At 43.9% G+C, this 144,179-nt stretch overlaps 1 protein-coding gene across 1 annotated transcript; it reads right to left on the reverse strand.

Moving 5' to 3' along the window:
• Positions 1 to 2,509: 2,509 nt before the first annotated feature.
• Positions 2,510 to 85,562, reverse strand: dcaf5 (ddb1 and cul4 associated factor 5). Its single transcript, XM_058987204.1, has 9 exons — positions 84,958 to 85,562; positions 78,789 to 78,932; positions 70,987 to 71,023; positions 64,053 to 64,192; positions 49,892 to 50,021; positions 44,047 to 44,260; positions 40,492 to 40,558; positions 28,282 to 28,409; positions 2,510 to 4,629 (listed from the first exon to the last, which is right to left on the reverse strand). Exons 1-9 carry the CDS (start codon positions 85,163 to 85,165, stop codon positions 3,175 to 3,177), a joined length of 2,523 nt encoding a protein of 840 aa, XP_058843187.1. The 5' UTR covers positions 85,166 to 85,562; the 3' UTR covers positions 2,510 to 3,174.
• Positions 85,563 to 144,179: the final 58,617 nt, after the last annotated feature.

A 144,179-nucleotide genomic window follows, 5' to 3' on the forward strand; every position in this document is an offset into this window, starting at 1 on the left:
AAGAAGCTGAACTTTAACCCTAGTGTAGTGCAAGGAATCACGTTTTAGAATGAAAATACATTGACATCTTTTCTTGTTTTGTAACATTAGCAGTTACCTTTTCCTTTTACAAAAAAAGCTGTTTAACAGCGAGGTGCATGCTTTGTGAACATCACAGCTGCAATGTGAAAAAGAAAAAGGATTGCAAACCATTTAAAAAAAGAAAAGCAGCACAGCCTTCTGATCTGGGCATCCGTACATTGTGACTGTGTGCTCGAGGATTTCCACATCACCATATAAGGCAGTGTAGCCTTGCTGATTCTTCACTTCCTGCTCTAGAGGAAACTGATTCTAAAAAGGACAGCATGTTTTGTTTTTCTTTTTATCACAGTTCAACACGGCAAGGGGGTTACAGCTACTGAACTGCATTCACTACAAGGCGTTATAGCAAACACATTCATTAAAAAATATACAACAAAGAAAAAAACACTGAAAATTATCAAGAATTACATTACATTTCTGAGAATTACTTTTATTTATTTATTTATTTTTATTGCGGTTGTCAAAAAATAATAAAGAGACAGAACTAAAATACTTCAAATTACTTAAAATATCCACAATTACATTCAATTTGATTACATATTCTTAATATTAAAGAATTCAAACGACTTTTAATTACTCCAAATACAGCCGTTCTGCAAGTGCTTATATTTTAAGGAACTTGTATTCATTATTTTAAGCAGGAGTATTCTTTTTTGGAGTACAGGTTAAATAAGTTTTTATGTTACTGGTCATTCACCTGGAGAGTGAAATTGTCCATTCCCTTTTAATGACTTCTTTCAGGACATTGAGGGCCATATTTTCAAAGCGTTTATTCCAGTCTTTAATGAAATAATGACTCTCGCTCTAGTTTTTTGCTTCTTAAGTTTTGTATCACTTACACAACATTTTCTTCTTTCAGAAAAATAGGAGTTAACTAAAGACTGGAGTAAACACTTTGAAAATACAGCCCTTACTAGCTAGCTGCTTCCACTAATGCCTGACAGGCTAGGACCACTCAGACAGGTAGAGCCTTATTTTCAAAGGGTTTCCTCCAATATTTGATGAACTCCTACTGTTACAAAATGAATAATAAAACACATTGAATACCTGAAATACACAACTTAGTTGTTTGGTAAAATTAGTTTTGTACCAAAAAATAGGACTTAAAAGACTGGAGTAAATGCTTTGAAAATATGGCCCCGAGTTCCTTCAGAAACACTTTGAAATGCTGTTGACAGCGTAGGCAGGTTCTGCTGTGCTTGATCTTGAAGGGGAGCTGGACCCCTGGAATCAGATTTCCTCTGCACCCTCCCCACTGTCTCAAACCTAAACTTATTATTAGGGATGCAGCAGTTATGATTTCCCCAAACCAAAACCAGCATTTGCATAACATTCCAAACGACAAAAGATAAACCGAACCCATATTTTTTGTACAGTGAAAGCGCTGGGGTCGCAGCATGATACGGCTGCATTTTCAGGAGCTCATAACACACTTTGCTGCATGCAGACTGTTCATATTAATATCCTTAATAATTTGAATATGGTAACATAAATAAGGATATGACAAGACTTCCCTGATAGATCCTGACAGCCCTCAGTAGGGATAACCATGGCTTCATACTTAGTCTGTGTTCAGATGTCTAGGGCAGTTTATATACGCAAACGCAGCCTAGATACTATATTAAACCTGTTTAAAAAAAAAAAAATGCATCCTTAGAAGTGAAAAGCTGAAGCTGGAAGTTTTTGAGTTAAAAAAAAACCCAATGCTAAACTGACCAAAAAAAAAACAATGCTAAACTGACTAAAACAGCCAAATGCAAAGCTGCAAACACACTAAAGAGATGCTGCGTGGACCAAGTTGCCAGGAATCTGAGGAGGACCGTGTTTACTAAGCACCAGGATTTAAGGGCTGTTGAAACTGCTTGGAGTCTCAGTGCAAATATCTTGAAGCTGATTTAAATGAAATGCTTCTGGAAGCAGGTAAGTTTATTCTTCTTAAGGCAGCTTAAGTTACTGTGCATGTAATGAAATGAGTTTTGTTTGTCTGATTACTTTGTTGCTGCATTCTATCGGCATATTGACGGAATTCAAGTATAAGAGCCTTATCCAGAGTCACATGTATAAATCGCACGAGCTGCAGTTCAACTCAGATGTGATTTACCACTTACAACCGACACGGCGACAATGGGGGACCAGGAAAATAACACAAAGTGTAATGTCTATTAATACATTCATTTTATTCTCTTCTTTCCACACCTCATTGATAACAGTGTGAGTTATTTAATTAAACATCCTTTTCACTCCTTACCTGGGATCCTGCAGCACCTTGTTTATTTAATTAAACATCCTTTTCACTCCTTACCTGGGATCCTGCAGCACCTTGTTTATTTAATTAAACTTCCATTGACTGCATATTAAAAGTAACCCCCCTATTATTGGCACCCTATTTAAATAGTTCATGAATAAATTGATACAAGAGAGCCACCAGAACACTTAAATATAATTTTAATGCACAACCTTCAAACAGACACTGTATAAAGAGAATAGAACAATACTCTCCTAGACGAGGTTCTTCTCTGAGAAGAATGCAATCCTCGTGACGGCTGCACACAAGAAAGAAAGTCTCTTTTTCTGCATGGAACAGAACTTTAATTAAACCTCACACTTGGAAAGCGGGTCCAACTAGGAGGTTCTCTACCTTTCAGGGGTTGTTTTTTATTAAACGCAAAAAGCCCAAAACAGTTTGCTAAATCAAAAGTCTGACAACAGCGTTTTTTCAACACACCCCACCCCTGCCAAGCCCTGTCATTTCAATGTAAAGCAACAATTAGTAACCCCCCCCCCCCCCCCCCCATTTTGATGGAGTAGAACCTGATAAAAACTAAATGACAAACCAGCGAGTTGACCACCGGTTAAAAAAGAAAAAATGTTGCCAGCTCTAAAAGCAGCTGCTAACATGAATTTCTGATTGTAGGAAACTGTACTTCTGAAGTGCTTCTTGTTGCTCTAAACCACGGGGGTGTTACCCTGGCTCTATCCAAGCACCCAGGTGTAAGTGTTGTGGGGACTGGCATATAAAACCCTGGATCAAGCCCTATCAAACCCCGACACGCAGTCCTTAAGGATCTTAGTCTCAGCCAAGCACAGGCTTCATCATGTTCTGAATTTCTTTTCTGAGTGGGACTTCTCAGAGTCTGGCTCTTCCGCAGCTCGAGTGCGTTTCAGCCTGGTTGCCGCTGTGGAAATCCCTGTCTGTTTCGAGGACACGCTGATGTTTCTGTTCACATCCAAGCACTCTGGGACTGTGTCAGAGAGACGAGGCTGCGACCCCAACGCCTGGCTCTCCTGTTCTCTGTGATGCAGCCCGTTTACATGTGAACCATGGTTGCTATCTGAACACGAAGGGCTGCTCTCCTCCTCCTCTTGATTGTCTGATGGGGGGCTGTGATGGGGGTGAATGACCAAGGGGTCACTAGAGTTCTTTAAACATCCCTCTCCTGTCTCCTGCTCTTTTGGCACCCCGTTCCCGTTCAGCATCTGTCCATCTGGTCGGGCTTTCCCCAGGTAAGGATGCTCATGAAAGTGGTGTCCGGGGGGAGCTTCAGAGGGATTCTCCCTCCCCTCCTGTTCCTCCTCCTCCTCCTCTCCCAGGTCTGGGACTCCCCCTTCCCTTTCACCTGCAGAAGTTTCTGTACTTGTCCCTGGGGGGGTGTTCGGATGAAATCCTGGCCTGCCTTTGTTCCGTCTGCTAGAGCCTTGTGCTTTGGGGAAGGCCTCCTCCTCCTCCTCTTCCGAGGTGGAAGGCTCCGCTACTGTGATCTCAGGGTAGCTGCAGGAGTCTGCCCCCAGGCAAAGGGCGCTGGCAGTGGACGACTCCGGTCTCTCCTCTCCTTGGTGGCAGAACCTCACGGGCCGCCTTCTGGAGGCATTGCGTTGCCGAATGGACGCTCTCCTCTGCTCCTCCTCATCCTCCTCCTCCTCACTACTGCTGCTGCTGCTGCTGGCAGCGAGCGAGCTGGAGCTGCTTGAGGAGGAGTTGACCCTGGGGCTGGGAGAGCGTGGCCGGGGGATGAGGTCAGGCCAGTCCCCGCTGGAGTCGGAGGAGTTGTTGACTAGGTCCAGCAGGCTGACGCCCTGGTAGGAGCGCCGCCTCCGCCGCTGTGTCTGCTCATGCTGCCGGATGAGCATGTCTGCTGGTGGGGGGCAGGGGGAATCTGCTCCCTCAGGGACCAGAGGGGTAACTGGGGAGGGGGAGGAGGAGCGCTCAGAGTCACTCTGGCCCCCCAGGACGGCAGCAGGGGTGGCGGCCGCCGCTGCCTCTCCCCTTCCCCGGCCCCTGGCATGAAGCTGCAGGATGGTTCCCTCGCTCAGGTCGCTGTCGGAGTCTGAGCTCCAGCCCTCGATCTCCCGGCGCACCAGCGAGTCGAAGAAGGCCATCATGCGCGGGTCCTCCTGGATAGACTGGCTGTAGTAGTCGTGGGACAGCCCGCTCCCACTGTTTAGCACCAGGCTGATATACTCCTCGTGGGTGTACAGGCTGCGGGAGTCGTCATCTACTCGCCCCTCCAGGTCCCCCATGCTGCCAGGCTGCTGGTACGGGCTCCACATCTTGAGAGAGAGAGAGAGAGAGAGAGAGAGAGAGAGAGAGAGAGAGAGAGAGAGAGTGAGAGAGAGAGGGGTCAGGCAGGTTCACCCTCGATTTAGCAACCAATCAAAGGGGCAAACTGAGATTACGCTTGGTCTGAACTCCAATTTACCTTCACAATTCAGTTGGAAATATTGGATCACATTTGACAAACTCTGGTCTTAAAACACAAACAGGGTAACCTATGGCTTGAAAGTTATGCTTTGAGTATGAATTTCAGTTGGAAATTATTTTCAGTTCTGATCTCCCTTTATCACATGATGTAACAATGAAATATGGGGCAGGTTGGCGAAGATATTTTTCAATCTAAGTAGCATTTCAGTCATTCTATAGATGACCCCCTAGTAGCCTTAGGTTACTATACAAAATTAAATGCATTATTCATCCTTTACTATTCATTTACTTGCTTAACTGCTACCCGACAGATGGCAGAAATAGAATTAAATATATATATGATTGTATTGTATTTATTTGGCAGCAGCATGCCTACAGGAGTCTAGAATCTACATACAGGCCACTGTTCCAGTTTTTCTTTGCCTAAAAACAGAGCCTGACTTGCAAAGGAACACCAGATCATTAACCACTAGGCCACACTGCCTCCCAGTCTCTCAGCTCTGACAACTAGGCCACACTGCCTCCCATCCCTCAGCTCTCACCACTAGGCCACACTGCCTCCCAGTCCCTCAGCTCTCACCACTAGGCCACACTGCCTCCCAGTTCCTCAGCTCTCACTACTAGGCCACACTGCCTCCCAGTCCCTCAGCTCTGACCACTAGGCCACACTGCCTCCCAGTCCCTCAGCTCTCACCACTAGGCCACACTGCCTCCCAGTCCCTCAGCTCTGACCACTAGGCCACACTGCCTCCCAGTCCCTCAGCTCTGACCACTAGGCCACACTGCCTCCCATCCCTCAGCTCTGACCACTAGGCCACACTGCCTCCCAGTCCCTCAGCTCTCACCACTAGTCCACACTGCCTCAGCTCTGACCACTAGGCCACACTGCCTCCCAGTCCCTCAGCTCTGACCACTAGGCCACACTGCCTCCCAGTGTCTCATCTCTGACCACTAAGCCACACTGCCTCCCAGTCCTTCAGCTATCACCACTAGGCTACACGGCCACTGCGTTTCTTGGGAGGCCTTGGATTACATTCCTTTCTACGTGAGAACAAGTGGGGTTTTAGTTAAGCAAGACGAGCCAAGGAGTTCATGTCTGGTCTTGAACTGCTAAAAAGGGCCATGCACTGGGGAATGAAGACTGGATGGGACTTGTGCTGAGAGAGGGGGTCTGCAGTGCAGAGGGGTCGTGTGAGACAGGGGGTCTGCAGTGCAGAGGGGTCGTGTGAGACAGGGGCTCTGCAGTGCAGAGGGGTCGTGTGAGACAGGGGCTCTGCAGTGCAGAGGGGTCGTGTGAGACAGGGGCTCTGCAGTGCAGAGGGGTTGTGTGAGACGGGGTATGCAGTGCAGAGGGGTCGTGTGAGACAGGGGGTCTGCAGTGCAGAGGGGTCGTGTGAGACAGGGGCTCTGCAGTGCAGAGTATCGTGAGAGACGGGGTCTACAGTGCAGAGGGGTCGTGTGAGACGGGGTCTGCAGTGCAGAGTATCGTGTGAGACGGGGTCTGCAGTGCAGAGTATCGTGTGAGACGGGGTCTGCAGTGCAGAGTATCGTGTGAGACGGGGTCTGCAGTGCAGAGTATCGTGTGAGACAGGGGGTCTGCAGTGCAGAGTATCGTGTGAGACAGGGGCTCTGAAGTGCAGAGTATCGTGTGAGACAGGGGGTCTGCAGTGCAGAGTATCGTGTGAGACAGGGGCTCTGCAGTGCAGAGGGGTCGTGTGAGACGGGGTCTGCAGTGCAGAGAGGTCGTGTGAGACAGGGGGTCTGCAGTGCAGAGTATCGTGAGAGACGGGCTCTGCAGTGCAGAGGGGTCATGTGAGACAGGGGCTCTGCAGTGCAGAGGGGTCGTGTGAGACAGGGGCTCTGCAGTGCAGAGTATCGTGTGAGACAGGGGCTCTGCAGTGCAGAGTATCGTGTGAGACAGGGGCTCTGCAGTGCAGAGGGATTGTGTGATGGGATCCATGTGAAGGGAGATGCTCAATCTCTTTTAAATCTTAGTTATGCGTTGACAATTTATAGGCTCAGAGGTTTTTGTGAAAGTAGAGAAAACAATACTTAACCGGGGTTAACCAGGGAAAGCTGTGCTTATTCTGTGCTCTGAAGTGCAGAGTATCGTGTGAGACAGGGGGTCTGCAGTGCAGAGTATCGTGTGAGACAGGGGCTCTGCAGTGCAGAGGGGTCGTGTGAGACGGGGTCTGCAGTGCAGAGAGGTCGTGTGAGACAGGGGGTCTGCAGTGCAGAGTATCGTGAGAGACGGGCTCTGCAGTGCAGAGGGGTCATGTGAGACAGGGGCTCTGCAGTGCAGAGGGGTCGTGTGAGACAGGGGCTCTGCAGTGCAGAGTATCGTGTGAGACAGGGGCTCTGCAGTGCAGAGTATCGTGTGAGACAGGGGCTCTGCAGTGCAGAGGGATTGTGTGATGGGATCCATGTGAAGGGAGATGCTCAATCTCTTTTAAATCTTAGTTATGCGTTGACAATTTATAGGCTCAGAGGTTTTTGTGAAAGTAGAGAAAACAATACTTAACCGGGGTTAACCAGGGAAAGCTGTGCTTATTCACACTTAAAAACTTCCAGCAGGCAAAAAACTTTCCATTTATGGCAGCTGTGTATAGCTGGAGACATAACAGAAAGGAGGTAGGGCAGGTGCTGTTTTTTTTTATCAACCATTTCCTTTAAAAAAAAAATAAAAAAATGTGTGCTTGTCTGTACACCAAGCCAAGGGAACAGGAAGCGCAACGGGAACCTTTACACCAAGCCAAGGGAACAGGAAGCGCGACGGGAACCTTTACACCAAGCCAAGGGAACGGGAAGCGTGACGGGAACCTTTACACCAAGCCAAGGGAACACGAAGCGCGACGGGAACCTTTACACCAAGCTAAGGGAACAGGAAGCGCGACGGGAACCTTTACACCAAGGGAACAGGAAACAAGACGGGAACCTTTACACCAAACCAAGGGAACAGGAAGCGCGACGGGAACCTTTACACCAAGCCAAGGGAACATGAAGCACAACGGGAACCTTTACACCAAGCCAAGGGAACACGAAGCGCGACGGGAACCTTTACACCAAGGGAACAGGAAGCATGACGGGAACCTTTACACCAAGCCAAGGGAACAGGAAGCACGACCGGAACCTTTACACCAAGCCAAGGGAACAGGAAGCGCGACGGGAACCTTTACACCAAGCCAAGGGAACAGGAAGCGCGACGGGAACCTTTACACCAAGCCAAGGGAACAGGAAGCGCAACGGGAACCTTTACACCAAGCCAAGGGAACAAGAAGCGCGACGGGAACCTTTACACCAAGCCAAGGGAACACGAAGCGCGACGGGAACCTTTACACCAAGCCAAGGGAACACGAAGCGCGACGGGAACCTTCACACCAAGGGAACACGAAGCACGATGGGAACCTTTACACCAAGCCAAGGGAACAGGAAGCGCGACGGGAACCTTTACACCAAGCCAAGGGAACAGGAAGCGCGACGGGAACCTTTACACCAAGCCAAGTGAACACGAAGCGCGACGGGAACCTTTACACCAAGCCAAGGGAACACGAAGCGCGACGGGAACCTTTACACGAAGCCAAGGGAACATGAAGCGCGACGGGAACCTTTACACCAAGCCAAGGGAACACGAAGCGCGACGGGAACCTTTACACCAAGCCAAGGGAACACGAAGCGCGACGGGAACCTTTACACCAAGCCAAGGGAACAGGAAGCGCGACGGGAACCTTTACACCAAGCCAAGGGAACACGAAGCGCGACGGGAACCTTTACACCAAGCCAAGGGAACAGGAAGCGCGACGGGAACCTTTACACCAAGCCAAGGGAACACGAAGCGCGACGGGAACCTTTACACCAAGCCAAGGGAACACGAAGCGCGACGGGAACCTTTACACCAAGGGAACACGAAGCGCGATGGGAACCTTTACACCAAGGGAACAGGAAGCGCGATGGGAACCTTTACACCAAGCCAAGGGAACACGAAGCGCGACGGGAACCTTTACACCAAGCCAAGGGAACACGAAGCACGACAGGAACCTTCACACCAAGGGAACACGAAGCACGACGGGAACCTTTACACCAAGCCAAGGGAACACGAAGCACGACGGGAACCTTTACACCAAGCCAAGGGAACACGAAGCGCGACGGGAACCTTTACACCAAGCCAAGGGAACACGAAGCGCGACGGGAACCTTTACACCAAGCCAAGGGAACACGAAGCGCGACGGGAACCTTTACACCAAGCCAAGGGAACACGAAGCACGACGGGAACCTTTACACCTAGCCAAGGGAACACGAAGCACGACGGGAACCTTTACACCAAGCCAAGGGAACACGAAGCGCGACTGGAACCTTTACACCAAGCCAAGGGAACACGAAGCGCGACGGGAACCTTTACACCAAGCCAAGGGAACACGAAGCGCGACGGGAACCTTTACACCAAGCCAAGGGAACACGAAGCACGACGGGAACCTTCACACCAAGCCAAGGGAACACGAAGCGCGACGGGAACCTTTACACCAAGCCAAGGGAACACGAAGCGCGACGGGAACCTTTACACCAAGCCAAGGGAACACGAAGCGCAACAGGAACCTTTACACCAAGCCAAGGGAACACGAAGCGCGACGGGAACCTTTACACCAAGCCAAGGGAACACGAAGCGCGACGGGAACCTTTACACCAAGCCAAGGGATCAGGAAGCGCAACGGGAACCTTTACACCAAGCCAAAGGAACACGAAGCGCGACGGGAACCTTTACACCAAGCCAAGGGAACACGAAGCGCGACGGGAACCTTTACACCAAGCCAAGGGAACAGGAAGCGCGACGGGAACCTTTACACCAAGCCAAAGGAACACGAAGCGCGACGGGAACCTTTACACCAAGCCAAGGGAACACGAAGCGCGACGGGAACCTTTACACCAAGCCAAGGAACACGAAGCGCGACGGGAACCTTTACACCAAGCTAAGGGAACAGGAAGCGCGACGGGAACCTTTACACCAAGCCAAGGGAACACGAAGCACGACGGGAACCTTCACACCAAGGGAACACGAAGCACGACAGGAACCTTTACACCAAGCCAAAGGAACACGAAGCGCGACGGGAACCTTTACACCAAGCCAAGGGAACAGAAAGGTCGACGGGAACCTTTACACCAAGCCAATGGAACACGAAGCGCGACGGGAACCTTTACACCAAGCCAAGGGAACAGGAAGCGCGACGGGAACCTTTACACCAAGCCAAGGGAACACGAAGCGCGACGGGAACCTTTACACCAAGCCAAGGGAACACGAAGCGCGACGGGAACCTTTACACCAAGCCAAGGGAACACGAAGCGCGACGGGGACCTTTACACCAAGCCAAAGGAACACGAAGCGCGACGGGAACCTTTACACCAAGCCAAGGGAACACGAAGCGCGACGGAAACCTTTACACCAAGCCAAGGGAACACGAAGCGTGACGGGAACCTTTACACCAAGCCAAAGGAACACGAAGCGCGACGGGAACCTTTACACCAAGCCAAGGGAACACGAAGCGCGCCGGGAACCTTTACACCAAGCCAAGGGAACACGAAGCGTGACGGGAACCTTTACACCAAGCCAAAGGAACACGAAGCGCGACGGGAACCTTTACACCAAGCCAAGGGAACACGAAGCGCGACGGGAACCTTTACACCAAGCCAAGGGAACACGAAGCACGACGGGAACCTTCACACCAAGGGAACACGAAGCACGACGGGAATCTTTACACCAAGCCAAGGGAACAGGAAGCGCGACGGGAACCTTTACACCAAGCCAAGGGAACACGAAGCGCGACGGGAACCTTTACACCAAGCCAAGGGAACACGAAGCACGACGGGAACCTTCACACCAAGGGAACACGAAGCACGACGGGAATCTTTACACCAAGCCAAGGGAACAGGAAGCGCGACGGGAACCTTTACACCAAGCCAAGGGAACATGAAGCACGACGCGAACCTTTACACCAAGCCAAGGGAACACGAAGCGCGACGGGAACCTTTACACCAAGCCAAGGGAACACGAAGCGCGACGGGAACCTTTACACCAAGGGAACACGAAGCGCGATGGGAACCTTTACACCAAGGGAACACGAAGCGCGATGGGAACCTTTACACCAAGCCAAGGGAACACGAAGCGCGACGGGAACCTTTACACCAAGCCAAGGGAACACGAAGCACGACAGGAACCTTCACACCAAGGGAACACGAAGCACGACGGGAACCTTTACACCAAGCCAAGGGAACAGGAAGCGCGACGGGAACCTTTACACCAAGCCAAGGGAACACGAAGCGCGACGGGAACCTTTACACCAAGCCAAGGGAACACGAAGCGCGACGGGAACCTTTACACCAAGCCAAAGGAACAGGAAGCGTGACGGGAACCTTTACACCAAGCCAAGGGAACACGAAGCGCGACGGGAACCTTTACACCAAGCCAAGGGAACAGGAAGCGCGACGGGAACCTTTACACCAAGCCAAGGGAACACGAAGCGCGACGGGAACCTTTACACCAAGCCAAGGGAACACGAAGCGCGACGGGAACCTTTACACCAAGGGAACACGAAGCGCGATGGGAACCTTTACACCAAGGGAACAGGAAGCGCGATGGGAACCTTTACACCAAGCCAAGGGAACACGAAGCGCGACGGGAACCTTTACACCAAGCCAAGGGAACACGAAGCACGACAGGAACCTTCACACCAAGGGAACACGAAGCACGACGGGAACCTTTACACCAAGCCAAGGGAACAGGAAGCACGACGGGAACCTTTACACCAAGCCAAGGGAACACGAAGCACAACGGGAACCTTTACACCAAGCCAAGGGAACACGAAGCTCGACGGGAACCTTTACACCAAGCCAAGGGAACACGAAGCGCAAAGGGAACCTTTACACCAAGCCAAGGGAACATGAAGCACGACGGGAACCTTTACACCAAGCCAAGGGAACACGAAGCACGACGGGAACCTTTACACCAAGCCAAGGGAACACGAAGCGCGCCGGGAACCTTTACACCAAGCCAAGGGAACACGAAGCGCGACGGGAACCTTTACACCAAGCCAAGGGAACACGAAGCGCGAGGGGAACCTTTACACCAAGCCAAGGGAACACGAAGCGCGACGGGAACGTTTACACCAAGCCAAGGGAACACGAAGCGCGACGGGAACCTTTACACCAAGCCAAGGGAACACGAAGCGCGACGGGAACCTTTACACCAAGCCAAAGGAACACGAAGCGCGACAGGAACCTTTACACCAAGCCAAGGGAACACGAAGCGCGACGGGAACCTTTACACCAAGCCAAGGGAACACGAAGCGCGACGGGAACCTTTACACCAAGCCAAGGGATCAGGAAGCGCGACGGGAACCTTTACACCAAGCCAAAGGAACACGAAGCGCGACGGGAACCTTTACACCAAGCCAAGGGAACACGAAGCGCGACGGGAACCTTTACACCAAGCCAAGGGAACAGGAAGCGCGACGGGAACCTTTACACCAAGCCAAAGGAACACGAAGCGCGACGGGAACCTTTACACCAAGCCATGGGAACACGAAGCGCGATGGGAACCTTTACACCAAGCCAAGGAACACGAAGCGCGACGGGAACCTTTACACCAAGCTAAGGGAACAGGAAGCGCGACGGGAACCTTTACACCAAGCCAAGGGAACACGAAGCACAACGGGAACCTTCACACCAAGGGAACACGAAGCACGACAGGAACCTTTACACCAAGCCAAAGGAACACGAAGCGCAACGGGAACCTTTACACCAAGCCAAGGGAACAGAAAGGTCGACGGGAACCTTTACACCAAGCCAATGGAACAGGAAGCGCGACGGGAACCTTTACACCAAGCCAATGGAACAGGAAGCGCGACGGGAACCTTTACACCAAGCCAAGGGAACACGAAGCGCGACGGGAACCTTTACACCAAGCCAAGGGAACACGAAGCGCGACGGGAACCTTTACACCAAGCCAAGGGAACACGAAGCGCGACGGGAACCTTTACACCAAGCCAAAGGAACACGAAGCGCGACGGGAACCTTTACACCAAGCCAAAGGAACACGAAGCGCGACGGGAACCTTTACACCAAGCCAAGGGAACACGAAGCGCGACGGAAACCTTTACACCAAGCCAAGGGAACACGAAGCGCGACGGTAACCTTTACACCAAGCCAAAGGAACACGAAGCGCGACGGGAACCTTTACACCAAGCCAAGGGAACACGAAGCGCGCCGGGAACCTTTACACCAAGCCAAGGGAACACGAAGCGTGACGGGAACCTTTACACCAAGCCAAAGGAACACGAAGTGCGACGGGAACCTTTACACCAAGCCAAGGGAACACGAAGCGCGACGGGAACCTTTACACCAAGCCAAGGGAACACGAAGCGCGACGGGAACCTTTACACCAAGCCAAGGGAACACGAAGCACGACGGGAACCTTCACACCAAGGGAACACGAAGCACGACGGGAACCTTTACACCAAGCCAAGGGAACAGGAAGCGCGACGGGAACCTTTACACCAAGCCAAGGGAACATGAAGCACGACGCGAACCTTTACACCAAGCCAAGGGAACACGAAGCGCGACGGGAACCTTTACACCAAGCCAAGGGAACACGAAGCGCGACGGGAACCTTTACACCAAGGGAACACGAAGCGCGATGGGAACCTTTACACCAAGGGAAGACGAAGCGCTATGGGAACCTTTACACCAAGCCAAGGGAACACGAAGCGCGACGGGAACCTTTACACCAAGCCAAGGGAACACGAAGCACGACAGGAACCTTCACACCAAGGGAACACGAAGCACGACGGGAACCTTTACACCAAGCCAAGGGAACAGGAAGCGCGACAGGAACCTTTACACCAAGCCAAGGGAACATGAAGCGCGACGGGAACCTTTACACCAAGCCAAGTGAACACGAAGCGCGACGGGAACCTTTACACCAAGCCAAAGGAACACGAAGCGTGACGGGAACCTTTACACCAAGCCAAGGGAACACGAAGTGTGACGGGAACCTTTACACCAAGCCAAGGGAACAGGAAGCGCAACGGGAACCTTTACACCAAGCCAAGGGAACATGAAGCACGACGGGAACCTTCACACCAAGGGAACACGAAGCGCGACGGGAACCTTTACACCAAGCTAAGGGAACAGGAAGCGCGACGGGAACCTTTACACCAAGCCAAGGGAACACGAAGCACGACGGGAACCTTCACACCAAGGGAACACGAAGCACGACAGGAACCTTTACACCAAGCCAAAGGAACACGAAGCGCGACGGGAACCTTTACACCAAGCCAAGGGAACAGGAAGCGCGACGGGAACCTTTACACCAAGCCAAGGGAACACGAAGCGCGACGGGAACCTTTACACCAAGCCAAGGGAACAGGAAGCGCGACGGGAACCTTTACACCAAGCCAAGGGAACACGAAGCGCGACGGGAACCTTTACACCAAGCCAAGGGAACACGAAGCGCGACGGGAACCTTTACACCAAGCCAAGGGAACACGAAGCGCGACGGGAACCTTTACACCAAGCCAAAGGAACACGAAGCGCGACGGGAACCTTTACACCAAGCCAAGGGAACACGAAGCGCGACGGAAACCTTTACACCAAGCCAAGGGAACACGAAGCGTGACGGGAACCTTTACACCAAGCCAAAGGAACACGAAGCGCGACGGGAACCTTTACACCAAGCCAAGGGAACACGAAGCGCGCCGGGAACCTTTACACCAAGCCAAGGGAACACGAAGCGTGACGGGAACCTTTACACCAAGCCAAAGGAACACGAAGCGCGACGGGAACCTTTACACCAAGCCAAGGGAACACGAAGCGCGACGGGAACCTTTACACCAAGCCAAGGGAACACGAAGCGCGACGGGAACCTTTACACCAAGCCAAGGGAACACGAAGCACGACAGGAACCTTCACACCAAGGGAACACGAAGCACGACGGGAACCTTTACACCAAGCCAAGGGAACAGGAAGCGCGACGGGAACCTTTACACCAAGCCAAGGGAACATGAAGCACGACGCGAACCTTTACACCAAGCCAAGGGAACACGAAGCGCGACGGGAACCTTTACACCAAGCCAAGGGAACACGAAGCGCGACGGGAACCTTTACACCAAGGGAACACGAAGCGCGATGGGAACCTTTACACCAAGGGAACACGAAGCGCGATGGGAACCTTTACACCAAGCCAAGGGAACACGAAGCGCGACGGGAACCTTTACACCAAGCCAAGGGAACACGAAGCACGACAGGAACCTTCACACCAAGGGAACACGAAGCACGACGGGAACCTTTACACCAAGCCAAGGGAACAGGAAGCGCGACGGGAACCTTTACACCAAGCCAAGGGAACACGAAGCGCGACGGGAACCTTTACACCAAGCCAAGGGAACACGAAGCGCGACGGGAACCTTTACACCAAGGGAACACGAAGCGCGATGGGAACCTTTACACCAAGGGAAGACGAAGCGCGATGGGAACCTTTACACCAAGGGAAGACTAAGCGCTATGGGAACCTTTACACCAAGCCAAGGGAACACGAAGCGCGACGGGAACCTTTACACCAAGCCAAGGGAACACGAAGCACGACAGGAACCTTCACACCAAGGGAACACGAAGCACGACGGGAACCTTTACACCAAGCCAAGGGAACAGGAAGCGCGACAGGAACCTTTACACCAAGCCAAGGGAACATGAAGCGCGACGGGAACCTTTACACCAAGCCAAGTGAACACGAAGCGCGACAGGAACCTTTACACCAAGCCAAAGGAACACGAAGCGTGACGGGAACCTTTACACCAAGCCAAGGGAACACGAAGTGTGACGGGAACCTTTACACCAAGCCAAGGGAACAGGAAGCGCAACGGGAACCTTTACACCAAGCCAAGGGAACATGAAGCACGACGGGAACCTTCACACCAAGGGAACACGAAGCGCGACGGGAACCTTTACACCAAGCTAAGGGAACAGGAAGCGCGACGGGAACCTTTACACCAAGCCAAGGGAACACGAAGCACGACGGGAACCTTCACACCAAGGGAACACGAAGCACGACAGGAACCTTTACACCAAGCCAAAGGAACAGGAAGCGCGACGGGAACCTTTACACCAAGCCAAGGGAACAGGAAGCGCGACGGGAACCTTTACACCAAGCCAAGGGAACACGAAGCGCGACGGGAACCTTTACACCAAGCCAAGGGAACAGGAAGCGCGACGGGAACCTTTACACCAAGCCAAGGGAACACGAAGCGCGACGGGAACCTTTACACCAAGCCAAGGGAACACGAAGCGCGACGGGAACCTTTACACCAAGCCAAGGGAACACGAAGCGCGACGGGAACCTTTACACCAAGCCAAAGGAACACGAAGCGCGACGGGAACCTTTACACCAAGCCAAGGGAACACGAAGCGCGACGGAAACCTTTACACCAAGCCAAGGGAACACGAAGCGTGACGGGAACCTTTACACCAAGCCAAAGGAACACGAAGCGTGACGGGAACCTTTACACAAAGCCAAGGGAACACGAAGCGCGCAGGGAACCTTTACACCAAGCCAAGGGAACACGAAGCGTGACGGGAACCTTTACACCAAGCCAAAGGAACACGAAGCGCGACGGGAACCTTTACACCAAGCCAAGGGAACACGAAGCGCGACGGGAACCTTTACACCAAGCCAAGGGAACACGAAGCGCGACGGGAACCTTTACACCAAGCCAAGGGAACACGAAGCACGACGGGAACCTTCACACCAAGGGAACACGAAGCACGACGGGAACCTTTACACCAAGCCAAGGGAACAGGAAGCGCGACGGGAACCTTTACACCAAGCCAAGGGAACATGAAGCACGACGCGAACCTTTACACCAAGCCAAGGGAACACGAAGCGCGACGGGAACCTTTACACCAAGCCAAGGGAACACGAAGCGCGACGGGAACCTTTACACCAAGGGAACACGAAGCGCGATGGGAACCTTTACACCAAGGGAACACGAAGCGCGATGGGAACCTTTACACCAAGCCAAGGGAACACGAAGCGCGACGGGAACCTTTACACCAAGCCAAGGGAACACGAAGCACGACAGGAACCTTCACACCAAGGGAACACGAAGCACGACGGGAACCTTTACACCAAGCCAAGGGAACAGGAAGCGCGACGGGAACCTTTACACCAAGCCAAGGGAACATGAAGCGCGACGGGAACCTTTACACCAAGCCAAGGGAACACGAAGCGCGACGGGAACCTTTACACCAAGCCAAGGGAACACGAAGCGCGACGGGAACCTTTACACCAAGCCAAGGGAACACGAAGCGCGACGGGAACCTTTACACCAAGCCAAGGGAACACGAAGCGCGACGGGAACCTTTACACCAAGCCAAAGGAACAGGAAGCGCGACGGGAACCTTTACACCAAGCCAAGGGAACACGAAGCGCGACGGGAACCTTTACACCAAGCCAAGGGAACAGGAAGCGCGACGGGAACCTTTACACCAAGCCAAGGGAACACGAAGCGCGACGGGAACCTTTACACCAAGCCAAGGGAACACGAAGCGCGACGGGAACCTTTACACCAAGGGAACACGAAGCGCGACGGGAACCTTTACACCAAGGGAACAGGAAGCGCGATGGGAACCTTTACACCAAGCCAAGGGAACACGAAGCGCGACGGGAACCTTTACACCAAGCCAAGGGAACACGAAGCACGACAGGAACCTTCACACCAAGGGAACACGAAGCACGACGGGAACCTTTACACCAAGCCAAGGGAACAGGAAGCACGACGGGAACCTTTACACCAAGCCAAGGGAACACGAAGCACAACGGGAACCTTTACACCAAGCCAAGGGAACACGAAGCTCGACGGGAACCTTTACACCAAGCCAAGGGAACACGAAGCGCAACGGGAACCTTTACACCAAGCCAAGGGAACACGAAGCGCGACGGGAACCTTTACACCAAGCCAAGGGAACACGAAGCGCGACGGGAACCTTTACACCAAGCCAAGGAAACACGAAGCGCGACGGGAACCTTTACACCAAGCCAAGGGAACACGAAGCGCGACGGGAACCTTTACACCAAGCCAAGGGAACACGAAGCGCGACGGGAACCTTTACACCAAGCCAAGGGAACACGAAGCGCGACGGGAACCTTTACACCAAGCCAAGGGATCAGGAAGCGCGACGGGAACCTTTACACCAAGCCAAAGGAACACGAAGCGCGACGGGAACCTTTACACCAAGCCAAGGGAACACGAAGCGCGACGGGAACCTTTACACCAAGCCAAGGGAACAGGAAGCGCGACGGGAACCTTTACACCAAGCCAAAGGAACACGAAGCGCGACGGGAACCTTTACACCAAGCCATGGGAACACGAAGCGCGATGGGAACCTTTACACCAAGCCAAGGAACACGAAGCGCGACGGGAACGTTTACACCAAGCTAAGGGAACAGGAAGCGCGACGGGAACCTTTACACCAAGCCAAGGGAACACGAAGCACAACGGGAACCTTCACACCAAGGGAACACGAAGCACGACAGGAACCTTTACACCAAGCCAAAGGAACACGAAGCGCGACGGGACCTTTACACCAAGCCAAGGGAACAGAAAGGTCGACGGGAACCTTTACACCAAGCCAATGGAACAGGAAGCGCGACGGGAACCTTTACACCAAGCCAAGGGAACAGGAAGCGCGACGGGAACCTTTACACCAAGCCAAGGGAACACGAAGCGCGACGGAAACCTTTACACCAAGCCAAGGGAACACGAAGCGCGACGGGAACCTTTACACCAAGCCAAGGGAACACGAAGCGCGCCAGGAACCTTTACACCAAGCCAAGGGAACACGAAGCGTGACGGGAACCTTTACACCAAGCCAAAGGAACACGAAGCGCGACGGGAACCTTTACACCAAGCCAAGGGAACACGAAGCACGACGGGAACCTTCACACCAAGGGAACACGAAGCACGACGGGAACCTTTACACCAAGCCAAGGGAACAGGAAGCGCGACGGGAACCTTTACACCAAGCCAAGGGAACATGAAGCACGACGCGAACCTTTACACCAAGCCAAGGGAATACGAAGCGCGACGGGAACCTTTACACCAAGCCAAGGGAACACGAAGCGCGACGGGAACCTTTACACCAAGGGAACACGAAGCGCGATGGGAACCTTTACACCAAGGGAAGACGAAGCGCTATGGGAAACTTTACACCAAGCCAAGGGAACACGAAGCGCGACGGGAACCTTTACACCAAGCCAAGGGAACACGAAGCACGACAGGAACCTTCACACCAAGGGAACACGAAGCACGAAGGGAACCTTTACACCAAGCCAAGGGAACAGGAAGCGCGACGGGAACCTTTACACCAAGCCAAGGGAACATGAAGCGCGACGGGAACCTTTACACCAAGCCAAGTGAACACGAAGCGCGACGGGAACCTTTACACCAAGCCAAAGGAACACGAAGCGTGACGGGAACCTTTACACCAAGCCAAGGGAACACGAAGTGTGACGGGAACCTTTACACCAAGCCAAGGGAACAGGAAGCGCAACGGGAACCTTTACACCAAGCCAAGGGAACATGAAGCACGACGGGAACCTTTACACCAAGCCAAGGGAACAGGAAGCGCGACGGGAACCTTTACACGACGCCAATGGAACACGAAGCGCGACGGGAACCTTTACACCAAGCCAAGGGAACACGAAGCGCGACGGGAACCTTTACACCAAGGGAACAGGAAGCGCGACGGGAACCTTTACACCAAGCCAAGGGAACACGAAGCGCGACGGGAACCTTTACACCAAGCCAAAGGAACACGAAGCGCGACGGGAACCTTTATACCAAGCCAAGGGAACACGAAGCACGACGGGAACCTTTACACCAAGCCAAGGGAACACGAAGCGCAATGGGAACCTTTACACCAAGGGAACACGAAGCATGATGGGAACCTTTACACCAAGCCAAGGGAACAGGAAGCGCGACGGGAACCTTTACACCAAGCCAAGGGAACAGGAAGCGCGACGGGAACCTTTACACCAAGCCAAGGGAACATGAAGCGCGACGGGAACCTTTACACCAAGGGAACATGAAGCGCGATGGGAACCTTTACACCAAGCCAAGGGAACACAAAGCGCGACAGGAACTTTTACACCAAGCCAAGGGAACACGAAGCGTGACGGGAACCTTTACACCAAGCCAAGTGAACACGAAGCGAGACGGGAACCTTTACACCAAGCCAAGGGAACACGAAGCGCGACAGGAAACTTTACACCAAGCCAAGGGAACACGAAGCGCGACGGGAACCTTTACACCAAGCCAAGGGAACACGAAGCGCGATGGGAACCTTTACACCAAGCCAAGGGAACACGAAGCGCGACGGGAACCTTTACACCAAGCCAAGGGAACACGAAGCGCGACAGGAAACTTTACACCAAGCCAAGGGAACACGAAGCGCGACGGGAACCTTTACACCAAGCCAAGGGAACACGAAGCGCAACGGGAACCTTTACACCAAGGGAACACGAAGCGCGATGGGAAACTTTACACCAAGCCAAAGGAACACGAAGCACGACGGGAACTTTTACACCAAGCCAAGGGAACACGAAGCGTGACGGGAACCTTTACACCAAGCCAAGTGAACACGAAGCACGACGGGAACCTTTGCACCAAGCCAAGGGAACACGAAGCGCGACGGGAACCTTTACAGCAAGCCAAGGGAACACGAAGCGCGACGGGAACCTTTACACCAAGCCAAGGGAACACGAAGCGCGACGGGAACCTTTACACCAAGCCAAGGGAACACGAAGCGCGACGGGAACGTTTACACCAAGCCAAGGGAACACGAAGCGCGACGGGAACCTTTACACCAAGCCAAGGGATCAGGAAGCGCGACGGGAACCTTTACACCAAGCCAAAGGAACACGAAGCGCAACGGGAACCTTTACACCAAGCCAAGGGAACACGAAGCGCGACGGGAACCTTTACACCAAGCCAAGGGAACAGGAAGCGCGACGGGAACCTTTACACCAAGCCAAAGGAACACGAAGCGCGACGGGAACCTTTACACCAAGCCAAGGGAACACGAAGCGCAACGGGAACCTTTACACCAAGCCAAGGGAACAGGAAGCGCGACGGGAACCTTTACACCAAGCCAAAGGAACAGGAAGCGCGACGGGAACCTTTACACCAAGCCAAGGGAACACGAAGCGCGACGGGAACCTTTACACCAAGCCAAGGGAACAGGAAGCGCGACGGGAACCTTTACACCAAGCCAAAGGAACAGGAAGCGCGACGGGAACCTTTACACCAAGCCAAAGGAACACGAAGCGCGACGGGAACCTTTACACCAAGCCAAGGGAACACGAAGCGCGACGGGAACCTTTACACCAAGCCAAGGGAACACGAAGCGCGACGGGAACCTTTACACCAAGCCAAGGAACACGAAGCGCGACGGGAACCTTTACACCAAGCTAAGGGAACAGGAAGCGCGACGGGAACCTTTACACCAAGCCAAGGGAACACGAAGCACGACGGGAACCTTCACACCAAGGGAACACGAAGCACGACGGGAACCTTTACACCAAGCCAAAGGAACACGAAGCGCAACGGGAACCTTTACACCAAGCCAAGGGAACAGGAAGGTCGACGGGAACCTTTACACCAAGCCAATGGAACACGAAGCGCGACGGGAACCTTTACACCAAGCCAAGGGAACACGAAGCGCAACGGGAACCTTTACACCAAGGGAACATGAAGCATGATGGGAACCTTTACACCAAGCCAAGGGAACAGGAAGCGCGACGGGAACCTTTACACCAAGCCAAGGGAACACGAAGCGCGACGGGAACCTTTACACCAAGGGAACACGAACCGCGATGGGAACCTTTACACCAAGCCAAGTGAACACGAAGCGCAACGGGAACCTTTACACCAAGGGAACATGAAGCATGATGGGAACCTTTACACCAAGCCAAGGGAACAGGAAGCGCGACGGGAACCTTTACACCAAGCCAAGTGAACACGAAGCGCAACGGGAACCTTTACACCAAGGGAACATGAAGCATGATGGGAACCTTTACACCAAGCCAAGGGAACAGGAAGCGCGACGGGAACCTTTACACCAAGCCAAGGGAACACGAAGCGCGACGGGAACCTTTACACCAAGGGAACACGAACCGCGATGGGAACCTTTACACCAAGCCAAGGGAACACGAAGCACGACGGGAACCTTTACACCAAGCCAAGGGAACACGAAGCGCGACGGGAACCTTTACACCAAGCCAAGGGAACACAAAGCGCGACGGGAAACTTTACACCAAGCCAAGGGAACACGAAGCGCGACGGGAACCTTTACACCAAACCAAGGGAACACGAAGCGCAACGGGAACCTTTACACCAAGGGAACACGAAGCGCGATGGGAACCTTTACACCAAGCCAAGGGAATACGAAGCACGACGGGAACTTTTACACCAAGCCAAGGGAACACGAAGCGCGACGGGAATCTTTACGCCAAGCCAAGTGAACACGAAGCGCGACGGGAACATTTACACCAAGCCAAGGGAACACGAAGCGTGACGGGAACCTTTACACCAAGCCAAGGGAACACGAAGCGCGCAGGGAACCTTTACACCAAGCCAAGGGAACACGAAGCGCGACGGGAACCTTTACACCAAGCCAAGGGAACACGAAGCGCGACGGGAACCTTTACACCAAGCCAAGGGAACACGAAGCGCGACGGGAACCTTTACACCAAGCCAAGGGAACAGGAAGCGCGACGGGAACCTTTACACCAAGCCAAGGGAACACGAAGCGCGACGGGAACCTTTACACCCAGCCAAGGGATCAGGAAGCGCGACGGGAACCTTTACACCAAGCCAAAGGAACACGAAGCGCGACGGGAACCTTTACACCAAGCCAAGGGAACACGAAGCGCGACGGGAACCTTTACACCAAGCCAAGGGAACAGGAAGCGCGACGGGAACCTTTACACCAAGCCAAGGAACACGAAGCGCGACGGGAACCTTTACACCAAGCTAAGGGAACAGGAAGCGCGACGGGAACCTTTACACCAAGCCAAGGGAACACGAAGCACGACGGGAACCTTCACACCAAGGGAACACGAAGCACGACGGGAACCTTTACACCAAGCCAAAGGAACACGAAGCGCGACGGGAACCTTTACACCAAGCCAAGGGAACAGGAAGGTCGACGGGAACCTTTACACCAAGCCAATGGAACACGAAGCGCGACGGGAACCTTTACACCAAGCCAAGGGAACAGGAAGCGCGACGGGAACCATTACACCAAGCCAAGGGAACACGAAGCGCGACGGGAACCTTTACACCAAGCCAAGGGAACACAAAGCGCGACGGGAACCTTTACACCAAGCCAAGGGAACACGAAGCGCGACGGGAACCTTTACACCAAGCTAAAGGAACACGAAGCGCGATGGGAACCTTTACACCAAGCCAAGGGAACACGAAGCGCGACGGAAACCTTTACACCAAGCCAAGGGAACACGAAGCGTGACGGGAACCTTTACACCAAGCCAAAGGAACACGAAGCGCGACGGGAACCTTTACACCAAGCCAAGGGAACACGAAGCGTGACGGGAACCTTTACACCAAGCCAAAGGAACACGAAGCGCGACGGGAACCTTTACACCAAGCCAAGGGAACACGAAGCGCGACGGGAACCTTTACACCAAGCCAAGGGAACACGAAGCGCGACGGGAACCTTTACACCAAGCCAAAGGAACACGAAGCTCGACGGGAACCTTTACACCAAGGGAACACGAAGCGCGATGGGAACCTTTACACCAAGCCAAGGGAACACGAAGCGCGACGGGAACCTTTACACCAAGCCAAGGGAACACGAAGCGCGACGGGAACCTTTACACCAAGCCAAGGGAACACGAAGCGCGACGGGTACCTTTACACCAAGCCAAGGGAACAGGAAGCGCGACGGGAACCTTTACACCAAGCCAAGGGAACACGAAGCGCGACGGGAACCTTTACACCAAGCCAAGGGAACAGGAAGCGCGACGGGAACCTTTACACCAAGCCAAGGGAACAGGAAGCGCGACGGGAACCTTTACACCAAGCCAAGGGAACACGAAGCGCGACGGGAACCTTTACACCAAGCCAAGGGAACAGGAAGCGCGACAGGAACCTTTACACCAAGCCCCAGCAGCTATGAGAGCTAAAAACAACAAATATTGGCCGAAGGGATTAGCACTGGGTCTGACAGGGCCCTCAACGTGAAGCAGGGGATGGACTGCTCTGCTCTGCCAGCTGACCACCTGGTGTTCCAAAGTGTTTTGCATGCAAATCAGGCATCACCTAAACAGATGATTAATGCAATCTAAAGGCTGCAGAGGTACTGATGTGATTAAAAAGCTGTTGATAAGAGGGGGCGGATAAGAGCAAGAGGGAAATGAGACAGTGGATTATTTAACTCCTTAGCTGCCATGGAATAAACCAGATACTGCATATCATCCTAAAGCAATTCCCCAAAAGCAAAACAACAACCAAAAGTAATTGTGACAAAATGTTTTCATAAATCTTACCTGTTTTATACTTCCATTAACTAAACAGGTCTCAAATGTAATTAAAAAACACACGTCATCGCATACATGCATTTTCATTTTAAAATGTGGCACTACTTTAGATTAAAAGGGGGCTCTCAGGAACCCTTATTCTCTAGTTATCTGTTTGCACTTCCTGGGTCATTTCACCAAAGCTGTTTCCCAGTCATGTTACTTTCTGAAAGCATGTCAGTCAGTAGGAGAAGCAGCTGGTTGGTTAATGACAGGAATGAAGCCATTGCAGGGGCGGGGCCAATCTCACCCTCCAGGTGAAATTACCAGCTAGTACCAGATATCATGGTTCACTATCGAGTTCACCATTGAATTCATTTCACATCACCGTTGAGTTCACTTCACATTACTATTGAGTTCATTTCACATCACTATTGAGTTCACTTCACATCACCATTGAGTTCACTTCACATCACTATTGAGTTTCTCTAGATGTAGATAAAAAATATACAGAGTTTCATTTACATGGTGTGCGTGGTGTTTCCACAGTATACTGTTCATGGGGATATGTATACCCAGCAGGCGACAACAAGGTTGATTATGCTCAGTTGTCCTCTTTTGAAATTAGTTTTTCAAATACTAAGCAGAGAGCTCACATCTGATCTAGATGGAAAGGTGTGTCTCTTCATGTGATTATCCAAATGTAAGCAGCTTCAAATTACATTTCAATATGTGTTTATTACATACATCAGACAGGCAACTAGAACTGAAGAGCAGCTCCTGAACTCAGATACAAACATACAGCAATCAAAAAAGAAAATAAACAGTTTGATTAACTGCAAGAAGAGCCAACCAGAAGGACTGCAATCATTGCAAAAAGAGAACGGAGCAGTAAAAAAGAAGAAATACATACAGACAGACCTAAAGACAGACAGAACTCTTATTAACTTGTGCTAAAGAATGTGCACTCCAGGTTTCGTCACAGTTGGATTTGCAGTACTTGCAGATGACCCCACTGTATCTCCAGTAATGAAGTGAAGGGAATCGGCCAGCAGTGCAGGCGGGTGCTATGAAGTCAGCTTTCAGACGCTTCACACTTCACCCCACAGCCTCAGTACAAAGTAAGAAGTTCCACTGCAGCACAAGTCCCATTGAGGGACAGACTGCAGTTCCTCCCCAGGTGGAAGGAGCTCCCTCTCGATGGGGTCCCCCCAGGCTAAGAGGGGAACCCCTGAGGAAGTGGCACCATGCCTGAACCATCTGACAGCATACAGTACATATCCCCAGTGCAGGTGACATACCATGAAAAAAAAGCTCACAATGATATACTGCAGAGGAGTATATTCTAAAGATATATCCCTCACTGTGCTAATGAATTAGATAACTCAAAATGCAAGTGTGTGTACAAGTTCCAGGGAAACAGAGACTTCATCACATACAGAGAAATAATAATAATAATAATTATAATAATAATAATAATAATAATAATAATAATACAAAACAATTATAATTTCAATTTCCATGACAAAACTACAAATGCATATCTGCATAGTAGTTTGGGCGGGGAGGAGTGTTGTGCAGTTATTTTGCAGTACGGTATATAGAAATTTTAATAAAAAATATTATATTTGCATGGTAACTTTCAAGTTTACTTTTCTTTTCGGGTGTTTTACCATACCACAGCTCCCTGTGCTTTACCATGTGCTGTCACCATGCTTAACTATACTTTGCTGTGCTTTTAAACATTTGTTAGGGCACCTTTAGCATGTGTATCTGAAGACACTGTGGAACACTACATTGAATGGTAGCAAAGCCAGTAAACAGAAGGCTCAGAAGCATGCTTTGAGCTTCTTAATAACAGTTCCATAGTCTAAGGGCATGGCACTTATCACTGTGATGGAGTGAACACAGTTTTACAGCACTGGAGGGCCAGCCCCTGAGCTGGAGCTACAGGGAAGTGTAGATCTGAAGCTGGTTAGCGCAGAGGCTCCACTCTGTTATAGAGGACAGCTCACAACACGCTCCTCAGATAGAGGGGCTGGCTGTCACTTTGCAGTGTGCTTTATAAAAAGTAAAACCCCATAAAATGACGAACTGGATCTGTCACACAGTCCATCAAACAAACGCAGCTGGTGAAGGGAGGCACAGTGCTTGGCCCTGACGAGCTGCAGCTCTCTACTGCTACAACATACAGGCTTTCAGTTCAGAGCGATTCAGATAGTAAGCAGCACCAGGGGCTAATACTACACCAGCTGGGCTGAATCTCCGATTTAACCCCATTGTGCAGATTTAATGGCGAGCGGCACAAAAAACATAATATCAATGCTAACCTTCCAAAAGCTCACTACACAGACTAGAACAATCCCAAAAAACACCCGAAACAAATCATGTCAGAGTGCAAAATCATACTCCCTGTGATGATCCACAGCCTCCCTGTATAAAAGTTTACCACAGCATTTTTGCCAGGCTTTTACCATGGTTATACTATGCATTTACTAGTTTACCATGTTTAATATGCTTTACCATGCCTCGCTATTCTTTACAGTGATTACCTATGCTTTCACTGCTTTATTACACTTTGCTATGCTTTTACTATGGGAGCCTTTTATAACAGACAGGGTGTTGTGTGTGCAGAAGTGTGGAATCTTTTACACGTTCGCTCACATTTACTGCTTTGCAGTCTGTCAAGTACAAAAAAGGGAGGCCCACTGTCATGAAGTCTGAGAACCCTGCTGTGTGTCATCTTGTGCAGTTTGAGTGAGGGAGCTCCACTTTGCACTTCTCTGACACAAAGCGATGTGATGACATCAAGCCTGTGGTTGATTTCTAATATTACTACTACTAGTTTAGCCCTTCACTGTTCAATGGTTAAACTCAACTCGGAGAATTAATCTGTTTTAGAACAGTTTCCATTCTATACTGCCCACCACATGGGGAGCAGCGTCTCCACAATGCAGAGTGAACACACACACATTCTGAGGCTGCTTCTAGATTGTGCAGCGTCTCTGCAATGCAGAGTGGATCTCATTCTGAGGCTGCTTCTAGATTGTGCAGTGTCTCTGCAATGCAGAGTGAACACACACATTCTGAGGCTGCTTCTAGATTGAGCAGCGTCTCCGCAATGCAGTGAACGCACACACATTCTGAGGCTGCTTCTAGATTGTGCAGCGTCTCTGCAATGCAGAGTGGATCTCATTCTGAGGCTGCTTCTAGATTGTGCAGCGTCTCTGCAATGCAGAGTGAACACACACACATTCTGAGGCTGCTTCTAGATTGTGCAGCGTCTCTGCAATGCAGAGTGGATCTCATTCTGAGGCTGCTTCTAGATTGTGCAGTGTCTCTGCAATGCAGAGTGAACACACACATTCTGAGGCTGCTTCTAGATTGAGCAGCGTCTCCGCAATGCAGTGAACGAACACACATTCTGTTACTTTGAGGTTGCTTCTAGATTGTGTTGCTTCTTTGTGACTAGGTGTTTAACCCTTTGCGATCCATTTATTCAGCACGTCAGGTCCAATTTATTTTCACACGCGCAGTTTATTTTAGACGCACTGTTTAAAAGTCATTATTTTATTACTATAACATCTCAAAAAGCTCTGCAAATGTCTGTGATATTCTTTGAGCGCTGGATGCAGAAGCAGCTATCTTGTTTGTTTATGTCCGTGTTATCTCTGTGGTGCCAGGGCTATCTGTATTCATGAGATACGCCCCCTTTTTTTTCGGCTTCTCTCGGCTCCTATCGGTCTCACTCGGCCATTGAATGGTTTTCTCTGCTTTTTCCGCAGAAAAAACGACTAGAGACCCGTGTTTTACGTCTTTTTGATGATGTCGGACAGGGTCCGACATTGGACCGGAAAGGGTTAAGAGTCAGCACTACAGCACGTTTACAATGTTTGTAGTCGCGGAGGCCGCGTGGCAGACTCACCTTGATCACCTTCTCTACCCCCGAGGAGCAGATCGTGTAGTTGTGAGGGTTGAAGCGCACCTGGTTGACGATGGATCGATGGCCCTTCAGCACCATGAAGGCTCCATTCACCACCCTGCCAGGGCCGCCTGTGGAGAGACAGCAGCACTTTACAAGCCAAAAAAGAAGCCTGATTCCTGTACATCTCATTTTGCCATTGTCTTCGCAGTTAAAAATTCCAGGCCTGGCACAAAAAAATGTTGCCAGTAAAAGTCAGTTAAACCACATTAACAAATAATCTGTTCTATTGTTAAATAAATTATTTATAACAGGTTCTGTTATAAATAAGGATCTGTACATAATAACAAGAAGAAGACATTTCTGGCATTCTTGATAATCATATATTAATAGTATTTGTGTGGGGAAATTAACACTTTCTGTGAACCTGCACCCCTACAGTATCAACCGACCTCTGGGCTCCGATTCATGCTGTTATTGGATTCCACTCTAACAATATAATCACCTTACAAACACTTGGACTTTTATATCATTTTCTTATAAAAAGTTTACCACACTTTCCCATGGTTATACTATGCATTTACCATACTTAACCATGAAGTAAGTGTGTGTGTTTGTTTGTTTTTTTGTTAATATGCTTTACCATACAGTACCTCTCTGGGCTTTACAGTGCTTACCCCTGCTTTACCATTACTTCATTGTGCTTGATTACAGTTTGCTATGATTTTACTATGGGGAAACCTCTGTAAGGGTTAGGTTACAATACAGCGTCAGGCCTCGTCTTTATTCCTACCTTTAGGCCAGCTCGCACTGCGTGCCTGTGGCGGAGTGTCCCGCCCCTATTTATTATTAGTTGTATTATTGTTTGCGGCGCCGCGTATTTCTTATTATTTATAATTTAAAACCTGTGAGGATGCGTGTGGCAGAATGAGGGTACTGCCCTATGTTTATAGTGTGGGTGTATATGTGTGTTTTGTAGTGGTGGTGGGTAATTAAAGGGTTAATTCACTAGCACTTTAAAAACATGTGAGAATGTGGTGGAGGGTTTAATTGATTAAGTGGGTGTAAATTGCTGCACAGGTGTGTATATATAAGGGAGCACTGAGAGCACAGGTTTAGTTGGTGTTAGGATTCTGGAGAGTGTAGAGGTGTTCTTTGTTCTTTGTATGTGCGAGGTCTGTTTTTGTTTAAACTGTTTATTTTGTTGTGTTTTGTTTAATAAATACGCGCTGTAGCGCTTTCACCTGCCGTCTGTCTCCGAGTCTCTCTACATTGCCGCCTGTCATCCTGTGACATTGTGGTGGCAGCGGTGGGATTAAAGCGCCTCCCGGAGACTCGGAGCAGAGTAGGTGTTTTTTTTTTGTTTAATAAATAAATAAATAAATAAAAAAATAAAAAGAAAATGGAGCTGGCCCAGGAGGAGGCAGATGACAATTGGGAGCTATTTTTAAAAGGGCTCGCAGCAGAGTTGTGCCCTGGCTGTGGGGCATATGGGCACACAGTGGCCATCTGCCCCACCCAGTATATGGAGGAGGAGCTGCCGCTGCAAAAGTCCAGAGGGGAGGAGCCAGTGCGTCCTGTGTCCAGAGGGGAGGAGCCAGTGCGTCCTGTGTCCGGAGGGGAGGAGCCAGTGCGTCCTGTGTCCGGAGGGGAGGAGCCAGTGCGTCCTGTGTCCGGAGGGGAGGAGCCAGTGCGTCCTGTGTCCGGAGGGGAGAAGCTGAAAGCCCAAACCCCTATTTTTTTTTGGGAGGGACGAGGGTGTGAAGCTCAGGCTCCACAGCAGCCGCTGTTTTTGCTGCTGAAGGGAGCCCAGCGGAGACGCCCGCCACCAGCCCTACCCCCGCTGTCGGAGGAGCCGGCAGCACCACCAGCCCTACCCCTGCTGTTGGAGGAGCCAGCAGCGCCACCAGCCCTACCCCCGCTGTCGGAGGAGCCGGCAGCGCCACCAGCCCTACCCCCGCTGTCGGAGGAGCCGGCAGCGCCACCAGCCCTAACCCCGCTGTCGGAGGAGCCGGCAGCGCCACCAGCCCTACCCCTGCTGTCGGAGGAGCCGGCAGCGCCACCGGCCCTACCCCCGCTGTCGGAGGAGCCGGCAGCGCCACCAGCCCTAACCCCGCTGTCGGAGGAGCCGGCAGCGCCACCAGCCCTACCCCTGCTGTCGGAGGAGCCGGCAGCACCATCAGCCCTACCCCCGCTGTCGGAGGAGCCGGCAGCGCCACCAGCCCTACCCCTGCTGTTGGAGGAGCTGGCAGCGCCACCAGAGGGAGACGAGCTGCTGTTCCCGCTTCCGCCATCAGAGGAGCTGGAGCAGGCTCTACCTCCTGTTGCCAACAGGGAAGAGGAACTCTGGCCGCTGCCACCCTGGCCGGAGGTTCCTGCACTGTTGGCCACGCCCAAGGTTGCAGTGCTATTTGCTGCTCCACCTGAGGTTGCTGTGCTGTCTGCTGGTCCATCTGTGGTTTCTGTGCTCGTGCCGCTGCCAGCCACGCCGGAGACTCCAGGTCCAGCGCCAGCAGTTCCGGAGGGTCCAGCGCCAGCGGATGGACCCAAGCTAGTGCCTGCGCCGCTAGGGGCGGCCAACCTGTCTGGGCCAGCTGACGGGTATCCAGGAGGGACCCAAGAAGGGACAATAAAGACATTGGGTTTATGGGGTACGCCGGGGTTAAACGGGCACCCCCTTACATAAGCCCAGGGGTCACCACGGGGGTTAAACGGGCGCCCCTTTACAGAAGCCCAGGGGTAGTCACGGGGGTTAAACGGGCGCCCCCTTACAAAAGCCCCATGGAGGTGAAGGAGTGCTGGGGAGTGTTGGGGCCAGCAGACTCCAGACGGCAGGGTGCACAAGGGGGGAGGACTGGCCCTGCCCGTCTGGTGTTTGACAGGGGTCGGCGGGTCCCCAACATTTCCTCCCACCCTCCCTCCCTCCCAAATCTTGTGGAATGGGGGAGAAGGTGGCCCGTTGAGGGCCTGTATGTGCTATGCACATAAGGGGGGAGGAATGTGGCAGAATGAGGGTACTGCCCTATGTTTATAGTGTGGGTGTATATGTGTGTTTTGTAGTGGTGGTGGGTAATTAAAGGGTTAATTCACTAGCACTTTAAAAACATGTGAGAATGTGGTGGAGGGTTTAATTGATTAAGTGGGTGTAAATTGCTGCACAGGTGTGTATATATAAGGGAGCACTGAGAGCACAGGTTTAGTTGGTGTTAGGATTCTGGAGAGTGTAGAGGTGTTCTTTGTTCTTTGTATGTGCGAGGTCTGTTTTTGTTTAAACTGTTTATTTTGTTGTGTTTTGTTTAATAAATACGCGCTGTAGCGCTTTCACTTGCCGTCTGTCTCCGAGTCTCTCTACATTGCCGCCTGTCATCCTGTGACAATGCGTGACTGATCAGCTACTGATTATTTAACTAGCTGACAGTCACGCATCCTTACCAAACGCGTGCAGACTGTGGCCTGTATAAGAACCTGCAGCTGTCCGTGCTGCAGGGTGGTGTGTAGAGAGGAGAGTACGGGGAGATAGAGAGGAGACAGAATTTAAAGTAACAATTGCTAAAACGTGCTGGATTAGCCAGCATGACACTTACTTGTTTGTCTGTCTGGTTTGTTTGGCCCTTGTGCCTTTTTGTTTAGTGTTTTGTTATTGTTTAAATCTTTTGTTTTATTTAATTTATTAAACACACTGAGTGCCGTAGCATTCAGCTTCACCCGCCCATCCACTGTTTTGGTTCAGTTACTTCCTGGTCCGTGACGTCACCACTGCAAGCCATCCTGTCACAGTGCCACAAATCAGTCTCCCTGATCAGCATCTTTTATAAAAGTGCAACCATATTTACATGACAAAACATGTGACTAGCTTGTTTAAACACAAGCATATGTTACGAATTAAGGAAAAATCCAGATATGTGGGGTTGGAATGTTATTAGCTGTCTGAAGATCTTTAGGTTCCATGCATTAGATATAGAAGCCTTTGAACAGGTGCGATGAGCTGGAAATGCAAACTGCCCTATTGGGACAGATGAATAAAGCAGAACCTCTGGGGAGGTGATTACCTGTCCATGGTTGCATTACTGTTTACAGTTATAATATCTCTATATATACACACAATGATATCTAATCCTGATTCACTGATCAATGTCAATAATAAAAGGTTTTACAAATTTAATGAGAAGAACATTGTACAGGTCAGCGCCGCTTTATCGGGACACCTCAGGAGAAGTAAAAATATCCTGAATAAGTCCCAATTAAACAAGAGGCAGTTGAGACGACCTGAGTCACACTTTTTTGTTTCTTAATGAAAAGAAAAAGAATGAAATCACATCACATTATGATTAAATATACCATTTAGAATACAAGTCAATTGTTTTTTTTATTCCTAAATAAAATGAATATCTTTTTTTTAAATTTCTACATTAAATGAAAAAGACTGAAATCACATTTTATCACAAGGTGAGGCCCCTACGACGATCATTTGAAAATACAGTATCCCAATTAAACAAAGTGACGTCCCAATTAAAGAACATAAATAGCATTGGGAAGAACCGTCTCCCAGAGTTGTATCCCATTTAAGCAGAAATCTTGATTATCTTTACCCCGATTAGACGGCACCGACTGTACTGGGAAGATTGCTGCTAACTTACCAAATATCATCCGTAAATATAAATAGGATCGGTACTTTTCATTTTTTTAAGGGGCTCACAAAATAATCACTCACCTTTAGAATAACGCATTTATTATTGAGCTGGCTCTTTTTTATTGAAACATCATGAAACCTTAATTGTGCAGCAGGTTGCAGGGCTTTGCTACTCAGTGAGATCATTTTCAATGTATTCCTTGCTTCTGACCAGCAACTGACCAAGTGCAGCCAGGGCGGAGATATCTAAACTAAGGAAAAGCTCCGCAAATTAAACAGGTGTCAATCACATTTGACGCCTTCCTGTTGTTCACTTTGAATACCAGTATCCAAAGTCAAGGGCTGAAAACCTTCAGTGCTTTACTTAAATTCAAAAAATGTAAAGATTTAGATGAAAAAAAATATACATTAAAAACATTCAGCCCCTCTGCAGGCTTTTTAAAACAGCTCCCTTAGTGTCAGTTCAAGTTCGCTCACATTTACATCCAGCGGCATATCTGATCACAGACTACAACTGATAAAGAACCGTATTTATTCTGTGCACCGAAAGCTTGATTACAGAGCATTCCCTGGCATTGTTAGAGCGCATGTTTTGTTTTTGGAAATGTAAGCTGATCTCCTGTGATCTGAAAGTGAGATTGCTGCTGGAGGAGAAGGTACTGTTTTGACATCCCTGATCCAATCAGACATCACATGCAAGACAGACAGACAGACAGACAGCAGACAGGCACAGTGCTGATCAGGAAAGTATTTTAAAACTCATCTGTGGTGCACAATTCACTGGTTCACAGGCATCACATTATCATATAAAACCTGCAAAGAAAAATGACCTTTGCAATTTGATCTCCACTTATCTACCAGGGTTTGCAGACAGTAGGGTCTATTCAATTAATCTAAAAAGTGACAGATCTAAACTTAGTTGCAATTACTTTGGTCTATCAGGATTAAAATCAATCGTATAGAGAGCATCTTTTGTGTATTTCTGTATAAATAATTCAAAATGCAACATTAAGAATGGCCACTGTTTGAATTGAATAGACCCAAGCTTTCAGACGCTGAGCACCAAGGCTGTGGAATTCACTGGATAATTACACTTGTGAAGTAGGGGCTGTTCTTTAGACGCTGGGCACCAAGGCTGTGGAATTCACTGGATAATTACACTTGTGAAGTAGGCGCTGTTCTTCAGATGCTGAGCACCAAGGATGTGGAATTCACTGGATAATTACACTTGTGAAGTAGGGGCTGTTCTTCAGACGCTGAGCACCAAGGATGTGGAATTCACTGGATAACTACACTTGTGACATAGGGGCTGTTACCGTATTGCTAAGGACCTGTTTAGCTGACAAGGCCTTTGCTCTGCAGTATTCCTGGGAAAGCTTCTCAGGATGCTTGTACATGGGTGGGACAATGGCAGAATGTACAATACAGTCTCAGAATTATGCTGTAAAACTGTTAACATGACATTCCCGATCAAAAAACTCATTTACAATACAATCTCTGTATCTCAATACAGTGCCTATAGTAAGTATTCACCCCCCTTGTGTTAAAACCTGAAATCTTGATGCATTTAAATGGGATTTTCTTTCCTTTGATTTATACAACTGTGGCAATGCGCCCCGCCCCTGTGTGCATTTGTGTGTTATGTGTTGTATGTTGCGTGTGTTAATGTTGGTGTATAGTCATTGGTACACGGGATATAAACGTGTCTGTGTTTCACGTGTATTTAAAAAGTGTAGATTTATATTTAGGCACGAGGAGGGCACAAATCACTTCACGTGCTGGTTAAATGTAATATGTGAGCACGGGGTTGCACAGAATTAATTCACGTGCTGGGATTCAAGTGAATAATTAATTAGTAATTGAATCCCAGCACAATAGTATATATAGAGACACGTAGCACTCAGTCGGGGTTAGGTGTTCGGTGAGTGGAGAACGGGAGAGAGAAGGAGTAAAGTAAATATAAAAGAACGTAAATATTAGTGTTATCTGCTCACCGTGTTTTGTTCGTCTGTCTGTGCACTGTCTAGTCCGTTTTGTTCGTCTGTTTATTTTGGCTACAAGTGCCGTGTCCTGTGTTTTTGTCTGTTCAAACCTTTTATTTTCTGTTCTGTTTATTAAATGCTGAGCGAAAGCATTCGCTCAGCTTCACCAAACCACAAATCTCTGTCTGTTTATTTCCTGCATCTGGTCTGACGCCACCCACTCCGGCCGTCTTTGTGACAACAACCTACTCAACACTTTCAATGTGTGAAAAAATGGGGGGGTGAAAAAACAAATCAATTAAAAATAAAAACCTGAAAAGTCTTCATTAGATAAGTATTCACCCCCTTTGCTATGACACTCCTAAATAAGCAACCAATTGCCTTCAATCAAGCAATAAAAGTGGTTCACATGACTTCAGATTAAATACACCTGTGTCTGTAAGGTCCCACATTTGAATAGTGCATTCAAAGCAAAGATACTACCATGAAGACCAAGGAGCTTTCAAAACAGCTCCAGGATAAAGTTGTGGAAAGGCACAATCAGGGGAGGGGTATAAAAAGATTTCAAAGGCATTGAATATCCCTGTGATAGAGAGAGAAAGGATCGATGCTGTAAATCTCCCTCCCGATTAGCGCTGTGTAAGGGGGAAGGTACGCTGCCTCCTAGATCTACCACCTCGGTGGTAGGTGGAAACCGGAAGGTGACCATATTAGGAGGGGCGCGTAGCTGCAAGTACTCAGAACGATTCCAGTGCAGTCAGCTGCGGGGCAGCCCTCTACAGGAGAAACCAGGCGACGCGTTGACTGCAGGGAGGAGTTTGCTGGGTACAAAGGGGAAGCAGCTACGTCAAAACCTCCCCTTGCGCTGAGTTAAAAAAGCGATCGGCCGGAGCCGATGTTTGTTTTTTTGTGTGATTACATGTTTTGTGTTTGTGTGTCAACAGAGGAGCAGGAGGACGGGAGGCTGTAGCCAGCGAGCCAGCACTTACCCCAGAGCACGCCCCGCATCGCACAGCACTTCACAGCACAGCGCACGCACCACAAACCCTGGAAAAGAAGAGCACATTTTCGTGCACGGAGGACTGTGGTTATTGGAGTGTGTTTTTGTTGCTTTTGTTTTAGCTGGATGTTGCTGAGTTTTGCCCCATTACCATCGCTGGTACTGGGGCTTATTATTTATTATTATTATTATTATTATTATTATTATTATTATTATTATTATTACTTATTTTTCCAAGTGGATTTATTTTATGATCTTTTTGTTTGTTAATTATTAAAACCTTTTTGTTTTTGGGAGAATTCAGTCTGGACATTCACTTTCTACTGCACCACACCATTCACCGTGTCACAATCCCTTGGAGCACAGTCGATCATTAAGAAGTGGAAGGTATACGGCACCACCCAGAATCTGCTTAGTGCAGGCTGTCCTCCCAAACTGAGCAGCTGGGTAAGAAGGGCATTGGTCAGAGAAGCCACCAAGAGGCCAATGACAACTCTGAAAAACTCTGTGAAGCTTGTCAGGGTAGAGGGCAAAATGGATGGAGCTAAAACAGACAAATCCTTAAGGAAATCCTGCTTCAGTCTGCAAAAGACCTAAGACTGGGACGGAGATTCACCTTTCAGCAGGACAATGACCCCAAGCATGCAGCCAAAGCGACCCTGGAGTGGCTTAAAAACAAGAAAGTGAATGTCCTAGAGTGGCCCAGTCAAAGCCTGGACTTGAATCAGATTGAGAATCTGTGGCAAGACTTGAAGATTGCTGTCCACCAACGATCCCCATCCAACCTGACAGAGCTTGAACAACTTTGCCAAGAAGAATAGGCTAATATTGCACAATCCAGATGTGCAAACCTGGTAGAGACTTACCCCAAAAGACTCACAGCTGTAATTGCTGCCAAAGGTGGTTCTACTAAGTATTGACTCAGGGGGGGTGAATACTTATCTAACCAAGACAGTTCAGTTTTTTTTATTTTTCATTAACTGTTGTTTCACAATAAAAATTCTCCCATTTAAATGCATCAAGATTTCAGGTTGTAACACAACAAACTGTGAAAACGTCCAAGGGGGGTGAATACTTACTATAGGCACTGTGTAATATTATATATATATATATATATATATATATATATATATATATATATATATATATATATATATATATCTATACAGACGTGCTCAAATTTGTTGGTACCCTTACAGCTCATTGAAATAATGCTTCATTCCTCCTGAAAAGTGATGAAATTAAAAGCTATTTTATCATGTATACTTGCATGCCTTTGGTATGTCATAGAATAAAGCAAAGAAGCTATGAAAAGAGATGAATTATTGCTTATTCTACAAAGATATTCTAAAATGGCCTGGACACATTTGTTGGTACCCCTTAGAAAAGATAATAAATAATTGGATTATAGTGATATTTCAAACTAATTAGTTTTTTTAATTAGTATCACACATGTCTCCAATCTTGTAATCAGTCTTTCAGCCTATTTAAATGGAGAAAAGTAGTCACTGTGCTGTTTGGTATCATTGTGTGCACCACACTGAACATGGACCAGAGAAAGCAAAGGAGAGAGTTGTCTGAGGAGATCAGAAAGAAAATAATAGACAAGCATGGTAAAGGTAAAGGCTACAAGACCATCTCCAAGCAGCTTGATGTTCCTGTGACAACAGTTGCAAATATTATTAAGAATTTAAAGGTCCATGGAACTGTAGCCAACCTCCCTGGGCGCGGCCGCAAGAGGAAAATCGACCCCAGATTGAACAGAAGGATAGTGCGAATGGTAGAAAAAGAGCCAAGGATAACTGCCAAAGAGATACAAGCTGAACTCCAAGGTGAAGGTACGTCAGTTTCTGATCACACCATCCTTCGCTTTTTGAGCGAAAGTGGGCTCCATGGAAGAAGACCCAAGAGGACTCCACTTTTGACAGAAAAACATAAAAAAGCCAGACTGGAATTTGCTAAAATGCATATTGACAAGCCACAATCCTTCTGGGAGAATGTCCTTTGGACAGATGAGTCAAAACTGAAGCTTTTTGGCAAGTCACATCAGCTCTATGTTCACAGACAAAAAAAATGAAGCTTTCAAAGAAAAGAACACCATACCTACAGTGAAACATGGAGGAGGCTCGGTTATGTTTTGGGGCTGCTTTGCTGCGCCTGGCACAGGGTGCCTTGAATCTGTGCAGGGCACAATTAAATCTCAAGACTATCAAGGCATTCTGGAGCGAAACGTACTGCCCAGTGTCAGAAAGCTCTGTCTCAGTCGCAGGTCATGGGTCCTCCAACAGGATAATGACCCAAAACACACAGCTAAAAGCACTCAAGAATGGATAAGAGCAAAACATTGGACTATTCTGAAGTGGCCTTCTATGAGTTCTGATCTGAATCCTATCAAACATCTATGGAAAGAGCTGAAACTTGCAGTCTGGAGAAGGCACCCATCAAACCTGAGACAGCTGGAGCAGTTTGCTCAGGAAGAGTGGGCCAAACTACCTGTTAACAGGTGCAGAAGTCTCATTGAGAGCTCCAGAAAACGTTTGATTGGCAATCAGCCTCTAAAGGTTGTGCAACAAAATATTAGGTTAGCGGTCCCATCATTTTTGTCCATGCCATTTTCATTTGTTTTATTATTTACAATATTATGTTGAATAAAAAATCTAAAGCAAAGTCTGATTTCTATTAAATATGGAATAAACAATGGTGGATGCCAATTACTTTTGTCAGTTTCAAGTTATTTCAGAGCAAATTGTGCATTCTTCGTTTTTTGTGGAGGGGTACCAACAAATTTGAGCACGTCTGTATATATATATAAAATCAGTATAAGTCATGTCCCCATTGGAACCTATTAGCAGTAACTACACTTCTAATTCCACTGAGAGTGTAGACCTTGCATGAGAAATACAATGTCAGCTCGATCAGAGGTGAACAGGGTAGGATGTCCACTATGGAAAGTACTGGTCAGCAGGTATTACATAGATCAAAATACACATATTATTAATATGCTGATTTCAGAACAAGAAAAGCTGTTCTTACCTCGTCCTTTACAACAGAGTACCAATCAATGGCAATTACCTTCCGCATTAAGTGTTTTAAAAGTCGATTGGAAACAAATTTCCATCTCATGCCATGCCACCGAACCAAGGCTGTAAACTGACAATGAAAATATGTGTAACAAGCAAATGCAACTGATTCGTGAGCATGAGTTACCGCTGTGGACACTGGGATATGTATATTTGTTTGGTCGAGTTTAATCAGAGATAACACCTTGCCCAGGACTACAATCCCACAATTCACTGCAGAAGTGAAATAAAAATATTTCATATCAAAAGCATAAAAGCAGGGCAAAACAATGAGTTTTAGTTAGCTTGCTCACGTCCAGTTCTATATTAAACAACACTATCAGATGGTTACTGAGTTTTTCAGAAAACCCTTATTGTGCACTGTATGTTACGTTGTGCTCCACTGATAACCTGACCCACTAAGGACCACCCTGGAAGTCTTTCCGATTCATTATTAAACACAAGCTTCTCTCTTACTGCAGGGGGTGCTGATAAGGCAAGTGCTAACCAACTTGCATGCTCTCTGCATCACTTGCCTCTGCCCACTCAGCCAGGCAGTGTTTCATGCAGTTCTTCAAAGCCTCTGCAACTTGCTGCACAATGAACAGGTTTCATGGGGTTTCAATGAAGAACCAGGCTCTAAACAAACATGTTCAAATCTACAAATATGGGAGTTATTTCCTATTGTATTCTGAGCACTTGCCATAAAGAAACAGTATTTACAATCAATGGAGGGTACCTACAAATCCAATCTGGCCCATATAAACAAATATATCACTGAAATATCACAAAATGATAACCTGCTTTTAGAAATTACACTTTCCCTCTCAATGAGCTGCGGACTCCAGTCTGTGCTAAACACTGCCCAAGCTTCTTTTTTCATGTTTTCAGTTTGTGAAGTTACTAAAATTCAAAGTTTAATGAGCGTTAATTAAAATTCTGCTTTGCATCTTGCCCAAACTATACTACTTCAAACTAAAAAATACACTTCAATGCAACACAGGTAAAAAACAGAAATACTGCAAGAAATGTTTCGACCAGTCTTCGGGGTATTTACCATCCCTGCCCGACATGAAGAAAGTGCAGGCAGGAGTTACAGGCAGGAGTTACAGGCAGGAGTACAGACAGGAGTACAGACAGGAGTTACAGGCAGGACTAGAGACAGGAGTTACAGGCAGGAGTTACAGGCAGGAGTACAGACAGGAGTTACAGGCAGGACTACAGACAGGAGTTACAGGCAGGAGTTACAGGCAGGACTACAGACAGGAGTTACAGGCAGGACTACAGACATGAGTTACAGGCAGGAGTTACAGGCAGGAGTACAGGCAGGAGTTACAGGCAGGACTACAGACAGGAGTACAGACAGGAGTTACAGGCAGGAGTACAGACAGGAGTTACAGACAGGAGTTACAGGCAGGAGTTACAGGCAGGAGTTACAGGCAGGAGTTACAGACAGGAGTTACAGACAGGAGTTACAGGCAGGAGTTACAGACAGGAGTTACAGGCAGGAGTTACAGGCAGGAGTATAGGCTGACAGCTCACCTGCCTCGGGGTCCTTAGGAATCCTCCACATGTACAGGTTAAAGTCATCCGATCCCGAAAGGATGTACTGGAAAAGAATCACAGTTGTGTGGATTAGTGTTGGATTCATTATACATGGCTGTTAACCTTTTAAGGTTTTAGCTTTTGGATCCTTTTGGATGCTTGTCACTACGGTCTGAAGTAAATCAAAGTTCATGGTGCCACCATAGCTATACTGTAATAAATGATTCCACACCGGTTCAGGTCCATCTGTGAGCTGGAAAGCAGTAGAAGTTGTAAATATGACCTTTTTTCATTTTTGATTTGGTTTGGGAAATTTTAAATGCAGAATGGAAGCCTAACATGATTGAGGTTAAAGTCAGTTTTATATAAGCCAGCAAATATCTCAAATGTTCTTTGTAAAAAAAACCAAAAAAAAAACAACTTCAAATGTCCAATTACACTCCCTTACTGCAGCCATTTCCCACAACAGCTCAGGGAAACTGAAAGTCAGTAGGTATCCTCTGATCCCACAACCAAGCCAATCGTCTCTTACACTGAAGAACTTGAGAGCGGATATCAATGAGCTACCTAATCATTGAGGACAAAGAAGCCACAAGAGCATCAGAGCCAATGCATCTTTGTACAGCCAGGAAACAAACTGTACTGTCTGACTGTACTGTGTGACTCCCCCTGAACACCACGCGGTTGTGCCTTCACCAAGTGAGCTGTCTGGAAGTATGACTGAATAGTGCCACAAATCAGAATAATGATGCAGGTCTTATCTGCCATGCAATCTCAATTTGTAGAGTGAATCTACCCTTAAGAAGCAATAATCTCTCTGACATACAGAGAATGGCATTATGGGATGTTTAGCAAGCTGTTACAATGATCGCCGAATTAACAAGAGAAAAATGAATGAATGAATGAATGAATAAATAAAAACCTGACTGTACTGCAGGCTGCTTCAGATTACATCAGGGGTTCCTCTTATTGCTCCGCAGGCTCCAATAAAAACATACTGTGCTTATTTTACTGCTGTGGCTCCCAATTCGAGGAGCCCGAACAGCTCAGGTTTTTGTTTCAACCTGAAAGCACACAGCAGTACCCTGTTACTGACGTCAGATACACACACTTCCAAGCAGCTATTTATAAGCGGAGAGGGCTGGTCTGTGGGCACTGGAAAGCCTTGCAGGATTAACTCTCAATTGAAACAAACTGCTGGATTCTTAGAGGCTGCTGGGGTGTGCAAAGTTGAGAAGCCGTGCATTGATACTGCCCAACACAAGGCAAGTAAACTACCCCTCTGGGAGGTAACGCCTCCTCACACTCTGTACACTGCAGCTATTGAGAGAGGTCCAAGTGTTTCATTTTGCTGGTACATGCGAGTCTCGGCTGAACATTCCTGCTGTGTTGAGTAACAAGTCAGGCAGATGTTACTAACTCTGGATGCTCAATGAATGTTCATGCTTGCAATTCTCTATGCATCTGTTCTTGCTATTTTTACTTATTTATAATAATTTAGAGTGCCCAATGAGTTAACATTCACTCACCGCAGCAATTCACAAAATCAGCTCAGGTGAAATGAAGGTCAGTGGGCCCATTACCTCTTTACACCCAGGAACTCAGTGGAGGTCAGCGAGTCACAGGATTCTGGAGGACTAAGGCTAGCCTGGTAGGAATCCGTCTGAACTCACTAGACGTCTGGCCAGTAGGGTCTGCTGTAGCGTGATGAGGAGAAACAGTCCCTGCAGGTTTTGCCTCCCTAACCCATGGGAGCACCAGAGCCAAAGCAACATTCCCTCTAGAATCCCCAGCAAATGACGCATCTGGGAGCCCATGCGTGTTCATTTTTACACCTCACTCAAAGCTCAATCCTCAACACCTCCTGCCTGCCATTCAGTCCTGGGCCTCTATCAAGCAGAGACTGTCCATTGTTCAGTTCAATTTTTGGATTGCAGCATAATTAAAATTAAAAAAAAAATAACCATGAACATAATTTAGATATTTTATTTAACATAATGTAAATCAAAGAAACTACAAAATGATATCGCAAAAGTCTACCGGAAGCAATAACAGTCGATTCTGAAATGTCACATTTTTTACATTTTGTTCAGTTTTTCATTAAGTATATGGAAAACTGCAAAGTGGTATGTGATTCAATATGTTACCGTAACATTATTCAGCAGGTTTCATTCGACTTGATGAAGCTAAATTAGTTAATTTTAAAGGGTGATGCAAAACTTTTGGCCAGACCTGTAAACTAATGATCCGAACAACCCCTAAAATCTATAACCCTAATTTTCCACTCATGTCCTTTGACTGTATTGTTCTTGTAGAAGTGATGGTAATGTATTGTTCTTGTAGAAGTGATGGAAATGTATTGTTCTTGTAGAAGTGATGGTAATGTACTGTTCTTGTAGAAGTGATGGTAATGTACTGTTCTTGTAGAAGTGATGGTAATGTACTGTTCTTGTAGAAGTGATGGTAATGTACTGTTCTTGTAGAAGTGATGGTAATGTACTGTTCTTGTAGAAGTGATGGTAATGTACTGTTCTTGTAGAAGTGATGGTAATGTACTGTTCTTGCAGAAGTGATGGTAATGTATTGTTCTTGTAGAAGTGATGGTAATGTACTGTTCTTGTAGGTGATGGTAATAGTAATGCAGTGCTGATATGGTGCACGAATAGAAAGCTTCAGTTGTTTATTCATCCAGACTTGCGAACTGCTGGAAAAATCAGAGCACCAGTGCACTTTATATGAAGATGAAAAGAGCAGCACATTCCTGAGACACCCAAACGCCACAGTCATATTAACAAGTAGGGGTCGGGTATGATGTAATGTCTGAGGATCCCAGAGAGCATCCGATTAACTAGAGGGTTCATAGCACTGTTAGAATCAGGACCGACAACATGTGTGGCATTGCACTTCACCCTCAAAATACACTTCACTAATCTGGCAGTGGTGCTGGTGACTGATGAAGCTACCTGGCTGACAACACTGGTGACAGACGCTGTCTGTCTGTCTGTCTGTAGACATGGGTTTGTGTCTGTGCACAGCAATGGGCTTCAAGTTGAGGGTCTGACAACACTGTTGATTGAAGCACTTTGTCTGTCTGTCTTTCTGTCTGTCTGTACATGGCCTTTAAAAAGTATTTATTTCCTTATCTCTCATTAGCATAACAACCCACACAGAAATATCCAGACATTCATTTTTACTGAGATGCAGCAGGTATCGAGCACCACCTGAGCATCACGCACACTTTAAATGGACAGAGGGGTCTTAAGGTTCATGGTTCTAACAAAATAACGGCAGTAAATCTTATCTAATATGTATTGCCATATTTCCTAGGTCTCAGATTTTCCAAAGGTGAATTAGATTTTATTGTGGGGTCGCATGAAGGAACTAAGTCACCACTGAAAGCACGACAGTCCGATGAAAAGCAGTGATTGGGAGGGTGCTCTTTTAAATGACATAAATGGAAAAATACATATTTCTGGAAAAATACATATTTTCCGGGTGATTACAGTGCTTAGACAGGGTTTTATCGTCACAAATATATTGAATATTCGTCACCTGGTCCCGGTCCCCAGCGAAGCAGCAGCTCTTCATGGTGCAGGAGTTGAAGTAGCCCTGGTTGTCAAACTGGAAGCTGGGGAGGCGGGAGTGCAGCTCGTAGAGGACCGGGGGCAAGCGGCGCCGCAGGGCCAGCAGCTGGGTGCCGGTGCTGTTGAAGCGGACACTCATGGCGCTCTGCAGGGACAGGTTCCCTCCGTACCGCAGTAGGGAGCTGAGAGAGGGGGAGAAGGGGAAAGATCAGCAGGAACCAGCATGAATCACTAGGCTGGACAACTCCACTCGCTGTTTAACAGGGTCGTTCCAGCTCAAATGCCCCAAGGGGAGTTCCTCAACTCCCTATGTAAAAAAAAAATACCAAACTAAAGAAAAGTATAAACTGGTATTTTTTTGTATTTACCAGGAACTTTTTTTTTTTTTTTTAACCCCGGTTTTCTCCCCAATTTGGAATGCCCAATTATTACTTTTTATCCCAGTTCACTGCTGCAACCTCCCAACGACTCGGGAAATGGAGGCTGAAACACGCGTCCTCCGAAACACACGTCCTCCAAAACGTGCTCCTGCCAATCCATCATTTTTCACACTGCAGATCCACAGCAAAGCCACCAGAATGAATGGCTCCACTGCAGACCCACAGGCGCCCTATCAGCTACATGGTTCACTGGTGCGCGGTGAACCGTGGATTGCCCTGCCGACCTAAGCCCTCCCTACCCGGGCGGCGCTCAGCCAATTGAGCGCCACCCCCTAGGAACCCCCGGTCACGGTCGGCAGTGACATAGCCTGGATTTGAACCTGCGATCTCCAGGCTATAGGGCGCATCCTGCACTCCACGTGGAGCGCCTTTACTGGATGCGCCTCTCGGGAGTCCCCACCATGACCTTTTTTAATATTTGCAACCACACTGAGTGGTTCTTACTTTTTGATTGGTCTGCGTGAAGGTCCATTCGACCCAAGTTTGGGATCTGAGCCACAGACAAAGGGAACAGCTACTCCGTATTGTCAGCCATACAAAATAGATATTTGTTTAAGCCCCAGGTTATTTGCTACACATGTTGTGTTCCAGAGCTCTTTTGTAGCATGCACACACCCTGGGACTCTTTATTTCATCACATGTGCTTCATATATCATCAACCACCAAATGGAAGAAACACCTCCCCAGAATTTGGTCCACTTGCATACTTTGTTTAATATGATAACAAACACTTCTTTATGTCTTTGGCAGGACACAATAACTCCTGAATTAGTGGATGGGATTGAATTACTGGCTGCATTTGTTTCAGTCAATAGCACTGGACAGACACTCTATAGACAGGTATATATGCAATGCTCAATCGAAGAGGTAAAAACAGTTGAGTTGACAATATATATCAGAAACAAGGCATCGCCAATAGAATCATCTAATATATCAGAAACAAGGCATCCCCAGTAGAATCATCAAAGTTTAGAGCATGTATAAATAATTGTGCCTGGGCATAAGCAATATTAATAGTTTCTTCCGCTAGTGAATCCTTCCTTGTTGTCTCGCTCTGTTTAATATCTTCCGTTTTCCACCTGCTGTGACAAACATATGCGACATTTCTCTTTGACGGAGAAAGGATCCTCGGGGAGGTTCAAAAGCATTTAAACTAGAAAGGAAGGGGGGAGAAATCAACACAAAAACAGAAGGGAGACTACAGTGCCGTGAAAAAGTATTTGCCCCCTGCCTGATTTTCTCAATTTTTGCATATTTTTGACACTGAATGTTATCAGATCTTCAACCAAAACCTAATATTAGATAAAAGGGACCCTGAGTGAACAAATAACACAAAAATGTGATACATATTTCATTTATTTATTAAAGAAAGTTATGCAACACCTAATGCCCCCGTGTGAAAAAGTAATCGCCCCCTTAGACTCAATAACTGGTTACGCCACCTTTAGCAGCAATAACTGCATCCAAACGCTTCCTGTAATTATTGATTAGTCTCTCACAGCGCCGTGGAGGAATTTTGGCCCACTCCTCCATGCAGAACTGCTTCAACTCAGTGACATTTCTGGGTTTTCGAACATGAACTGCTTGTTTCAGGTCCTGCCACAACATCTCAATGGGGTTTAAGTCTGGACTTTGACTAGGCCATTCCAAAACTTTAATATTTCTTGTTCTTCAACCATTCTGATGTAGACTTGCTTGTGTGTTTCGGATCATTGTCTTGCTGCATGACCCAGCTGCGCTTCAACTTCAGCTCACGGACGGATGGCCTGTCATTCTCCTGTAGAATTCTCTGATACAGAACAGAATTCATGGTTCCTTCAATGATGGCAAGGCGTCCAGGTCCTGATGCAGCAAAGTATCCCCAAACCATGACACTACCACCACCATGCTTGACCGTTGGTATGAGGTTCTTACTGTGGAATGCAGTGTTTGGTTTTCGCCAGATATAACAGGGCCCATGTTGGCCAAAAAGTTCCACTTTTGACTCATCTGTCCATAGCACATTGTTCCAGAACTCTTGAGGATCATCCATGTGCTTTTTGGCAAACTTGAGACGAGCATTCATGTTCTTCTTAGTGAGCAATGGTTTCCGCCTTGCTACTCCGCCATGAATCTCATTTTTGTCCAGTGTCTTTCTGATGGTGGAGTCATGAACACTGACCTTAGCCGAGGCGAGAGAGGCCTGCAGATCCCAGGTTGTTGTTCTAGGGTTCTTTGTGACTTCCTGGACGATTTTACGCCTTGCTCTTGGAGAGATTTTGGAAGGACGGCCACTCCTGGGAAGATTCACTACTGTCCCAAACTTTCTCCATTTGGACAATATGGCTCTGACTGTGGTTCGGTGGAGTCCCGGAGCCTTAGAAATGGCTTTGTAACCCTTTCCAGACTGATAGGCATCAACAACTTTTTTCCAGAGGTTTTCAGGAATTTCTTTTGTTCATGGCATGATGTGCATCTAGAATCTGTGTGCTGACAACTTCACTCTGATGGTAAGGGCCAAAGTTAGTCAGATTTATATTGGGCAGGGCTGGCCCAAATCAGGCCTGGTTCTTAACCAAAGTACTCAAACAGCTGACCCTAATTATCCCTTTAATTGGGTTGAGTTAACTAGGGGGGGGGGGGGGGGGGGGGCAATAACTTTTTCACACCTGAAGATTGCATGTTTGATTACCTTGCACACCAAACAAATGAAAGGAGCACCAAACTTTACAAATACAATGTGAAAAATGTGCAAAAATGCAGAAAATCAGACAGGGGCAAATACTTTTTCACGGCACTGTACATCAAAAGAAGGGCAACAACTCAGGTAAGATAGCCATTAAATGTATTTATCGAAATGCTATAAGTCTCACAAACAAATGTTAGAACTTGAAGCTACTGCACTAACAAGTAACTAAGATGTGTTAGGTGTTACAAAAAATGGTTATCCGAGAGTGATGGAGATGAATATAAAGGATAAGGGTTTAAAAGGCATGTGCAGTCAGGCTAAAAGAATTGAATCTATTCAGTCTTGAACAAAGAAGACTACGCGGTGATCTGATTCAAGCACTCAGAATTCTAAAAGGTATAGACAATGTCGACCCAGGGGACTTTTTCGACCTGAAGAAAGAAACCGCCCCTATATATATATTTATTATTATTTGTATTTTTGTTTGCGGCGCTGATAAAAGCGCAGCATATTTGTTATTGTTTTTATAATTTAAAACCCCGTTAGGATGCGTGGCTGATCAGCTACTGATTATTTAACTAGCTGACAGTCACACATCCTTACTAAACTCGTGCAGACTGTGGCCGAGGGGTAATAAGATAATTAACAGCTAGTTAACCCCTCGGCCAGAGTATAAGAAGCTGCAGCTGTCCGTGCTGCAGGGAGGAGTGTACAGAGGAGAGTACGGGGAGCGGAGAGAGCGAGGCGAATAAGAGAAACAACTGCTAAGTATCTGCTTATTTGTTTATTTCTATTTGTTTGGCCAACATGCCCTTTTGTTTTGTTGTGTTTTGTTTAAATATTTTGGTTTATTGATTTAATAAAATCAGCTGAACGCCGTTGCGTTCAGTTTCACCTGCCCATCCACTGTTTTGGTTCAGTTACTTCCTGGTCCGTGACGTCGCCACACCTCACCACTGCAAGCCATCCTGCCACAGGGATCAAAAAGTGGAAGACATAATGTCATGTAGATTGTCTGGGGGAGGGGGAGAGGGCATCGGCCCCCCTCTGCCCTATAGCAAATGACACCGCTGTTTGTAAACATGAAGTAAAATGGAAATGTGAAAAAGATCAGTAGCATTGATATGTCCAGAGGCTAATACAATGTGCAGTGTATTGGTTAATTTCTACAGGACCCCATCTGTAATGGACCTTTAGTGAGAGATCGTGGAATACAGCTTGTAAAGACACTATCTGAAAGTCAGGGGTCTGTATCATTAAATGGTGAACATCAATTGATTTGTGAAATACGAAGCGTTGACACTGTCCATGGTAGATTTGCAAAAAAAAATCTGCCAGGAAAAGGTCCATTTTTCTTGTACCACCAATGATCAAGTTTGACCAAAAGAATCACAGAATATGAGGCGTGTTTATCATGTGGAGAGCAAAGCATTACATCAACCCAATAGGACTGTCATCTTAGGTCAAAGTGAAGAGTGCAGTTAGATTTTGCTTAAGGAGTTAATGCATCACAACTGAAATCGTTCTGCCGTCTAGTAGAGAATAAATGGTAGTATAAAGTCTGAATATTATTGAAACAGTGATCTTGTCTGTATGTTCATGTTCTCTAAATGAAGCAAGCGCAGGAAGTTACCCAATGCATTTCTAAGATGATCATGCAAGCTAGGCAATGTTGAAACAGTGAAATATGTCCAGAGAGAGAGAGAGAGAGAGAGAAAGAAAGAAAGAGAGAAAGTTTCATATTTCTGTATATCTACTCATTCTGAATTTCAGATTTATAGACTGTTATTTGTGTGTTTTAATCTATTTAGTATCACTATTTCTTAATCTTTTATTTTAGTATGCATTCAAATATTATATTTGGAGGCTGTTAAAATTCTGAATTCTCCTCTTATGCCTAGAAACCTGTGACATCTTTCAGCTCCACAAACAGCTGCAGTTCCTTCCCAGCTGATATTTCAAACAGTGCAGCAGAAATACAAAGTAAAACACACATCTGTGGCACCAATTGACCAATTGGGGAACCAATTGACCGCCATGACCTACATCCACAGTATGTGTATTAGGGCTGCCCTGGAAACACTTGAAATAGGGCAGCAGTGTGGAGTAGTGGTTAGGGCTCTGGACTCTTGACCGGAGGGTTGTGGGTTCAATCCCCAGTGGGAGACACTGCTGTTGTACCCTTGAGCAAGGTACTTTACCTAGATTGCTCCAGTAAAAACCCAACTGTATAAATGGGTAATTGTATGTAAAATAATGTGATATCTGTATAATGTAAAATAATGTATAATGTGATATCTTGTAACAATTGTAAGTCGCCCTGGATAAGGGCATCTGCTAAGAAATAAATAATAATAATAATAATAATAATGAAATCCTACAATTTCAGATGAGCACAGCTTAGGGGAAATTACCCTGGTATCCTAACACTGCAATTATTATAGGTCTAATGCAATGGTGCTGAACATCAAAAAGAAGCTGTCCTAGGACTGAACTAAGAGGAACAACTACCACTCCACACCCCCACTATTCTGTTCCATTGTCAGATACACTCAACACCCTCCCTCAAGCAGGAGGTTTACAGGAGCTACAAAGACCGTAGTCTGCCATCTAGTGGGGGAGTAGAATTACTGCAAGAGACAGAAGTTCCCTAATTGCTAAGCAGCAGGAAGTCAGATTGTGATAATTCCTCAGTCATGGCTCACCTGCGTGGCTTGCGGATGTCCCACAGCCCCACTCCCTCCTTGGAGTTGGCAGTGGCGAGCAGCCTGGGCTCCACAGGGTTAAACATCACGCTGTGAAACGCAGAGGGGTAGTTGGCCAAACAGAAGGGCTCTGGAACACAGAACATGAACACTGCTCACAAGCCGATTAAGAAAAACGGACAAACACACTGCTCCCCGTATCCACTTTGAACCCCAAACACACACAGTAATCTTGGTTATAGTGCCCCTTGTGGTTTTAAAAGTTTTATTTGTAAAGGTTTTAAAAGAGGGCTAACCAATGCTTTCAAATATATTCCTTACCTTGTGTTAGCTTTAATAACATTATCACTACTATCTCTTTCATTGTGCCCGCAAGCTTCTGGTTCTTCACTATTTTACGTTAATTCAGAATTTGCAAATATTTCAAATACAATGGACTAGATAAGCTGCTGCATCCGTGATCCTTTGATGTAGGTCACGTCATCTGATGGCTGTTACACCATTGGTGCGAATTTACAACACATGAAGTCACACCAGCAACTTTCCAACCACAGCTTTATCTTTGAAATACCTGCACACTCCAAAATGAAAAATAAAATGCATGCAAAGAACTAAAAGAAAAAGGAGGCCAGTGATGTCAGTATACTCAGGACTGATAACAGTGATGCCAGCATACCAAGGGGTGAGAACAGTGATGCCAGTATACTAAGGGGTGAGAACAGTGATGCCAATATACCAAGGGGTGAGAACAGTGATGCCAGCATACTAAGGGGTGAGAACAGTGATGCCAGCATACTAAGGGCAGAGAACAGTGATGCCAGCATATTAAGGGCAGAGAACAGTGATGCCAGCATACTAAGGGCAGAGAACAGTGATGCCAGCATATTAAGGGCAGAGAACAGTGATGCCAGCATATCAAGGGCAGAGAACAGTGATGCCAGCATATTAAGGGCAGAGAACAGTTGTAGCAATTCCCATTCTACATAATGTGGGTGTAAGTCTCACCCACCTGTCCCTTTAATTAGGGTCAGTAGCCTGGCCAGGTCAAAACTTCATTTCCCATAGTTCCTTGCAACCACCCTCTGTTCATCCTCTCTCCCCATTGGCTCATTCAGATTTCCACCCCTCCAATCTCAGAGCTCCTTAGTAGCCAGCACTTGTATTAAAGCTGGCTAATCAGGCCTGAGGGAGACTCCCTTTCTCAGAGGAATCCATTTAACTACAGCATTTTCTCTACTTAAATTTCAGTGAATCTATTACCATCCTTAGATAATTCCAGTGCATCCGTTCATTTTCTTTTGTCACTGCGCTTTATCTAAACTGCTCTTTTTGTTTTCACTGTTACTTGTTTAAGTTTAGCTGTTTTTCTAGGTCTGTTTAGTGTTTGTTGTTTTATGTGTGACAGCCTCCATTTTTTCCTGATCCTCCTGATTTTTTTCAAACAACTGTTCACCATTCAACTCAACACTACTGGACAGGCTCAACAATTTCAACGTACTCAATGTTTTCAACCTTCTACAATCACCATCATTTCGGGACACTTTGCTGGACTGCCTTATTTGTGGGTGAGATCATTTCTTTTTTGTTTGGATTTTTTCTACTTTAATTTGATACTTTGTTTCCTGTATTTTTGTTATTTTGTTACTTTGTATGGATTTCAATTACCCTGCTTTACTGGACTTGTTGGGCCTACCTGTCATTTTCCCACCATTGCCATAGAGACTGTTAAATGTAATTGTTTCCACAAGTCACTGTTTTTCGTCTGTATCTATTTATTTATCCTTGGTCTTTATCTGTGTGTGTTGTGTTTGTGAGTGTGGGTTTATTGGAGACCCTCCGGACACTATATTCATTTCTACTTTGCGAATCTGTTTAGCCTTCTGTTTGTCCCTACATCTGTACCAGCTTTATTCTTACCTGTTACCTGCAATTATTTGAATTCCTTACTTATCATTATTCATTTCATTTCATTTGTTCATTTTTTCATTTGTTGACATTATTGTTCACAATAATAAACCGATTGTTCGTGAAATTGACACCTCTGACGTCCCTGCTTTTGCTGTCTGTCACTCTTGCTGACTTATTTAGCTATAGGAATAGGGCCAGTAGTATCTCCTTAGGGAGGACAGTGCAACTGCTTCTCAGTTGTGCAGAGTGATCGTTACAGAATTGGTGGCCCGTACGGGGACCCTTTGTGTCATTAAATTCAAATCTAAATTCATCAGTTTAAATTGTTGGGAACTTAATGTCAGAAATGGAAAATCAGACCTTGACTTCGCTAAACTTCTCTGAGATTGGAGATAGACCCCATGTGACTATCAGAGAGCCTATCACAGAGATAACAACCCGCATTAGTGACCTGTACATTACCCAGGAAGGGGCAGATCTTTCTGGAGGCGATGATGATGAAGGGAACCTTACTGACAGTGTTGTGATAGGGCAATTGACTGAGTACTGTTCCCATCTCACTGACCGTGTTGAGCAACTGGAAACACAGCTGTCTGAGTTACAGGAGAGCAGCATTAATCGTGAACAGGTCCTGCGAGGTTACATCGAAGGACGCTTCGCAGATATGGAGAATCGAAGGCAAGAGGCCCTTGACGAAATGGATAAGGAAGTGGTGAAGTGCCTGAAACGCCGCGATGTGCTGTGGGGAGAAGAGCTTAAGAAACTCTTCAAAAAGACCAGCACCCCTCGTCTGCCACTTTCTTTGCCGTCTCTCTCCTCTAGAAAGCAGTCTGCACCACAACAATTCTCCTTTGACGGTGGGTCTGCTGATTACCATGGCTCCAGAACTGAAGGGAGTCTTTCCCAAGCAAAGCTGCCCATTAAAATCAACTTCCCAGAGTTTGGCGGGGAGGCCAGCAGCGATGCCATTGATTTCCTGGACAAATGTGATGAATTCCTAGCGCTACGACCCATGACACCAAATCAGATCCTGGCAACCATGTCCAGTGTGCTGAAAGGCTCAGCAAAGAGCTGGTGGGTCGCGGAGCGCAAGGGAATCCAGTCCTGGGAACAGTTCAAGACTGTCTTCCGTCAAGCCTTTCTGCCATCTGACTTCCAGACCGAAGTGGAAGACCGACTCCGCTCCAGAGTCCAGCTGCCTGACGAGCGAATCCTTGACTTCGCCTACGACTATCGTGCCCTATGTCTGCGCTGGAAGCCAGACTTGGAGGAGACTGAGTTGGTTTGTCGCATTCTAAACAGCTGTAATCCCAAACTGGCAAGCTGTCTTAGGGGAACAGTGAAGACAGTGGCAGAACTGGTGCGCATCGGGACCCAGGTGGAGAGAGACAACGTTGCTCAGCGGGAATACTGGGTCAAGGCAAAATCCAGCAAAGCCGTTCAGGACAATAGGAGCCATAAAGGAGCTATGAAGAAGCCGGCAGAGGTCAGCATGGTGAGAAGCCAGGAGAAGAAAAATATAGTTCCTGCTGCAAGCCTGACTCTGCTGATCGTGGATGTAGGCGTTCGAGGGCTCCAAGGGCCTGCAGTCCTGGACACTGGGAGCACCTTCACTCTGATGAGAGAGAGTCTCTGGAGGAAGATCGCTCATCCAGGGGAAGAGCTGGAGTCTGCACAGGACCAGTATTTCATGCTGGCGGATGGACAGTCACACCAGGCCAAAGGTCAAGTTCGCCTCACTTACCTTCTCCACGGAGAGATCTGGTTTCTAGGCACATATATCCTACAGGATCATCACCTGACGTTTCCCCTGGTTCTAGGCTTGGATTTCCTGGAGAAAACTCATACCCAGATTGACATTGTCAATAGGCAGTATGGTGTCAAACATCAGAAGGATTTCTCCTACCATCCTTTTTTGCCACGGTATGAGGGGGAAGCTTCCTGGGACAGGTCCTTATCGAGTGTCAGCCTCTACTTCCATACATCTTGCCAGCCACCTACCACCTCTGATCCAAAGCCATGCCAACCGGCGAAGGTGACCATGACCATCACTTCAGCTGAACCATCTCCTGTCGAGCAACAACTCCAGAACCTCCAGCAAAAGTGGTCTTCAGTCTGCACTGATAAGTTGGGAATGACAACAGTCACCCGTCACTCCATCTCCACTGAGGACGAAGTCCCTGTTCGGGGTCGACTGTATAGAGTGTCTCCACTGAAGAAGGCTTTAATCAAGGAACACGTCCAAGACATGCTTCTGGACGGAGTTATAGAACCATCTAACTCCCCATGGTCCTCTCCAGTGGTGCTCACAGAGAAGAAAGATGGTGGTTACAGGTTCTGTGTGGACTACAGAAAGCTGAATGCAAAGACTGTCTTTGATGCATATCCCATGCCCCTCATTCATGACATCCTGGAGTCCCTGAGTGGTGCTGCGGTATTCAGTTCCCTTGATCTACGCTCGGGTTACTGGCAAGTGGCGATGGACTCAGGAAGTAGAGCGAAGACTGCGTTTACCACACCCTTTGGTTTTTATCAATTTAATGTAATGCCATTTGGGTTAAAAAATGCTGCAGCCACTTTTCAACGGCTGATGGAGAGAGTGTTAGGTGACCTCCGAGGGAAGATCTGTTTCGTCTACATAGATGACATAATTGTCTATTCACCAAACTCCGCACAGCATCTTCAAGACCTCGAAGCTGTCTTCCACAAACTTCATCTGGCCCGTCTTACACTCAATCTCAAAAAATGCCACTTCTTTAAACACACTCTCCATTTCCTTGGTCATGTGGTTTCAGGTGAGGGTGTAGCTGCTGATCCCCTCAAGCTCCAAGCCATCCAGGAATATCCCATTCCTACCAACTTGAAGGAGGTTCAACGGTTCCTAGGTTTGGCAGGGTGGTACCACAAGTACATCCCCAGGTTTGCGGATATTGCTGCCCCACTTAACAACTTGAAAAAGAAAGATGTCCCCTGGAAATGGACAGGAGAGTGCCAGAAGAGTTTCAAACTCCTCCAAGAAGCTTTGATCAGTCCTCCAGTCCTCGCTCACCCGGACATCAACAAGACGTTCCGAGTCTTTACTGATGCCAGCGATATAGGACTAGGAGCGGTACTGACTCAGCTAGAAGGAGATGATGAGAAGGTAATAGCCTACGCCTCCAAATTACTGAACACTGCCGAAAAAAACTACTCCACATCTGAAAAGGAGTGTCTCGCTGTCGTGTGGGCAGTAGAAAAATGGCGGCATTATCTGGAGGGGATGGAGTTTGAGGTTGTCACTGACCACGCTGCACTCTCCTGGGCATTCAATAACCCAAAAACCTCTTCCAGACTGACCCGCTGGACTCTTCGCCTACAACAATTCACTTTTACCGTTATTTACAGGAAAGGTAGTCTGAATCTTGTACCTGATGCACTCTCTAGAGCTCCACTTGTACCACCTTCAACTCCTTCTGCGTCAGTGTGTGCTAGCAATGCCCCTGCGAGTAGCATGGATCTTCCCACCACCATGGACCAGATTGCGGCCGCTCAGTCCAAAGACCCAGCTATCTCTGACATCATCAATGACATTGCTTCCAATTCTGCCAATGATAACCGCATCTCCTTCATCCAACATCAGGGACTTGTGTATCGCCGGGTGCCCATTCCTAAACAGGGATTCCGATACCAGCTGGTTATTCCGGAACAGCTGACGGATTCCTTCCTCCACCACTACCATGACAACCCTTTGGGAGGTCACCTGGGCAGGATGAAGACCTTGTTGCGCATGCTGGAGGTTGCATGGTGGCCCTCCATCCGTAAAGATACATGGCGCCACATAAAGGAGTGTCAAACCTGCCAGAAGTACAAACCATCCAACACCAAACCTGCAGGTCAACTCCAGTCCACTACTGTGAAGGAGCCCGGAGAGATGCTGGGTCTGGACCTAATGGGACCTTTCCCAAGAAGTAAAAAAGGTAACACTTACATCCTGGTCATTGTTGATTACTTCACAAAGTGGGTTGAGCTGTTTCCATTGCGGGACAGTAAGACCACCAAAATTGTGAACATTTTGACGCAGGAAATATTCACTCGATGGGGAACACCGCAACACATTCTTTCAGACCGTGGACCTCAGTTCACGAGCCAGCTACTCGCAGAGGTGTGCAAGACCTGGGGAGTCGTACAAAAACTCACCACCAGCTACCACCCACAGACCAACCTGACAGAACGCGTGAACCGCACCTTAAAGACCATGGTTGCATCTTTCGTCGGGAAAAACCATCAGCTGTGGGATCAGTGGCTACCCGAGTTTCGTTTCGCCCTCAACACAGCCAAACATGAAACCACTGGCTTCTCTCCTGCAGTACTAGCGCTCGGAAGGACCATCAGAGGCCCATTGGACCGATTAATCGCTGTTGCTCCTGCTCCATCCACCGATCCCTACCAACTGCTAGATCGCCAGCAGCAGATTGCCGAAGAGGTGAGGGATCACGTTGCCAAAGCTCAGAAACGGCAAGCTCGGAATTACAATGCCCGGAGAGCACACTGTCAGTATGAAGAAGGTGAGTTAGTCTGGATAAGATCTCACCCCTTATCTGATGCCTCCGGAAAGTTTTCCGCAAAACTTGCCCCTAAATGGTTTGGGCCAGCTCTTGTAACCAAGAGACTTGGACCCAACAACTACAAAGTCAAGTGGGGGGAGCCAGATTATTTCAAAGAGGATACTGTCAATATTGTTAATTTAAAACGCTACTATGGCGTTCGTCCCTTGCACCTCCAGTGTGGGGGGGGGGGGAATATGTAGCAATTCCCATGCTACATAATGTGGGTGTAAGTCTCACCCACCTGTCCCTTTAATTAGGGTCAGTAGCCTGGCCAGGTCAAAACTTAATTTCCCATAGTTCCTTGCAACCACCCTCTGTTCATCCTCTCTCCCCAATGGCTCATTCAGATTTCCACCCCTCCAATCTCAGAGCTCCTTAGTAGCCAGCACTTGTATTAAAGCTGGCTAATCAGGCCTGAGGGAGACTCCCTTTCTCAGAGGAATCCATTTAACTACAGCATTTTCTCTACTTAAATTTCAGTGAATCTATTACCATCCTTAGATAATTCCAGTGCATCCGTTCATTTTCTTTTGTCACTGCGCTTTATCTAAACTGCTCTTTTTGTTTTCACTGTTACTTGTTTAAGTTTAGCTGTTTTTCTAGGTCTGTTTAGTGTTTGTTGTTTTATGTGTGACAGCCTCCATTTTTTCCTGATCCTCCTGATTTTTTTCAAACAACTGTTCACCATTCAACTCAACACTACTGGACAGGCTCAACAATTTCAACGTACTCAATGTTTTCAACCTTCTACAATCACCATCATTTCGGGACACTTTGCTGGACTGCCTTATTTGTGGGTGAGATCATTTCTTTTTTGTTTGGATTTTTTCTACTTTAATTTGATACTTTGTTTCCTGTATTTTTGTTATTTTGTTACTTTGTATGGATTTAAATTACCCTGCTTTACTGGACTTGTTGGGCCTACCTGTCATTTTCCCACCATTGCCATAGAGACTGTTAAATGTAATTGTTTCCACAAGTCACTGTTTTTCGTCTGTATCTATTTATTTATCCTTGGTCTTTATCTGTGTGTGTTGTGTTTGTGAGTGTGGGTTTATTGGAGACCCTCCGGACACTATATTCATTTCTACTTTGCGAATCTGTTTAGCCTTCTGTTTGTCCCTACATCTGTACCAGCTTTATTCTTACCTGTTACCTGCAATTATTTGAATTCCTTACTTATCATTATTCATTTCATTTCATTTGTTCATTTTTTCATTTGTTGACATTATTGTTCACAATAATAAACCGATTGTTCGTGAAATTGACACCTCTGACGTCCCTGCTTTTGCTGTCTGTCACTCTTGCTGACTTATTTAGCTATAGGAATAGGGCCAGTAGTATCTCCTTAGGGAGGACAGTGCAACTGCTTCTCAGTTGTGCAGAGTGATCGTTACACAGTGATGCCAGCATATTAAGGGCAGAGAACAGTGATGCCAGCATATTAAGGGGTGAGAACAGTGATGCCAGTATACTAAGGACAGAGAACAGTGATGCCAGCATATCAAGGGCAGAGAACAGTGATGCCAGCATATTAAGGGGTGAGAACAGTGATGCCAGTATACTAAGGACAGAGAACAGTGATGCCAGCATATCAAGGGCAGAGAACAGTGATGCCAGCATATTAAGGGCAGAGAACAGTGATGCCAGCATATTAAGGGGTGAGAACAGTGATGCCAGTATACTAAGGACAGAGAACAGTGATGCCAGCATATCAAGGGCAGAGAACAGTGATGCCAGCATACTAAGGGGTGAGAACAGTGATTCCAGTATACTAAGGGGTGAGAACAGTGATGCCAATATACCAAGGTGTGAGAACAGTGATGCCAGTATACTAAGGGGTGAGAACAGTGATGCCAGCATACTAAGGGGTGAGAACAGTGATGCCAGCATACTAAGGGGTGAGAACAGTGATGCCAGCATACTAAGGAGTGAGAACAGTGATTCCAGCATACTAAGGGCAGAGAACAGTGATGCCAGCATATTAAGGGCAGAGAACAGTGATGCCAGCATATCAAGGGCAGAGAACAGTGATGCCAGCATATTAAGGGGTGAGAACAGTGATGCCAGTATACTAAGGACAGAGAACAGTGATGCCAGCATATCAAGGGCAGAGAACAGTGATGCCAGCATATTAAGGGCAGAGAACAGTGATGCCAGCATATTAAGGGGTGAGAACAGTGATGCCAGTATACTAAGGACAGAGAACAGTGATGCCAGCATATCAAGGGCAGAGAACAGTGATGCCAGCATACTAAGGGGTGAGAACAGTGATTCCAGTATACTAAGGGGTGAGAACAGTGATTCCAGTATACTAAGGGGTGAGAACAGTGATGCCAGCATACTAAGGGGTGAGAACAGTGATGCCAGTATACTAAGGGGTGAGAACAGTGATGCCAGCATACTAAGGGGTGAGAACAGTGATGCCAGCATACTAAGGGGTGAGAACAGTGATGCCAGCATACTAAGGGGTGAGAACAGTGATGCCAGCATACTAAGGGCAGAGAACAGTGATGCCAGCATATTAAGGGCAGAGAACAGTGATGCCAGCATATCAAGGGCAGAGAACAGTGATGCCAGCATATCAAGGGCAGAGAACAGTGATGCCAGCATACCAAGGGGTGAGAACAGTGATGCCAGCATACCAAGGGGTGAGAACAGTGATGCCAGTATACTAAGGGGTGAGAACAGTGATGCCAGCATACTAAGGGGTGAGAACAGTGATGCCAGCATACTAAGGGGTGAGAACAGTGGTGCCAGCATACTAAGGGGTGAGAACAGTGATGCCAGCATACTAAGGGCAGAGAACAGTGATGCCAGCATATTAAGGGCAGAGAACAGTGATGCCAGCATACTAAGGGGTGAGAACACTGATTGGAAAACCTTTGTTAGCACTCCTTTTAATGTACACTATCCACCAAAAACCCCACAAACTAGCACAGGTTTTTATTTCAGTAAGATTTAACACACCTGATCTGTTTGTTTACTATCCATCAGCGTAAATGTTGAACTGATTGCAAACCCGCGTATTAGTGTACCAGTACATTCAGCAAAAACAGGATTACTTTAATGTCCCCACAAGTAAAGATCATAGGTTGCCATCACATATAATGCATATAACAATGGAGTTGAAAGTCTTCATCACAGGCATTCAATGAAATAACTACAGTACAGGCATTAATTGATATTAGCACTGGCTGGAGAAATGATTGGATCTAACAAAATAATCCCAATAATGTTACATGCCATGCACTTCCATTCATAATATACTATAGGTCTCAAATGCGTAGCTTTGAAAGAAATCTATATGTATTTTCATTGTAAACACGATACATGGTACTACACTCATGGGCAGATCCGGGGGGGGGGGGGGCCTGGGGGTCCGGACCCCCCACTTTCGTTAAAAAAAGAAAACTTTTGTATAAGACAAAATAAAAATAAATAAGTTAATGGACTGACTTTTTATAGCACTAAATTCAAATGAATATGAACAGGGTTATTTCAATGACTGTATTCATGACATCTAGTGGTGATTTTTAAATTCTATTTCCGTGTCAGCATCTCTCCGCAAAGAATTCCCGCTACCGCTGCCCCGGTCCCAGCCATACAAAGAGCCAGACAGACTGCAGCATGGACTGCAGAAGACAAGGGGCGATGCTGGCTTTTGTTTCAAAAAGGTAGGCTTCATTCCAGTTCATTACGTGCACTGTACTTTTATTACATCTAGTAAGCAATTTACATCTTGAATCCGCAATCGTAAAAATCTAGTGCAGAATGTCCATTTAAATGTAATTCAGCGCTTGTCATGTCTAACACAAGTTCTGCTAAAACATAGCTCGGATTGATGGTTGAGTTATTCTTAATAATTTCCCTTGAACGGCGACACAATACACGGTGCTTCAACATTATAGAAGGAAAAAAAAAATCTATTTCTCAGTTCTATGTGAGGAGTCATTAGAGGTGTGGTTCCCGATAACAATGACATGCAACGATAAGAGAGTCTCGCTATAGAGCTAGAAATGTGGAGACAGGTGGATCAGAAATGTTGATACGTCACACCAAATGTCAAGCAGTTTGCTCGCATCCTTAGACAATGTGATAAAGAATTATTTGTGAACTTGTACAAGCTGCAGCAGATCACTTGTATAATCCCAGTTACCAATGCTGAAGCAGAACGCTATTTTTCTGTGCTTCGACGAAGAGCCTTGCTACACGACCCGAGTAAGACGGGACCCGACAATTTAAGTGTCGGGTTCGGGGCGGGTCGGGTGTAGTTTGTATATTATGGTTCAGGCTCGGGTGAGGTTGGGTTAGTGTTATCAGTGAGTGGATTATGGCGTTTTTAATTTTAAGTGAGCATTTTTTTTCTTCCTCTGTGTGCCAGTGCTTCCTAAAACTCACTTTTGAAAAACCACTCGCCATGCACCCCATAGGTTCTTTGAGAAATTACCTCCAATATCATCTCACGAATCCACTTATTCGTTTTGTGAGCCTTTCAAATGCTGGGTGGTCAGGCTTTACTAAGTAACCATAGGATAGAATTAATTTCCAACGCAACTAACAACCAATAATCATCTCGGCTGATAAACATTTTCTGCAGCTTGTCAACAAATGTTGGGTGGGCGTTCTTAATGGGACAGTTCAGTTGCAAAACACAAACGTCACCAGATTTTAACAGTCAGTCTTACACAAACGCACACAAAAAAAACCAAACAAACAAGAGCAATGTCTCATCAGTCGACAATTCATGCCTTTTTTAGAAGACACAAATTGTTTTGTTCCAGTTAATGATACAAAACATATTTGTTTTGTCCTAAACTATATGCATTTGTTTAAATGTAAAGCATGACTAAATGTACAGTATTTAAACACTGCTCTTTAATTCACCATTAGTTTTCTCACACTCGTAATGTGCTGTCATAGGCAAACCTGAAAACCTGGTTTATATCACGACCCGCTTTATATCACGAATTATGCCTGCTCGGCAATCAAGATATAAAGAGGGTGTATCTGTACAGTGCCTATAGAAAGTCTACACCCCCTTTCCAAATTTTCACCTTTTTTTGCCTTATAGCCTAGAATTAAAATGCATTAAAATAGTTTTTTTTTCATTTATCTACACATCCTACCCCACAAATTCCAAGTGAAAATGATATTCTAGAATTTTGTAGAAAATTAACTAAAAACAAAACTGAAATAGCTTGGTTGGATAAGTGTCCACCCCCCTTGTAATAGCAATCCTAAATTAGCTCAGGTGTAACCAATCGCCTTCAAAATCACACACCAAGTTAAGTAGCCTCCACCTGTGTTAAATTGTAGTGATTCACATGATTTCAGGATAAATTCAGCAGTTCCTGTAGGTTCTCTCTGCTGGGTAGTGCATTTTAAAGCAAAGAACTCCAGGACAAAGTTATTGAAAGGCACAGATCAGGGGATGGGTATAAAAAAATATCAAAGGCCTTGAATATCCCTTGAAGCACGGTCAAGACGATTATTAAGAAGTGGAAGGTGTATGGCACTATCAAGAACCTGCATAGATCAGGCCGTTCCTCCAAACTGGATGCCCGAGCAAGAAGGAGACTGATCAGAGAGGCTACCAAGAGGCCAATGGCAACTTTGCAAGAGCTACAGGCTTTTATGGCCAAGACTGGTCAATGTGTGCATGTGACAACAATATCCCAAGCACTCCACAAATCTGGCCTGTATGGTAGGGTGGCAAGAAGGAAGCCATTACTCAAGAAAGCCCACCTTGAATCCCGTTTGAAATATGCAAAAAAAGATTCTGTAGCCATGTGGCAAAAAGTTTTGTGGTCTGACGAAACTAAAATGGAACTTTTTGGCCTAAATGCTTGGAGCAAACCCAACACAGCGCATCACCCGAAGAACACCATCCCTACTGTGAAGCATGGTAGTGGCAGCATCATGTTATGGGGATGTTTCACATCGGCAGGGACTAGGGCACTTGTCAGGATAGAAGGGAAAATGAATGGAGCAAAGTACAGAAAAGTCCTTGAGGAAAACCTGCTGCCCTCTGCAAGAAAGCTGAAACTGGGACGGAAGTTCACCTTTCAGCATGACAATGACCCAAAGCACACAGCCAAAGCTAAACTGGAGTGGAAGGAACAAAAAGGTAAATGTCCTTGAGTGGCCCAATCAGAGCCCCGACCTAAATCCAATCGAAAATTTGTGGCATGACTTGAAGATTGCTGTCCATCAACGCTCCCCAAGGAACTTGACAGAGCTTGAACAGTTTTGTAAAGAAGAATGGTCAAATATTGCCAAATCTAGGTATGCAAAGTTGGTAGAGACCTATCCCAACAGACTCACAGCTGTAATTGCTGCCAAAGGTGCTTCCACCAAGTATTAACTCAGGGGGGTGGAGACTAATCCAATTATGATCTTTCAGTTTTGTATTTTTAATATATAACTTTTTTCCCCTTAACAGTGTGGAGTATGGTGTGTAGATAAGTGGAAAAAATAATCACTTATATGCATGAAACTGAGGCACTGACACAATAAAATGTGAAAAAAGTTTAAGGGGGTGTAGACTTTCTATAGGCACTGTATATAGGCTGATGGAGTAAAAATAAATAAATAAATATATATATATATATATATATATATATATATATATATATATATATATATATATATATATATAATTTAGTAGTTTGATATGATATAGGTGTGTCGAAAATGAGTATGCAAATTTACAAGAGCATCTTCTGTGGCTATTTATGGTTTTGAAGAAGCCTGTTGTTGTCTTCTTTCAAATCATGCAGTGTTGGATTACTGGGAAAGGAAGTAAATGAGATGTGATTAATTGAGAGTGATTTTTTATACTCTACACTGAAGGTACTTAGTTTCAAAAGCATATGTTAGGAATATATTTGTGGAGATGGTCGGGTCAGGTCGGGCTCTAGTTTGATGTACCAAAACAATGCTAAGATCTACGATGGGGGAAGAGCTGTTGGCTGCTCCAATGAACATGCATTATCACATGGATATTGATGTTAATGAGGTTGTTAAAGATTCATAAGAAAACATCTTTGACGGAAAACCAATCCATAATGCTATATACAACTAGCTATATACAGAACGCACCCATGGCATAACCAATGCAAAATAAAGAATATTCTGTACAATAAATGTCAAAATATTGTTTACTTTAGTCGTATGTTTCTTCAGGTATCCCCCCTTCATGACAGTCTTCACCCGTCCCCCCTTTGTGAAAGTCTGGATCCGCCCCTGACACTAGGTTTAAGAAATCTGTTTGCACACCATGCTTTCAGATAGTCTGGCACTTCCTAGTCCCCTGGAGAGTGAAATTGTCCCCACCCCTTCATCTCCTTCTGCCCAGTCAGTAACCAACCAGTAAGATGCTTTGCCTTACTAGGTGAAATGACCTAGGAAGTTCAAGTGTAAACAAACTATTTGATTTAGCGTATCACCAGATGTCATGCTTTCGAATATGTGCAATATCTTTCGAGACCTACAGTATATAGTCATTGGAAGTATTTTGTCAGCTACCACCTCTTTAACCAGGAACTTGATTCCGCACAGTCTGGAACGTCATCCTTTTAGAAACAGATCAAGTGAGCAAGTCACTGCCAACTGAGTAAATACTGAAGCGCAAGCTCGGACCCCCACCCCGTCCTGCCCCATACCTCCGTTTGGGGGCTCGCGGGTATCCCAGATCAGGACCCTCCCATCGTCCGAGGAGCTGGCGAACACGTTGTCATTGACGGGGCTGACGGACAGGCCGTAGACGGAGTCATCGTGGAGGAACACGTTCAAGGTCTCGCCCCTGCAGAAGCAATCAGAGAGTCCGAGTGAAATGAGCAGGACAACATACGCAACCATGAGACACGGACTGTGACTGATTAACCACTTCAACTCCACTTGTAAAAATGAAACTCCTTCCCAGGTACCACATTTTGAAAATAATAATAATAATAAAATAAAACACAACCTAAACTCTGTTTTCATTAACCATTTATGCTCCTATGTAATAGATACCCATGTTCAATGTAGAGATAAAAAGACGCTACTAATAACAATAATAATCAGTAAACAGTAATTATCAAATAAAAATCAAACATCAAAATGTGTGGCATTATCGACTTGCTGTGTGCCATTTATTGAAATGTTCAATACAACAGAATCCGGGGTTGCCTTCGCATCCACTGCACATTTTTCTTGTGTCCTTTCTTTTGTTTTCATTTTCGGAGCAGACCCTGCACCTTTTTTGTGGTCTCTGCTTCCCTTGTGTTGGAGGGATAGTCACAAATGCGTGTATACAGCTACATTGCACAGGCATTGTGATGGATCTGGCTGCCGCAGATGCCTGCTTTATTGGCTTGTACCCAGTACTGTGTTTTGATAGTATTTCATCACAGCACTGCCATTGTACAGTCACAAAGGTAAGTGATTAGCTTTTCGGGAACAAAAGGACTCCAATGGAGAACGCAAACTCTCAAGTTCCACGGTGGGTGCACTTCTATGTAAACAGGTGTAAAATCAAATGATGGAGGACTGGCATCATGGTAGGGATCAGTAATAAACACCCAGCCCCTGCTGTTCTTGGCTCCACATCTTCTTCATCACCATCACTGAGTGATAAGTCAACATTACTGTCGCTGTTATCGAAATCCTCCAAACCAACTTCAAAATCTTCATCACTCCTATTGTCACTCTCCACGTAAGTTGCCATGTTTAGCTTTTGCTAAAAAATATATAAAACTACAACTAAATAAGTAAAGCTAATAATAAAACAAAAAATAATAATTTAAAACACTATATATTTTATATATATATATATATATATATATACACACACACACTACCGGTCAAAGGTTTTAGAACCCCCCCCCATTATTCCAGTTTTTATTGAAATTTAAGCAGTTCAGGTCCAGTGAATAACCTTAAATGGTACAAAGGTAAGCGGTAAACTGCCAGAGGTTAAAGAAAAAAGTTTAGGTTACCAAAAACTGAAAGAATGTACATTTCAGAGTTATACAAAAAGGCCTTTTTCAGGGAACAAGTAATGGGTTAACAACTTACAGCTGTTCTGCAGCAATGGAAGTAAATTAAGCCTTGAAAGTTGATGCTAACAATTCCTATAGGTGTCCCAACTTTTGTTGATTACTTACAAACCCTCTGTCTGTATAAAAGCAGTGTTGGAACAGACTGTGTTACTACACCCTCTTAAGCATTATTTGGACAGTATTGTACTGCAGGAAGTAGTATATTGCTCTCATAATGGCGAGAAAAAGGCAATTAACAAAGGAAGACAGACAGACCATTATAACCCTTAAAAGTGTAGGTCTTTCCTTTAGAGAAATTGCAAAGAAAGCCAAGGTGTCAGCGAGTACAGTTTCCTACACCATCAAAAGGCAGTTGGAAAATGGAGGAAACTCTGACAGGAGAGGTCTGGCAGACCCAAAGCCACAACAGAATCAGAAGACAAGTTTCTGAGAGTCAACAGCTTGCGTGATAGGCGGCTCACAGGACAACAGCTTCAAGCACAGCTTAACACTGGTCGAAGTAAGCAAGTCTCAGTTTCAACTGTGAAGAGAAGACTTCGAGCTGCAGGTTTGACAGGTCGAGTGGCAGTAAGAAAGCCATTGCTAAGATGGCAAATTAAGAAAAAGAGGCTTGCCTGGGCCATGAAGCACCGCCAGTGGACTACTGAAGACTGGAAGAAGGTCTTATGGACCGATGAATCAAAATTTGAAATCTTCGGTTCATCACGCAGGGTTTTTGTACGCCGTCGAGTAGGCGAAAGGATGGTTCCTCAGTGTGTGACACCAACTGTCAAACATGGAGGAGGAAGCGTGATGGTCTGGGGCTCTTTTGCTGGATCCAGAGTCGGCGACTTGCACAGAGTTAGTGGCACCCTGAACCAAAACTGCTACCACAGCATTTTGCAGCGCCATGCAATACCCTCTGGTATACGCCTAGTTGGTCAGGGGTTCATCCTACAGCAAGATAATGACCCAAAACATACCTCCAGGCTATGTCAGAACTACCTTAGAAGAAAAGAACAAGACGGTAAGCTTCAAATCATGGAATGGCCAGCACAGTCTCCAGACTTAAACCCCATCGAGCTGGTTTGGGATGAACTGGACAGAAGGGTGAAAGCAAAGCAACCTACAAGTGCAACACATTTGTGGGAACTTCTGCAACAGTGTTGGGAAGAACTTTCCGAACAATTTTTGATTTCCATTGTAGAAACAATGCCACGAGTGTGTTCGGCTGTTATATCTGCAAAAGGTGGCTACTTTGATGAGTCAAAAATTTAGATTAAATTTTGTTAAACAAAACGATTCCATGATTTCTTTTTTATCTCCAATTGTTTATTTGTTCTATGCTTTAATTTCAGAGTACATCGAGACATTAAACTGCGTAAATTTCAATAAAAACTGGAAAAATGGAGGTGTTCTAAAACTTTTGACTGGTAGTGTATATATGTATAAGAGTTGCGTCGCACAGTGAAGAACTTATCTGAAGCAGCAGAGAGGAGCAGCAACTGGCTGTGGTTGAGACGGAAAGATTCTGGCTGGGGATCTCAAGCACAATAGAAAGAAAGAAACGCTGATGTACAGGTAAGTAAGCTGGGCTGAGTTGAGTGGGGGACAGAGGGGGGTGATGCTGGGACGCCAGAATCACCGTCGAGCCCTCTTGAGGTGTCGTGGGCTAGTCGACGAAACACTGAGGATGGAAGGTGCCCACTTGAAAACCCCAGAGATGTACCCTACTTAGCTCAATACAGACGGTTGTCATGCTGATGCGCTGGGGAGGCCGCACTGTGGTTGAGGCAAAATAAGCTGATCCCTGGAGCCAGCATTACACTTCAGCCATTAACACCAGACAGAAGGATATCTACATCATCATATGGAAGGAAACGTAAATGGATGGAGACACATATGGATCACATTAGTTTACTGTAAAGCTACGTCTTAGTTGGTGCTTATCTTGGCGAGAGCCGAGTTCAAATCAGCATGAAGTTTTAACATCTACACTCGTGTAATGGAAATCATTATATACACAGATGTGCTCAAATTTGTTGGTACCCTTACAGCTCATTGAAATAATGCTTCATTCCTCCTGAAAAGTGATGAAATTAAAAGCTATTTTATCATGTATACTTGCATGCCTTTAGTATGTCATAGAATAAAGCAAAGAAGCTGTGAAAAGAGATGAATTATTGCTTATTCTACAAAGATATTCTAAAATGGCCTGGACACATTTGTTGGTACCCCTTAGAAAAGATAATAAATAACTGGATTATAGTGATATTTCAAACTAATTAGTTTCTTTAATTAGTATCACACATGTCTCCAATCTTGTAATCAGTCATTCAGCCTATTTAAATGGAGAAAAGTAGTCACTGTGCTGTTTGGTATCATTGTGTGCACCACACTGAACATGGACCAGAGAAAGCAAAGGAGAGAGTTGTCTGAGGAGATCAGAAAGAAAATAATAGACAAGCATGGTAAAGGTAAAGGCTACAAGACCATCTCCAAGCAGCTTGATGTTCCTGTGACAACAGTTGCAAATACTATTAAGTTTAAGGTCCATGGAACTGTAGCCAGCCTCCATGGGCGCGGCCGCAAGAGGAAAATCGACCCCAGATTGAACAGAAGGATAGTGCGAATGGTAGAAAAAGAACCAAGGATAACTGCCAAAGAGATACAAGCTGAACTCCAAGGTGAAGGTACGTCAGTTTCTGATCGCACCATCCGTCGCTTTTTGAGTAAAAGTGGGCTCCATGGAAGAAGACCCAGGAGGACTCCACTTTTGACAGAAAAACATAAAAAAGCCAGACTGGAATTTGCTAAAATGCATATTGACAAGCCACAATCCTTCTGGGAGAATGTCCTTTGGACAGATGAGTCAAAACTGGAGCTTTTTGGCAAGTCACATCAGCTCTATGTTCACAGACGAAAAAATGAAGCTTTCAAAGAAAAGAACACCATACCTACAGTGAAACATGGAGGAGGCTCGGTTATGTTTTGGGGCTGCTTTGCTGCGCCTGGCACAGGGTACCTTGAATCTGCGCAGGGCACAATGAAATCTCAAGACTATCAAGGCATTATGGAGTGAAACGTACTGCCCAGTGTCAGAAAGCTCTGTCTCAGTCGCAGGTCATGGGTCCTCCAACAGGATAATGACCCAAAACACACAGCTAAAAGCACCCAAGAATGGATAAGAACAAAACATTGGACTATTCTGAAGTGGCCTTCTATGAGTCCTGATCTGAATCCTATCAAACATCTATGGAAAGAGCTGAAACTTGCAGTCTGGAGAAGGCACCCATCAAACCGGAGACAGCTGGAGCAGTTTGCTCAGGAAGAGTGCGCCAAACTACCTGTTAACAGGTGCAGAAGTCTCATTGAGAGCTACAGAAAACGTTTGATTGCAGTGATTGCCTCTAAAGGTTGTGCAACAAAATATTAGGTTAGCGGTCCCATCATTTTTGTCCATGCCATTTTCATTTGTTTTATTATTTACAATATTATGTTGAATAAAAAATCAAAAGCAAAGTCGATTTCTATTAAATATGGAATAAACAATGGTGGATGCCAGTTACTTTTGTCAGTTTCAAGTTATTTCAGAGAAAATTGTGCATTCTTCGTTTTTTGTGGAGGGGTACCAACAAATTTGAGCTGGTATAGTCCACGTAAGTATGAGATGTGTAAGTAGTGCCTGTTTTGGTGCAGAAGAACGTGACAGAGACCCAGATCCAAGGAGATTTCTGTTTTAATGATTTTTATTTTCCTCTTATATTCCACAAGTGAACACACAGAAGTTCCAATTATCAAGACAAATAATAACCAAACTCAAATAAACACAGTCCAGGACTTTCTTTGTGGAGCGAGACCCTCAGGTAAGTAATGGCTTGTTGTATCCAAGTTTCTTTGGTGTTGGCTTGGTATTGTGGCTTCTTTCTCTTTTCCCAGGTTGTCGCGGACATCCACAAGATGGCGCTGTGGAGTTGTGATAGTCCCCGTCCTACTCGCAGGTTTATACTCCCGACGGCCCCGGAAGCCTGTTTGCGGTAGAGTGCGGCCCCAACACCCGGCCAACCTTTCGTAAAGGTAAGTAATAACACTGCTGTGTAGAATAGAATTAATACAGGTGATAAACAGTGAGCAATGAGCGTTCTCTAACTCCCGCCTCTCTTTTGTTGCAGGTTCCCCTGTTCCCCGGACATACAATAAAGTTGTTTTTCGTTTAAATCACCCTTTCTGTGTCCCTGCGTATTTTTACACCGTTCAACACTTCCAGCCGGACACAGTTCTCCTGGGTTAATCACTTGCCCAGTTTGTGGGCTTTTGATACAGTGTTTAAGCACTCTGTTTGAATACACACAAGTCCCGTACTTCAGTAGCTCCCAGCATAGCAACGGTAAAACACAGCGTACTCACTCTACAGCAATCCGTGTTCTCTGCATTGCTCCGATGCAGGGAAGCCTGTAGTCCGCCGTGTTGTTTTCAAGGCAAAACCACCGTGCACTGTCCCGCTGTAGAAACAATGATTGTCTCCGACTGGTGACAATGGTAGTCCGCAAGGTTGCTTCAATGTAATGCCCCACTACGCTGTACCGTTTTCAGAAACAAGTGCTAAAATTGTATTCCTCTGGGTTACCACTGGTTAATATCCCAATCTCGCTCCCAATGCAGCTGCCCACTTTCATCTTGGTTAGGTACTCTCCCGTCCCACGGCTCATGTGTGCACCTGTTCTCACTCACCCCTCTAGCCGATTCCCCCAGCTTTTTAAAGCTACCGCTGTTACCCGTACAGAATAGAATGGGAAACTTGATGTACGGCATGGTACTGTAAGTGGGTTTTCATTTGATGTACCTGCGTATGTCATGGTGTAGAAGTGGTTAAACAGAGTCATGTGCCCAAATATAGCTTGTAGACCTGCAATAACCGATTATTCAGATTGAGCTGCACAGAAATCAGGTGCTGATTGGGCTGATTTACCATTCAAAGTGAAATAAGTGGAGAAACATCTGCTTGGATTTGTGATGATTGAATCCAAGCAGCTGTTTCTTCACTTGTTTCGCTTAGAATGGTAAATTAGCCACCACCTGTGGAGAACTTGATTCGAACAATCAAATTATCAGTTTGTGCCACTCGTGTCACCCTTACCTCTCAACATGTGGGACCCCAGTCTCTCTTACCTCCTCTCTTACCTCTCAACATGTAGGGCCCCACTCTCTCTTACCTCTCAACCCCAGTCTCTCTTACCTCTCAACCCTACTCTCTCTTACCCCTCAACCCCACTCTCTCTTACCTCTCAACCCCACTCTCTCTTACTTCTCAACCCCACTCTCTCTTACCTCTCAACATGTAGGACCCCAGTCTCTCTTACCTCTCAACATGTAGGACCCCAGTCTCTCTTACCTCTCAACATGTAGGACCCCACTCTCTTTTACCTCTCAACATGTAGGACCCCACTCTCTCTTACCTCTCAACATGTAGGACCCAAGTCTCTGTTACCTCTCAACATGTAGGACCCCAGTCTCTCTTACCTCTCAACCCCAGTCTCTCTTACCTCTCAACATGTAGGACCCCACTCTGTCTTACCTCTCAACATCATGAAGAATGACCTGCTCATCATTCCCTGAAAGTAAACAGAAAGAAATAACCTTAAACCTCCTTAAACAAAATGAATTATCCGCATTACTGAGCACTGGGTTTGCCTCTTGTGTGTAGTAGCGTACAATCCCGACTGTTGAAATAATAAATCCACTAGTCCACTTTATTTGTAGGTTTTGTTCAGCAAGCACAAGGCAACTTCAATGCAGCTCTGCAAATATGATAAGAGGTTAGTGCTGGAACGAACACAGAATTCTCATGTTCGGATATTCACTCATGATTTAGATTCACTCAAAAAAAAACCAATATTAACTCACTGTTTTATTTATTACATAACACTTAACAAAAACTAGGACTGCACTCGTACAGTGATCAATTAAAATGCTGACCACGATACGAGTCATTTCTCTTACAAGTTGGAGTGCTGTTCCTGACCTGTATCATAGTGCAGACAGAGACGAACCCGATTGATTCGCTTTCTATATATATATTATATATATATATATATATATGTATATATATATATATATATATATATAATTTATTTCTAGCAGACTATCCAGGGCGACTTACATTATTTTTACATACAATTACATTATTTTTTACACATTATTTTGACATTCAATTACCCATTTATACAGTTGGGTTTTTACTGGAGCAATCTAGGTAAAGTACCTTGCTCAAGGGTACAGCAGCAGTGTCCCTCACCTGGGACTGAACCCACGACCCTCCGGTCAAGAGTCCAGAGCCCTAACCACTACGCCACACTGCTGCCCTATAGTATATATAAATAACTTGTATCTTCCAAAACAGATAGCTCTTATCTAGCAGAGTAAACAGCAATACCCACCAGCGTGCAGAGCTGATCTCAGATAACAATCAGGGAGCTCTAGGAAAACACCCCCATTCCTCCGTACCCACCAATGGAGTGCCGGCAGGACTCGCCCCCCCACTCACAGCAGAGACAGTGGCAAGCAGATGACAAGCAATGGAAAGCGAGCAGCGGCCCCGCTACTAGATATTTATATACAGTAAATATGGACCTAGGCGTTTATGTTGATTCATCTAGACAATGTGGGGAAGCTATAAAAAAGGCCAACAAGATGCTCGGATATATTGTGAAAAGTGTTGAATTTAAATCAAGGGAAGTAATGTTAAAACTTCAGAATGTGTTAGTAAGACCTCATCTAGAATATTGTGTTCAGTTCTGGTCACCTCGTTACAAAAAGGATATTGATGCTCTAGAAAGAGTGCAAAGAAGAGCGACTGTATGTAGACAGGCTCAAAGAATTGAATATATTCAGTCTTGAACAAAGACGACTACGCGGTGATCTGATTCAAGCATTCAAAATTCTAAAAGGTATTGACAATGTCGACCCAGGGGACTTTGTCGACCTGAAAAAAGAAACAGGGACCAAGGGTCACAAATGAAGATTAGATAAAGGGGCATTTAGAACAGAAAATAGGAGGCACTTTTTTACACAGAGAATTGTGAGGGTCTGGAACCAACTCCCCAGTAATGTTGTTGAAGCTGGCACCCTCGGATCCTTCAAGAAGCTGCTTGATGAGATTCTGGGATCAATAAACTACTAACAACCAAACGAGCAAGATGGGCCGAATAGCCTCCTCTCGTTTGTAAACGTTCTTATGTTCTAATAATAATAGTAATAATATCAGGAATAAAACAAATTTGAATGACATTGATGCAGTAATTGTATCAATTAAATATGAGATTAAAAAAAACAAGATTAACTGAGATTAAAAAAATCGTGAGATTACACTTGACAGCCCTAATTTGTGTAATGTGTGTAATTTATTTATTTATTTTTGTTTTGCCATGTAAAAAAAAATAATTTTCATTCGGATATGCAGATATTTGCCCCAGCACTAACAGAGATCGAGAGATACAAAATCCTTAATAGATAGAACTCTTCAAATATGACAGAGTAATTATATGGAGATTTCAAATGCTTTCTCGATACAATTACACAATTCTGACAATCAGGGATAATTTAAACAAAGAAAATAATAATACATACTCCGCAGCAGAGCTGCAGAAATGCACGCCGAAGGATCTGGTCGGGAGGCACAAAGATTTTGACTTTAGGCGGCATCCGATAGGGATCTGAAGGACACACCACATCTCCCGTGGATATCGGGCTCATATTGTTCAAGTCTGGGAAACGGCCGCTGGAACATGCGTCCTCCTGATGCGCGGTGATCCGTGGATTCCCCTGCCGACCTAAGCCCTCCCTACCCGGGCAGCGCTCAGCCAATTGTGCGCCGCCCCCTAGGAACTCTCGGTCATGGTCGGCTGTGACATAGCCTGGATTCGAACTTGCAATCTCCAGGCTATAGGGCACATCCTGCACTCCGCGCGGAGCGCCTTTACTGGATGCGCCACTCGGGAGCCCCCGAGAATTGCATTTTTAAAAAAAGAACAATCCTCCGCTTCTAGTAATTGCAGTGCTGGGACAAATATCTGAATATTCAAACAAATATTTTTTGACGCATTCAGATAAAGAAATCAGATGTTCATATTCTCTAGAATGACAAATACCTTGCACTTATTTACCAGCTCACAGAAGTTGTGCAACAGTTTCACAAATGGCAAATGAAAAGAGCCCTGTGTGATTCGAGAGATTAATATATGAAAAAAACCACAGGATCAACACAGCAGCTCTTGAGCCTCTATTTAACAGTTTTAGACAGCAAAAAGTAAACCAGAGTATGCACGCACACGCATAGTGATCTCTCTGGAAAGCCATCTGGGACAAAAACGCTTTGTGCTGCTTTAGAGCGAGTCACCAGCTCATGGGACAGAAGGCAAGCACGTCATTCTGAAATACCTCGCTTAAACAGTACCCAACTTGCTGGAAATGTTGTGTAGTGATTTTTATATAGATTTTGTATACAGTCTAACTTCATTATAACAAACCCCGCTGGGACCTGGACAAATGTTATATCAGGTTGTTCATTATTATTATTTATTTATTAACAGACGCCCTTATCCAGGGCGACTTACAATTGTTACAAGATATCACATTATTTTTACATACAATTACATTATTTTTTACACATTATTTTTACTTACAATTACCCATTTATACAGTTGGGTTTTTACTGGAGCAATCTAGGTAAAGTACCTTGCTCAAGGGTACAGCAGCAGTGTCCCCACCTAGGATTGAACCCACGACCCTCCGGTCAAGAGTCTAGAGCCCTAACCACTACTCCACACTGCTGCCCTAACAGGGTTTGGCAATTTGCTGTATCAGAATAATGAAGAAACGCCCACATTGAATTGAACATCTTTATACAGTATACAGTAGTTCTTTCAAGACAACGTCACATTGATCAACATTTAAACTGTATATTTAAAAGAAAACAGCAAAGAAATGAAAAAAGTATACTAACATGCTGAATACAGTAATTATGTGCCCTTTCTCTTGAATGACATCCAGCGTAGATTGCTTCATATTATTATTGCTTTTCTCAATGCATGTGGTTTCAATCTTGTTACTTCCTGACGCCAGTTGCCATGGTTGCAATTTGTGTGAAGATGGCAACGGTTACATACGTCACACATGATTCGCACTACAATAGGTTATCTATGAATCAGCCTTATCTTCGAATTAGCCTACCAAGGTCTTTGTTTTCACTGAGAGAATGACACATTCACACTGGAGAAAGTTCAGTGTCATTCACTACCGAGATCATTTTATCCGGGTAGATTTTGTAAAAGTGATCGTTCTAATAGGGCAAATTTCCATTGAAAAAAACTGTTCTTGCTGCTAGGATCGTTAAAAAAGGGGGCTTGTTATAAGAAGGGTTCGTTATAGTGCAGTTAGGCTGTATTATATGTTTTTGTTGCGACTTTGTTATGTGGAATGTAATTAACGAGAACCAAAACGGTGAGTTTTTTTCCTTTCATTTTACGCCTTTTCCACTTTTGTTTTATTTGACGTTTTAAAGTTAAATTTCAGTTTTCATTTGCTTGTTCAGCTACAAAAAGGCACAAGTAAACCTCATGTTATTACTTTATGAAAACGTCTCGATGGCGTAGCGGACAGTGCAGTCAAATCAGGCTATTGCTGGATATTAATATGCACCGTTTAAACTTGTTTCAGAAAGTTGCTAGTTAATGTTTTCTCTTCTCCCATCTCTTGGTCAAAGTGAGACAGATGCAGCTTTATGAAGCTGAGTTGTAAACATTCCTTTGCATAATCACAAACTGAGGTTTCTGCAAACAGGCAATTCTGGACATTGACGAGGAGCGGTCAATCACCCTTGACAAGACAAAGGAACTTTGGTCGAACTGTTAATCATGAGCTGTGGGCAAGGCCAAGGAGTGGCCCAGAGATAAACCAATCAGTGTTTAGGCACTTTGCGTGACTTTAAACACCACCCATGAATTCAACGATCTAATCAAGGCGGGTCGGGTTTTCATTCAAAAGACTGGGACAAGCAAGAAGTTAGGTTCTGAAGTCATGCTCTGAAGTGTGAGCAGAATCATGTTCTGAGAAGGCCAAGAGGGGGCTGAAATCAGCTCCTAAGAGGGCCCTGCGCTCTGCTCTGCGAGAGAAACAGGATACTGCATTGATCCGAAAGAGGGTCTTTGTTTTTATTTTGCTGCTTGAGACCAACCACGAAACGAACTGAAGCAAAAGCCAGCAGCTGTGCCTCTGGAAGGTCCTGTAGCCCGTACCAAAAGAATTGCAACAAGAACACTTTTACAAACTACATAACTTTTCAATTGCAACGCATACTTTGAACTGTGAGTTACGTCTGATCAGCGGAACTATTTCCAGTTGGAAACCTTTCGACAAGTCAAAGATAATGTTGCAAGACTATTAGAAATCAACAGCTGCCTCCCTTTGAAAAGAACTATTGTTTTGCAGAGAGCCAGCGCAATACAATGCCTAATTCCCAAGGACAACCGCCTTCTTTTCTTTCGGTGGAACTTCAGATAGAGAGAGATGGGAGAAACTGCAGTCTTCTCATCACCCCAGAAGACTGACTTATTTGTTGAAAATCGATAGATCGACAAATATAAAACATTTTATGACTCGAGAAATTAACTGTAGCTAATGCTACCAAGTTAGTGGATACATTGTTCTAGTAACTGAATATAACTTTCTGTTTTGGAGTGTGCAAGATATGTATTTTGTTTGTTGAAATGTGTCATTCAAAAGGAGTTGCCTAATTAATGCAGAGAATTTGATCATTGCCCCGTTTCTGAGTTAATTAGAATATATAATCAACTGAGGTTGATAACATATTGTCAGTTTGGTAGATCACGTCTAAACTAAATTAAAACGGTAAAACTAATTTGATAAATGAGTTATTGGAATGTTGGATTCCGTTCTGAATGGGAAGTTGAATTCATTCCTGTCAAGGGAATTCTGGCTCTACATGATGCTGAACTCATAAGGTATATACTGTATATACAGACGTGCTCAAATTTGTTGGTACCCTTACAGCTCATTGAAATAATGTTTCATTCCTCCTGAAAAGTGATGAAATTAAAAGCTATTTTATCATGTATACTTGCATGCATTTAGTATGTCATAGAATAAAGCAAAGAAGCTGTGAAAAGAGATGAATTATTGCTTATTCTACAAAGATATTCTAAAATGGCCTGGACACATTTGTTGGTACCCCTTAGAAAAGATAATAAATAATTGGATTATAGTGATATTTCAAACTAATTAGTTTCTTTAATTAGTATCACACATGTCTCCAATCTTGTAATCAGTCATTCAGCCTATTTAAATGGAGAAAAGTAGTCACTGTGCTGTTTGGTATCATTGTGTGCACCACACTGAACATGGACCAGAGAAAGCAAAGGAGAGAGTTGTCTGAGGAGATCAGAAAGAAAATAATAGACAAGCATGGTAAAGGTAAAGGCTACAAGACCATCTCCAAGCAGCTTGATGTTCCTGTGACAACAGTTGCAAATATTATTAAGAAGTTTAAGGTCCATGGAACTGTAGCCAACCCCCCTGGGCGCGGCCGCAAAAGGAAAATCGACCCCAGATTGAACAGAAGGATAGTGCGAATGGTAGAAAAAGAACCAAGGATAACTGCCAAAGAGATACAAGCTGAACACCAAGGTGAAGGTACGTCAGTTTCTGATCGCACCATCCGTCGCTTTTTGAGTGAAAGTGGGCTCCATGGAAGAAGACCCAGGAGGACTCCACTTTTGAAAGAAAAACATAAAAAAGCCAGACTGGAATTTGCTAAAATGCATATTGACAAGCCACAATCCTTCTGGGAGAATGTCCTTTGGACAGATGAGTCAAAACTGGAGCTTTTTGGCAAGTCACATCAGCTCTATGTTCACAGACGAAAAAATGAAGCTTTCAAAGAAAAGAACACCATACCTACAGTGAAACATGGAGGAGACTCGGTTATGTTTTGGGGCTGTTTTGCTGCGCCTGGCACAGGGTACCTTGAATCTGTGCAGGGCACAATTAAATCTCAAGACTATCAAGGCATTCTGGAGCGAAACGTACTGCCCAGTGTCAGAAAGCTCTGTCTCAGTCGCAGGTCATGGGTCCTCCAACAGGATAATGACCCAAAACACACAGCTAAAAGCACCCAAGAATGGATAAGAACAAAACATTGGACTATTCTGAAGTGGCCTTCTATGAGTCCTGATCTGAATCCTATCAAACATCTATGGAAAGAGCTGAAACTTGCAGTCTGGAGAAGGCACACATCAAACCTGAGACAGCTGGAGCAGTTTGCTCAGGAAGAGTGCGCCAAACTACCTGTTAACAGGTGCAGAAGTCTCATTGAGAGCTACAGAAAACGTTTGATTGCAGTGATTGCCTCTAAAGGTTGTGCAACAAAATATTGGGTTAGCGGTCCCATCATTTTTGTCCATGCTATTTTCATTTGTTTTATTATTTACAATATTATGTTGAATAAAAAATCAAAAGCAAAGTCTGATTTCTATTAAATATGGAATAAACAATGGTGGATGCCAATTACTTTTGTCAGTTTCAAGTTATTTCAGAGAAAATTGTGCATTCTTCGTTTTTTGTGGAGGGGTACCAACAAATTTGAGCACGTCTGTATATCTCATTTCTTACATTTTGACGTCCCCGGGAGGGCAACTAGACTTATTTATTTTTAAATAAACTGTATCTAACACACTACAATGGCCACGTATTACTGTGAAGAAATGGCAATGGCAAGGAATGGGAAAAAAAGTAATACGTAAAAAATCAACTTTTTATTTTGGGAATAAACAAAACAACATTTAACTTGATTTGCTATTTGGCATCCTTTGTGTTGTAGTTAATTCACTGGGGTAAAGTAAGTCCTGCACAACGTATCCTTCACTCCTGGGATACTTTTCAGATTGTAACATCTTGCTGTAAAATAAAGGCTCACACACAGGGGCCACACACCCTGCCCCCGCTGCTATGCTGTCTCTGCCTGCATTCTGAGCAATATAATGGCTTTTATTACTTTTTGAAAACGAACGAAATCTGAACAAATATTTAAATTGTGAGCGAATATCCGAATATGAAAATCCTGTGTTTGTCCCAGCACTAAGTAATTTAATCTTGTTTTAAATCTTGCACGCGTGTTACAATCCCCCAATAGAAATGTATGCTACCACTCAGTACCAATACTGTATTTTTTTTGCAGGAAAAAAGGTAAAATCAGCGAACTGAGTAACTATTTCCAGTGTTTACTGGAAATGCACCCATTTCATATTTTTTATATCGGGGGTGTTTCATGGGTTTTTATCAGTTAAAAGGTTCAGTTCAGTTTACCTCCAGAGAAGACACGCTTGTTGGTGCTGTCGAAGGCCAGGCAAAAGATGTTGGAGAGGTGTTCCCCCTTCAGCTTCAGTGGCTTAGCCCGGGAGTGGATGGCTTTCTCCATGTGCCACAGCAGCACCCGCCGATCATCGCCTCCTGTGACAGCAAGCAAACACGCACATCAGCCCATTGTTTTTTTTTTCATTGATTTTGGGACAAACATGGTCCTGTTACTTGTGGGGCCGACACAAGTAACAGGACGGAGGCACATTGCAATTACACTTTCAGAGTAATAATATTCTACACAACCCATTCACAGAGTAAGAATATTCTACACAACTCATTCACTGTTTGAGTTCTATTCCTAATTTCACTGCAGCTCTCTGATCCCTGCACAGGGACCGCTTATTAACACTAGAACCCTTCTGAACAGTACCAAAGCCTCTCTGTTTATTAACACAGGAACCCTGCTGCACAGTATCAAAGCCTCATTGCTTATTAACACAGGAACCCTGCTGCACTGTATCAAAGCCTCTCTGCTTATTAACGCATGAACCCTGCTGCACAGTATCAAAGCCTCATTGCTTATTAACACAGGAACCCTGCTGCACTGTATCAAAGCCTCTCTGCTTATTAACACAGGAACCCTGCTGCACAGTATCAAAGCCTCATTGCTTATTAACACAGGAACCCTGCTGCACAGTATCAAAGCCTCTCTGCTTATTAACACTGGAGCCCTTCTGCACTGTATCAAAGCCTCTCTGCTTATTAACACAGGAACCCTGCTGCACAGTATCAAAGCCTCTCTGCTTATTAACACTGGAGCCCTTCTGCACTGTATCAAAGCCTCTCTGCTTATTAACGCATGAACCCTGCTGCACAGTATCAAAGCCTCTCTGCTTATTAACACTGGAGCCCTTCTGCACTGTATCAAAGCCTCTCTGCTTATTAACACAGGAACCCTGCTGCACAATATCAAAGCCTCTCTGCTTATTAACACTGGAGCCCTTCTGCACTGTATCAAAGCCTCTCTGCTTATTAACACATGAACCCTGCTGCACAGTATCAAAGCCTCTCTGCTTATTAACGCATGAACCCTGCTGCACAGTATCAAAGCCTCTCTGCTTATTAACACTGGAGCCCTTCTGCACTGTATCAAAGCCTCTCTGCTTATTAACACAGGAACCCTGCTGCACAGTATCAAAGCCTCTCTGCTTATTAACACTGGAGCCCTTCTGCACTGTATCAAAGCCTCTCTGCTTATTAACGCAGGAACCCTGCTGCACAGTATCAAAGCCTCTCTGCTTATTAACGCATGAACCCTTCTGCACAGTATCAAAGCCTCTCTGCTTATTAACACAGGAACCCTTCTGCACAGTATCAAAGCCTCATTGCTTAATAACACAGGAACCCTGCTGCACAGTATCAAAGCCTCTCTGCTTATTAACAGAGGAACCCTGCTGCACAGTATCAAAGTCCCTCTGCTTATTAACATAGGAACCCTTCTGCACAGTATCATAGCCTCTCTGCTTATTAACGCATGAACTCTGCTGCACAGTATCAAAGCCTCTCTGCTTATTAACACAGGAACCCTGCTGCACAGTATCAAAGCCTCTCTGCTTATTAACACAGGAACCCTGCTGCACAGTATCAAAGCCCCTCTGCTTATTAACATAGGAACCCTTCTGCACAGTATCATAGCCTCTCTGCTTATTAACGCATGAACTCTGCTGCACAGTATCAAAGCCTCTCTGCTTATTAACACAGGAACCCTGCTGCACTGTATCAAAGCCTCTCTGCTTATTAACACAGGAACCCTGCTGCACTGTATCATAGCCTCTCTGCTTATTAACACATGAACCCCTCTGCACAGTATCAAAGCCTCTCTGCTTATTCCAATCTGGCTTCCGCTCTGCTCACTCCACTGAAACCGCCCTCCTGTCTGTCACCAACTCACTTAAGTGTGCCCGAGCTGCCTCTCTCTCCTCTGTCCTAATTCTCCTCGACCTCTCTGCTGCCTTTGACACTGTTGATCACTCTATTCTACTATCATCTCTTGCTGACCTGGGGATCTCTGGCACTGCTCTGGCCTGGTTCTCCTCCTACCTCTCCAACCGCACTTACCAGGTAACCTGGCGTGGAGCAACCTCCACACCTCACCCTCTCTTAACTGGAGTCCCCCAAGGGTCAGTCTTGGGTCCTCTCCTGTTCTCTCTCTACACCCGCTCCCTGGGCCCCCTCATCGCATCCTATGGTTTCTCATACCATTTCTATGCTGATGATGCTCAGATTTTCCTCTCCTTCCCCACCTCTGACTCCACCATCTCCTCCCGTATCTCTACCTGTCTGTCTGCTATTTCCTCCTGGATGCACTCGCATCACCTCAAACTCAAACTCTCTAAATTTGACCTCCTTTTCTTTCCCTCCTCCTCCCCCTCCTCTGATCTCTCTATCTCTGTTCCTCTGGAATCTACCACACTCTCTCCCTCTTCCTCAGCTAAGAACCTTGGAGTCACCCTGGACCCCTGCCTCTCTTATTCCCAGCACATCTCCACTCTGGCACGCACTTGCAGATTCTTCCTGAGCAACATCCGAAGAATCCGACCCTTCCTCACCAACTATGCTACCCAGCTCCTGGTCCAGGCCCTGGTACTCTCCCGCCTAGACTACTGCAACTCCCTCCTGGCTGGCCTCCCTGCGTCCGCCACCCGTCCGCTCCAGCTCATCCAGAACTCTGCTGCTCGCCTGGTGTTCTCTCTACCTCGCTTCGCCCACGCTACTCCACTACTCCGCTTGCTCCACTGGCTCCCGATCACTGCTCGCATCCAGTTCAAGACTCTTGTACAAGCCTACAGATGCCTTGACCAGACTGCACCCAGCTACCTCCAGACCCTCATCTCTCCCTACACCCCCACTCGACCTCTCCGCTCCGCCTGCACTAGAAGACTGGCTCTACCTCCGCTACGCTCCCCTGCCTCCCGAGCCCGCTCCTTCTCCACCCTTGCTCCGCAGTGGTGGAACGACCTTCCTACAGATGTCAGGACTGCCCAGTCCCTGACCACATTCCGGCGCCTCCTTAAGACTCACCTCTTCAAACAGCACCTGTAGAACTCCTCTGTTGTATCCTGGGACACTATCACCCTTCATTTAAATATGCTTTATTTTGCTCTTATCTGCCCCCTGTTTTACTGCATTTAATCCTGTACTTCAGAATATTGTAATCTGCCAAGTGTTTAACCTGTAGTATTTTGTACTTAATCATATCCTGATGTAACTATCACTATTTAATCATATCCTGATGTAACTTTCACTATTATCTGCTGTATTATTGAATTGTGGTTTGTCACACTTGAAAAAATTATTGTATTTCTTGCTCTTATTGTATGACTTGTATTGTAACACTTGAATGTATTTGTATTTGCTTGCGATTGTAAGTCGCCCTGGATAAGGGCGTCTGCTAAGAAATAAATAATAATAATAATAATATTAACACATGAACCCTTCTGCACAGTATCAAAGCCTCTCTGCTTATTAACACAGGAACCCTGCAGCACAGTATCAAAGCCTCTCTGCTTATTAACACAGGAACCCTTCTGCACTGTATCAAAGCCTCTCTGCTTATTAACGCATGAACCCTTCTGCACAGTATCAAAGCCTCTCTGCTTATTAACACAGGAACCCTGCTGCACAGTATCAAAGCCTCTCTGCTTATTAACACGCCCTTCTGCACAGTATCAAAGCCTCTCTGCTTATTAACACAGGAACCCTTCTGCACAGTATCAAAGCCTCTCTGCTTATTAACACAGGAACCTATCTGCACAGTATCAAAGCCTCTCTGCTTATTAACACAGGAACCCTGCTGCACAGTATCAAAGCCTCTCTGCTTATTAACACATGAACCCTTCTGCACAGTATCAAAGCCTCTCTGCTTATTAACGCATGAACCCTTCTGCACAGTATCAAAGCCTCTCTGCTTATTAACACGCCCTTCTGCACAGTATCAAAGCCTCTCTGCTTATTAACACGCCCTACTGCACAGTATCAAAGCCTCTCTGCTTATTAACACGCCCTACTGCACAGTATCAAAGCCTCTCTGCTTATTAACACGCCCTTCTGCACAGTATAAAAGCCTCTCTGCTTATTAACACAGGAACCCTTCTGCACAGTATCAAAGCCTCTCTGCTTATTAACACAGGAACCTATCTGCACAGTATAAAGGCCTCTCTGCTTATTAACACATGAACCCTTCTGCACAGTATCAAAGCCTCTCTGCTTATTAACGCATGAACCCTTCTGCACAGTATCAAAGCCTCTCTGCTTATTAACACAGGAACCCTTCTGCACAGTATCAAAGCCTCTCTGCTTATTAACACAGGAACCCTTCTGCACAGTATCAAAGCCTCTCTGCTTATTAACACAGGAACCCTTCTGCACAGTATCAAAGCCTCTCTGCTTATTAACACAGGAACCCTGCTGCACAGTATCAAAGCCTCTCTGCTTATTAACACTGGAGCCCTTCGGCACAGTATCAAAGCCTCTCTGCTTATTAACACATGAACCCTTCTGCACAGTATCAAAGCCTCTCTGCTTATTAACACATGAACCCTTCTGCACAGTATCAAAGCCTCTCTGCTTATTAACACAGGAACCTATCTGCACAGTATAAAAGCCTCTCTGCTTATTAACACAGGAACCCTGTGTTAAAAAACAAATGATGGTTCATCTGGACATACAAGTGGCTTGAACCTCACACGTGTCCTGCACCCAGTCCTGGGTTTCAGAAATGCCTTCAATTAAATATATTATTATATATATTAAAACCCAGGAGCTAGAAGTGTCATGTTATATATTGTCACCACCTACAGCAGCATGAGCAGCTCCTATTAGTAAAGCTAGACTCACAGCTGTTTAATATAAATGAATGAATACTGTATATGTCCAGGTTTCTAGATACATCAGAGGTACTCTTCAGTTTCCCCATGCTTTGCCTGCATGATTTCCTAGTCATGACAAGGAACACTACGGTATGCATTGCGCCTGCACTGGGGACTGGCAGCTGCAGGATTTTGAAAGAAGGGCCCCACACCAGAATCTGCTACTAGTGGCCATTACAATGACTTGGAAGGAAAAATATCTCAACTTTGTAATTCGACAAAAATGCACCTATAAAAAAAACACATTTTTTCAGTCCAATTGATTAGATTAGCATACTCGGATCTCTGAGACAGGCTATCGACTATCAGCGCCTAGCTACTTTATACTGTCAATTTTAGATAGGTGCTCGATCATTCAACCTGTCTCTAAGTGAGGCCTTTATCAATATTTTGAAGCCTGGGACTCTATTTAATCAAGTGTCCAGGAAAAAGCTGTACGTGATTTCTAGAGGTAGGGAAGTTGTGCAGCAGACCACAACAGCGATTAATTTTATACACCCAGTATTTAAATCAGAGAAATATGAGGAGAATCATAGCCAGATGAAACAACAAACTTTGAATCGGTTTAACATTCAGTTATAAAAATAATTACATTATAACTGGATAATAAACGTACTTTTTCACAAATCTTACGACTAAGCGTAGAATGCGCCTTTAAGAGGAAAAAAAAAAACAATTGTCAAATTGAAAAAAGTACGTTTATTCTAAGTACAATATATATCATTTTGTGTGGTTTTTTTGTTTTGTTTTGTTTTTGTTTTTTGCATTAGTTTGCATACTGTACTTCCAAAATTGGCTACTTTTCCCAGGCTTTCGGTTACATTTTTACTATCAACCTCTGAATCTGCCAACCACGAAAATTAAGCGAAAATAGATCTCTTGCAAACTTAAGTTTTACAGGTGTAATTAGCTAAAAAGTCATTTAGTTTAAATATAGTTCCCGTAACCTACTATAAATGTTGCCATCAGTGAGAACAGTTTGACGACATGTAGCACACAGTAATGCCATCAGCTTCAAAAACATGAATATTCATTCAGTGACAAGTCGGGGAACTAATTCCACCTCTCAATAATTGTACAGCCACTAAATGCATACAGTTTTTACACTCGTGTCACAAAAATGTAGCTACGCACGACATTATATTATTTACAATACATGACGTTCAAGCAGTAACTGATTATAACATTTACAGCAAATATTAATATTATTGTCTTCAAAGAATTCAAAGAAGGAAATGCCCCCATACCGGACGCCAGCCATTCCCCTCCATTGTTGGAAAACTCTATTGCATTGACACATCCAAAATGTCCCAGCATATCTTTCTTGTACAGGCTGGTGCAGCCTGCCAACCTTCGCCTCTGAAATTCCTCTTTCATCAGGGGGTGCCCGTTTATCTTTCTCTGGGACAAAAAGCCCACCGCAGACCGCATGCCGCAACCCTTCACCTCCCTCATAATTTCCTCTTAATTACGATATCTGCATGGACGGCAGCAGTATGTAGATGTCAGACTCCGTGTCGTGTCGTGTCGTGTCTTTGCTGCCCCATGGTACGGAGAGTCTCAGCTGGGTGTTAGCAGTTCACACACTCGAATCGCTTCCTGCTCCGTAACCCCCTCCTCCGCTGACAACATCACAGCTGATCGGAGTCAGTCAAGTCACTTAACATTACTTCGGAATTTCATCACCTCCGCGGTACTGAATGCACGTTTCCAATGTAGTTGCCTCCGAATCTGGACGGGGGGTGAATTTTAATTCTCTTTCACGTAGCAGCAGCTATTGTATAGTTTTCATTATGACACTAACCACATGAGTTTAATATAAGCAGGCAGGGGGATGGGGTAAAAGCCGGAACGAGACGTAACGGCCCGGAATGGTACTTTAATGAATTCAATTGCTTTAAAAAAACAGCATAGAAAGTTGCACACACGTGAGGAGAATATTTTAGCAATCAGAACCGATTGATAACGCGCTGTCATTAACCCGTTCCGGCCCAGAACCCTCTTTTTCTCACCAAAAAGCTCCCGGAACACTGTGTTCCGAAGGTGCAAAGACGACGAAAATTATACACATAATACAACTAAGTGGGGACAACATAAAACTTCTGAAAAAAATCCACCGAACCGACCTTTAACTGCCCATTCCGTGCATAAACAGCGGTATAGACAAAACCGCCCGGAACACCGGGTTCCGAAGCTGCACAGAGTATGAAAATGATACACACCGTAAAACTAAGTGGGAACAACATAACACTATTGAGAAAACCCACCGAACCAACCTTTATTTTCCCATTCCGTGCATAAATAGCTGTATAGACAAAACCGCGCGGAACACGAGGTTCCGAAGCTGCACAGAGTATGAAAATTATACACACAATACAACTAAGTGAGGACCTCATAACACTATTGAGAAAACCCACCGAACCGACCTTTAACTGCCCATTCCGGGTAATAACGGTGTATTTTTATTTTGTTTGTATATGCTCGCTCTCGCTCTCTCTCTCTCTCTCTCTCTCTCTCTCTCTCTCTCTCTCTCTCTCTCTCTCTCTCTCTCTCTCTCTCTCTCTATATATATATATATATATTTAAATGTATTTAACATATTCATATATGTACATAGGCTATATTTGATGCAAAATGGATACAATGCAATTCAGTGCAAAGGCAAGCAAACACACTACCTTAGAATTATGTAGTTTACAACATGTAAGGAAAAACGAGCAAACAAAGCAAAACAGTTTAGATTTTAACATTAGGCAGGGTGACCAGATACAGAAACCTTGATGCATTCTCCATTTTCTTCTTCAAAAAAAAATAATTAGTTTTTACATTGTGTGTCATATGCATAAATAAATAAATAAATAAAATAAACAGAATAAACAAACAAACATGTTTGTGTTTAATTTGGGAACCTCCTGTCTGAATACGAGAGAGAAATGAAACAATGTATTCTTGCTCTAAATGAGTTGCTGCTATATTAAACTATGAACAGTGTAATGCCTGAGACCTTTGAAACAATGTATCGAATTGAAGTATGTGGCTGAAACGCTGTAACTAACCGATAGCATTAGTTTGTGCAATATGAGAATTGAAACGAAATTGTGTTTTAAATAAATTTGACTATTTTACATCACTGGCATTTTTATTGTGTGTTTGTGTTATACTTGGTCAAGACCTTATCCTCTGGCCCAAATGAAAGAACCTGGTGCTAACAACCTCAAATCTTTAACTTAATCTGAAGGTACACTCTAAAAAGTAAAGGTTCTAGTAAGAACCTTTCGGGGTTCCTGGGGTTGATACTGTGGAGGAACCTTTTAAGGTGCTTCAAAGAACCTTTTTACTGGGGTTCCTGAGGAACCTTACAAACAAGGATCTTTTAAGAACCTTAAGGTTCTACTTGGAACCTTTTATGTTTATTTACAAACTCACATGCATTATATATGTGTATATATATATATATATATATATATATATATATATATATATATATATATATATATATATATATATATATATACACACAGTGCCTTGCAAAAGTATTCAGACCCCTGACTAATTCTCTCATATTACTGAATTACAAATGGTACATTGAAATTTCGTTCTGTTTGATATTTTATTTTAAAACACTGAAACTCAAAATCAATTATTGTAAGGTGACATTGGTTTTATGTTGGGAAATATTTTTAAGAAAAATAAATAAAAAACTGAAATATCTGTTGTTGGTTGTTCGGCGAGGGAGGGAGGGAGCAATTACTGAATGGCTGGATATTATGAGCATGGGCGGGGTTACCTGGGGGGTTTATTACTGGGTTTTGTAGTGGCCGCCGGGATATACAAATAACTTTTATTTGCTCCAAATTCCTGTTACCTTATTAATTTAATAAACATTGGCTTGAGATGTGTGTAAAAGAAATCTGACATGCTCTGCCTCATTCGGACCCATAGGGGTTGTATCTTACATTAAAGGCTAATGAAACCCCAATCTCATCATGCCCAACAGATACCACGTTAAAAATGAGATCCAGTTTCCGACCCTACATCTCACTCGTTTTACATTGCAATCTTAATATCACACATTTACTACTGCCGCTTTGCATCTTACTCTAAAAACAGTCTCATCAACAACACTAGCTTTTAAAGTGAACAAACAACAATTTATATGTGGTTACACCATCAACATCTTAAAAGTACACACACACATTTTTCTTATATTATGACTAAAATATGTACATCTAGTAATATGGATGAATTATCTCTCTATTAGTGATGCATGGACCAAGAAGAAGCACATGGGAACCCAGAAGCAAGCTGATGTTCTCTAACCCCTATATTCTCATCATTCAGTCTACAACAACATCCAGTGTACCACAAACTTACCAACACAAGCTTGAATGGTTGTCAACACAAAGCACATTCAGCAGTTTACAGAAGTCATGACATTTTGGAGAAATGAGTACAGAGTTCTCAGCATACTGCATGGACTATTAAACTGATTATTATAAAGTACAAATACAGAATCTTACACATGGTTTCAAACAGCACCAGATAAACGGTTCCACATCTAAGACATAGAACCGTTTTTGCTAAATGTTGTTTTCCTGAGAGTATAACACATAGCTGAAATTTGATTCTAGTGCTTAATCACAAAAAACAATATCTGGTCAATAACATGATATTCTCTGTCGTCACTGAATTTGTAGGCAAATGTAGTGTTCCGATCCAATACAGTATTAAAGTACTAATCAGTGGCCCTTTGCAGGTGTTAGCTGAAAAGTGTAGTTTGTATAGACAGTAAAAATCAGCGAACATCTCTTCGGCTGAATACCCATTCTTGAATTTGCAGTAGATCTACTCATATTAACCCATTTTATGCAGGGAATGGGCAATTAAAGGTCGGACAATTTTTGTAAGTATGTTACTCACTGTATTATGTGTCTTTTTTCATCTCCTGTGCAGTTTCTGGACAGCTTTATTAATCAAGCTGTTTGTTGCACACAATGGGCAATGAAAGGTCGGTTCGGTGGGTATTTTCAATAGTGTTATGATGTCCTCACTTAGTTGTATTGTGTGTATCATTTTCATACTCTGCAGCTTTGCAACCCGGTGTTCCGGGCGGTTTTGTCTATACAGCTGTTTATTGCACGGAACGGGCAGTTAAAGGTTGGTTCGGCGGGTTTTTTCAGCAGTGTTATGTTGTTCCCACTTAGTTTTACGGTGTGTATCATTTTCATACTATGTGCAGCTTCGGAACGCCGTGTTCCGGGCGGTTTTGTCTATACAGCTGTTTATGCACGGAATGGGAAAATAAAGGTCGGTTCGGTGGGTTTTCTCAATAGTGTTATGAGGTCCTCACTTAGTTGTATTGTGTGTATCATTTTCATACTCTGTGCAGCTTCGGAACCCCGTGTTCAGGGCGGTTTTGTCTATACAGCTGTTTATGCACGGAATGGGAAAATAAAGGTCGGTTCGGTGGGTTTTCTCAATAGTGTTATGAGGTCCTCACTTAGTTGTATGGTGTGTATCATTTTCATATTCTGTGCAGCTTCGGAACATCCTGTTCCGGGCGGTTTTGTCTATACAGCTGTTTATTGTAGGGAACGGGCAGTTAAAGGTCGGTTCGGTGGGTTTTCTCAATAGTGTTTCTGGTGATAAAAAGAGGGTTTTGGCCCGGAACGGGTTAATGACAACGCGTTATTAATCGGTTCTGATTGTTAAAATATTCTCCTCACGTGTGTGCAACTTTCTATGCTGTTTTTTAAAGCAATTGAATTCATTAAAGTACCGTTCCCGCAGTTCCGGCTTTTACCCCATCCCGCAAGGAGGTATTTCTCATTAATTTGTTCAATTTGAAAAAGTACTTTACACTGTGTTTTTTATTTTTTTATTTTATATTTCTCATTAATTTGTTCAATTTGAAAAAGTACTTTACACTGTGTTTTTTATTTTTTATTTTATATTTCTCATTAATTTGTTCAATTTGAAAAAGTACTTTACACTGTGTTTTTTATTTTTTTTATTTTATTTAAATAGAATTCGATTTGTTAACATAAACATGAGCATACATGTGTGTCTACAAGGATAACTAGTGACTCGGGCGACTGTGAAATTGCTTTCGGGTTAAATCCTGTGGATTTTTGTGAACCAGAACATGTAGCTCATTTAGGGTGAATTGCAGCGAATTTGGGAAATTAGAACAGAGCTGCGGACCGTCTATACGGTGCTGTGTACTAATTTAGTACCAATTGCAAAAAAAAGAAAGATGCGGAACAAATTTGAGGATCCCTAATTTTTGTACGCATCACAGGATTAGAACATAAGAACATAAGAAAGTTTACAAACGAGAGGAGGCCATTCAGCCCATCTTGCTCCTTTGGTTGTTAGTAACTTATTGATCCCAGAATTTCATCAAGCAGCTTCTTAAAGGATCCCAGGGTGTCAGCTTCAACAACATTACTGGGGAGTTGGTTCCAGACCCTCACAATTCTCTGTGTAAAAAAGTGCCTCCTATTTTCTGTTCTGAATGCCCCTTTATCTAATCTCCATTTGTGACCCCTGGTCCTTGTTTGTTTTTTCAGGTCAAAAAAGTCCCCTGGGTCGACATTGTCTATACCTTTTAGGATTTTGAATGCTTGAATCAGATCACTGCGTAGTCTTCTTTGTTCAAGACTGAATAGATTAAATTCTTTTAGCCTGTCTGCATACGACATGCCTTTTAAACCTGGGATAATTCTGGTTGCTCTTCTTTGCACTCTTTTTAGAGCAGCAATATCCTTTTTGTAACGAGGTGATCAGAACTGAACACAATATTCTAGGTGCTGTCTTCCTAATGCATTGTAGAGTTTTAACATTACTTCCCTTGATTTAAATTCAACACTTCTCACAATATATCCAAGCATCTTGTTGGCATTTTTTATAGCTTCCCCACATTGTCTAGATGAAGACATTTCTGAGTCAACATAAACTCCTAGGTCTTTTTCATAGTTCCCTTCTTCAATTTCAGTATCTCCCATATGATATTTATAATGCACATTTTTACTGCCTGCATGCAATACTTTACACTTTTCTCTATTAAATGTCATTTGCCATGTGTCTGCCCAGTTCTGAATGCTGTCTAGATCATTTTGAATGACCTTTGCTGCTGCAACAGTGTTTGCCACTCCTCCTATTTTTGTGTCATCTGCAAATTTAACAAGTTTGCTTACTATACCACAATCTAAATCATTAATGTAGATTACGAATAGCAGAGGACCTAATATTGATCCCTGTGGTACACCACTGGTTACCTCGCTCCATTTTGACGTTTCTCCTCTAATCAGTACTTTCTGTTTTCTACATGTTAACCACTCCCTAATCCATGTGCATGCATTTCCTTGAATCCCTACTGCGTTCAGTTTGAGAATTAATTTTTAATGCGGGACTTTGTCAAAAGCTTTCTGGAAATCTAAATAAACCATGTTGTATGCTTTGCAATTATCCATTGTCAATGTTGCATCCTCAAAAAAATCAAGCAGTTTAGTTGCACTTGAAAACATTTCTAGTATGCAGCTGGGGACTACCTGGAGCTGCTCAGTTTGTTGCAATTGGTATTAAGTTGTGTACTACTTTAGTACCATCCTCCAATAATCCCCAGTAGGGTTGCATACCTGTCAACCGTTTCTGAGCCCAACTTGTATACCAGAGCTTCCAAACCTTAAAAAATTCGGCTCTGACTTTTTCTGTGTTTGACTGTTTCTTTTCAAAATATGCATTCATTGGCAGTTTGCTCTTCTTTACACATTCCTTATGGTCGGCAGTCTCAGAATGCATCTTCATGTCATACTGAGCAGAAGCTGCAATTTTCACATTCTTCTTACATGGAAGCCTGTAAGAGTTGACAGGTATGGTGTTGGCCTTGCTCCGGCTCCAGAGCCCGGAGCCAGCTCAGAGGCCTGGAGCCGGAGCGGAGCTGTCCTGTTTTCCGAGCTGTGCTCCGGAGCCGGAGCAGAGCTGGAGCTGGGGGTGCTGAAGCCGGAGCGGAGCTGGAGCTGGGTGTGCTGAAGCCGGAGCGGTGCTGGAGCTGGGGGTGCTGAAGCCGGAGCGGAGCTGGAGCTGGGGGTGCCGAAGCCGGAGCGGAGCTGGAGCTGGGGGTGCTGAAGCCGGAGCAGAGCTGGAGCTGGGGGTGCTGAAGCAGGAGCAGAGCTGGAGCTGGGGGTGCTGTAGCTGGAGCGGAGCTGGAGCCGGGTTCGCCGGAGCAGAGCTGGAGCTGGGGGTGCTGAAGCCGGAGCGAACCTGGAGCCGGGTTCGCCGGAGCGGAGCTGGAGCTGGGGGTGCTGAAGCCAGAGCGAACCTGGAGCCGGGTTCACCGGAGCACTCTGGAGCCTGGAGAAGGAGCTGCTCCACTTTCTCCTACCTTTGACATTTTATATATTAAACGTCAGGTTACGGATGTAACCCCAGTTCCCTGAAAGAGAAGATGACGGCCAATGATACTTTTGGGATAGGCCTGCTTGTCAGGTATTCACTGAGCATTTTATATCGAAGCTGCCGATAGGCCCCTCTGCGGAGTGACGTCCTCGGTCCCGCCTCACTGAGGTAATAAATAGTCACTGCGTGGAGATATCAGTCTCTTTTGCATTGAACCTGTGAGTGCAAGTGATGTGAGATTGGTGGTCATCTTCTCTTTCAGGGAACCAGGGTTATATCTGTAACCTATCATTCCCTTTCAATTCGAAGATGACCGCCAATGATACTTTTGGGAAAGTATACCAGAGCCGTCATGAGGGAGAATGAGCGGACAACATATGAGGGACATCTCGCTACCGCTATCTAGTGTTGGTGGTGTGAGCGTGCAATCTCAAGGACCCTGGTGCCTATTAAAGGCATAGAGGGATCTATGACATTAAGTCGGTAAAACCTGGTAAATGTATGCGGGGCAGTCCAGCTAGCCGCAGTACATAGATCAGTCAATGAGGCATCTCTGAAGAAGGCCCATGACGTAGCCACACCTCTGGTTGAGTGCACGGCCACCCTCCCAGGTGGGGGTAGGCCGACATTAGTATATGCAGACGATGTCCACAATCCAAACAAAGAGCCGGTCAGACTGACGCAGCGCTCTCATTTTATCCACATAGCATCTCAATGCCCGAACTGGGCATAAGGAATTTAATCTCCTACCCGACTCATCCGCAAAGGGAGGGGGATGGAAAACCTCTAGTTCCACTGATTGATTCAAGTGAAACACTGTAAACACCTTAGGGAGGAAAGCAGGGTTCATGCGCAACGATACCCTGTTTCCATCGACCCAAACGTGCATACAGGAACAGTGCACAGACAGTGCCTGTAGCTCACTGACTTAGTGGAGGTGATAGCTGACAGAAAGGCTATCTTCATAGTGAAATATTTCAGCTCTATGGTATCTATGGGCTCAAATGGGGCCTTAGTGAGAGCCTCCAGTACCACGTCTAGACTCCATTCGTGGAGGATGTAACCGCTAAGCACCCTTTAGAAAATGGGTCGCCAGAATATGAGCGCCCAGGGATACTGAATCGATGGGAACGTGGCAAACAGATATGGCTGCTAGGTACACTTTCAACGTAGAGGGGGATTTACCTGCCTCTAGTAGATCTTACAGAAACTGTAAAATAACTACTATAGGGCAATACACGGGATCATGGCCTCTGGCCACGCACCAGTTTTTTAAATATTTCCACTTATAGGCATACAATGCTGTTGTGGAAGAAGCCCTAGCGTTCTGCAGTGTACTCACTACTGCATCTGAGAGCCCTAGGGCGGACAGGCAGTCCTGTTCAGGGGCCAGACCTGCAGTTGGAGTCTGCCCAGTTCTGGGTGCCAGAGGGTGCCTTTCGCATGACTGAGGAGATCCATGCGCAGCGGGATCTCCCAGGGCTGACCTTGCAGCAGCTGGCAGAGGTTCGAAAACCAGGTTCTCCTGGGCCATCTGGGGGACACTGTGAGAACTGTCACTTATTTTCTCCTGCCCTTCTCAAGGAAAGCAGGGAGCAGTGGTATAGGCGGGAAAGCGTATACAGGCACTTTGGGCCATTCATGCGCTAAGGCGTCGACGCCTAGTTGACCCCCGCAGCTGCGGAGGGAGAACCACAGGGGGCAATGGGTCGTCTCTGCCGTGGCAAAGAGATCGACCTGGGCTTCCCCCAAAGCATTCCCAAATGCGCTGCACCACCTGAGGGTGCAGTCACCATTCTGACGGGTGAGGACCCTCCCTGGAGAGGAGGACCACCGCCCAGTTCACCACTCCCGGGAGATGTACAGCATGGAGTTGCCTCTGTGCACAAATCAGCAGCCGAAAGGCTATGCGGTTTAACCCCAGGGACCGAAGCCCTCCCTGGTGGTTCACGTACACAACCACCAACATGTTGTCTGTGTGGACAAGGACATGTTTGTTGTGGAGCACAGGGAGAAAATGTTGCAGAGTGAGGTGGACTGCTCTGAGCTCTAGCACATTTATGTGCAGGGATGTCCAGCAACCCGACCAGGATCCACAAACTCCTCTGCCTGCCAAGACCGCCCCCGTTTTGGATGCGTTTGTCGTCACCACTTGACAGTTGTAAATGACTGTGTGTAAACGGTGTGTATAATGTGTATGGTGTTGTGCTAACGGGTGAGTCTGAGGCCTCAAGCCTTCAGGGCTCCTCCTGGGGCTGCTGAGGCTGGGGCGGAGGCTGCCTGGAACGGTTCCGCTGGAACTGTCTCCCTGGGTGCTGGTGCACTGGGGCCCCACCCCGTCCTTGCTGCTGGCTCCTTGCCGCGGAGGCCTGGAGGTGGTGCCTCAGGTCGCTCTATGGTGTTGTAGGGACTGGGATAGTCCAGGTTACTGTGGTAACTGCCAGACGCCAATGCCTCACCCTTCCCAGTCATGGGAGGGGAGTGTTGCAAAATCTCCTCTACCGCTGGTCCAAATGTATGACCAGGGGAGATAGGCACATCTAGTAATGCATACTTGTCCACATCCGGGACCCTCGCTTGGGACAGCCAGAGCTGTCTGCGCACCACCACTAAGCTCGCCAGGCTTCTGCCCAAGGCTTGCCACTGGAACCCTGATATCTGCAGCAAACTTAACCGAGTGCAGCATGCCGTCCAGGTAATAATAATAATAATAATAATAATAATAATAATAATAATAATAATAATAATAATAAACCTTTATTTATATAGCACAATTCATGTACAATACAATTCAAAGCGCTTTACATACAGAAAAAAAATACTAATAGTAAACAGTAAGAAAAGAGTACAGTTATTAAAAACAGAAGTAACAATAAAACTCAGAATAAAACATAAAAATGTTATGGAAAAGCTAATTTAAAAAGGTATGTTTTTAATCGAGATTTGAAGATTGCAATTGAAGGTGAATCTCTGATAAAAGGGGGTAAGAAGTTCCAGAGTGTGGGGGCATTAAAACAGAAAGCAGCCTCTCCCATCCTTTTACCATTAACCCTTGGAATACATAAAAGGCCAGCATTTGCAGATCTCAGAGTGTGTTCAGGCTGATAAGGAATTAGTATGTCATTTAGATATTGTGGAGATAGTCCATTCAGTGCTTTAAAAACTAGTAATAGAACTTTAAAATCAATTCTGTAATGCACAGGAAGCCAATGCAATGATGCCAACACAGGCGTAATGTGAGCCCTTTTTTGTTCTAGTTATCATTCTAGCAGCAGCATTTTGCACTAGCTGTAGACGTGATATAGCATGACTTGTAAGTCCAGAGAATAAAGCGTTACAGTAATCTAACCTAGAAAAAATAAAAGCATGTACTAATTTCTTTGCATCATCCAAGGATAAGAATGATCTAACTTTCACAATGTTTCTTAAATGATAGAAGGACACTCTAGTAATGTATTTTATATGTGGTTCAAAGGAAAGTGCAGAATCAAAAATAACCCCCAGGTTTTTCACTTCAGATTTTACATTTGATTTTAGCATATCTAGATCAATATTTGTCGAGTCCATCTGTTGATCAGAGCCTAAAAGTAAGACTTCTGTCTTATCAGAATTTAACTGTAAGAAATTCTGAGACATCCAGCTTCTAATATCGGCTAGACATTTGAAAAGAACATTGATAGCTGTTGTGTCACCTGGTTTAACAGATATATAAATCTGTGTGTCATCTGCATAGCTGTGGAAATTCACCCCATGTTTACGAATAACCTCCCCGAGAGGCAGCATGTATAAAGAAAATAACATGGGACCAAGAATGGAGCCCTGCGGTACACCACATGTAATATTAGCTAGTCCAGATGTAGATTCTCCTAAGGCAACAAAATATTGTCTATTCATTAAATAGGATAGAATCTGTACTTATATGTAGATCATTTACCACTTTGACAAGTGCAGTCTCAGTGCTATGTTTAGCGCAAAATCCTGATTGAAATGTCTCGAAGATGTTATTATTTCCAAGGAAACTATACATTTTTAAAAAAAAAACTTTTTCAAGTACCTTTGCTAAAAAAGGAAGGTTTGAAATAGGTCTAAAATTACTTAGAACTGAACTATCCAGATTCGTTTTCTTAAGTAAAGGTTTCACTAAGGCTGTTTTTAAAGAAGAAGGAAACCTTCCTGACAACAAAGAGCTATTAACCATATCAAGGACATCATTGGACAGCTTACTAAACACCTCCTTCAAGAGACTGGTTGGTATAGGATCCAAAAGACACGTAGAAGATTTAATATGCATAACTATTTTATTTAAGTCTTTTAAGTTAATCAGAGAAAAATATAATGTAATTCTGTTTCGATTGTTTTTGGTGGCACACAGAGCTCAAAATCATTTTGTGGAATTTGATCCTTAATACTAAGTATTTTTCCATCAAAATAATTATGGAGTTCTTCACACTTGATAGGTGAGGCCACAATGCAATATTCCGGTGAAGGAGATGGGTTTACTAATCTATCAATAGTTGAGAAAAGGACTCTAGCATTGTTCTTATTTTCTGCAATAAGACTGGAGAAGTAAGCATTTCTTGCTGACATTAATGCTGCATTATACTTTGATAGGCAGTGCTTTAAAATATCATAATGTATTTGTAATTTTGTATCTCTCCATTTACGCTTTGCTTTGCGACAATTTCTTTTTATTTGATGTATATCATTATTCATCCACGGTGTCCTATGTTTTACAGAGACTGTTTTAATTTTTACTGGAGCCATAGTATCAAGAGCAGTTTTTAGTTGATTGTTGTATCTGTTAACTAACTCATCAGTTGATAGAGAACTTGTTGAGATGGGTGGACATAGACTAACTACTTCAGAAAACTTCAGAACAACTGCAGGATTTATAATGCGCCTTTTAACAGAACTTACTACAGTCTTTTTACATTGAGGCAATATAGCCTCAAATGAAATTAAGAAATGATCTGATAACGCAGGGTGGATAGTTGGGGACATGATAATTTCTAGTCCTCGAGATATAACTAAATCTAAAGTATGACCGTGGTTATGTGTAGGCCCTGTTACATGCTGAGTAAACTCAAAATAATCTAATAAATTTAAAAATTCCATAGCTGTCGAATCAGATAGAATATCAGTGTGCAAATTAAAATCTCCAAGTATAAGAATCCTATCATATTTAGTGGAAATTATAGACAGGAACTCTGAAAATTCTGGTAAGAAAGATTGTCTTGGTTTAGGTGGGCGATAGATATTTACCATAAGTACAGGGAGTCGACTATCAAGTATGAAGGATAAAGATTCAAAGGATAAAAATTCCCCAGAACTATTCTGTTTACAATTGTAGATATCAAGGAAAATGCTAGCTAGTCCACTGCCCCGCCCTCCAGCACATGCTTGCTGGATAAAAGTATAGCTGGAGGGTGAGGCTGCAATTAAAGAAGTATCATCATCCACACTATGCCAGGTCTCAGTCAGAAATAAAAATCCAGGTTTATAGCGAGTGATGAGATCACTAATTAAAAGAGCTTTATTAGATAGGGACCGCACATTAAGTAGAACTACATGTATTTTACTGCACTGAGATAAAGGAGTCGCTGTATTTAAAGAAACTTTAATAAGATTATTGGAAATCAGCCCCTGAGTGCAGATAGATCCACCAGAACAGTCCCTACAACTTGCAATAAGGGTTTCAATTTTATTATTATCATCAACAGCTACCTCACTATGATCAGGTTGCTGAAATGAAGGGTTTTGTGTAATACCCTTCAGTGTACTCCCTGCTTGTGTTTTAATATTAATTACATTTTCAGTACATGCACCACGGGTAAAAGATAAAACATTTCTATGACGGAGGACGGTTACTATTTTTATAGAATACACTGATTGTTTAATCTGCTTAGGTAACTGAGACCCAAAGGCCTCCTGTGTTAGTCAGGCGCGTGACCTGTGCCTCAGTGGCGAGCTTCTATGATCCTGCATTGGCCATTAGGGCATACAGGATCTTTCAACAGGCCTCCCACAGGGAGCATGTGGAAGGGTGGTGGGTAATTCACTGACACACAGGAGACACGGGTGATCTTGACAACACCGCACAGGTGCCCAGTTTTATTATTAGTGGGGCAGTTCCACGTTTTGGCCCGCAGAGGGTGCTGTTGTCTGTGGTCTGCCTATCAGCGATGATAAAACAGAGCCACAGAGATACCAGAGGCGGTACCGTTATACAGTACAGGCGCACTCGCAGGTGCTCAAACTAAAAATAAGCAAAAGGAGAAAAGAACAAGGAAAATAAAACACAGTAATCAAAAAACCACAAATAAAAGGTGCTGCACTCGGCAGCTTCACCCCGACCGTCGCTACCCGCACGGTCCGGGTCTCCGTCCTACCCTCGCCGCTCCCTCAGACTGCTAAACAAATACTGATGAGGTCTGCCCACGGTTTTCCCCGCTAACCCTGTTTTCTTTCTGTTCTCTTATTTCCTTTGGGGTTTTCCTCCCCGGCCGTGTTCTGGATCGGGACCAGTGCGTCCGTACGTCTTTCTCTTTCAAAGGGGCAGACCTGAGGGAACAGCAGAATGTTAATTTTATAGGGCCAGCAAGTCCCCCCAAGACCCGCCTCTCAGCCATTCAGAGAGAAGGAAAGCCCGCAAACCCACTCTCCCACCTCTCCGTGTCACTGCCATGACTGACAGGCTGCTGCCCTCTTCCTGCAGCACTTAGAACACATCAGAAGAGTCAGTACAGGTCTCCCCCTGTTACAGGGCACTAGGGCAGTTATGGTGGAGTCCAAAGGAGGGAACTGTGTGAGCCCTACCGCCTCCACTCCCTCCATGGAGGCAAGTGCGGCTGCACTCATGGACACGCTGGGCGCTGAAGCTGGGTGTTGCCAAGAGGCAACAGGTCTGAAAACATACCTGCGCTGCTCAGAAATTGCCTTCCAGGGAACCTGGAGTAGGCTAGTGGCCCTTTCCATCAGTGCCTGAACCAAGTTCAAGGACGCTGGAATCTCAGGCTCCAAGGTGAGCTCGGAGCTGGGGGCCGTTACCTGAGTCAGGTCTGGGTCCTGAGTCTCCGTCCGCTAGGGAGAACACATCTTGTTCCTCCTCGCTCATCACCATGTCCTGTTGGTTAACCTCTGCAGCAACCAATGGCGAAGCTGGGGTATGCTGTGGGGCATGTGCAGGGGTACCTGCTGCCTGCTCAAGTGCTCGAGTATTTGGGCCACTTGGCCTTTTAACTCAGCAATATCCCTTGCCTGGTCTGCATTTCTAGATCTCTTCCTGCCCCACGAGGGAGATCTAGATCAATTGCGGGGGCGCTGTGGAACCTGCACACAAGAAATACTCTGAATAGAACTCGGAGGGTGGTGAGGGGAAGACTGGGATTCCGAGACCAACGACAGCTGTCCTAGGCTAGCTGCAAGGTTCTCATTTGAGAAAAGCACCATTTTTTGCAGCATGCTCTCCTTGGACCTAGTGCAAAAAAAGCAGGGCGACCTGTCTGCCAAGGCAGCAGAGGTGTGCTCAATGCCCAGGGTGTGTTTGTCCTACGGAGGCAATTTCCTCCTGCAGGATGTGCATGGGTGGAAAGTCGACATTGCAGTCGGGGTGCTTAGCTCTGGAGCGTGGACGGGGCCGAAGCACTGAGGCATTGAGCTGTGTAGCACCGAAGCACCTAAAAACCCGAGGGGAGAGTGTGTGCTGGGTGAAGCGCCGCAGGTGTCGAACGTGCGAGGCGGCGAGTCCTTGAGGCAACGAGGGTGTTGAAACACTGAGATACCGAGGCTATGTAGCACCAGGTGCCTGAGGGTCTTGAGGTTACTGGGGCGCAAGGCTAAAAAACACTTTGAAGCGCCAAATCGCTGAAGTGTACAATCCTCAAGGTGCCGAGGGTGTCGAAGCACTGAGACACCAAGGCAATGGATCGCAGGGGCACCGAGGCCACCAAGGACACAATGCGCGGAGCTCAAAAAACCTTGAGGGTGTCGAAGCGCCAAGGGGTGGAGTCCTCGAGGCTCAGAGGGCATCGAAGTGCTGAGGTACCAAGGCTCTGGGGTAGTGTGACACCGAAGGCACCGCTGCACAGGCTTGAAAAGCCTTGAGACGTCGAGATGCCGAGGCGTGTAGCTCTCGAGGCACCGAGGACACCGAAGCACCGAGGTACCGAGGCTATAGAGCACCGAGGCACGAAGCCACTGATGTCGGTAAGCGCTTGAACACCGAGGTGGCGAGGCACAGAGGCGTCGAGGCTTTACTACACCCTGGCACTGAGGTGCTGAGGTACCGAGGATTCCGCGGGCATCGAGGCCTAGACACGGGGCGCCGAAGCACCGAGCACAAAGTACCGAGGGCAAAGCACCAAGGTACTGGGCTGCGTGTCTGTGTCTGGGCTGCTTGCAGTCACACAACCAGGAACAGCGTGTTGCTTCCAACGATGGGGAGTGTAGCCTGCAGATCCTGCAGCGGGGTAGTGCACTCACGGACCTAGAGAAGGAAGAGAGACAGACAGAAGAAAAAGAAAACACACCTGTTCCTTTTTTTTTTTTTTTTAAACACGAACACACCGCTTTATGGGTGAGTGGTGATGCGCCTGGTCAGCTCAACACTGAGGCCAAGGCCTAGTGAAGGAAGCGCATGGTTTATTTATTTATTTTTAAACTGCAATGTAGAAGAGAGACACTCGACAGCAAGCTGGAGTGTTGTCTTTTTTTAAATAAAATTTTTTTAACTGTAGCAGTAAAACCAATAGTAATCAGTGACCTGTAGGGGGGCTAGGCCACGCACACCGAGTGGGTGTATTGAGGTCGCCCAGAGCCCTCGAGTCAACAGCTGCAGGGCGAGGCTGAACTTACTGGAGGGTCATGTTCTTTTCTTTTTTTTACAGCTGCAAAAAGTAGAGGAAAATTATAGCAAGGAACATGCAGCAAGCTGCAGAGGTTAGAAAGCAGCCTACAATCGATGTAGGCTGTTGAAGAAGATTATTATTATTTTTTTTTAAACGAAATGCAGTTGCGTACTGTTAGCTCAGCCTTCAGTTGCCGAGTTTTTGATTCCGGGGACATGGCAAGTCTACTTCCAGCAATTAATTGCAAGGGAACTCACAAAAAACTCGAAGAAGGTGCTCTGAGAGTCAATCACCACTGGAAAATGTTAATGAGTAATACTCACCACCTTACCTACCTGTCTGTGAAAGGCAAAAGAGACTGAGATCTCCGCGCAGTGACTATTTATTACCTCGGTGAGGCAGGACCAAGGCTGTCACTCCGAGGGAGGGGTCTATCCGCAGCTTTGATATAAAATGCTCAGCGAATACCCGACAAGCAGGCATATCCCAAAAGTATAATTGGCGGTCATCTTCGAATTGAAAGGGAAAAGTAGAATGCACACAAACCCCAAATGTAATTTCAGAATTACTTTAATGTTCTATTTATATATACGGGATGGGGTAAAAACCAGAACAAGACGGAATGGCACTTTAATTAATTCAATTGCAGTAAACAGAAAGATACACACGAGAGGAGAGTAATTTAGTAATCAGAACCGATTAATAACACGCTGTCATTAATCCATTCCAGATTTTTTTTTTTGAGTGCTTAATTTTTTCGTTCCGGCACCTAGTTTGCCCTGATCCGGTACCTCTCGCGACATGATTTATTATTTTTTCCATTGTTTGCACTGTAAACATTCTAATAAAAGCGATCAGAGTTAAAGTTGCCTCTGCCTCCTCGCTATTTCTCCCGCCCCCCGTAAAAGCGCATCCTATCCTGCCACACCGATTCCAGACCTGCTCTCTTATTTGTACATAGAGGTTATGGGGCGGGCCGGCGAGGTAAGTAACTGATCTTGAAACAGTGGTGGTGAGCTAGTGAGAGATCCCTACGTGATCACGTCACGTAGCCCAGGCAAGTCGTCGCTACTGAATTTGAAACGTGTCATTTGATTCATAAACATTAAATTAAATATAGTTTGACAAAAAATAATTATATTTAGAATCCTGGAGATAACATAACAGTTTGAACCATTAGCATTGTTTAGCTATCAGTATCAATCTAATTTAATTTAATTTAATCTTTTAAAAAAATTAATAAATAAATAGTCAATTGCATTTCTTACGTGTTTTTTTCTATACATTTGGAGTCACTCATTGTTTTTTACAGCAACAAACCTTTGGGATTAGTCTGTAATCAATCACACATTGAAGCACACCCATAACCGCAACATGTACATTTTATATAAACAAAGTTTAAACGTGTATATATTTAGTATTTTTTAGTGTTTAACACAGTAAAATAACATTTAGAAAATGTATATTTATTGTGCGTATAAAATATAATAGACTTTTAAGAACGTCATCCGTTAGAATGTGCAATATCCTCCTAAAAGGTTGTTGTATCGTAGCTGATACTACGTGTCACCTTGTAGACTAAGGTGAATCGCCGTCATTATTAAATGATAAAATTTTAACCGTAGTTGTAAATTGTCATGTATAAAATACATTCATTCCTCAAGGTCAAATATGTAATCACAAGTTATATAATTAAGCCTTGGGTACAACAACGTTACAATACCAGTAGATGTTTGTATTTATTTATTTTGGAAATGAGGTGTATATCTCAATTATTATTATTATTATTATTATTATTATTATTATTATTATTATTATTATTATTATTATTATTATTAATATTATTTAGTAATTTGGCTGACTTTACTCAAGATGACTTAGAAGTATTAATCATAATGTGTGCAAAATAGTTAACTATAGACATGATTAATTTTGTATGTGTATAAAAAATAACAAACACACATAGGCTACAACTAGTAGTGATTCATTTTATTATTTATTTGTTTGGCAGGCTTACACAAGGTTACGTACATAGTAAACTAAGAAGAACTGTAAGAAAAATAATAATTCTGGTGCACAAACTTGTAATCTGAGTTTCTGACGGCGTGAAGCAGCACTCTGAAGTACACACAGTCTGGATCATAGATAATACAGTTATGGTCTGGAAGACATTTTGGCTCACACAGAGTTCTTATCTTGCACTAAGTAAGCGGGAATTTGGACCAACGTGGCACATACGGTCTTCAGTTTCATAACACTCAACGAGCTGAGAGACAACCCGGTTTCCTTGTTACAATGAACAAATCAGCCAGACTCGAGAGGTAAGGAATCACTTCATGACTTTTGATAGACTGGTAACTCGACTCTTGTGCGCCACGCAGCTTGTTCATAGGGTGAATCAAAAGAACCGATTCAATAGGGACTCTGATCCGATTCCCATCGTTCACCTTAATGAGTCATTCAAGAAGAATGATTCGTTCGCGAACTACACATCACTAGGGAGGACAGTGCATCCACCGACAAAGTGCCCGGAGCAGGTGCAGTTTGGACGGAGGCTCAGTTCAAGAAAAAGCAAACGTATAACCCCTGGCTTGTCATGCAGAATTCAAAGCTGGGCTGTACAACATGCAAAAAGGTAGGGAGCTTGGGTCCAGAAAAGACTGGAGGGATGAAACTAGCAAAAGAGTGGGTGGAATATACAGTAACATCCTCTGCCTCTGACGTAATAAAAACAACAAAGAGCCCTCAGAAAAAAAGGTTTTTGAACATCACTTTTTTCTCATGTGTTTCGGTACCTCAGAGCCCCCCGGAACACCCCCCCTCTCGCGCTCACTGTGTGTTCCGGGACCTCACGATTTACAAATTAAGCACTGATTCCGGCCCAGAAAGTTTTTTTTTTTATCACCAAAAAGCTCCCAGAACAGTCGGTTTCCGAAGGGGCAAAGATGACGGAAATGATACACATAATACAACTAGGTGAGAACAACATAACACTGCTGAAAAAATCCACCGAACCCCCTTGAAGGCCGGAGATCTGGAGCAGCCTGTCTGAAAGAAGGCATAACTCAGAAGCCACAGGCTCAGGGAGCGGGGCTTCCCATATTATGCCATCCGTATAGGCGGTCAGGATACCCGCCATGTTTGCTAGGTGGGTCACCTGTGCCTCCGCTGCATAAGCCCGCTTCAGGTGTGTCTCTGTGACCCTACATTGCGAGTTTGGGCATGCAGGATCCTTGGGTAAGATCCCACCGGCAGAGCCCTGACCAAGGCTGCAATGGTGGAATCCACTGGGGGAAAACCCGCCAGGCCCAGCTTCTCCATGCCTTCCAAGGAACCAAGCGGGGCCGTTTACTTCAGCACACTCTGCGCTTAGGCCGGATGATTCCAGGAGGAATGCACCTCGTCCATGAAATCTGGGAATGCTGGGAAGGGCTGAGGGCAGGGAGCCGCAGTCTGCGTCCAGAACACGGACCGGCGTGGCTCAGCCGCTGTCGTCCAACGGACCTGCAAAAAGATTGCAGTGCGTCCCATCAGTGCCGACATGGAGCTCGAAAGCAGGGGCACACTAGCCTCCGAGGCAATCTCAGAGCTAGGCTCTGCCTCAGCAGAGAGCGCAGGCTCATCTCCTTCCTCCATCTCAGTGGGGAAACAGTCCTCACCCCAGGAGGCCGCTATCGAAAGCGCGTCCTCCTCCTCTGCCATCCGTGCAGGCGATTCCAGTTCACACTGAGATACCCTGGGAGAGACAGGAGCCGGTACTGGGGAAGGCACGGGCAGAGCCGAAGCTGTGGCCGGAGCAGCAGGAGCCTGCTGCTGCACCAATAACTCCAGGACCTTGGCCATCTGTGCCTTAAGGTCCATTATGTCCATCTCCTGCCTCGAGCACTTAACCCGCTTTGCTGTCTGTGGAGATGGGGAGCGGTTATGAGGGGGTGGCAAGGGAATACCTTGCGAGAGGCTCTGGGACAATTGGAGGAGGGGCCCTGGCAAGTCTATTGCGAAGCACCCTGGGCTGAAAATCCACGCATATGTCGCTGAAAGAACATAAGAACATAAGAACATAAGAAAGTTTACAAACGAGAGGAGGCCATTCAGCCCATCTTGCTCGTTTGGTTGTTAGTAGCTTATTGATCCCAGAATCTCATCAAGCAGCTTCTTGAAGGATCCCAGGGTGTCAGCTTCAACAACATTACTGGGGAGTTGGTTCCAGACCCTCACAATTCTCTGTGTAAAAAAGTGCCTCCTATTTTCTGTTCTGAATGCCCCTTTATCTAATCTCCATTTATGACCCCTGGTCCTTTTTTCTTTTTTCAAGTCAAAGAAGTCCCCCGGGTTGACATTGTCTATACCTTTTAGGATTTTGAATGTTTGAATCAGATCGCCGCATAGTCTTCTTTGTTCAAGACTGAATATATTCAATTCTTTTAGCCTGTCTGCATACGACATGCCTTTTGAACCTGGGATAATTCTGGTTGCTCTTCTTTGCACTCTTTCTAGAGCAGCAATATCCTTTTTGTAACGAGGTGACCAGAACTGAACACAATATTCTAGGTGAGGTCTTACTAATGCATTGTAGAGTTTTAACATTACTTCCCTTGATTTAAATTCAACACTTCTCACAATATATCCAAGCATCTTGTTAGCCTTTTTTATAGCTTCCCCACATTGTCTAGATGAAGACATTTCTGAGTCAACATAAACTCCTAGGTCTTTTTCATAGTTCCCTTCTTCAATTTCAGTATCTCCCATATGATATTTATAATGAACGTTTTTATTGCCCGCATGCAATACTTTACACTTTTCTCTATTAAATTTCATTTGCCATGTGTCTGCCCAATTTTGAATGCGGTCTAGATCATTTTGAATGACCTTTGCTGCTTCAACAGTGTCTGCCACTCCTCCTATTTTTGTGTCATCTGCAAATTTAACGAGTTTGCTTACTATATCAGAGTCTAAATCATTAATGTAGATTAGGAATAGCAGAGGACCTAATACTGATCCCTGTGGTACACCACTGGTTACCTCACTCCACTTCGAGGTTTCTCCTCTAATCAGTACTTTCTGTTTTCTACCTGTTAACCACTCCCTAATCCATGTGCATGCATTTCCTTGAATCCCTACTGCGTTCAGTTTGAGAATTAATCTTTTATGCGGGACTTTGTCAAAAGCTTTCTGGAAATCTAAATAGACCATGTTGTATGCTTTGCAATTATCCATTGTCAATGTTGCATCCTTAGAAAAGTCAAGTAGGTTAGTTAGACATGATCTCCCTTTCCTAAAACCATGCTGGCTGTCTCCCAGGATATTGTTACCATATAGGCAATTTTCCATTTTGGATCTTATTATAGTTTCCATAAGTTTACATATAATAGAAGTCAGGCTTATTGGTCTGTAGTTACCTGGTTCAGTTTTGTCTCCCTTTTTGTGGATCGGTATTACGTTTGCTATTTTCCAGTCTGTCGGTACAACCCCTGTGTCAAGAGACTGTTGCATGATCTTGGTTAGCGGCTTGTAAATAACTTCTTTCATTTCTTTGAGTACTATTGGCTGTCAACTGGACCTCACCTTCTCCAGGGCCTGCTGCCCCTCCAACCTCTCTGTCACCCCCCTGGACCTCTCTGATCACTATTTCATCTCTTTTTCTCTGTCTCTCCCCCCTCTCCCTGCTCCTCCTACCCCCACTGTCACCTCTCGCCGTAACCTCCGCTCTCTCCCCCTCTGTCCTTGCCTCCACTGCTCTCTCTCACCTCCCTCCTATCGACTCCTTTTCACAACTCTCCGTAGACTCTGCTACCTCCACCCTCTTCTCCTCACTCACCTCCTCCCTCGACTCCCTCTGTCCCCTCACCTCCCGACCTGCTCGCCCCTCCCCTCCCCATCCCTGGCTCTCCTCGGCGCGCCGCTCGGCAAGAATCACACTGCGATCTGCTGAAAAGAAATGGAAGAGAACCAAACTCCCTGCTGCCCTAGACCTTTACCGCACTCTCCTCTCCTCCTTCTCCTCTACTCTCTCCTCTGCTAAATGTGCTTATTTCCAATCTCTAATCCAAGCCTCCACTAACAACCCACGTAAACTATTCTCTACCTTCTCCTCCCTCCTAAACCCTCCCCCCCTCCTCCTCCCTCCTCTATCTCCCCTGACGACTTTGCCTCCTTCTTCTCTTCTAAAGTCTCAGATATCCGCAAACTCTTTAACACCTCTCCCTCCCCCGCACCCCCTCCTGCTCCAACCCCTACACCCACTACATCCCCTACTAACTCGTCCTCCCTCTCCACCTTCTTGCCCCTCTCAGACTCTGACCTCTCCTCCCTGCTCCAGGGTCACAAACCCACCACGTGTGCCTTGGACCCCCTCCCCACTCACCTCTTTCAAGCTGCTGCTCCTGCTCTACTCCCCTTCATCTCCTCCCTCCTCAACACCTCTCTACTTTCTGACATCTTCCCCTCTGCCTTCAAAAAAGCCTCTATCACTCCCCTCCTCAAAAAACCTACCCTCGACCCCACCTCCCTCCAGAGCTACCGTCCTGTCTCCCTCCTACCCTTCCTCTCCAAAACCCTCGAGCGGACTGTACACCGCCAGCTCTCTGCTTTCCTGTCCAACCACTCTCTGCTTGACCCTCTCCAATCTGGCTTCCGCTCTGCTCACTCCACTGAAACCGCCCTCCTGTCTGTCACCAACTCACTTAAGTGTGCCCGAGCTGCCTCTCTCTCCTCTGTCCTAATTCTCCTCGACCTCTCTGCTGCCTTTGACACTGTTGATCACTCTATTCTACTATCATCTCTTGCTGACCTGGGGATCTCTGGCACTGCTCTGGCCTGGTTCTCCTCCTACCTCTCCAACCGCACTTACCAGGTAACCTGGCATGGAGCAACCTCCACACCTCACCCTCTCTTAACTGGAGTCCCCCAAGGGTCAGTCTTGGGTCCTCTCCTGTTCTCTCTCTACACCCGCTCCCTGGGCCCCCTCATCGCATCCTATGGTTTCTCATACCATTTCTATGCTGATGATGCTCAGATTTTCCTCTCCTTCCCCACCTCTGACTCCACCATCTCCTCCCGTATCTCTACCTGTCTGTCTGCTATTTCCTCCTGGATGCACTTGCATCACCTAAACTCAAACTCTCTAAATCTGACCTCCTTTTCTTTCCCTCCTCCTCCCCCTCCTCTGATCTCTCTATCTCTGTTCCTCTGGAATCTACCACACTCTCTCCCTCTTCCTCAGCTAAGAACCTTGGAGTCACCCTGGACCCCTGCCTCTCTTATTCCCAGCACATCTCCACTCTGGCACGCACTTGCAGATTCTTCCTGAGCAACATCCGAAGAATCCGACCCTTCCTCACCAACTATGCTACCCAGCTCCTGGTCCAGGCCCTGGTACTCTCCCGCCTAGACTACTGCAACTCCCTCCTGGCTGGCCTCCCTGCGTCCGCCACCCGTCCGCTCCAGCTCATCCAGAACTCTGCTGCTCGCCTGGTGTTCTCTCTACCTCGCTTCGCCCACGCTACTCCACTACTCCGCTCGCTCCACTGGCTCCCGATCACCGCTCGCATCCAGTTCAAGACTCTTGTACTAGCCTACAGATGCCTTGATCAGACTGCACCCAGCTACCTCCAGACCCTCATCTCTCCCTACACCCCCACTCGACCTCTCCGCTCCGCCTGCACTAGAAGACTGGCTCTACCTCCGCTACGCTCCCCTGCCTCCCGAGCCCGCTCCTTCTCCACCCTTGCTCCGCAGTGGTGGAACGACCTTCCTACAGATGTCAGGACTGCCCAGTCCCTGACCACATTCCGGCGCCTCCTTAAGACTCACCTCTTCAAACAGCACCTGTAGAACTCCTCTGTTGTATCCTGGGACACTATCACCCTTCATTTAAATATGCTTTATTTTGCTCTTATCTGCCCCCTATTTTACTGCATTTAATCCTGTACCTCAGAATATTGTAATCTGCCAAGTGTTTAATCTGTAGTATTTTGTACTTAATCATATCCTGATGTAACTATCACTATTTAATCATATCCTGATGTAACTTTCACTATTATCTGCTGTATTATTGAATTCTGGTTTGTCACACTTGAGAATTATTGTATTTCTTGTTCTTATTGTATGACTTATATTGTAACACTTGAATGTATTTGTATTTGCTTGCGATTGTAAATCGCCCTGGATAAGGGCGTCTGCTAAGAAATAAATAATAATAATAATAATAATAATATTGGGAGGATCTCATCCGGCCCAGGGGATTTGTTTATTTTAAGAGCTCCTAGTCCCTTTAACACTTCTGCCTTTGTTATGCTAAAGTTATTTAAAACTGGATAGGAACAGATCAACATGTGGGGCATGTTGTCCATGTCCTCCTTTGTAAAAACCTGTGAAAAGTAATCATTTAATATATTTGCTATTTTTTTTTCTTAATCTATGATTTTGAAATTGGTGTCTCTTAGACATTTAACCTCCTCTTTGAATGTTCTCTTATTATTATTATTATTTATTTCTTAGCAGACGCCCTTATCCAGGGCGACTTACAATTGTTACAAGATATCACATTATACATTATTTCACATTATACAGATATCACATTATTTTTACATACAATTACCCATTTATACAGTTGGGTTTTTACTGGAGCAATCTAGGTAAAGTACCTTGCTCAAGGGTACAACAGCAGTGTCCCCCACTGGGGATTGAACCCACAACCCTCCGGTCAAGAGTCCAGAGCCCTAACCACTACTCCACACTGCTGCCCTGTTCTCTTGCTGTTATAATATTGGAAAAACATTTTGCAATTGGTTTTAGCCCCCTTAGCAATATTGATTTCTATCTCTCTCTTGGCCTTTCTAACTTCCTTTTTGACTTGTGTTTGCAGTTCCAAGTACTCTTTCTGTGTACTTTGTTTTTGGTCCCTTTTAAACGCTCTGTAAAGTGCCTTTTTTCGCTGAATATTTTTTTTAATTGATCTATTAAACCATTTTGGCCATTTTGTTTTAGATTTAGATTTGTCTACTTTTGGGATGTAATTGTTTTGTGCCTCTAGTACTACTTTTTTTAAAAACAGCCACCCTTTTTCTGTGGATGTTTTCTCTATTTTACTCCAATCTACTTCTGTTAGTCTCTTTGCTTTTCTAAAATTGTAAACCTTAGCTTTAGTCATTACTTTTGGGGTTTTAAAAAATATTTCAAATGAGACCATGTTGTGGTCTGAGTTTGCCAATGGCTCTCTGACCTCTGTTTAGTTATTCTGTCTTCATTATTTGAAAAGACTAAATCAAGGCATGCCTCCCCTCTAGTCGGTGCCTTGGCAAATTGCGTTAGGAAGCAGTCATTTGTCATTTCCACCATTTCAATTTTGTCCGTCGTGCCCCCCATTTGGTTTTCCCATTTTATATGGGGGAAGTTGAAATCCCCCATTAGTATGGCTTCTCCTTTTCTACACGCATTTCTAATGTCATTGTACAACAGATTATTTTGCTCAGCGTCTGAATTTGGCGGTCTATAGCATGCCCCTATTATTATGCCCTTTGAATTTGTGTCCATTATTCTGACCCATATTGATTCTGCATTGTTTTCTTTGTCCTGATTTAACACCTGGGCTTCAAGGCTATTTCTTATGTATAGCGCTACCCCTCCGCCTCTTCTGTCCTGCCTGTCTTTCCTATACAGTGTGTACCCACTAATATTATATTCGTCTCCATCACTCTCAGACAACCAAGTTTCTGTAACACCTATCACATCGTAGTTGCTTGTTAGTGCAGTAGCTTCAAGTTCTAACATTTTGTTTCTGAGACTTCTAGCATTAAGATAAATACATTTAATAGTGGTCTTACCTGATTTGTTGCCCTTGTTTTGATGTGGTCTCCCTTCTGTTTTTTTTGTTTTCTCCCCCCTTCCTTTCTAGTTTAAATGCTTCTGTACCACCTGAAGGATCCTTTCTCCGAGTAGATTGGTTCCCTGAGGGCCAAAATGGCATGCTGGAAACCCAAGCACCGCGTACATAATGATTCCATGAAAGTGGCATGCCAGCTCTCAGCACGAATACAAGGGAACTACAGTCGACTCAGAAGAGCTCTTTCAAAAACACACTCAGGTTTAGTAGTATAGAAGCTTACCTTACCGTAGGTGAGAGGTAAAAGAGGAAATGGTCTCCGCGGATTGACTGTTTAATCCCTCGGTAGGCAGAACCAAGGACATCACCGCACGGAGGGGCCTATCGGCAGCTCTGACATAAAATGTTCAGTGAGTACCTGACCTGTGGCAGGCATATCCCAAAAGTAATGCTGGTGGCTGTCTTCGAATTGAAAAGGAAACAGCTTTATTAATAAAACTCCCCAGAAGCTGCACAGGGACGAAAAACATACAGCTGACACATAATACAGATATGTGAGTAACATACTGACAAAAACTTTAATTGCCCATTCCCTGCATGAAATGGGTTAATATGAATTGAACTACTGCAATTTCAACAATGGGTATGAAAATCATGTCAATGGTATTCAGCCGAGGGGATGTTTGTTGATTTTTACTGTTAGCAGACTTTACACACTTTACACTTTTCAGCCTTGATAGAAACACGTGCAAAGAGGCACTGATCAGTACTGTACTGGGTCGGAACACTACATGTGCCTACAAATTCAGTGACCACAGAGTATCACGTGATTGAACAGATCTTGTTTTTACTGATTAATTTCAACTATTTGTTGTACTCTTAAGGTGAACAAAAATGAGCAAAAAATGTTCTATGTCTTTGATGTGGAACCTTTTATCTGGTGGTGTTTGAAACCACTTGTGAGGTTTGGATCATCTTACGGGTAAGACTTGCAAACTTAAAACAAAAAAAAACAAAAACCGTAACAAATACGGGAAACCCAGAAGAGTTGACAGTTATGAGACTGAATGATGAGAATATAGGGGTTAGAGAACACCAGCTTGCTCCTGGGTTCCCATGTGCTTCTTCTTGGCCCATGAGCCACTAACAAATAAGAATGGGGAGGTACTGGATAAGAATGATGTAACAGCAAGCGAGAGTTAAAAAGGTGAATTAGCTTGGTATTCAATTACGCTTGGGTAACAGGGGGTTTGGTGGTCCACTGGTTAAAGAAAAGGATTTTATACCAGGTGGTTCACGGTTCAAATCCCGACACACTGTGTGTGACCCAGAGCAAGACACCAATACAAATGCCCAAAGTGTCAGTGATAATATACCGTGCAGCAATTACACCGGAATAACCCAGCTCCAAGCATGCCCCTTGTCTGCAAAAACATTAACATTTTATTCAGTCATTTTATTTTATTGTATTTGCATATGACACACAATGTAAAAACAAATGTATATTTTTGAAGAAAAGGGGAAAATGGAATTGCATCAAGGGTGCTGTGTTGCTCATTTTTTGTTACATGTTGTAAAATACATAATTGTAAGGTAGTGTGTTTGCTTCCCTTTGCAAGCAAAAAATCAAGCAGGTTAGTTAGATCATTTTTTGATCATTGGAGAAGAACAAAACAGTTGTGGCAACACTAAATGTTGTGAAACTGTTGAAGCTCTATACACGTGTTGCTATTTTTTTAATTACATATAGAACTGTTACAGTTAAGGGCTACCAGCAATTCAAGACCTTTTCAATTTTTCTACTTGTGAAAATACTGTTACTTTATCACCTCCTTAACTGTAAAGTACAACTAAGACCTATATATTCCACTATAAAGAAAAAGAGAAAAACGATGTTAAAAATATGGTTCTGCTAAAATACAAAAATAAATAAAATCGATTTAGCAAGGAATCCCGCCCCTGCACGTCAGGCCACTCTGGGATATATACAGTGCCTTGCATAAGTATTCACCCCCCCTTGGACTTTTCCACATTTTGTAGTGTTACAACCTGGAATTAAAATGGATTTAATTGGGATTTTTTACCATTTGATTTACACAACATACTTAACACTTTGAAGGTGCAAAATATTTTTTATTGTGACACGAAAGTTAATTAAACAAAAAAAAGACATTTGTTGGTTGCATAAGTATTCACCCCACTGAGTCAATACTTGGTAGAAGCAACTTTGGCAGCAATTACAGCTGTGAGTCTTTTTGGTTAAGTCTCTACCAGCTTTGCACATCTGGATTGTGCAATTTTTGCCCATTCTTCTTGGCAAAATTGCTCAAGCTCTGTCAAGTTGGATGGGGACCGTTGGTGAACAGCAATTTTCAAGTCTTGCCACAGATTCTCAATCGGATTGAGGTCTGGGCTTTGACTTGACAATTCTAAGACATTCAGGTTCTTGTTTTTAAATCACTCCAGTGTAGCTTTGGCTGTGTGTTTAGGGTCATTGTCCTGCTGGAAGGTGAACCTCTGCCCCAGTCCCAGGTCTCTTGCAGACTGAAACAGGTTTTCCTCTAGAATTTCCCTGTATTTGGCTCCATCCATCTTGCCCTCAATCCTGACCAGTTTCCCAGTCCCTGACGATGAAAAGCATCCCCATAACATGATGCTGCCACCACCATGCTTCACCATGGGGATGGTGTTCTCAGGGTGATGAGCAGTGTTGGCTTTGCGCCACACATAGCGTTTTGTGCTAAGGCCAGAAAGTTCAATTTTGGTCTCATCAGACTAGAGAACCTTTTTCCACATGTTTGCTGTGTCTCCCACATGCCTTTTGGCAAAATCCAAACTTGATTTGATATGTTTTTTTTCAGCAATGGCTTTCTTCTCGCCACTCTTCCATAAAGCCCAGCTTTGTGGAACGTCTGGGTTATAGTTGTCCCATGGACTGTTTCTCCCATCTCAGCTGTGGATCTCTCCAGCTCCTTCAGAGTTACCATTGGCCTCTTGGTTGCTTCTTTGACTAATGCCCTCCTTACCTGGTCACTGAGTTTTGGTGGACGGCCTTCTCTAGGCAGAGTCGCGGTTGTGCCATATACTTTCCATTTTTTAATAATGGATTTAACAGTGCTCCGGGGGATGTTCAAAGTTTGGGATATTTTTTTATAACCCAACCCTGATTGGTGCTTCTCCAGAACTTTATCCCGGACTTGTTTTGATAGCTCCTTGGTCTTCATGATGCTGTTTGTTTAGATATGCTCTCTAACAAACTCTGGGGCATTCCAGAAACAGGTGTATTTAATTTGAGATCATGTGACACTTTAATTGCACACAGGTGGACTCCATTCAACTAATTATGTGACTTCTGAAGGCAATTGGTTGCACCAGAGCTTATTTAGGGGAGTCACAGCAAAGGGGGTGAATACTTTATGGACTATTTTGTGTAGATCAGTGACAAAAAATCCCAATTAAATCCATTTTAATTCCAGGTTGTAACACTACAAAATGTGGAAAAGTCCAAGGGGGGTGAATACTTATGCAAGTCACTGTAGTTCTGAGGTGCCTGTAAACCAATGCAATCAAGTAGACACGCTTTCCAGTTTGAACTACATCTCCCAGAATGCATACCAAATGGAGCAGAGAGTCCAATTTTACTTGTCAGTAAAAAATAATAATAACGTTTCAGTCAGTACGGTGAATGAATATTTAAGAACATAAGAAGAACATAAGAAAGTTTACAAATGAGAGGAGGCCATTCGCCCATCTTGCTCGTTTGGTTGTTAGTAGCTTATTGATCCCAGAATCTCATCAAGCAGCTTCTTGAAGGATGCCAGGGTGTCAGCTTCAACAACATCACTGGGGAGTTGGTTCCATATCCTAATAATTCTCTGTGTAAAAAAGTGCCTCCTATTTTCTGTTCTGAATGCCCCATTATCTAATCTCCATTTGTGACCCCTGGTCCTTGTTTCTTTTTTCAGGTCAAAAAAGTCCCCTGGGTCGACATTGTCTATACCTTTTAGGATTTTGAATGTTTGAATCAGATCACCGCGTAGTCTTCTTTGTTCAAGACTGAATAGATTCAATTATTTTAGCCTGTCTGCATACGACATGCCTTTTAAACCCAGGATAATTCTGGTGGCTCTTCTTTGCACTCTTTCTAGAGCAGCAATATCCTTTTTGTAACGAGGTGACCAGAACTTACTAATGCATTGTAAAGTTTTAACATTACTTCCCTTGTTTTAAATTCAACACTTCTCACAATATATCCGAGCATATTGTTGGCCTTTTTTATAGCTTCCCCACATTGTCTAGATGAAGACATTTCTCCTAGTCAACATAAACTCCTAGGTCTTTTTCATAGATTCCTTCTTCAATTTCAGTATCTCCCATATGATATTTATAATGCACATTATTATTACCTGCGTGCAGTACCTTACACTTTTCTCTATTAAATGTCATTTGCTATGTTTCTTCCTAGTTCTGAATGCTGTCTAGGTCATTTTGAATGACCTTTGCTGTTCCAACAGTGTCTGCCACTCCTCCTATTTTTGTGTTGTCTGCAAATTTAATGAGTTTGCTTACTATACCAGAATCTAAATCATTAATGTAGATTAGGAATAGCAGAGGACCTAATACTGATCCCTGTGGTACACCACTGGTTACCTCACTCCATTTTGAGGTTTCTCCTCTAATCAGTACTTTCTGTTTTCTAGACTTTAACCACTCCCTAATCCATGTGCATGCATTTCCTTGAATCCCTACTGCGTTCAGTTTGAGAATTAATCTTTTATGCGGGACTTTGTCAAAAGCTTTCTGGAAATCTAAATAAACCATGTCGTATGCTTTGCAATTATCCATTGTCAATGTTGCATCCTTAGAAAAGTCAAGTAGGTTAGTTAGACACAATCTCCCTTTCCTAAAACCATGCTGACTGTCTCCCAGGATATTGTTACCATATAGGTAATTTTCCATTTTGGATATTATTATAGTTTCCATAAGTTTACATATAATAGAAGTCAGGCTCATTGGTCTGTAGTTACCTGGTTCGGTTTTGTCTCTCTTTTTGTGGATCGGTATTACGTTTGCTATTTTTCAGTCTGTTGGTACAACCCCTGTGTCAAGAGACTGTTGCATGATCTTGGTTAGCGGTTTGTAAATAACTTCTTTCATTTCTTTGAGTACTATTGGGAGGATCTCATCCGGCCCAGGGGATTTGTTTAAGAGCTCCTAGTCCCTTTAATACTTCTGCCTCTGTTATGCTAAAGTTATTTAAAACTGGATAGGAACAGGTCGACATGTGGGGCATGTTGTCCGTGTCCTCCTTTGTAAAAATCTGTGAAAAGTAATCATTTAATATATTTGCTATTTTTTTTTTCTTCATCTATGATTTTGCCATTTGTGTCTCTTAGACATTTAACCTCCTCTTTGAATGTTCTCTTGCTGTTATAATATTGGAAAAACATTTTAGAATTGGTTTTAGCCCCCTTAGCAATATTGATTTCTATCTCTCTCTTGGCCTTTCTAACTTCCTTATATTTATAATGCACATTTTTATTGCCTGCGTGCAATACTTTACACTTTTCTCTATTAAATGTCATTTGCCATGTGTCTGTCCAGTTCTGAATATTGTCTAGATCATTTTGAATGACCTTTGCTGCTGCAACAGTGTTTGTCCGAATCAACAATCTCCCTCTCGACCAGTAAGGGCACTGTACAACAGGAACTGCGGGCTTCGTACTGAATGGTTGGGCAGTTCATTCTGGGGGCAGTCGGAAGCCGGCCATTCAGGAAGAGGGCGGCGTTATGGTACCTGGAGTCATCGCCCTAGTACGGTGAACGAAGTTTCAATCATGAATTGGAGGAGACGTGATTGAACTAGCTATCGGAGAGGGCGGGGCTTAGGGTACTTTAGGGGGACGTGATGCTGTAATTGGTTCCTTTGTTGTGGTTAATGGGAGGAAACAAGGACGGTAAAAGGTGAATGAAGTGTGCCCATTGATAAAAAAAAAGCCTGTATTTGTCTTTGCCAGACGGCTGATACAAAGCCGGGAGCTGCAGCCAGAAGCCAGCCCGGACCTGAATGCACAAAACCACCACCACTCAGAGCACCGCACCTGCACCAAGAGCACACACAGTCTGGAGACGTGTTTACGTGTTTTGTGTTTGCATTATTATTTCAGGACTGCAACCCCTTGTTTTGGCGCTGGCAATACCCATTGCTGGGTAGAGCCAGCTTTATTATTTAAAACCTTTGTTCAAGGATATTAAAGAACTGGAACTGTGAACTTTGTGTTTGTCCTTTGTCTGGAGCACCTGAATCACCTGTACACCTGAGCACTGCAAACCACATTGCCACAGATAAGTATTCACCCCCTTTGCTATGACACTCCTAAATAAGCTCAGGTGCAACCAATTCCCTTCAGAATTCACACAATAATTTAAATGGAGTCCATCTTTGTGCAATAAAAGTGGTTCACATGATTTCAGATTAAATACACCTGTCTCTGTAAAGTCCCACAGTTGGGTAGTGCATTCAAAGCAAATATACTACCATGAAGACCAAGGAGCTTTCAAAACAACTCCAGGATAAAGTTGTGAAAAGGCACAGATCAGGGGAGTGGTATAAGAAGATTTCAAAGGCATTGAATATTTCTTGGAGCACAGTCAAGTCAATCATTAAGAAGTGTAAGGTATACAACCCAGAATCTGCTTAGAGCAGGCTGTCCTCCTAAACTGAGCAGCTGGGTAAGAAGGGCATTGGTCAGAGAAGCCAGCAAGTGGCCAATGACAACTCTGAAAGACCTACAGCGTTCCATGGCTGAGATAGAAGAAACTGTCCATGTGTTAACAATAGCTCAGGTACTCCACAAATCTGGCCTGTATGGAAGAATGGCAAGAAGGAAGCCATTTCTGAAAAAAGCCCATGTAAAATCCCACTTGGAATTTGCAAAAAGGCATGTGGGAGACTCTGAAAAGATGTGGCAAAAGATTCTGTGGTCCGATGAAACAAAAATTGAACAATTTGGCCTAAATGCAAAGTAGTAAAGACACGACAGCATCTGTCACTTTCTAAGCCCCGCCCCTTTGACTGATATGTGGTCACAAGCCCCGCCCCTTTCGCATAACTTGATTGATTTATGACACTAACCCTGCCCCTATTGGTTGATTTATGACTTAAGATCGCCCCTTTCTACACCTCTGATTGATTTATGACACTAAGCCCCGCCCATTTCACATATTCTGATTGATTTATGACCCTAACCCCACCCCTATTGGTTGATTTATGACTCTTAAGCCCCGCCCCGTTCCCATGCTTTGAGTGATTAATGGCCCTTAAGCCCCTTCCCTTTTCTCACTATCACAAAAAAAGAAGATAAAGCAAGTTGTATTGTAGTGCTTTTCAAGTTCAAGACCCTCCGTAACAATCAACCAGGGTTATTAACAAACAGAGAGTCCATAAACACATGAAAGAGTTTCACCATCAGTATATTATACAAATATTAAACTGAAAATTAACCCATAACAGCATCCATCAAAGGATTAAGCATTCCACATACTGCCATCTGCTGGTTGATTTTAATATTGCAGTAGCCACAAACTGAATATGTTGTAAAGGCCTTTTTAAATGTTACCCCTATATTCTTTGACTTAATGTGATTATTTTAAGAAGAACTAATACGTGGTTAGGTATGAGAATCATCTTTTTCTGTTAAAACTGAATATATTTTGGGGTTTCTCAGGACTAGTAAGAAATTATAGAGAAAGAAAGAAGAGAGTCTGTTTTTTGACCAAGCAGCAGGGTTATTGTGTACATGGTGAACAGACCTTGTCTTTTGGTCAAGAAGAAAGAAACGGCCCTAGAGAAGAAAAGGTAAAAAAAAACAGTTTTTTTACTTAATAAGAGCTTTTTCTTAAATAAGAGTCTTAACTACTATCCTTCAGAAGAATACGTCTTACATAAAGGCTTCTTAATCAATATGTAATATTTTAAACTATTACAATGAAAAAGAACCTTATCTAACTCTGAAAAGTCTATTGAGCCTGTTCTTTTTTCGGGGAGGTAGACTTGGGGTGGGCTGTTCACTGTGTAATTATTTATTATTTTATTATTTATTCCTTGCTCAAGGGTAATGAATGGACTGTTCCCACAAGGCTGTTGGCTGATATTCGAATAAGGGATCTTTCTATCTACTGTATACAGGTTCTCTAATTATTTTCAAATTAAAGTTCTAAAACAAAAAACAAATGAAAATCTTTCAATGTCGGCTGTTTGTTTGTTTGTGTGTAAATTCAATTCTTTAATAATTACAATTATTTTAGTTAAGATGAAAACATTTACAAAGCGGTGAAATTAATAAATACACAAATAAATAAATACATGTCTGCTGTTCAATTATAGTCTATAATTGTAGTTTATTATTATTATTATTATTTATTTCTTAGCAAACGCCCTTATCCAGGGCGACTTACAATCGTAAGCAAATACATTTCAAGTTTGTTACAAATATTTTAGTTCAGGTGTAAGGAGCGACAAACTATGGACGCTTATCTTTGAATTGATTGAATGGAGGTCAGAAATTGTTTTACAATCACAAATAGTCTGACATTATGTAAAAAAACATGTTTTTATTTCAGTGTTTCTGATTTTACTGGGTGGATAGGCAGCTGCAAATGTAATATGGTTGTCTTTTTATGATACACTTTATATAATCTAACTTAACATGACATTGCCTGTATGTTATAATGTTCAAGATTTTACTGTATTTAACTAAGTATTTGCATTATTTTAACATATTAATTATTTTGACATACTTAAAATACCTGAAAATCTTATCAAACACCTTTGTGGTATATTTCATACATGTGGATAGAAAAATAATTCTCTACAGCAGTTATTTGGGCCTCATTTATTTTGGAATTGTTTATTTTCTGTCAGATTAAGATTTTTTGCTGTCAAATTATAATAGATATGCTATAAAAGAAGAAAGATTAAACCAAGCATACATTACCCTGTAGAATGAGTGGGAATTTACAAACAGTATGAATGAGAACAACAAAGCATATTGCATAAAGAGGATACAAAATACCCTTTACAAAGGGAATCATTTCAACGTTAACCACGGTATGTATAAAGAAAAGCAGCATATCTCTAAACTAGCTGTTTTAAAACAGAAAGATTCCTGTTAAACATAACACCACAATCAGCATATCTCTAAACTAGCTGTTTCACATTCTTACAGAATACAACCCCCAAAGAATAATATATGTAGAAGCCATGCGAAAAACATACAAAGAAGCAGTACCCATATACACGTGCACTTTATTTTAGGGTTAATAGATTCCTTGTATCGGCTCTTCTGTTTATGTTTGACACGTCTGTGGTGTCGGGTCAGGCAGCCTCAAAAGTCCAGAACAGTTGAATAGGGGTGCCGACACCACTTTGAACTATTGCGGACGTTTCTTGTCTTTGTAAAGCAGGTTCATAAAACACCTTTGCTTAATATACATGTTAAGAGCTTGAACAAACCCCCTGGCTGTTTTTGACCCATGGCAACGATGTTACTTTTTTTTTTTTTAACCCTGCCCGCACGCCCTAGGTATCTCCACTTGTTCGTTCAGTAACGGGGGTGTACACTTTCAATCGGAGGACTCTTTGAAACGCCATGTGTAATTTAATGTTGTTGTGTTTTCTTTATTATGTGTTTGTTTTCAGTTGATGTTCATTTGTTTTTAAAAGGTGATCTTTCAGTATAGTTTAGTGTATGTTACTTGTATTCATTTTTCTATTTATTTTAATTAAGTCAATCTATCCAATCTATATATTTTATGTTTTTCAGTGATGCCAGAGACTAACTCCTCGGACATACTAAAAAAAAATATCAAATTGTTGGTCATTTCTAACTCCGGGGGCAGATTTTCTCACTTATTTTGCTCAAAAACTCTTACATACTTTTGTCAACAAACCTTACATTTCTGCAAATAGCATGTAGGTCTGTGGTTACTGTAATCCACGTCTGTACTGGCAGGGTTTAGGCCCCAGGGGCGCCCTGTGGCATGCCTGGCTTCATTCATAGCGCGAGGGAAGCTCCCATATTTATCCCTCTATGACGGCTGCACGTTCGAGAAGCCCACCCCTTGCTCCGAAAAACACCTTTTGTACACAGAATATTTTTCGAATAAATTAATTAAAACAATAAAGATGTTGTGTTTTTTTTATTTAAAAAATAAAACTAACTTAATTTTTTTTTTTTTTTCGTTTTTGGCTGGGTTATTTTTAGTACTTCTAGTGCGAGTTTGGAGAAAGAAAAAAGGAAGCGTGGCCTCTGTATATGCTTTGCTGTCGTGCAAAATCAAATACAGTAGACCTGTTTACTGTAAAATAAATTAGAAGGAAGTAATAAAGTGGACTAGGTTCACGCCTTTATCTTATAGGCCTTCTTCAATTTAGGCCGCTAAGATTTCAGTTTACTAAAGACCCTTTATTTATTTATTTATTTATTTATTTTTATTTTTTAAAGACGTGAGTAGATAGTTGATAGTATATTTGCTAAAAACAATTGCTATACCATATTTTTATGAATTAGTAAACGATTACTATAAGCAGGTTTTTTCATTTTAAAATTCTGCGCGTCAAAAGTTTTTACAAGTACTATCATGGACCGTCTTCTGTTTTGAAACTCAACAAGCAAAATAAAATGTCGGATAGTAAACAATTTGTGCACATAACAAAATTACCTATTTCCCTCTTGCAAAAGGTATGAAATCATCCATCTGGTGATATTTTAGAAGAGGTTGTTACAGAGCATGCAGGATTCAGGTAACACCGCTAGGGAGGGAATACATTCGGCCACCCACAAGTATCACTGTTCCCCTTAATCACTTTTTTCATGATTAAAATTGTTGTTTTAAGTGCATGTAATAGATGATGCTTGCAAAATCTATGCAGTAAGCTTGTATTGCAGGAACACATCGGGGCCAAGTACAGAACTGTATCTAACTTACTTGGTCAAAACAGATTTAACAGGGACAGTTCCATGAACGTTATCCTTCACTTTTATTTTTCTTTTACAATTTCATTTAAGGCTGAGGAGTTTATCAAATGTATTAATAAAGTATCACCAGTACAGAACAGAAATAGTTCACTATGATTATGAATAGTAAATTCAGAGCAGCTCTGAAAAACTTTCATAGCCAGTACATAATATAACTCTTTATTTAACATTATTTATAGCATTATCATGTTTCTCAACAGCTATTCTGCACACCATACAGTTCAAATTCAAACTAATGGAACATATTTTGTTTCTTGTAGGAAAAATGTAACTACAGTAAGAGCACTTAAATAAACAGTAACATAGCTGTTATAAACAGAAAGCTTATTGTTAAAAGTAACGCCACTTATTTATTTTCTTTAATTCATCCAAATATTAGTTGACTACAGTGTATTTCTTTAAATAGTAATTTTAAGTATTAATATTTTTGAAGATGCATGACAGCTTTTTTGTTTAAAAATAAGGTACAAGAAATTACATTTCAGTATTTATTTTTATTTCTGCTGTAATCTGTGCTTTATCTGTTTTAACCATTTTTTATTGTACACTTATTTATAGTGTAATTCCGTTCTTATAGGTTACAAAGCACCCCTGTTAACACCGTCACTATCCCCTCCTTCATAAACTTTATATTAACAGTCCAAACACACACACATACACACACACAGCAATCACTACCCCCAAACTTCATCATAAGAACATAAGAAAGTTTACAAACGAGAGGAGGCCATTCAGCCCATTTTGCTCGTTTGGTTGTTAGTAGCTTATTGATCCCAGAATCTCATCAAGCAGCTTCTTGAAGGATCCCAGGGTGTCAGCTTCAACAACATTACTGGGGAGTTGGTTCCAGACCCTCACAATTCTCTGTGTAAAAAAGTGCCTCCTATTTTCTGTTCTGGATGCCCCTTTATCTAATCTCCATTTATGGAGATTTTTTTTCTTTTTTCAAGTCAAAGAAGTCCCCCGGGTTGACATTGTCTATACCTTTTAGGATTTTGAATGTTTGAATCAGATCGCCGCGTAGTCTTCTTTTTTCAAGACTGAATAGATTCAATTCTTTTAGCCTGTCTGCATACGACATGCCTTTTAAACCTGGGATAATTCTGGTTGCTCTTCTTTGCACTCTTTCTAGAGCAGCAATATCCTTTTTGTAACGAGGTGACCAGAACTGAACACAATATTCTAGGTGAGGTCTTACTAATGCATTGTAGAGTTTTAACATTACTTCCCTTGATTTAAATTCAACACTTCTCACAATATAGCCAAGCATCTTGTTAGCCTTTTTTGTAGCTTCCCCACATTGTCTAGATGAAGACATTTCTGAGTCAACATAAACTCCTAGGTCTTTTTCATAGTTCCCTTCTTCAATTTCAGTATCTCCCATATGATATTTATAATGCACATTTTTATTGCCCGCATGCAATACTTTACACTTTTCTCTATTAAATTTCATTTGCTATGTGTCTGCCCAATTTTGAATGCTGTCTAGATCATTTTGAATGACCTTTGCTGCTTCAACAGTGTCTGCCACTCCTCCTATTTTTGTGTCATCTGCAAATTTAACGAGTTTGCTTACTATATCAGAGTCTAAATCATTAATGTAGATTAGGAATAGCAGAGGACCTAATACTGATCCCTGTGGTACACCACTGGTTACCTCACTCCATTTCGAGGTTTCTCCTCTAATCAGTACTTTCTGTTTTCTACCTGTTAACCACTCCCTAATCCATGTGGATGCATTTCCTTGAATCCCTACTGCGTTCAGTTTGAGAATTAATCTTTTATGCAGGACTTTGTCAAAAGCTTTCTGGAAATCTAAATAAACCATGTCGTATGCTTTGCAGTTATCCATTTTCAATGTTGCATCCTCAAAAAAGTCAAGTAGGTTAGTTAGACATGATCTCCCTTTCCTAAAACCATGCTGGCTGTCTCCCAGGATATTGTTACCATATAAGTAATTTTCCATTTTGGATATTATTATAGTTTCCATAAGTTTACATATAATAGAAGTCAAGCTCATTGGTCTGTAGTTACCTGGTTCGGTTTTGTTTCCCTTTTTGTGGATTGGTATTACATTTGCTATTTTCCAGTCTGTCGGTACAACCCCTGTGTCAGGAGACTGTTGCATGATCTTGGTTAGCGGTTTGTAAATAACTTCTTTCATTTCTTTGAGTACTATTGGGAGGATCTCATCCGGCCCAGGGGATTTGTTTATTTTAAGAGCTCCTAGTCCCTTTAACACTTCTGCCTTTGTTATGCTAAAGTTATTTAAAACTGGATAGGAACAGGTCGACATGTGGGGCATGTTGTCCGTGTCCTCCTTTGTAAAAACCTGTGAAAAGTAATCATTTAATATATTTGCTATTTTTTTTTCTTAATCTATGATTTTGCCATTTGTGTCTCTTAGACATTTAACCTCCTCTTTGAATGTTCTCTTGCTGTTATAATATTGGAAAAACATTTTGGAATTGGTTTTAGCCCCCTTAGCAATATTGATTTCTATCTCTCTCTTGGCCTTTCTAACTTCCTTTTTGACTTGTGTTTGCGTTCCAAGTACTCTTTCTGTGTGCTTTGTTTTTGGTCCCTTTTAAACGCTCTGTAAAGTGCCTTTTTTCGCTGAATATTTTTTTTAATTGATCTATTAAACCATTTTGGCCATTTTGTTTTAGATTTAGATTTGTCTACTTTTGGGATGTCATTGTTTTGTGCCTCTAGTACTATATTTTTAAAAAACAGCCATCCTTTTTCTGTGGATGTTTTCTCTATTTTACTCCAATCTACTTCTACTAGTCTCTGTTTCATACCTTCGTAGTTTCAAATGTGTTGGCTGTCTGGATTTCTGGTGGTTGTGTTTGACGAAGTTTCTTTTTTTCCCTGCTTCTGCCTATCTGAACCCAGCTGTTTCGACTCTCTTCCATCTCCCTGTTGGCTTTCAGTCTGCTAGGGGTGCAGACTTCCATGAATTGTGGGTGTGTCAGCTCCTCAAGCTCCTGTTGCTGTCTCATTTCCTCCAGCTCCTTTTCTAGCAGGCTTAATCGCTGAAGCAAGTCCTGGATGGTGCGGCACTTTACACAAACTTGGTTGAGCTCTGTTGGGTTTTCTCGGATTTCTCACATCATGCAGTTGTCACAGATTACTGGCTTGAATACCATTATTTTTATTTTTTTTTAGTGTAGCTTCTGCAGCTGTCAACCTGCTTTCAACCTGCTTCTAACTGCGTTGTACTTGTCCACTCGTACTTCTCCCACGATGTCGCTTCCACACCCTGTCGCTGGGAAATCTGCCTGCCTTTTGTTTGTTTGTATTTGTGCTGCGTGCTCCGCTCCTCCCCCGTGTCCCAGAACGCAGCGGGACCTGAATCAGCTGCTCCGAGTTTCAGCTGATCAGAAAAATACACGCAGCTGCAAGGCTTTAAGCTGCAATGTTTTCTGATTAAAGCAACTCCAGATTTAAAGATGTAATTCCTCCTTTCTGCTTCTAACTGCGTTGTACTTGTCCACGACTGTACTTCTCCCACGATGTCGCTTCCACAGGTTTCATCATTAGAAACAGCCTCATAAATATAAAACTACCCGATTTGTAATTGCATTTATGTATTTAATTAAAATGCTGGGGCGTTCAAATTAGTTTAAACTTGTTTAGACTTGTTTATTTTGTCTCTGTACCACAGACATAACAACAAAATGAGGATATTAGCATACACACACTCGGTGGTGAGGGGGGTGTAACGACAGTATGGCCTGGTTGATGCAAACAAAATAATAATGAATTATTTTCAATGTCTAACATTTGAAATATACACGCCAATTTCACATGTATTACATACATCCTAACTAGTCATATATTTAAAAAACAGCTTTTTAAAAAAAAACTACATCCCTAATGGTAACATCTTTACCGCGTCTCTCGAATCGCCTGAAAGCATGGCCCCCATACTAGTGCCCCCTCTGCCCAAGCTGATTCAAAATTATCTCTTTCACTGAAACCTGTAGGAAATCTCATTCAAAACCTGCTTCAGGGTTCGGGTGTACCTTCCTGATACAAATCATTTTGCTCTGGAAAATGGATTTAACGTATCTATTGTTTGCATCAACCAGGCCATACTGTCCTTACACCCCCCTCACCAACAAGTGTTTGTATGCTAATATTCTCATTGTGTTGTTACGTCTGTGGTACAGAGACAAAATAAACAAGTCTAAACAATGAATGAAGCCAGGCATGCCACAGGGCGCCCCTGGGGCCTAAACCCGGCCAGTACAGATGTGGATTACAGTAACCACAGACCTACATGCCATTTGCAGAGATGTAAGGTTTGTTGACAAAAGTATGTAAGAGTTTTTGAGCAAAATAAGTGAGAAAATCTGCCCCCAGAGTTAGAAATGACCAACAATATGATATTTTTTTTTAGTATGTCTGAGGAGTTAGTCTCTGGCACCACTGAAAAACATAATATATATATAAAACATAAAATATATTGGATAGATTGACTAGAATAAATAGAAGAATGAATAAAAGTAACTTACACTAAACTATACTGAAAGATCACCTTTTAAAAACAAATGAACATCAACTGAAAACACATAATAAAGAAAACACAACAACATTAAATTACACATGGCGTTTCAAAGAGTCCTCCGATTGAAAGTGTACACCCCCGTTACTGAACGAACAAGTGGAGATACCTAGGGCGTGCGGGCAGGGTTAAAAAAAAAAAAGTAACATCGTTGCCATGGGTCAAAAACAGCCAGGGGGTTTGTTCAAGCTCTTAACATGTAAATTAAGCAAAGGTGTTTTATGAACCTACTTTACAAAGACAAGAAACGTCCGCAATAGTTCAAAGTGGTGTCGGCACCCCTATTCAACTGTTCTGGACTTTCTTTTGAGGCTGCCTGACCCGACGCCACAGACGTGTCAAACATAAACAGAAGAGTCGATACAAGGAATATATTAACCCTAAAATAAAGTGCATGTGTATATGGGTACTCCTTCTTTGTATGTTTTTCGCATGGCTTCTAAATATATTATTCTTTGGGGGTTGTATTCTGTAAGAATGTGAAACAGCTAGTTTAGAGATATGCTGATTGTGGTGTTATGTTTAACAGGAATCTTTCTGTTTTAAAACAGCTAGTTTAGAGATATGCTGCTTTTCTTTATACATACCGTGGTTAACGTTGAAATGATTCCCTTTGTAAAGGGTATTTTGTATCCTCTTTATGCAATATGCTTTGTTGTTCTCATTCATACTGTTTGTAAATTCCCACTCATTCTACAGGGTAATGTATGCTTGGTTTAATCTTTCTTCTTTTATAGCATATCTATTATAATTTGACAGCAAAAAATCTTAATCTGACAGAAAATAAACAATTCCAAAATAAATGAGGCCCAAATAACTGCTGTAGAGAATTATTTTTCTATCCACATGTATGAAATATACCACAGATTTTCAGGTATTTTAAGTATGTCATTTTGTTTCAAGACTAAAATTTATATGTTAAAATAATGCAAATACTTAGTTAAATACAGTAAAATTTTGAACATTGTAACATACAGGCAATGTCATGTTAAGTTAGATCATATAAAGCGTATCATAAAAAGACAACCATATCACATTTGCAGCTGCCTATCCACCCAGTAAAATCAGAAACACGCTACTAAAAACATTTTTCTTTACATAATGTCCGACCATTTGTGATTGTAAAACAATTTCTGACCTCCATTCAATCAATTCAAATATTGTATTCCATTGTATTAAGCCTAATAATGTATTGGTAATTTTTTTAGCTTCTAAAGTCACCCAGCTACCTCCAGACCCTCATCTCTCCCTACACCCCCACTCGACCTCTCCGCTCCGCCTGCACTAGAAGACTGGCTCTACCTCCGCTACGCTCCCCTGCCTCCCGAGCCCGCTCCTTCTCCACCCTTGCTCCGCAGTGGTGGAACGACCTTCCTACAGATGTCAGGACTGCCCAGTCCCTGACCACATTCCGGCGCCTCCTTAAGACTCACCTCTTCAAACAGCACCTGTAGAACTCCTCTGTTGTATCCTGGGACACTATCACCCTTCATTTAAATATGCTTTATTTTGCTCTTATCTGCCCCCTATTTTACTGCATTTAATCCTGTACCTCAGAATATTGTAATCTCCCAAGTGTTTAATCTGTAGTATTTTGTACTTAATCATATCCTGATGTAACTATCACTACTTAATCATATCCTGATGTAACTTTCACTATTATCTGCTGTATTATTGAATTGTGGTTTGTCACACTTGAGAATTATTGTATTTCTTGTTCTTATTGTATGACTTATATTGTAACACTTGAATGTATTTGTATTTGCTTGCGATTGTAAGTCGCCCTGGATAAGGGCGTCTGCTAAGAAATAAATAATAATAATAATAATAAAGTAACATGATTTTAAATACAGTTAACTGAATGTGTCATAAACCATAAACGGTTTAGCCATTAAAACCTTACATAGGCTGGTTATTTCAAAGAGAGGGCTAGCCCATTTGAATACAGTACGCAAAACTATTAATTATCAATAACCTCATTACATGGGATCTTTTTACAGCCCACGGATGTAGGAGAGTTGAAGCTATCGATAAGACTTTTATTTATATTAAAACATTTTGTAAAATATTTATTTGAAAATAATTAGAAACCGACGCTAGTATATTAAAATCAAGCTACAGGCAGGCGTATGCGGAATGGCTAATCCTTCTGCATTTATACAGTTTAACAGAAAAAAGATTATTCTTAGTCCTAAGCACGACATGTATGGTCTTAACATATCCGTATTAAACCAAAGAATGTCGTGGTAACATTTATCAACGTCTAAAATACCTTTAAATCGTTTTTTAGAATACGTTGTACATATTCAGGTCGAAGCCGCTGTAATATTAAAAGCAACCAGCAGATGACAGTATGTGACAAAAATAATAAAATAAAAAAACACTCTTCCTTCTTTTCTCTATAATTTCTTACTAGTCCTGAGAAACCCCCAAATATATTCAGTTTTAACAGAAAAAGATGATTCTCATACCTAACCACGTATTAGTTGTTCTTAAAATAATCACATTAAGTCAAAGAATATCGTAGTAACATTTAAAAAGGCCTTTACAACATATTTAGTTCGTGGCCACTGCAATATTAAAATCATCCAGCAGATGGCAGTATGTGGAATGCTTAATGCTTCCGCATTTATACATTTTTTAACATAAAAATGATTATTCTTATACCTAACCACATCTTGTATGGTCTTAAAATAATCACATTAAGCCAAAGAATGCAGTGGTCACATTTTTTAGCTTCAAAAATAACATTAACTAGGCTCTTAGAGTTCTTTGTAATGTTAATAGAAACCATTATGCAAATAAGGGGGAATTATGGGTAGGCTCCTAAAAACCCTAAAACCTTTACAATTCCGCCTGTGCTAACCTTTATTGGATTCAAAAAGAACTTTAAATCGTTTTTAGAATATGTTGTAATATTAAATTCAACCATTAGATAGAACCATGTGTATTATGGAATGGACACAGTTACCTACCACGGCCTGGAAATCCAACAGAAATGTAGGGCCTCCAGCACATTTGCTGGATGCTGTTATGGGTTAATTTTCAGTGTAATATGTGTATAATATATGGATGATGAAATTATCTTATATGTTTATGGACTTTCTGTTTGTTAATAACCCCAGTTATTGTTATGGAGAGTCTTAAACATAATAAAAAAAATACATTACAATACAACTTGTTTTCTCTTCTTTTTTCTGTTTTTCTCCTTCTTTTGTGATAGTTTATAAACTAGGGGTACAACAGATGCCATTTTTAGGTGAGAGCTAATTTTGACGGATATCTAGTTAATGTCAAAAAAAGGGGCGGGTCATAAATCACTCAAAAGCGTGGGAAAAGGGGATGGGCTTAAGGGTAATAAATCACTCAGAGGCGTGGAAATGGGCGGGGTTATGGCCATAAATCACTCCGGGGTGTGGAAAGGGGCGGGGCTCAAGGTTATAAAGCAACCAATAGGGGCGGGTTTAGGTCATAAATCAATCAGAAGGTGTGAAAGGGGCAGAGTTTGTGATCATAAATTAATGGGCGGGACTTAGAAAAGTGACAGATGCTGTCGTGCCTTTACTACTATGCAAAGTGTTATGTCTGGCGCAAACCCAACGCAGCACATCACCCAGGTAACACCATCCTTACTGTGAAGCATGGTGGTGTTACCTTGTGAAAAACCTGAAAGACATGAGTCCTTCTGCAAAACTCATGACAGAAACACATCTTGTTGAACTTTCTCTCCAAGTTTCTAACAAAACGCATAGAAGCTTAGTTTGTTGCATTACAACGCAAAATACATGCACTTCTCACTAAAATAACTGTACAGGATTTCCCAAAAAGCAAACATAATCGTGGCACAATTCAACAAACATCAACATTCCTGTTAATGAAAAAGGACCAGGCCACATTTTCCCTGATGTGCCACCGAAAGAGCCCCAAAACAATGCTCAGCCTGAGGCACTGCCAGACGAAGACAAGAGTGATGAAGACGGGCAAGCAAAGCAAAAACAAAGCTTACACATATTATTATTTATTTCTTAGCAGACGCCCTTATCCAGGGCAACTTACAATCGTAAACAAAAATACATTTCAAGAATCACAGTACAAGTATTAATACAATTAAGAGCAAGATAAAATACAATGACTTTGGTTCTAGCAAGTACAAGTATATGACAAAATACGATTCAATAACGGAGTAGGTAACAGTGTAAGTGATAGTTACAGTGCCTTGCGAAAGTATTCGGCCCCCTTGAACTTTGCGACCTTTTGCCACATTTCAGGCTTCAAACATAAAGATATGAAACTGTAATTTTTTGTGAAGAATCAACAACAAGTGGGACACAATCATGAAGTGGAACGAAATTTATTGGATATTTCAAACTTTTTTAACAAATAAAAAACTGAAAAATTGGGCGTGCAAAATTATTCAGCCCCCTTAAGTTAATACTTTGTAGCGCCACCTTTTGCTGCGATTACAGCTGTAAGTCGCTTGGGGTATGTCTCTATCAGTTTTGCACATCGAGAGACTGAAATTTTTGCCCATTCCTCCTTGCAAAACAGCGCGAGCTCAGTGAGGTTGGATGGAGAGCATTTGTGAACAGCAGTTTTCAGTTCTTTCCACAGATTCTCGATTGGATTCAGGTCTGGACTTTGACTTGGACATTCTAACACCTGGATATGTTTATTTGTGAACCATTCCATTGTAGATTTTGCTTTATGTTTTGGATCATTGTCTTGTTGGAAGACAAATCTCCGTCCCAGTCTCAGGTCTTTTGCAGACTCCATCAGGTTTTCTTCCAGAATGGTCCTGTATTTGGCTCCATCCATCTTCCCATCAATTTTAACCATCTTCCCTGTCCCTGCTGAAGAAAAGCAGGCCCAAACCATGATGCTGCCACCACCGTGTTTGACAGTGGGGATGGTGTGTTCAGGGTGATGAGCTGTGTTGCTTTTACGCCAAACATAACGTTTTGCATTGTTGCCAAAAAGTTCGATTTTGGTTTCATCTGACCAGAGCACCTTCTTCCACATGTTTGGTGTGTCTCCCAGGTGGCTTGTGGCAAACTGTAAACGACACTTTTTATGGATATCTTTAAGAAATGGCTTTCTTCTTGCCACTCTTCCATAAAGGCCAGATTTGTGCAGTATACGACTGATTGTTGTCCTATGGACAGAGTCTCCCACCTCAGCTGTAGATCTCTGCAGTTCATCCAGAGTGATCATGGGCCTCTTGGCTGCATCTCTGATCAGTCTTCTCCTTGTATGAGCTGAAAGTTTAGAGGGACGGCCAGGTCTTGGTAGATTTGCAGTGGTCTGATACTCCTTCCATTTCAATATTATCGCTTGCACAGTGCTCCTTGGGATGTTTAAAGCTTGGGAAATCTTTTTGTATCCAAATCCGGCTTTAAACTTCTCCACAACAGTATCTCGGACCTGCCTGGTGTGTTCCTTGTTCTTCATGATGCTCTCTGCGCTTTAAACGGACCTCTGAGACTATCACAGTGCAGGTGCATTTATACGGAGACTTGATTACACACGGGTGGATTCTATTTATCATCATTAGTCATTTAGGTCAACATTGGATCATTCAGAGATCCTCACTGAACTTCTGGAGAGAGTTTGCTGCACTGAAAGTAAAGGGGCTGAATAATTTTGCACGCCCAATTTTTCAGTTTTTTATTTGTTAAAAAAGTTTGAAATATCCAATAAATTTCGTTCCACTTCATGATTGTGTCCCACTTGTTGTTGATTCTTCACAAAAAATTACAGTTTCATATCTTTATGTTTGAAGCCTGAAATGTGGCAAAAGTTCGCAAAGTTCAAGGGGGCCGAATACCTTCGCAAGGCACTGTATTAAAAGCAATATATGTTACACTTATATGCTGTTATTTCTCTTCATTTGGTTTTTATGTGTACACATATATGTTCATATATAAATTATATACAGATTGGTTATGAAATTGGCCCAATTTTATACTATTTTCAATATAAGGATTTTATGTGTTAAATGTTAGCCTTTATGCGTAATTCGGGGGATGACGTAGAGGGCTCTCTCCCCCTTTGCGCTGCTTTTTTCTTATCCTAAATCCTTTTCTTTAGCCTGTCTTACCTTCTCTCCATGGCGTCCTGCCCGGTAAGCGTCCGCCGATCTCTTCCGGGTGGAAGCTGATCCCAGTTCATCCTCATTTAGTATTTCCAGCCAACCACACAATGCAGCACTCAATTCCTGCAGTTCGTTGTCATTCCAAGGGATTCTCAGTACCCTCCTGCCTCTTTTGCTACATATATGAACTTGAAATTTTTCAAATCCAAACCCCTCCCATCGAGGACCTGGTCATGGAGCCAAGCTTATCAGATTTCTGAGATGTTAAGAATCCACCGTCACATTAATTTTCCAGCTTCTCTGCATCAGGCCATTCCTGCAACCTTCTTGTTCCCTGATTTGCACTTCCCCATTTGCCCCCAACTTCATCAAGGCACTTAATACAACTTTCAAACTCCATTCCATTCAATTTGAGCTACCAGTCACAAACGGAAACTATGTGCTACGATTATCAACATTTCAGTCAAAGCGTCATCCTCCTACACTGCAATAGACAAAACACTCTTAGACTGCTCCTGATCAAATCAATAGGTTTTACAGCAGCCTCCGAGCAACGCATTCTCATCCTCTCAGATTCAGTAGCGGCCTCAGATCTATGCATTCTTCATCTCTGCCCAAAGGCAGCCCCGTCTCCGACATCATCTAAAAACTCTTTAACTCGCAAATAACAATTTCCACCGCACTCAGCAGCTCTCTGCTCTCTATAGCAGGCCACTGCCCACTACTGAAAGCATTCCATCGTTTACTCCCTCAGATCTCTGCCCGTTCAGCAGATCTTGCCTCTACTGTTAATATCTCCTCATTACAGCAAATCTCGGCTCCCTCTTCAGATCTGCTCACTATTGCAGCATGCAAAAGTTGCTTTAGTTTACTCTTTAAGTCTGCAACTGCTCTCCTCCAGAGCTTCCAATGCTCCAGCTTTCCTCTAATACCTGGATTTAAAAATATATATCTACCCGTTCCTCCTACTCGACTGCCTGATCTTCATTTACTCACTTTTGCGAACAAAAACGTATCTCTCATACCTCTTACAACCTACAGCACCTTCTCGCCTTCATCACTCACCTCAGGCTGTCTCTACGTTTAGCCCCCTCCTCTATTTAGATGCTACCTAGCGGGCATTCAGTATCAATTTCACCTTCAATTTATCTCCTCTCCTCCTCTCTCGTCCGCTCCAGAGATCCGCCTAACGCTCAGAGGCATGGAGAAAAGCCTGCCCTCCTCCTCTCCATCAAGACAACCAATCTCATCAGACTTTCTCCTTCATCTCATCACCGCTCTCCAGCAAGGATGCTTCAACCTATTCGACGACATTGTCATGGAAACCCTGTGCCTGACTGTCTTCTTTGGATTTCTCTGCTGTGCAGAATTCTCAACTGACCAATTAAGCCAAGGATTCTGTGTCTTCTGTCGGATCCCCTCTTCATCAACAGCTCCAGATCCATAGTTACGATACACGGTTTCTCATCCCGTTTATCCACCCTCTTGTCACGGGTCGGGCTTTCTTCAAACTATTTCTTCCCCCATTCATTTCCGGATGGGAGCAGCTACCTCCATGGCCAGGGCAGGAATCAATCAACACTTGATTAAGTCTATGGGGCGCTGGACCTCTTCAGCTGTTGAACTTTATATTAGATCATCCTCTGCAGACATCGCCACAGCTCACCAAGCACTCGTTAGCTTGCCCAGAGTGGGGGGCGCCCTCTCCGCCAGGCCCACCAGAGGTTTCCTCCCTGCAGGGGGGTTTTTCCTCTCCACAGTGCGGACGGCTTATAGGCATAGGTTATCCACTAACATCGCTTGTCTTTTCTCTTTTCTTCTAGCTTTTGTCTATGTGTGCGATCTGCAATCTCTTTTCTATCCCACGGTGCGGTTCTTGCGGGAAACTGGGGGTCCTCTTTTGGGGTGAATTAAGTCTCACTCCCCCGGCTGTCCGGGTCGGAATCTCGTCTCAACCACTGCCGTCCGGCTGTTCCTCGCCGGTCCGAGGGGACCCCGGCCACATCCTATTCTTCTGCTGCTTATGCACTAAGCCTTCCAGGCCTCAACCTTGCTGTCCCATCTCTTCTCTTCCATTTCAGGTCCAGGACCACTTCAGCCTCCTCATGCAGTAGGCCGAGCCTCCATCTGCCGAGCGGGCCCCAACCAAGGGGGGGGGGAGAGGTTTCTCTGTTTTCGTCTCTCCTAAACGGACCCGAGACTCTTTTCCTAAGCTATCCACGCTGCCCAGCTGCCAGCTTAGCTGCCTGAGGATGCTGCACTGAGTTGCGAAGGATCTGTCCTTTTGTCCTGTTCGTCCCCTTCCTGTCTCTTGCTCCACTAAACGCCCAGCAGCCAGAGGATGCTGCCTGACCCGTTGGGAGCGAGAGTCAGATTTGTTGTATGTTATGTTTCTAAACTTAGCTCTTTCTCTCTCACTTTTACGTCACCCAGCAGTCAGAGGATGCTGCCTGACCCATCGGAAAGTGTTTATATCTAATCCTTTTCTCTTCTCGTGTCTCCCTCACTATGTCACCTAGCAGCCAGAGGATGTTGCCTGACCCGACGAGAAGGGAAAACTCTTCGTCTACCCTATCGTCCTACTATCAGTATCAAACCTCAATGTTACTAAGCACCATTCCCAACTCCATCCCTTAATCTCGCCATCCCTCTTAAACTCTCAAATCTCGCCCCACTCTCAAGCCTCATAAGCAACTGGAGAAATCCTCTCATTTTGTCTCACTCTCAATATCTCACTCCCAATTTCGCCTCCTCTCAAGCCATCATAGGCAACCAGTGAATATATGTAACATATATTACTCTCTATATGAAACAGAGACTAACAGAAGTAGATTGGAGTAAAATAGAGAAAACATCCACAGAAAAAGGATGGCTGTTTTTTTAAAAATGTTAGAGGCGCAAAACAATGACATCCCAAAAGTAGACAAATCTAAATCTAAAACAAAATGGCCAAAATGGTTTAACAGATCAGTTAAAAAAAATATTCAGCGAAAAAAGGCACTTTACAGAGCGTTTAAAAGGGACCAAAAACAAAATACACAGAAAGAGTACTTGGAACTGCAAACACAAGTCAAAAAGGAAGTTAGAAAGGCCAAGAGAGAGATAGAAATAAATATTGCTAAGGGGGCTAAAACCAATTCCAGAATGTTTTTTCCAATATTATAACAGCAAGAGAACATTCAAAGAGGAGGTTAAATGTCTAAGAGACACAAATGGCAAAATCATAGATGAAGGAAAAAAAAATAGCAAATATATTAAATGATTACTTTTCACAGGTTTTTACAAAGGAGGACACGGACAACATGCCCCTATCCAGTTTTAAATAACTTTAGCATAACAGAGGCAGAAGTGTTAAAGGGACTAGGAGCTCTTAAAATAAACAAATCCCCTGGGCCGGATGAGATCCTCCCAATAGTACTCAAAGAAATGAAAGAAGTTATTTACAAGCCGCTAACCAAGATCATGCAACAGTCTCTTGACACAGGGGTTGTACCGACAGACTGGAAAATAGCAAACGTAATACCGATCCACAAAAAGGGAGACAAAACTGAATCAGGTAACTACAGGCCAATAAGCCTGACTTCTATTATATGTAAACTTATGGAAACTATAATAAGATCCAAAATGGAAAATTACCTATATGGTAACAATATCCTGGGACACAGTCAGCATGGTTTTAGGAAAGGGAGATCGTGTCTAACTAACCTGTTGACTTTTTTGAGAACATTGAAAATGGATAATTGCAAAGCATACGACATGGTTTATTTAGATTTCCAGAAAGCTTTTGACAAAGTCCTGCATAAAAGATTAATTCTCAAACTGAACGCAGTAGGGATTCAAGGAAATGCATGCACATGGATTAGGGAGTGGTTAACAGGTATAAAACAGAAAAGTACTGATTATAGGAGAAACCTCAAAATGGAGCAAAGTAACCAGTGGTGTATCACAGAGATCAGTATTAGGTCCTCTGCTATTCCTAATCTACATTAATGATTTAGATTCTGGTATAGTAAGCAAACTCGTTAAATTTGCAGACGACACAAAAATAGGAGGAGTGGCAAACACTGTTGCAGCAGAAAAGGTTGTTCAAAATGATCTAGACAGCATTCAGAACTGGACACATGGCAAATGAAATTTAATAAAGAAAAGTGTAAGGTACTGCATGCAGGCAATAAAAAAGTCAATTACAAATGCCATATGGGAGATACTGAAATTAAAGAAGGAATCTATGAAAGAGCTTAAAGTTTATGTTGACTGAAATGTCTTCATCTGTGCAATGTGTGGAAGCTATACAAAAAGGCCAACAAGATGCTTGGATATATTGTGACAAGTGTTGAATTTAAATCAAGGGAAGTAATGCTAAAACTTTGTAATGCTTTAGTAAGACCTCATCTAGAATATTGTGTTCAGTTTTGGTCACAAAAAGGATACTGCTGCTCTAGAAAGAGTGCAAAGAAGAGCAACCAGAATTATTCCTGGTTTAAAAGGCATGTCATATGTAGACAGGCTAAAAGACTTGAATCTATGCATGCAGTCTGTTTACTATGATGGAAGCAGTGCTGATGCAATCCCGGTCACTTGCAGTGTCCCTCAAGGGCCTCTTCTCTTCAACATCTACATGCTTCCTTTGGGTCACCTCCTCCACCAACATAGCCTCATGTTTCACTCCTATCCAGATGACACCCAGCTCTACCTAAAACTAGACCCTGGATGTCCCTCTGCCATGGTCCGGCTCTCAGTTTGCATCCAAGACATCGAGGCCTGGATGTCTGCCAATTTTCTTCAGCTCAACACTAACAAATCTGAACTTCTTCAATGCAGTGTTTCTCAAAGGGGGCAGTACTGCCCCCCAGGGGGCATTCTGAAGCCAAAGGGGGGCTGTGGGAGGGTAGTGGGTGGAGCTTTAGGGAAGGACCAGAAATGACAGCACACAGGAGCCGGAAGTGTCGTTTAGTCCTTGGAGCCCTGTACCATCAATGGTACAGGCAGGATTTTATTTTAACAAACAAAAATAGAACAGTCCAGTATTCCAGAAAATAAACAAGAAAACCACCTGGAATACCAGCGATGGTAAACTCAGGTTTCAAATAAAAAGAATAAACAAAAACGTCCCGTTACACACAACAATAAAGGAAGCACTGGGTTTCTCTGTGCTCCTGCAGTGGGTTTCCTCTCACCGCCTCCTGGCCCCCTTCCACGGATTACTGGCTTGTCCTGGGTTTCTTCCACTGCGGCAATCCACCAAAGTCCCTTAAGTTTCAAGCTTCTGCGAATTACAGCAGTTTGATAAAACAAAACAACAACAAAGCACAGCACGTGTTTTCAGTTCAGGACAGGGGGCCGAATGGCAAAACCATACTGCTTAAATACTGCCAAGTCCCACCCCTGCAATCAGCACGCTGCCTCACGTCAGCCAATCGATGAGAACAGCACAGCTGATTGCAATGATGGGACCTGACGGCCGCATGGTCCCACCTTGGGCCAAGATGGCCGCCTGACCCGGAACTTCCTGTATGGTCAGAGTTCAGCCTCCTGACCCAATCACGGTCAACCCTACACAGCGCTGCCGGTGGTCGGGAGGGCGAATTACAACAGGGACTCCTTTCAATCCTGTCACAGGGGCGTTTACATCGAAGAGGGCTGGAGGGGACGCTTTAGCTAAAAAAGGGGGTGTTGTGTTTTCTCATTTAAAATTAAGGAAACTTTTATTTCAAAATGTTGATTAACTACTTCCACACAATGTGCCAGTGACGTACTCACTGACTTGTGCACTATAAGATTGTGTAAACATCACGTCAGAAATGTGTGTTGTTACTAGCAACGTCACTGCCATTTGTGCCATCAGGTTTGTCACACAAATGTAATATGGTCCAATCAGAACAAAGCAGCTGTTCCATTTATGCCTGTTGTCATGCTACGGTACACGTCTGAATTTCACAGTTTATTCTTATTGTTGTCTAGTGATGTGCATTTGAGAAGATTTTTGGAATCAATTCTGAAACGGGTATTTTGATTCTGGTTCCAAAACTATTTAGAAAAACAGAGCTTCTCAAAATTGGTCTCAGTGATCAAATATTAATTTGCATTCGCCACTGGTGACTGGGAGTGGGCAGGTCAGATACAAAATAAGTTAGTTCTATTATTAGTTTCGCTAATTTTTTATTTATTTTTTCCCACATAATATTATTAATCACTATTTTTTTTTTTTTTCAAAACGTTTATTCCACGTGGTTTTCTCTGAATTCCAAGTATGCTCTTTTTATTGATATATATATATTGTAACACAGTGGGGATGGGATTGGAATCATCCCCGCAGTAAAATGTGTGGGTTTGTTTGATTGTTTTGCTTTATTGTTTAATTGAATTTTGTTAATTGTTGTAGTATTAATTATCCCCTGCACCTGGTAGCCATTGTTAAATTAGTACCAGGTGCAGGGTATTTAAGGGAGGCAGATTTTCTGCTCAGGGCTGCTGAGAGAGAAGGAAGCAGGATAGATGCTCTGCTTCTGAGCAGTCGGGTGAAGAAAGGCAGTGTAAACCTGTGTGGTTTGTTTCGTGGAGAAGATTTTGTTTTGTGTTCCAGGTAAACAGCTTAGCTGTCCTGAGTTATAGTTTAGGTTCCTGTTTGTTTAGTTAGTGCTCGTAAAGAGCTAGGTGTTTATTTTGTGTTTGTTTTGTTTGTGTTATTAAAAATTGTGCAACCACACTTAAAAAAATCCATTCCAGTGTGTTGGGTCTATTTTTAAAGGGGCAACGAACCGAGTGAGTTGCGGAATCTATTACAATATATATATGTCTGTCTTGTTCATTTTCTGGTTCTGACGTCACCACTCAGCCAGCCGTGTGACACAAGCCTTTGGATAAGCATACAGTGGTTAGTTCAGTTATTTCTATTTAAATTTAAGCTATATATATAAAAACCTGTTAAATATAATAGCCTTATATTAACTTGTACCATACTTGGACTAAAACTGACCTATCTTTGTTTCTAAAAGTTGGCTGCTCAAGCAGGTTTCCACACACCTTGTTTGCTTGCCAAGACTATTGTTTTAATTAATAGGAAACTCCACTGTAAGCACTTTTCCAACTTCCCCGCATTAAGACATTTTTGGCTTGCAAACATCCAAATTAAAATCACTACTTATCTGATAAGGACTGATACCGTTGATGACTTTCTTATTTTAATCAAATACTCATTCGGGTGCCAAGTATTCATTAATTTATATGATATCAAGAAGAGGGTTAATTTTTGAAAGACCTTGGATTCAAAATTGCTGACAACCAGTGAATCTCGTTTTTTAACGAGCCAACACAGAATCCTGCTTTGAGGTGCCAAAGACCAAGCCTTATCATTTGAAGGTCTAATGCCCTTCCAGCATTATACTGTGCGTCTGAGACAAACATTTACAGAAAAACCGCAGACCTTAATATTATTTATTTCGCTCTTAAACTCTACAGCTTTACAATGTTTATTACTGCAGTAAAATCTTTATATAAACTAAACAGGTGTATTCTTTGGTTTAATTGATAACGTTCAACCAAACAAAAAGTCTTTTAGACATTCCAAATATTGGTTTAATTGATATTGCAATATCCAAAAGACCTTCTGCCTAGCTGGAGAAACTGAACTCATTCTTAAATTGATTTAATTAAATGAACACTATTTCAAATGTGTCTTAATAGTATATTTACAATATTGGCAATGCCATACTTCTGTTATAATAACTTTTACTATGTTCTTTCACCAGTTTAACTTTAAATGGCTGTGACATGGTAGAGTTGCGGGCCCAGATGTTATTGGCAGGCAAAGAGACTCAGAGGCAAGTAAACTGCAGTTAAAGCGCTTCTGCGCAGTTTAATAAACAAAAAGAAATCAAAAAGTTGAACAAAACACTGCTCACAGAGCAAAAATAAAACAGTTAAACAAAAACAAAACTTTCACAGTAAAACAATCACAAAATAACTGGCGCAAGGGCCAAAACAAAAGGTTTAAACAAAATACAGAAATGTAGGCTGGGCATTAGCCTTCACTACAGTTTTTCTTTCTCAAAAAATAAACAGAGCACAACCAAACACTCACCCAAAACACCTCCCCCAAACAAAGCATTTTCCCCTTTTTTATAGCATGTGGCTAATTATCAATGATTCAATTAGCTCCAGCAACATTCTCACATGTACTTTAGCAGGGATAGGAAATTAACCCCATCCCTGCCAACCACCACCAAATCACCACACAACAATAATATTATTATTTTCAGGCAGGGCCTGCCACAATGGCATTATAAGATGCATTTCTAATTAAGTTATTTCAGTATAACAGTTACTCCTAGAAATTGTAATATTATTTTACTCCATTGATAAATCTTTCAAGATTTTAAAGGAAGGTCCAGTTATTTATATCTAAATACAGGCTAGCATTAATATATTAGAATGCCATAGTGTTATAGTGACTGAACTAAGTCTCACCTTCACTGTTCATTCAAAATCCAGTTAAAGCATGTTTTAAGACAACCTTTGCTTTTTGCCAATTTTAGGGTTGATTAATATGAAACACTATCGTATCATTTTCCAATACTCATTTCAAACCAATATCTAATGTAACAAATTAACACGTCCTACGCTTTCCGTTGACATCTCTTCCTGCCAGGTTCTAATTAATTTCTGTTATAGATAGAAAATGATTATTGTAAGATAAACTCCTATCTTCTGTTATCTGAAAGGTATTTCCGTTCTTTAATATTAACAAGATCGCTCATTATAGAGAGGATCTTGGCTTTTAAATCGCTGACCATCAGAAAAAAATCCTCGCTTCATTGGCCAACACCAATGAGTCATCTTCAACACTGCCTGTACCACAAGCAGGTGAGAACGAGGTTACAACATTAGTTTGTATTCCTTCAGCAAGTTTACTGTTAGAGTTACAGTCTATACTACTTTTATTTTATTGTCTTGCTTCTTTTAAATACAACATTCTAATAGCTGTCATTTAAATAGAAGATTTACTTCTAATTCAGGGGTTCCTTTTAGATCAAGTCTTAATAAGATACATGACTGCCCATTTATTTAAACTATACCTTTGTTTAACTCCCAAAAATATAGCAGCAGTTTTAAGACTTTAAATTATTGATTCAAGTATTCTGTTTTCATTACTTTAGAAATACTTGCTTTTAAAATCAGAGACCGTCTTTAAATTGGGCTCACTCCTTTCTTTAAATAAGAGACTTGACTGTGAGTCTGCTCTTTAACTGGTTACCCTGTACACTAGTTTTCTAAGTCTTTTTAGTTTTTCCATTACAAGATTTAAACATCTACACTAACAAAACATGTACATATTTATTTCAAAGTATGTTCTTCCTTTTTTTACTCAGCTCAGCAGCTTTCTCCAGAAAGTTAGATACCAAGGTCTGGTGCAGAAATCAAAGAGTTGCCTACTTCTGATAAGGGCCTGCCAAAAGCTGGTCAGCCCAACCTTTCTCTGCATGCTCCGTCCCAGACTGTACATAACTGCTACTTCATATTTTCGACTGAGTATACAGGTCTATTTGAAACAGAGAACATACAGTATTACTGTGATTATTGACTAAGAGTTTATCATATTATTTTAATCAATACATGTTCGTTTAGACCAGGGGTGCCCAATTCCGGTCCTGGAGGGCCGGTGTCCTGGCTTTTGTTCCAACTGCCCCCTAAATTACTTAATTGGACCAATCAAGCACTTATTAGAAGCTTAATTGGTCCAATTAAGCAATTTAGTGTACAGTTGGAACAAAAACCGGACCGGAATTGGGCACCCCTGGTTTAGACCATCCAATTCGTATCTAACAAATCAGCCTGTTCCCAGCAGGATTCGAACTCTGGGCCAGGCTCAGCTCGGACCGGTTCTGCAAACACCACAACAGGCCTTTTCATCCAATTCTTCACATCACAGGTGTGGGCCACCAGGGTCTTCACTTACCTGCAAGACACTTGTACACATCTGGCAGGAACACCCTCTTCACATTCTAGCTTACCCAAATGAGCCCATGTAAATGGATGACCACTGTCACAACCCACACATTCAATTCTCTTTACATCCTGTGGGTCTACATTCAAGTGTGAAAATGACATCCCTTTAGGACTATCACATTCAAACAGAATTCGACAGTGTCTGACTAAGTGACTACAGGCTGGGCAGGGTTTGGACCTGCTCAGGGGTAATTCACCTTGGCCCTTATCACATCTGCACTTGTCACATTCACACTTTAAAAAAGGATTGTGTTCAGCTGCTCTGTTCAGAGTCAGTTCTGTACCATGAACAATGGTCCTGGCTCTGTCATTGTTCTCCCGATACATTTCCTGGTAATTTTAGGAGGCACTCCCTCAATACAAAATACAGGAGTGGGCCGGAATTCACTATTTTTCATATCATTTGGTTTCCAACATAATTTCTCTTGCAAGTCACCAGTGGGCAGACTCATTGTAACTGAATTTGGGTCCATAAAAGAACTGTTTACCCTGGCAACTGAGGCCTAGTGTCCTAGTGTCCTAGGGTCCTAGTGATTTATAGCAGACAAGATCTGTGCCAAAGCTAGGTGTGACACTTCAGCGGCGCAGTAAACAGCACGTAAGAAAAAATGTTCTTAATAATTTACAAGCAGTAAATTGGTCCTGGTTTGTCAACTGTTTATTTTTAACTAGCCTACATGTTAAACAATCAAACTATCATTTTTTTTTTTTTAATACAGATGATTTCAGTGCGTGTTCGTTGTGTAGATTTCAGTAGACCCTAACTTACTGTATTTAGTACTACATGTTAAAATGTATTAGCGAAAGTAATATAATTTGACATTTGGTAGCCAAAGTGTTGTTGCTAATCGTGCTGTTGATCAAATTTTAAAAGCTAGGAGCCAGATTCCCATAAGGGTTTTAAAGCTAGGATTTTAAAAAATGTTTTAACCACATGGTATATGCAAACAGCTCAGTGTATGTTAGGATCCCAAGCCGAAATACGACCCCATCGGCTTGGGGTTAAATGACTTTTTCAGATAGCTGAAATCGTGTCACGTTCGGCTTGGGGTTGACTTGCGAATGATCCCCTCGAGGTGCAGAAGATTCACTTTACCCAAAGCGTCTTCATCACTTCATATGAAAGTGAGACTGAATTATTCTCCAGGGAAATACATATAATTAAAAAAATAATAATTACCCCCGTTTGCTGTAATAAATATTTTGCAGAACTTTTTTTTCTAAGTGTGAACGTGTCAATTATAGTTATCAAATGTATTTTTGACAGAAATTAATGTTTTAATAATCAGTTTTACTAAAAACATAATAGTACTCGCTGGAACCGGATCCCTGATATTTGTATGCAGTTCGTCGGTTCCAAAGCAGGAACCGGGTCCCCGATTTCAAAGAAACCGGTTCACACATCTCTATTGCTATCCACACCATGGCGCAAGCAAAGAACGTATGTTGGCAATATTCCATAATAGTAAGCATTTTATGTATGTATCTGCATGTTGATTATACCAGTGACTGGGGTTTAATTATTTTTGTTTTATTAATTATTTCTCTGTAATTCTCGGAACTAGTGGAATTAAATGTAATTAATGATTGATGTTAATTAAAAGGCTTTGTTAATCGGCATTAATTCTTAATTGTTTTTATTTTCTGTAGCAAGGGTGCGATGACTAAGCTCAGGTGATCCTTAGGGGACGT

Source organism: Acipenser ruthenus, chromosome 15 (assembly GCF_902713425.1).
Source record: "Acipenser ruthenus chromosome 15, fAciRut3.2 maternal haplotype, whole genome shotgun sequence".
In the NCBI taxonomy this organism is placed as follows: domain Eukaryota; kingdom Metazoa; phylum Chordata; class Actinopteri; order Acipenseriformes; family Acipenseridae; genus Acipenser; species Acipenser ruthenus.

Coding starts and splice junctions, on each gene's coding strand:
- dcaf5 (XM_058987204.1), bottom strand. CDS start 85,165: ATGAGGGAGGTGAAGGGTTGCGGCATGCGGTCTGCGGTGGGCTTTTTG. Junction 64,193..70,986: donor ATTCTTCATGATGTTGAGAG/GTAAGACAGAGT, acceptor TTGCTTCTGCAG/GGGCGAGACCTTGAACGTGT. Junction 44,261..49,891: donor GACATCCGCAAGCCACGCAG/GTGAGCCATGAC, acceptor CCCCTCTCTCAG/CTCCCTACTGCGGTACGGAG.